The 116,402-nt window shown below is 39.7% G+C and overlaps 1 protein-coding gene, 1 long non-coding RNA gene, 2 other non-coding genes and 2 pseudogenes across 10 annotated transcripts; 2 read left to right on the top strand and 4 right to left on the bottom strand.

Moving 5' to 3' along the window:
* The first annotated feature begins 260 nt into the window (after positions 1 to 260).
* Positions 261 to 424, top strand: LOC143645461 (U1 spliceosomal RNA). Its single transcript, XR_013157166.1, has one exon. It is a non-coding gene; the product is annotated as a U1 spliceosomal RNA (small nuclear RNA).
* Positions 425 to 26,397: 25,973 nt separating this feature from the next.
* On the bottom strand, positions 26,398 to 26,561 carry LOC143645450 (U1 spliceosomal RNA). Its single transcript, XR_013157155.1, has one exon. It is a non-coding gene; the product is annotated as a U1 spliceosomal RNA (small nuclear RNA).
* Positions 26,562 to 27,392: 831 nt separating this feature from the next.
* On the top strand, positions 27,393 to 114,306 carry MED17 (mediator complex subunit 17). 6 transcript variants are annotated; one of them, XM_077113242.1, is made up of 13 exons: positions 27,393 to 27,655; positions 78,690 to 78,840; positions 79,629 to 79,795; positions 90,365 to 90,584; positions 92,303 to 92,439; positions 92,532 to 92,616; positions 92,988 to 93,140; positions 93,960 to 94,090; positions 94,919 to 95,103; positions 102,890 to 103,027; positions 107,529 to 107,646; positions 110,200 to 110,359; positions 111,815 to 114,306. In XM_077113242.1, exons 2-13 carry the CDS (start codon positions 78,789 to 78,791, stop codon positions 112,024 to 112,026), a joined length of 1,758 nt encoding a protein of 585 aa, XP_076969357.1. In that variant the 5' UTR covers positions 27,393 to 27,655; positions 78,690 to 78,788; the 3' UTR covers positions 112,027 to 114,306. The 6 variants fall into 6 exon arrangements, with proteins under 6 accessions (XP_076969357.1, XP_076969359.1, XP_076969355.1 ...); XM_077113241.1 differs by lacking the exon at positions 27,393 to 27,655 and adding an exon at positions 74,441 to 74,534; XM_077113244.1 differs by lacking the exon at positions 78,690 to 78,840.
* On the bottom strand, positions 37,549 to 74,709 carry LOC143644360 (uncharacterized). 2 transcript variants are annotated; one of them, XR_013156644.1, is made up of 3 exons: positions 74,375 to 74,709; positions 39,755 to 39,871; positions 37,549 to 38,769 (listed from the first exon to the last, which is right to left on the bottom strand). It is a non-coding gene; the product is annotated as an uncharacterized LOC143644360 (long non-coding RNA). The 2 variants fall into 2 exon arrangements; XR_013156645.1 differs by lacking the exon at positions 74,375 to 74,709 and adding an exon at positions 60,532 to 60,702.
* Positions 40,576 to 51,167, bottom strand: LOC143643864 (cationic amino acid transporter 3 pseudogene; annotated as a pseudogene).
* On the bottom strand, positions 65,953 to 66,474 carry LOC143644356 (cytochrome b-c1 complex subunit 7 pseudogene; annotated as a pseudogene).
* Positions 114,307 to 116,402: the final 2,096 nt, after the last annotated feature.

The raw sequence follows: 116,402 nt of genomic DNA, 5'->3' as shown, positions 1-116,402 counted from the left end.
CTCGGTGGGAGTTCGTCGCGGCGGGGGCGTGGCGTACGTAGATGAGCATGGCGCGCGGAGGCACCTGGTCCCGCGCAGCCTGGCTGCCACGTCTCGGCTGTTGGCAAAATCCGAATGTTTTCGAGGTGGCTTTTCTGACTTTTGGGACCGAGAAAAGGGTGGTTGGGGAATTGGGAGTGCGGAGGGCGCGCGGATGAAGTGACCGCTTGTGTGGAGTGTGGCGGCCGCGAGGGCAAGGAGTGAGGCGGGCTTCGCAACTCATACTTACCTGGCAGGGGAGATACCATGATCACGAAGGTGGTTTTCCCAGGGCGAGGCTTATCCATTGCACTCCGGATGTGCTGACCCCTGCGATTTCCCCAAATGTGGGAAACTCGACTGCATAATTTGTGGTAGTGGGGGACTGCGTTCGCGCTCTCCCCTGGTTTGTGTCGGTTGTAAGATTAGGCTGTGCTGGTTCTTTGGGAGATGGTAGCGTCTCCTGCGTATGCTTAAGCGGCAATGCGGAGCGATGGAAACACGGTGAGAAGCGTCACCTGGGAGCTTTTGGGTGAAGGTTACTGCCGTCCGTGCTCCGGTCGTGGTTGTTTTTTTTTCTGGGGAGGTGCACGACTACCCGCTCAAGCGGTGCTTTGCGAAGCGGGAAAGAGCTTCTGAAATCTCCGTACCTACCCCGCTTTCTCGGGGATGTAACAGTGTTGAGTCTGCGTCCTTTCTGGCTTGTAGAGATCCTTGGAACGCTTACCGTATTTTGTTCTTAGCGACAATCGCCTACTCCTCTGTGTCTCCTAGGTCGATGCCGCCCAATCCAGGCGAACCACTGACTTCTGTTTGCAAGACCTCGGCCGGCGCAGGGGGACTTCCCATTTTGCAGAGAGTAGACAAGTGTTGGGCGGACGGACCACTGGCAACCCAGCATTCAATCATTACTTCTAATAAATCCTGATTTTGTCGGGAAAATTGCTCAGCAAAGCACACAACAAAAAAACGCTCCATTTCCTGGTCACCTGAGGAACCGCCGGAGATTATCAGGCAACACATTAATGACCGATGAAATGGAGGTGGAGGTTCCCGGTGAGGGCATCTCTTGGCAAATAAAAAGGCCGAGCTCCTTTTGAAAGTCTTTCCCCCAACCTGCTTCTTGTGCTTGGAAGTAGGAGCTGAAGCTTGGAGATTGAGCAGCCAAACTGGTACCCGGAAGAAGTGGTGCCAGGGAGAGCTTACGCTCAGCATGGTAGAGCTGAGGAACATTGGTGAGAAGCCGAACCAGCCCCAAACTGCTACCTCTGAAATCCTGTGTGAGAAAAATAAGCCCTGTCTATGCTGTTCATGTTTTAGTTACTTGTAGCCGCGGTTATATCCAACCTAATATATATAAAAGCCTCCCACTACTTTTATATTGCATGTCATTTCAACAGAAAACGACGTGTGTGGAGGTGGACGTGTTCCACCATCTACTCGTATACAAACAGCACCCCGCTCCCCTAAGGCCTTAGATCACCCCCTGTTCCCCCCCGCCCCCAGCTGTCTCCTTGAAAGCACTCGTGTCCGGTCTCCAATCTTTCTCAGTTTTCTGTATACTGCCCTGCTTCAAAAAGATCAGTTTGCGTTTGACTTCTAGTTTTACTACACAACATTAGGAATATCACCTAAGCTTTTGCAGGCTAGGTCTGTACATTCACCTAGGCTTGAGGCTCACTGACCCACCTTACTTTGCAATTTCATCTCCAGTCATTCTTTACCCACACTACATAATCCATCATCAGCTTCCTGCCCTGCTCACTCCCCAGGCCTTTACTCCTGCCCTGGAACACACTTCCTCCTGTCTTCAGGGCAGAAAGCATCATCTGAGAGAAGCCCTAGAACTTCCACAACTTTCTGCTCTGGGTTCCTAGAGGACTGTCATGGTCAGGTTCATGTGTCAACTAGGCCAGGTGGAAATGTCCGTTTGTCTGATTGGGCAAGTGCTGGCCTGTCTGTTGCTACGAGGACATTTCATGGACCTAAATCACGATGACGTCAGCTGCATCCACAGCTGATGACATTTCTAATCAGCCAAGGGGCGTGTCTTCGGCAGTGAGTAATGTTTAATCTAATCACCTAAAGGCTTTTAAGGATTCAGGGGCGACAGTCTCTCTTTCTGCTTCGGCCAGCGAGCCCCTCCTGTGGAGTTCATCCAGACCCTCCATCCGCGTCGTCAGCTTCACAGCCTGCCCTGTGGATTTTGGACTCTAGGTTCCCACGGTTGCCTGACACACTTACATAAATTTTGTATCTATAGATATTTCCTGCTGATTCTGTTTCTCTGGAGAAATAAATACAGGGACCTAATAAATACAAGGACCATCTTGCAGTACTTAATTTTTAGAGTAATTGTCCTTGGAGGGGGTTGTCTCTTCCATTAGCTGTCTGCAGGCTTCACGCAGGCACATGACGGTCAATAAATATTTAATGAACGCCTCAGTTCAAAAACTGTAAATGCAAGGCCAGTTATTCTGATCACAGAATAGCTGTGGAGTAACAGTGTCCCCCTGTTCTGGAAGCAAAAAGTGGAGCCTTTCCTAGCTATGGCCTTGAGGGAGTAACACTTTTTTTTTTTTTTTTAAACCTGATTTGTAGGTTTCTCGTTTTCTTAATGAGAAGGCTCTTGAGAAAAGCAATCAATTAATGATGTTTATTAAGTGCTCCCCACCCCCCCACTCCCAGTGCCTTGTCACTCAAGGCCCTTAATAAGTAAATTGCAGCTTCCATCCTATCCCCCCCCCCCACACACACACACACACAGCTACTGCCAAATGTAAACCAGAGGCAAAGGGACACACAATGCCACCAACCGTTCTACCCCGGTCCCCAAAATGACCGCCTGGGTAGAAAGAGTTTAGCTGATGGATATGCAAAACACTGTATAACTCTTTACCCTGTACTTGCTATTTCTTAGCATTTATACATCTTAACATTTTCAGAGACAGTACCGACATTTATTAATCCTCACAACACCCCCGTGAGGTAGGTCAACATGTCCTTTATCTTAAGAGAAATTGCAGAGGTCAAACGAACCTGCCCAAGGCTAAGAGGGCATGTTCACCCGCTCATGGGCATCTCACGGGAATATTTTTTACGAGTGAGGGTTACATGACGGACAAGACATGCAGATCTCTCAGCCAACAACAGAAAGATCAACAGTTCCGACGGCATCGGGAAACGAAACAGTAACCAGCAGATCAGTGAAGCGAGAGAACGTGCTGCTGAGAACGGCTGGAATCGTTCTGACTGGCGACGAGACCCAGACCAGATATTCCTCAGGAATGGCTTGGAAAAATGTAAACAATCTAGGAACCACTCGAGGACGGACCAGCCTTAGCCCAGAGCCCAGAGCCCGTGGTTTCCTAATGGGAGAAAAGTGAGCAAAAGACAGTGGGAAAATCCAATGACTTAATCTAACTTTAAACTACAAATGACATCATAATGTTCATTCACATTAGGAAGGCCAGTAACATTTGCAACGTTAACTGCTGACTGACGGTATCCTCTTTATCCAGCAACTTTTAGCCCAGTATTCTAATTGTTTTCCACAAACAAGTGCTGTGTCCTATAGCAGACCTCTCTTTTTCCTCTACACACCAGTCTATACACTGGCTAGATAATTACCGAATGGCTAGAGGACACAGGTCACACAGTTAGTTGGCCAAGCTAGGGACGGAATTCAGGAAGTTACAGTAGGCTCTACTCTCTGCTCCTGAATTTCAGAAACAGCCGTGTCTAACTTGCCTCTGCCCAGTTCCACCTTCTATGAAGCACTAAAAGCACACAGAGAGCAGCTCGTTCTTTTGAACTTGGTTCGATATGCCATCTTAAAAGAAGAAATAAGAAAAAAGAAAAACTAAGAACTGCACTGTAAAGCATGATATAGGAGTAGATTTATTACAGCTATTCCAAATTTCAGAGTGATACAATGACCACAGAGTTAAAAGCTATCACTGTTATCACTTTATTATACGATTGGTTTAGTCTACACGTTTAAGGCAAACATACTAATACTTTTGCTTCTTTTCAGAAATCATACTTATAAAGTTTATGTAGAGCCTGTCCCAAAACTTTTAATTTAAAATGTCTGATTAAGGGCAGGCCACGGTGGCTCAGCAGGCAAGAATGCTCGCCTGCCATGCCAGAGGACCCGGGTTCAATTCCCGGTGCCTGCCCATGTATATATATATAATGTCTGGTTAAGATTCTTTACCAGGATACATGAATGTACTATTTTCAAAGTACAATAATGTACTTTGGGACTTCCTGGAAGATGGCGGCTTAGTAAGACGCGCGGATCTTAGTTTCTTCTCCAGGACACCTACTAGGGGAGTAGAAACGATACAGAAAGCGCCCAAAGCCACAACAGAGATAAAAAAAAGACAGCGTACCCCATCCTGGAACGGCTGGCTGGCTGAGAGAAGCAGCTCGGGTGAGATCGCCGAGGCGCGCGGGCCTTACCGGGCGGGGTGGCAAGCGGCCGGAGTTACTCCCTTCCCCCTTCCCGGGCCGGCTGGGAGAATTGGAGAGGTGGTCCCCTGAAACCAAGGCGACTGGCGCCCACACCACGCGCAGCCCCCGGACCAACTGAGAGAATTGGATCGGAAACCCCCAGGCCGCGGAGAACGGTGACCCCGTGACTCCCGGGGAACGTGCACTCTCTCGGGCGGGCCGCTGCCGCTGGCGCCCTCCCGCCACGCTTGTTGCCCAGGGCCGACTAGGAAATTCGGACGGGCTCTTTCCCTGGCTGCGGCGACCAGCAACCCTCCCTGCGTTCGGACCCCGGGCCGGCTCAAGCCGCTTCGGCTAGCGAACCCCCAGGACGGCGAGAGTTTTCCAAAGTTTAAGGTCCCACAGCACCTTTTACTGGTGGGACCCGCAGACAAACGTGTGCCACGAGCGCCACCTACTGGGCAGGATAAGAAAAACAGAACCCAGAGATTTCACAGAAAAATATTACAACCTTGCTGGGTCCAACACCAAGAGAAATCTGAATAAATGCCCAGACGCCAGCAGCAGAAGATAACTGTCCACGCTCAAAAGATTGAGAATATGGCTCAGTCAAAGGAACAAACCAATAGCTCAAATGAGACACAAGAGCTGAGACAACTAATGCTGAATATACGAACAGAAATGGAAAACCTCTTCAAAAATGAAATCGATAAATTGAGGGAGGACATGAAGAGGACATGGGCTGAACATAAAGAAGAAATAGAAAAACTGAAAAAACAAATCGCAGAACTTATGGAAGTGAAGGATAAAGTAGCAAACATAGAAAAAATAATGGATAGCTACAATGATAGATTTAAAGAGACAGAAGATAGAATTAGTGATTTGGAGGATGGAACATCTGAATTCCAAAAAAGAAACAGAAACTATAGGGAAAAGAATGGAAAAATTTGAACAGGGTATCAGGGAACTCAAGGACAATATGAACCGCACAAATATACGTGTTGTGGGTGTCCCAGAAGGAGAAGAGAAGGGAAAAGGAGGAGAAAAACTAATGGAAGAAATCATCACTGAAAATTTCCCAACTCTTATGAAAGACCTAAAATTACAGATCCAAGAAGTGCAGCGCACCCCAAAGAGATTAGACCCAAATAGGCGTTCTCCAAGACACTTACTAGTTAGAATGTCAGAGGTCAAAGAGAAAGAGAAGATCTTGAAAGCAGCAAGAGAAAAACAATCCATTACATACAAGGGAAACCCAATAAGACTTTGTGTAGATTTCTCAGCAGAAACCATGGAAGCTAGAAGACAGTGGGATGATATATTTAAAATACTAAAAGAGAAAAACTGCCAACCAAGACTCCTATATCCAGCAAAATTATCCTTCAAAAATGAGGGAGAAATTAAAACATTCTCAGACAAAAAGTCACTGAAAGAATTTGTGACCAAGAGACCAGCTCTGCAAGAAATACTAAAGGGAGCACTAGAGTCAGATACAAAAAGACAGAAGAGAGAGATATGGAAAAGAGTGTAGAAAGAAGGAAAATCAGATATGATATATATAATACAAAAGGCAAAATGTTAGAGGAAAATATTATCCAAACAGTAATAACACTAAATGTCAATGGACTGAATTCCCCAATCAAAAGACATAGATTGGCAGAATGGATTAAAAAACAGGATCCTTCTATATGCTGTCTACAGGAAACACATCTTAGACCCAAAGATAAACATAGGTTGAAAGTGAAAGGTTGGGAAAAGATATTTCATGCAAATAACAACCAGAAAAGAGCAGGAGTGGCTATACTAATATCCAACAAATTAGACTTCAAATGTAAAACAGTTAAAAGAGACAAAGAAGGACACTATATACTAATAAAAGGAACAATTAAACAAGAAGACATAACAATCATAAATATTTACGCACCGAATCAGAATGCCCCAAAATACGTGAGGAATATACTGCAAACACTGAAAAGGGAAATAGACTCATATACCATAATAGTTGGAGACTTCAACTCACCACTCTCATCAAGGGACAGAACATCTAGACAGAGGATCAACAAAGAAATAGAGAATCTGAATATTACTATAAATGAACTAGACTTAATAGACATTTATAGGACATTACATCCCACAACAGCAGGATACACCTTTTTCTCAAGTGCTCATGGATCATTCTCAAAGATAGACCATATGCTGGGTCACAAAGCAAGTCTTAACAAATTTAAAAAGATTGAAATCTTACACAACACTTTCTCGGACCATAAAGGAATGATGTTGGAAATCAATAATAGGCAGAGTGCCAGAAAATTCACAAATACGTGGAGGCTCAACAACACACTCCTAAACAACGACTGGGTCAAAGAAGAAATTGCAAGAGAAATTAGCAAATACCTCGAGGCGAATGAAAATGAAAACACAACATATCAAAACTTATGGGACGCAGCAAAGGCAGTGCTAAGAGGGAAATTTATTGCTCTAAATGCCTATATCAGAAAAGAAGAAAAGGCAAAAATTCAGGAATTAACTATCCATTTGGAAGAACTGGAGAAAGAACAGCAAGCTAACCCCAAAGCAAGCAAAAGGAAAGAAATAACAAAGATTAGAGCACAAATAAATGAAATTGAAAACATGAAAACAATAGAGAAAATCAATAAGGCCAGAAGTTGGTTCTATGAAAAAATCAATAAGATTGATGGGCCCTTAGCAAGATTGACAAAAAGAAGAAGAGAGCGGATGCAAATAAATAAGATCAGAAATGGAAGAGGAGACATAACTACTGACCTCACAGAAATAAAGGAGGTAATAACAGGATACTATGAACAACTTTACGCTAATAAATACAACAATTTAGAGGAAATGGACGGGTTCCTGGAAAGACATGAACAACCAACTTTGACTCAAGAAGACATAGATGACCTCAACAAACCAATCACAAGTAAAGAAATTGAATTAGTCATTCAAAAGCTTCCTAAAAAGAAAAGTCCAGGACCAGATGGCTTCACATGTGAATTCTACCAAACGTTCCAGAAAGAATTAGTACCAATTCTCTTCAAACTCTTCAAAAAAATCGAAGTGGAGGGAAAACTACCTAATTCATTCTATGAAGCCAACATCACCCTCATACCAAAACCAGGCAAAGATATTACAAAAAAAGAAAACTACAGACCAATCTCTCTAATGAATACAGATGCAAAAATCCTCAATAAAATTCTAGCAAATCGTATCCAACAACACATTAAAAGAATTATACATCATGACCAAGTAGGATTCATCCCAGGTATGCAAGGATGGTTCAACATAAGAAAATCAATTAATGTAATACACCATATCAACAAATCAAAGCAGAAAAATCACATGATCATCTCAATTGATGCAGAGAAGGCATTCGACAAGATTCAACATCCTTTCCTGTTGAAAACACTTCAAAAGATAGGAATACAAGGGAACTTCCTTAAAATGATAGAGGGAATATATGAAAAACCCACAGCTAATATCATCCTCAATGGGGAAAAATTGAAAACTTTCCCCCTAAGATCAGGAACAAGACAAGGATGTCCACTATCACCACTATTATTCAACATTGTGTTGGAGGTTCTAGCCAGAGCAATTAGACAAGAAAAAGAAATACAAGGCATCAAAATTGGAAAGGAAGAAGTAAAACTATCACTGTTTGCAGACGATATGATACTATACGTCGAAAACCCGGAAAAATCCACAACAAAACTACTAGAGCTAATAAATGAGTACAGCAAAGTAGCAGGTTACAAGATCAACATTCAAAAATCTGTAGCATTTCTATACACTCATAATGAACAAGCTGAGGGGGAAATCAAGAAACGAATCCCATTTACAATTGCAACTAAAAGAATAAAATACCTAGGAATAAATTTAACTAAAGAGACAAAAAAACCTATATAAAGAAAACTACAAAAAACTGCTAAAAGAAATCACAGAAGACCTAAATAGATGGAAGGGCATACCGTGTTCATGGATTGGAAGACTAAATATAGTTAAGATGTCAATCCTACCTAAATTGATTTACAGATTCAATGCAATACCAATCAAAATCCCAACAACTTATTTTTCAGAAATAGAAAAACCAATAAGCAAATTTATCTGGAAGGGCAGGGTGCCCCGAATTGCTAAAAACATCTTGAGGAAAAAAAACGAAGCTGGAGGTCTCGCGCTGCCTGACTTTAAGGCATATTATGAAGCCACAGTGGTCAAAACAGCATGGTATTGGCATAAAGATAGATATGTCGACCAATGGAATCGAATAGAGTGCTCAGATATAGACCCTCTCATCTATGGACATTTGATCTTTGATAAGGCAGTCAAGCCAACTCACCTGGGACAGAGCAGTCTCTTCAATAAATGGTGCCTAGAGAACTGGATATCCATATGCAAAAGAATGAAAGAAGACCCATCTCTCACACCCTATACAAAAGTTAACTCAAAATGGATCAAAGATCTAAACATTAGGTCTAAGACCATAAAACAGTTAGAGGAAAATGTTGGGAGATATCTTATGGATCTTACAACTGGAGGCGGTTTTATGGACCTTAAACCTAAAGCAAGAGCACTGAAGAAGGAAATAAATAAATGGGAACTCCTCAAAATTAAACACTTTTGTGCATCAAAGAACTTCATCAAGAAAGCAGAAAGACAGCCTACACAATGGGAGACCATATTTGGAAACGACATATCAGATAAAGGTCTAGTATCCAGAATTTATAAAGAGATTGTTCATCTCAACAACAAAAAGACAGCCAACCCAATTACAAAATGGGAAAAAGACTTGAACAGACACCTCTCAGAAGAGGAAATACGGATGGCCAAGAGGCACATGAAGAGATGCTCAATGTCCCTGGCCATTAGAGAAATGCAAATCAAAACCACAATGAGATATCATCTCACACCCACCAGAATGGCCATTATCAACAAAACAGAAAATGACAAGTGCTGGAGAGGATGCGGAGAAAGAGGCACACTTATCCACTGTTGGTGGGAATGTCAAAGGGTGCAACCACTGTGGAAGGCAGTTTGGCGGTTCCTCAAAAAGCTGAATATAGAATTGCCATACGACCCAGCAATACCATTGCTAGGTATCTACTCAAAGGACTTAAGGGCAAAGACACAAACGGACATTTGCACACCAATGTTTATAGCAGCATTATTTACAATTGCAAAGAGATGGAAACAGCCAAAATCTCCATCAACAGAAGAGTGGCTAAACAAACTGTGGTATATACATACGATGGAATATTATGCAGCTTTAAGACAAGATAAACTTATGAACCATGTAATAACATGGATGGACCTAGAGAATATTATGCTGAGTGAATCCAGCCAAAAACTAAAGGACAAATACTGTATGGTCCCACTGATGTGAACGGACATTCGAGAATAAACTTGAAATATGTCATTGGTAACAGAGTTCAGCAGGAGTTAGAAACAGGGTAAGACAATGGGTAATTGAAGCTGAAGGGATACAGACTGTGCAACAGGACTAGATACAAAAACTCAAAAATGGACAGCACAATAATACCTAATTGTAAAGTAATCATGTTAAAACACTGAATGAAGCTGCATCTGAGCTATAGGTTTTTGTTTTGTTTTGTGTTGTTTTGTTTTGATTTTACTATTATTACTTTTATTTTTTTCTCTATATTAACATTCTATATCTTTTTCGGTTATGTTGCTAGTTCTTCTAAACCAATGCAAATGTACTAAGAAATGATGATCATGCATCTATGTGATGATGTTAAGAATTAATGATTGCATGTGTAGAATGGTATGATCTCTAAATGTTGGGTTAATTTCTTTTTTTCCGTTAATTAAAAAAAAAAAAAAAAGAGAAGGGATAATTGGAGATGAAGGGATACAGACTGTACAACGGGACTGGATATAAAAACTCAGAAATGGACAGCACGATACTACCCAATTGTAATGCAATTATGTTAAAACACTGAATGAAGCTGCATGTGAGGTATAGGTTTTTTGTTTTTGTTTTTTTTGTTTTTTTTTCTTTCTATTATTGTTTTAATTCTTATTCTGTTGTCTTTTTATTTCTTTTTCTAAATTGATGCAAATGTACTAAGAAATGATGAATATGCAACTATGTGATGTTATTAAGAATTACTGATTGTACATGTAGATTGGAATGATTTCTAATTGTTTTGTTAATTCTTTTTTTAATTAATAAAAAAAAAACTTACTTAAAATTAAAAAAAATAATAATGTACTTTGAAAGGGTTAAACTTAGAAATTATTTACAGGTAAGTAGGATTGGCAGCCATAAAGAACACTATTTAAAAAATAAACGGTTATAGAGGCTGCTGTAAAAAAGGTCTGAACTTGGGATTTGAATAGGAAGAGTGCACGATGATCGACAGCTGTCCCAGGGAGCACATGGGTGCAGGGGTGCAGCAATACCCCACTCAGCCTGGAACCACCTGTGGATGGCACCTCTCCACTGTTTCTCAGGAAAAAGGAGAGTATATGCACGTCAGCTGTCTCTCTCTGTTTCCAGTGAGCAGTAAATGCGTAACGTCATTAAGAAAAGGAAGATAAAATGGAAGGAAGGCAGCCCTTTTTGCAGTGTGTGGTTTGCGTGTCTCCATTTAACACCGCCAGGCAGTTCTGCAGTAACTGTAGGTTACCCTAAAAAGGAAGGGAATATTACTATTAATTTGTTGGGTTCAAACAGTTTGGAAGTCTTTTCTGAAAATATAGAGCATTATAATCCCATAATCTTAAGGTTTTTTTTGTTAAAATATTAGCATTTTGGAAACAACTACTCATTATAGACCAAGATTTAAAGACGGAAACTGCATCATTCGATTCATGCACAATAAGATTTTCAACAGCATCAGATTCTTCTGTAGATAAATTTCTTTCTAGACCAATACTATCGTTCAGCCTGTTCTAGTGGGGGATGAAATATTTTGTCCAAGTTAAACTACACGACACTTTCTGATTGTTTTTAAAATAGGCTCAATCACTGCTCCAGCCATTAAAATATGTATTAGCATAAATTATACCAGTTTTTACAGGAAGACTAAAATGACATACAGGTATTCTACAAAATTCATTTGTAAATACACGAACTCCCATCTAAATGTAAAGATGTGTAAAGACAAATTTAAAATATTTATATTACATGAATGTATATGTGGGGAAAAAGGGGAAGCTTTTCCTTAGAGTAGAAAGTCAACTACAAATATAAAGAGAATGAAACTAGAAAAACACCACTTGGAAACCATAATAGTTGATAAATAGTTAACACATAATGAGTAGATCATGTTATACATAACGATAGTTGATTGGGCAGGAATCATCAATGGATGCTAAAATCAGTGCATGGCTGCACAATGCAACCCTGTAATCACTAACCATGTGTACCTGTTAAAATTGCAAATGTCTGTTAATTAAAATTCAATAAAACTTAAAAACTCAGTTTCTCAGTTGTTGTACTACCCATATTTCCAGTGCTCGGTAGCCACACATGGCTGGAGGCTACTGTACTAGACAGCGCTCATTAGAGAACGTTTCTGTCATCTCACAGAGTTCCAGTGGACAGTGCTGGTTGAGTAATGGGATAGTTACATAGTGTGGTAGTTAGATTCAGTGTCAACTTGGCCAGGTGAATGTGCCTAGTTCTGTTGCTGTGGACATGAGCCAATGGTACGTGAACCTCATCTGTTGCTGATCACATCTGCAGTCAGCTAGGAGGCAGGCCTGCTGCAATGAATGATGTTCGACTTAATTGGCTGGTGCTTAAATGAGAGCACAACGTAGCACAGCCCAAGCTGCTCAGCATGCCTCATCTCAGCACTGGCAGCTCAGCCCAGGCCTTTGGAGATGAAGAAAGAAGTAACCCTGGGGAGAGGCTGGAGAGAAGGCCAACAGAGATCACCCTGTGCCTTCCCACGTAAGAAAGAACCTCAGTTGAAAGTTAGCTGTCTTTCCTCCGAAGAACTAACGAAATAAATCCCCTTTTATTAAAAGCCAATCCGTCTTAGTGTGTTGGATTCCGGCAGCTAGCAAACTAGAACACATAGTTTCCTCACAGGATAATTCTTCTTCTTTTTAATTTTTATTAATAAAATCAATCAACATACAACACATTCTTAACATATGAACATCCCATACTCGGTTTGCAATCAATGGCTCACAATATCATCACATAGTTGTATGTTCATCACCATGATCATTTGTCAGAAAATTTACATCACTCCAGAAAAAGAAATAAAAAAGAAAAAATCCTTACATACCATACCCCTTACCCCTCCCTCTCATTGAACACTAGTACTTCCCTCCACCCAATTTATTTTAACGTTTGTTCCCATTATTTATTGACTTTTGATCTATATTTTTTTACTCATCTGTCCATACCATAGATAAAAGGAGCATCACAACAAGGTTTTCACATCTTGTTTCACACAGTCACTTTGTGAAAGCTATATCATTACACAATTATCTTAGAGAAACATGGCTACTGGAACACAGCTCTACGGTTTCAGGCATTTCCCTCTAGCCTCTCGAACACACCTTACACTAAAAAGGGGTTATCTATATAACGCATAAGAATAACCTCCAGGATAACCTCTCAACTCTGCTTGAAACCTCTCTCGGCCACTGACACTTTATTTTGTCTCATTTCTCTCTTCCCCCTTTTGGTCTAGAAGTTTTCCTCAATCCCTTGATGCTGAGTCTCCGCTCATTCTAGGATTTCTGTCCCACGTTGCCAGGGAGGTTTGCACCCCTGGGAGTCATGTCCCATGTTGAGAGGGGGAGGGGGGTGAGTTTGCTTGCTGTGTTGGCTGAGCGATAGGCCGCATCTGAGCAACAAAAAAAGTTCTCTAGGGGTGATTCTTGGGCCTAATTTTTAGTAGACTTAAGCTATCCTTTGCGGGGATAAGTTTCATATGAACAAACCCCAAGATTGAGGGCTCAGCCTATTGATTTTGTTGTCCTCACTGCTTGCGAGAATATCAGGCCTTCTCCAAATGGGGAAGTTGAATTTTCCCTCTTTCTCACCATTCCCCTAAGGGGGCTTCGCAAAAACTTTTTTATTCACTGTTCAAATCACTCTGGGATTTACCGGGGCATCACTCCAGACAAACCTCCAAAATCTCATGCCCTACTCAAGGTTCCATGCACTTATGGTGTTCAATTAAGCTGTCCATATAAGCTATATTAGAAGATGCACTAGTCAAAATGTTTTGTATCAAATAAACATTTTTTGCTTTATTCTCACACATAAGTTAACATTTTAAAATACGCGTTACCATCTGTTTTCAACACCCTGCGATATTGTCATTCCTTTGTTCTTCCTCATGCAAAAACATTTTTTAATTTGTATATTTAGTCACTATTGTTGTACACTGCAAGCATTCCTAGATTATACCATCTCAGTCTTTATCATCTGTCTTTCCTTCGGATTTCATTTGTGCCCTCAGCCCTCCTCCCCCTATCATTCTCACATTCAGCTTCCTTCAGTGTACTAAAGTTATTGTGCTACACTTAAGTAGTATTGTGCTATCCATTTCTCAATTTTTACAATCAGTCCTGTTGCACAATCCTCACAAGATACTGAAGTCCAAGGTGTAAAATGGTAACTTTGGCAATGAGACACCTGGAAGACCTCACAACCAAACTATCCAAGTCAACAATGCCTGTAAGACAACTAATCAACAGCCTGTGCCTCCTGATGGGATGCAGTGAGAAGACCGCAGCATCATCTCTGTGGCGTTGCTGCCGAAAGTGTGTAACCTAAATCCAATTGTTCGGGAATATTAGACTGTTCTAGTTTGCTAGCTGCCGGAATCCAACACACTAAGACGGATTGGCTTTTAATAAAAGGGGATTTATTTCGTTAGTTCTTCGGAGGAAAGACAGCTAACTTTCAACTGAGGTTCTTTCTTACGTGGGAAGGCACAGGGTGATCTCTGTTGGCCTTCTCTCCAGCCTCTCCCCAGGGTTACTTCTTTCTTCATCTCCAAAGGCCTGGGCTGAGCTGCCAGTGCTGAGATGAGGCATGCTGAGCAGCTTGGGCTGTGCTACGTTGTGCTCTCATTTAAGCACCAGCCAATTAAGTCGAACATCATTCATTGCAGCAGGCCTGCCTCCTAGCTGACTGCAGATGTGATCAGCAACAGATGAGGTTCACGTACCATTGGCTCATGTCCACAGCAACAGAACTAGGCACATTCACCTGGCCAAGTTGACACTGAATCTAACTACCACACTATGTAACTATCCCATTACTCAACCAGCACTGTCCACTGGAACTCTGTGAGATGACAGAAACGTTCTCTAATGAGCGCTGTCTAGTACAGTAGCCTCCAGCCATGTGTGGCTACCGAGCACTGGAAATATGGGTAGTACAACAACTGAGAAACTGAGTTTTTAAGTTTTATTGAATTTTAATTAACAGACATTTGCAATTTTAACAGGTACACATGGTTAGTGATTACAGGGTTGCATTGTGCAGCCATGCACTGATTTTAGCATCCATTGATGATTCCTGCCCAATCAACTATCGTTATGTATAACATGATCTACTCATTATGTGTTAACTATTTATCAACTATTATGGTTTCCAAGTGGTGTTTTTCTAGTTTCATTCTCTTTATATTTGTAGTTGACTTTCTACTCTAAGGAAAAGCTTCCCCTTTTTCCCCACATATACATTCATGTAATATAAATATTTTAAATTTGTCTTTACACATCTTTACATTTAGATGGGAGTTCGTGTATTTACAAATGAATTTTGTAGAATACCTGTATGTCATTTTAGTCTTCCTGTAAAAACTGGTATAATTTATGCTAATACATATTTTAATGGCTGGAGCAGTGATTGAGCCTATTTTAAAAACAATCAGAAAGTGTCGTGTAGTTTAACTTGGACAAAATATTTCATCCCCCACTAGAACAGGCTGAACGATAGTATTGGTCTAGAAAGAAATTTATCTACAGAAGAATCTGATGCTGTTGAAAATCTTATTGTGCATGAATCGAATGATGCAGTTTCCGTCTTTAAATCTTGGTCTATAATGAGTAGTTGTTTCCAAAATGCTAATATTTTAACAAAAAAAACCTTAAGATTATGGGATTATAATGCTCTATATTTTCAGAAAAGACTTCCAAACTGTTTGAACCCAACAAATTAATAGTAATATTCCCTTCCTTTTTAGGGTAACCTACAGTTACTGCAGAACTGCCTGGCGGTGTTAAATGGAGACACGCAAACCACACACTGCAAAAAGGGCTGCCTTCCTTCCATTTTATCTTCCTTTTCTTAATGACGTTACGCATTTACTGCTCACTGGAAACAGAGAGAGACAGCTGACGTGCATATACTCTCCTTTTTCCTGAGAAACAGTGGAGAGGTGCCATCCACAGGTGGTTCCAGGCTGAGTGGGGTATTGCTGCACCCCTGCACCCATGTGCTCCCTGGGACAGCTGTCGATCATCGTGCACTCTTCCTATTCAAATCCCAAGTTCAGACCTTTTTTACAGCAGCCTCTATAACCGTTTATTTTTTAAATAGTGTTCTTTATGGCTGCCAATCCTACTTACCTGTAAATAATTTCTAAGTTTAACCCTTTCAAAGTACATTATTATTTTTTTTAATTTTAAGTAAGTTTTTTTTTTATTAATTAAAAAAAGAATTAACAAAACAATTAGAAATCATTCCAATCTACATGTACAATCAGTAATTCTTAATAACATCACATAGTTGCATATTCATCATTTCTTAGTACATTTGCATCAATTTAGAAAAAGAAATAAAAAGACAACAGAATAAGAATTAAAACAATAATAGAAAGAAAAAAAAACAAAAAAAACAAAAACAAAAAACCTATACCTCACATGCAGCTTCATTCAGTGTTTTAACATAATTGCATTACAATTGGGTAGTATCGTGCTGTCCATTTCTGAGTTTTTATATCCAGTCCCGTTGTACAGTCTGTATCCCTTCATCTCCAATTATCCCTTCTCTTTTTTTTTTTTTTTAATTAACGGAAAAAAAGAAATTAACCCAACATTTAGAGATCATACCATTCTACACATGCAATCATTAATTCTTAACATCATCACATAGATGCATGATCATCGTTTCTTAGTACATTTGCATTGGTTTAGAAGAACTAGCAACATAACCGAAAAAGATATAGAATGTTAATATAGAGAAAAAAATAAAAGTAATAATAGTAAAATCAAAACAAAACAACACAAAACAAAACAAAAACCTATAGCTCAGATGCAGCTTCATTCAGTGTTTTAACATGATTACTTTACAATTAGGTATTATTGTGCTGTCCATTTTTGAGTTTTTGTATCTAGTCCTGTTGCACAGTCTGTATCCCTTCAGCTTCAATTACCCATTGTCTTACCCTGTTTCTAACTCCTGCTGAACTCTGTTACCAATGACATATTTCAAGTTTATTCTCGAATGTCCGTTCACATCAGTGGGACCATACAGTATTTGTCCTTTAGTTTTTGGCTGGATTCACTCAGCATAATATTCTCTAGGTCCATCCATGTTATTACATGGTTCATAAGTTTATCTTGTCTTAAAGCTGCATAATATTCCATCGTATGTATATACCACAGTTTGTTTAGCCACTCTTCTGTTGATGGAGATTTTGGCTGTTTCCATCTCTTTGCAATTGTAAATAATGCTGCTATAAACATTGGTGTGCAAATGTCCGTTTGTGTCTTTGCCCTTAAGTCCTTTGAGTAGATACCTAGCAATGGTATTGCTGGGTCGTATGGCAATTCTATATTCAGCTTTTTGAGGAACCGCCAAACTGCCTTCCACAGTGGTTGCACCCTTTGACATTCCCACCAACAGTGGATAAGTGTGCCTCTTTCTCCGCATCCTCTCCAGCACTTGTCATTTTCTGTTTTGTTGATAATGGCCATTCTGGTGGGTGTGAGATGATATCTCATTGTGGTTTTGATTTGCATTTCTCTAATGGCCAGGGACATTGAGCATCTCTTCATGTGCCTCTTGGCCATCCGTATTTCCTCTTCTGAGAGGTGTCTGTTCAAGTCTTTTCCCCATTTTGTAATTGGGTTGGCTGTCTTTTTGTTGTTGAGATGAACAATCTCTTTATAAATTCTGGATACTAGACCTTTATCTGATATGTCGTTTCCAAATATGGTCTCCCATTGTGTAGGCTGTCTTTCTGCTTTCTTGATGAAGTTCTTTGATGCACAAAAGTGTTTAATTTTGAGGAGTTCCCATTTATTTATTTCCTTCTTCAGTGCTCTTGCTTTAGGTTTAAGGTCCATAAAACCGCCTCCAGTTGTAAGATCCATAAGATATCTCCCAACATTTTCCTCTAACTGTTTTATGGTCTTAGACCTAATGTTTAGATCTTTGATCCATTTTGAGTTAACTTTTGTATAGGGTGTGAGAGATGGGTCTTCTTTCATTCTTTTGCATATGGATATCCAGTTCTCTAGGCACCATTTATTGAAGAGACTGCTCTGTCCCAGGTGAGTTGGCTTGACTGCCTTATCAAAGATCAAATGTCCATAGATGAGAGGGTCTATATCTGAGCACTCTATTCGATTCCATTGGTCGACATATCTATCTTTATGCCAATACCATGCTGTTTTGACCACTGTGGCTTCATAATATGCCTTAAAGTCAGGCAGCGCGAGACCTCCAGCTTCGTTTTTTTTCCTCAAGATGTTTTTAGCAATTCGGGGCACCCTGCCCTTCCAGATAAATTTGCTTATTGGTTTTTCTATTTCTGAAAAATAAGTTGTTGGGATTTTGATTGGTATTGCATTGAATCTGTAAATCAATTTAGGTAGGATTGACATCTTAACTATATTTAGTCTTCCAATCCATGAACACGGTATGCCCTTCCATCTATTTAGGTCTTCTGTGATTTCTTTTAGCAGTTTTTTGTAGTTTTCTTTATATAGGTTTTTTTGTCTCTTTAGTTAAATTTATTCCTAGGTATTTTATTCTTTTAGTTGCAATTGTAAATGGGATTCGTTTCTTGATTTCCCCCTCAGCTTGTTCATTATGAGTGTATAGAAATGCTACAGATTTTTGAATGTTGATCTTGTAACCTGCTACTTTGCTGTACTCATTTATTAGCTCTAGTAGTTTTGTTGTGGATTTTTCCGGGTTTTCGACGTATAGTATCATATCGTCTGCAAACAGTGATAGTTTTACTTCTTCCTTTCCAATTTTGATGCCTTGTATTTCTTTTTCTTGTCTAATTGCTCTGGCTAGAACCTCCAACACAATGTTGAATAATAGTGGTGATAGTGGACATCCTTGTCTTGTTCCTGATCTTAGGGGGAAAGTTTTCAATTTTTCCCCATTGAGGATGATATTAGCTGTGGGTTTTTCATATATTCCCTCTATCATTTTAAGGAAGTTCCCTTGTATTCCTATCTTTTGAAGTGTTTTCAACAGGAAAGGATGTTGAATCTTGTCGAATGCCTTCTCTGCATCAATTGAGATGATCATGTGATTTTTCTGCTTTGATTTGTTGATATGGTGTATTACATTAATTGATTTTCTTATGTTGAACCATCCTTGCATACCTGGGATGAATCCTACTTGGTCATGATGTATAATTCTTTTAATGTGTTGTTGGATACGATTTGCTAGAATTTTATTGAGGATTTTTGCATCTGTATTCATTAGAGAGATTGGTCTGTAGTTTTCTTTTTTTGTAACATCTTTGCCTGGTTTTGGTATGAGGGTGATGTTGGCTTCATAGAATGAATTAGGTAGTTTTCCCTCCACTTCGATTTTTTTGAAGAGTTTGAAGAGAATTGGTACTAATTCTTTCTGGAACGTTTGGTAGAATTCACATGTGAAGCCATCTGGTCCTGGACTTTTCTTTTTAGGAAGCTTTTGAATGACTAATTCAATTTCTTTACTTGTGATTGGTTTGTTGAGGTCATCTATGTCTTCTTGAGTCAAAGTTGGTTGTTCATGTCTTTCCAGGAACCCGTCCATTTCCTCTAAATTGTTGTATTTATTAGCGTAAAGTTGTTCATAGTATCCTGTTATTACCTCCTTTATTTCTGTGAGGTCAGTAGTTATGTCTCCTCTTCCATTTCTGATCTTATTTATTTGCATCCGCTCTCTTCTTCTTTTTGTCAATCTTGCTAAGGGCCCATCAATCTTATTGATTTTTTCATAGAACCAACTTCTGGCCTTATTGATTTTCTCTATTGTTTTCATGTTTTCAATTTCATTTATTTGTGCTCTAATCTTTGTTATTTCTTTCCTTTTGCTTGCTTTGGGGTTAGCTTGCTGTTCTTTCTCCAGTTCTTCCAAATGGATAGTTAATTCCTGAATTTTTGCCTTTTCTTCTTTTCTGATATAGGCATTTAGAGCAATAAATTTCCCTCTTAGCACTGCCTTTGCTGCGTCCCATAAGTTTTGATATGTTGTGTTTTCATTTTCATTCGCCTCGAGGTATTTGCTAATTTCTCTTGCAATTTCTTCTTTGACCCAGTCGTTGTTTAGGAGTGTGTTGTTGAGCCTCCACGTATTTGTGAATTTTCTGGCACTCTGCCTATTATTGATTTCCAACATCATTCCTTTATGGTCCGAGAAAGTGTTGTGTAAGATTTCAATCTTTTTAAATTTGTTAAGACTTGCTTTGTGACCCAGCATATGGTCTATCTTTGAGAATGATCCATGAGCACTTGAGAAAAAGGTGTATCCTGCTGTTGTGGGATGTAATGTCCTATAAATGTCTATTAAGTCTAGTTCATTTATAGTAATATTCAGATTCTCTATTTCTTTGTTGATCCTCTGTCTAGATGTTCTGTCCCTTGATGAGAGTGGTGAGTTGAAGTCTCCAACTATTATGGTATATGAGTCTATTTCCCTTTTCAGTGTTTGCAGTATATTCCTCACGTATTTTGGGGCATTCTGATTCGGTGCGTAAATATTTATGATTGTTATGTCTTCTTGTTTAATTGTTCCTTTTATTAGTATATAGTGTCCTTCTTTGTCTCTTTTAACTGTTTTACATTTGAAGTCTAATTTGTTGGATATTAGTATAGCCACTCCTGCTCTTTTCTGGTTGTTATTTGCATGAAATATCTTTTCCCAACCTTTCACTTTCAACCTATGTTTATCTTTGGGTCTAAGATGTGTTTCCTGTAGACAGCATATAGAAGGATCCTGTTTTTTAATCCATTCTGCCAATCTATGTCTTTTGATTGGGGAATTCAGTCCATTGACATTTAGTGTTATTACTGTTTGGATAATATTTTCCTCTAACATTTTGCCTTTTGTATTATATATATCATATCTGATTTTCCTTCTTTCTACACTCTTTTCCATATCTCTCTCTTCTGTCTTTTTGTATCTGACTCTAGTGCTCCCTTTAGTATTTCTTGCAGAGCTGGTCTCTTGGTCACAAATTCTTTCAGTGACTTTTTGTCTGAGAATGTTTTAATTTCTCCCTCATTTTTGAAGGATAATTTTGCTGGATATAGGAGTCTTGGTTGGCAGTTTTTCTCTTTTAGTATTTTAAATATATCATCCCACTGTCTTCTAGCTTCCATGGTTTCTGCTGAGAAATCTACACAAAGTCTTATTGGGTTTCCCTTGTATGTAATGGATTGTTTTTCTCTTGCTGCTTTCAAGATCTTCTCTTTCTCTTTGACCTCTGACATTCTAACTAGTAAGTGTCTTGGAGAACGCCTATTTGGGTCTAATCTCTTTGGGGTGCGCTGCACTTCTTGGATCTGTAATTTTAGGTCTTTCATAAGAGTTGGGAAATTTTCAGTGAAAATTTCTTCCATTAGTTTTTCTCCTCCTTTTCCCTTCTCTTCTCCTTCTGGGACACCCACAACACGTATATTTGTGCGGTTCATATTGTCCTTGAGTTCCCTGATACCCTGTTCAAATTTTTCCATTCTTTTCCCTATAGTTTCTGTTTCTTTTTTGGAATTCAGATGTTCCATCCTCCAAATCACTAATTCTATCTTCTGTCTCTTTAAATCTATCATTGTAGCTATCCATTATTTTTTCTATGTTTGCTACTTTATCCTTCACTTCCATAAGTTCTGCGATTTGTTTTTTCAGTTTTTCTATTTCTTCTTTATGTTCAGCCCATGTCCTCTTCATGTCCTCCCTCAATTTATCGATTTCATTTTTGAAGAGGTTTTCCATTTCTGTTCGTATATTCAGCATTAGTTGTCTCAGCTCTTGTGTCTCATTTGAGCTATTGGTTTGTTCCTTTGACTGAGCCATATTCTCAATCTTCTGAGCGTGGACAGTTATCTTCTGCTGCTGGCGTCTGGGCATTTATTCAGATTTCTCTTGGTGTTGGACCCAGCAAGGTTGTAATATTTTTCTGTGAAATCTCTGGGTTCTGTTTTTCTTATCCTGCCCAGTAGGTGGCGCTCGTGGCACACGTTTGTCTGCGGGTCCCACCAGTAAAAGGTGCTGTGGGACCTTAAACTTTGGAAAACTCTCGCCGTCCTGGGGGTTCGCTAGCCGAAGCGGCTTGAGCCGGCCCGGGGTCCGAACGCAGGGAGGGTTGCTGGTCGCCGCAGCCAGGGAAAGAGCCCGTCCGAATTTCCTAGTCGGCCCTGGGCAACAAGCGTGGCGGGAGGGCGCCAGCGGCAGCGGCCCGCCCGAGAGAGTGCACGTTCCCCGGGAGTCACGGGGTCACCGTTCTCCGCGGCCTGGGGGTTTCCGATCCAATTCTCTCAGTTGGTCCGGGGGCTGCGCGTGGTGTGGGCGCCAGTCGCCTTGGTTTCAGGGGACCACCTCTCCAATTCTCCCAGCCGGCCCGGGAAGGGGGAAGGGAGTAACTCCGGCCGCTTGCCACCCCGCCCGGTAAGGCCCGCGCGCCTCGGCGATCTCACCCGAGCTGCTTCTCTCAGCCAGCCAGCCGTTCCAGGATGGGGTACGCTGTCTTTTTTTTATCTCTGTTGTGGCTTTGGGCGCTTTCTGTATCGTTTCTACTCCCCTAGTAGGTGTCCTGGAGAAGAAACTAAGATCCGCGCGTCTTACTAAGCCGCCATCTTCCAGGAAGTCCCAAAGTACATTATTGTACTTTGAAAATAGTACATTCATGTATCCTGGTAAAGAATCTTAACCAGACATTATATATATATACATGGGCAGGCACCGGGAATTGAACCCGGGTCCTCTGGCATGGCAGGCGAGCATTCTTGCCTGCTGAGCCACCGTGGCCTGCCCTTAATCAGACATTTTAAATTAAAAGTTTTGGGACAGGCTCTACATAAACTTTATAAGTATGATTTCTGAAAAGAAGCAAAAGTATTAGTATGTTTGCCTTAAACGTGTAGACTAAACCAATCGTATAATAAAGTGATAACAGTGATAGCTTTTAACTCTGTGGTCATTGTATCACTCTGAAATTTGGAATAGCTGTAATAAATCTACTCCTATATCATGCTTTACAGTGCAGTTCTTAGTTTTTCTTTTTTCTTATTTCTTCTTTTAAGATGGCATATCGAACCAAGTTCAAAAGAACGAGCTGCTCTCTGTGTGCTTTTAGTGCTTCATAGAAGGTGGAACTGGGCAGAGGCAAGTTAGACACGGCTGTTTCTGAAATTCAGGAGCAGAGAGTAGAGCCTACTGTAACTTCCTGAATTCCGTCCCTAGCTTGGCCAACTAACTGTGTGACCTGTGTCCTCTAGCCATTCGGTAATTATCTAGCCAGTGTATAGACTGGTGTGTAGAGGAAAAAGAGAGGTCTGCTATAGGACACAGCACTTGTTTGTGGAAAACAATTAGAATACTGGGCTAAAAGTTGCTGGATAAAGAGGATACCGTCAGTCAGCAGTTAACGTTGCAAATGTTACTGGCCTTCCTAATGTGAATGAACATTATGATGTCATTTGTAGTTTAAAGTTAGATTAAGTCATTGGATTTTCCCACTGTCTTTTGCTCACTTTTCTCCCATTAGGAAACCACGGGCTCTGGGCTCTGGGCTAAGGCTGGTCCGTCCTCGAGTGGTTCCTAGATTGTTTACATTTTTCCAAGCCATTCCTGAGGAATATCTGGTCTGGGTCTCGTCGCCAGTCAGAACGATTCCAGCCGTTCTCAGCAGCACGTTCTCTCGCTTCACTGATCTGCTGGTTACTGTTTCGTTTCCCGATGCCGTCGGAACTGTTGATCTTTCTGTTGTTGGCTGAGAGATCTGCATGTCTTGTCCGTCATGTAACCCTCACTCGTAAAAAATATTCCCGTGAGATGCCCATGAGCGGGTGAACATGCCCTCTTAGCCTTGGGCAGGTTCGTTTGACCTCTGCAATTTCTCTTAAGATAAAGGACATGTTGACCTACCTCACGGGGGTGTTGTGAGGATTAATAAATGTCGGTACTGTCTCTGAAAATGTTAAGATGTATAAATGCTAAGAAATAGCAAGTACAGGGTAAAGAGTTATACAGTGTTTTGCATATCCATCAGCTAAACTCTTTCTACCCAGGCGGTCATTTTGGGGACCGGGGTAGAACGGTTGGTGGCATTGTGTGTCCCTTTGCCTCTGGTTTACATTTGGCAGTAGCTGTGTGTGTGTGTGTGTGTGGGGGGGGGATAGGATGGAAGCTGCAATTTACTTATTAAGGGCCTTGAGTGACAAGGCACTGGGAGTGGGGGGGTGGGGAGCACTTAATAAACATCATTAATTGATTGCTTTTCTCAAGAGCCTTCTCATTAAGAAAACGAGAAACCTACAAATCAGGTTTAAAAAAAAAAAAAAAAGTGTTACTCCCTCAAGGCCATAGCTAGGAAAGGCTCCACTTTTTGCTTCCAGAACAGGGGGACACTGTTACTCCACAGCTATTCTGTGATCAGAATAACTGGCCTTGCATTTACAGTTTTTGAACTGAGGCGTTCATTAAATATTTATTGACCGTCATGTGCCTGCGTGAAGCCTGCAGACAGCTAATGGAAGAGACAACCCCCTCCAAGGACAATTACTCTAAAAATTAAGTACTGCAAGATGGTCCTTGTATTTATTAGGTCCCTGTATTTATTTCTCCAGAGAAACAGAATCAGCAGGAAATATCTATAGATACAAAATTTATGTAAGTGTGTCAGGCAACCGTGGGAACCTAGAGTCCAAAATCCACAGGGCAGGCTGTGAAGCTGACGACGCGGATGGAGGGTCTGGATGAACTCCACAGGAGGGGCTCGCTGGCCGAAGCAGAAAGAGAGACTGTCGCCCCTGAATCCTTAAAAGCCTTTAGGTGATTAGATTAAACATTACTCACTGCCGAAGACACGCCCCTTGGCTGATTAGAAATGTCATCAGCTGTGGATGCAGCTGACGTCATCGTGATTTAGGTCCATGAAATGTCCTCGTAGCAACAGACAGGCCAGCACTTGCCCAATCAGACAAACGGACATTTCCACCTGGCCTAGTTGACACATGAACCTGACCATGACAGTCCTCTAGGAACCCAGAGCAGAAAGTTGTGGAAGTTCTAGGGCTTCTCTCAGATGATGCTTTCTGCCCTGAAGACAGGAGGAAGTGTGTTCCAGGGCAGGAGTAAAGGCCTGGGGAGTGAGCAGGGCAGGAAGCTGATGATGGATTATGTAGTGTGGGTAAAGAATGACTGGAGATGAAATTGCAAAGTAAGGTGGGTCAGTGAGCCTCAAGCCTAGGTGAATGTACAGACCTAGCCTGCAAAAGCTTAGGTGATATTCCTAATGTTGTGTAGTAAAACTAGAAGTCAAACGCAAACTGATCTTTTTGAAGCAGGGCAGTATACAGAAAACTGAGAAAGATTGGAGACCGGACACGAGTGCTTTCAAGGAGACAGCTGGGGGCGGGGGGGAACAGGGGGTGATCTAAGGCCTTAGGGGAGCGGGGTGCTGTTTGTATACGAGTAGATGGTGGAACACGTCCACCTCCACACACGTCGTTTTCTGTTGAAATGACATGCAATATAAAAGTAGTGGGAGGCTTTTATATATATTAGGTTGGATATAACCGCGGCTACAAGTAACTAAAACATGAACAGCATAGACAGGGCTTATTTTTCTCACACAGGATTTCAGAGGTAGCAGTTTGGGGCTGGTTCGGCTTCTCACCAATGTTCCTCAGCTCTACCATGCTGAGCGTAAGCTCTCCCTGGCACCACTTCTTCCGGGTACCAGTTTGGCTGCTCAATCTCCAAGCTTCAGCTCCTACTTCCAAGCACAAGAAGCAGGTTGGGGGAAAGACTTTCAAAAGGAGCTCGGCCTTTTTATTTGCCAAGAGATGCCCTCACCGGGAACCTCCACCTCCATTTCATCGGTCATTAATGTGTTGCCTGATAATCTCCGGCGGTTCCTCAGGTGACCAGGAAATGGAGCGTTTTTTTGTTGTGTGCTTTGCTGAGCAATTTTCCCGACAAAATCAGGATTTATTAGAAGTAATGATTGAATGCTGGGTTGCCAGTGGTCCGTCCGCCCAACACTTGTCTACTCTCTGCAAAATGGGAAGTCCCCCTGCGCCGGCCGAGGTCTTGCAAACAGAAGTCAGTGGTTCGCCTGGATTGGGCGGCATCGACCTAGGAGACACAGAGGAGTAGGCGATTGTCGCTAAGAACAAAATACGGTAAGCGTTCCAAGGATCTCTACAAGCCAGAAAGGACGCAGACTCAACACTGTTACATCCCCGAGAAAGCGGGGTAGGTACGGAGATTTCAGAAGCTCTTTCCCGCTTCGCAAAGCACCGCTTGAGCGGGTAGTCGTGCACCTCCCCAGAAAAAAAAACAACCACGACCGGAGCACGGACGGCAGTAACCTTCACCCAAAAGCTCCCAGGTGACGCTTCTCACCGTGTTTCCATCGCTCCGCATTGCCGCTTAAGCATACGCAGGAGACGCTACCATCTCCCAAAGAACCAGCACAGCCTAATCTTACAACCGACACAAACCAGGGGAGAGCGCGAACGCAGTCCCCCACTACCACAAATTATGCAGTCGAGTTTCCCACATTTGGGGAAATCGCAGGGGTCAGCACATCCGGAGTGCAATGGATAAGCCTCGCCCTGGGAAAACCACCTTCGTGATCATGGTATCTCCCCTGCCAGGTAAGTATGAGTTGCGAAGCCCGCCTCACTCCTTGCCCTCGCGGCCGCCACACTCCACACAAGCGGTCACTTCATCCGCGCGCCCTCCGCACTCCCAATTCCCCAACCACCCTTTTCTCGGTCCCAAAAGTCAGAAAAGCCACCTCGAAAACATTCGGATTTTGCCAACAGCCGAGACGTGGCAGCCAGGCTGCGCGGGACCAGGTGCCTCCGCGCGCCATGCTCATCTACGTACGCCACGCCCCCGCCGCGACGAACTCCCACCGAGACTCCGCCCCCCTGCGGGAGCCTGGAAGACGCCGCGGGCGCGGTTCCGAAGTTCCCCGGACCTGCGCGGTATGCGGGAGAAGATAGGATCTGGAGGGCTCGGCCGCCCGCCCATCCACGGGCCCGCGAGGGATATTAGGTCTGGCCTGCGGTTTGGTCTCACGTTCATTTCGGCAAAAACGTGGTCTCAGTCCGTTTCGTTTTCGCTGGCCGAACTCATCCTCAAGTAATCTAAACCGCCCCTAATACAAAATCGTAAAGAACGTTTGTGAGTGGCGCTTCCTGAGGCAAAGTGGCATAAGCCCCTTCAGAATATGTGGTAAACTAATCTAGTAACGCTGGCACGAAAACTCAGGATTCTCGCTTGGAAGAGAGAAAACGAGGGTACAGCGCGAACCGGCCCGCCTCCACCGCGGCCACGCGGCATCTCCCCCCACCCGGGAACCTCGACGCCGAGGGAGCGGTGCCCTGCGGCCTCGTCCGCCTGGCGCTCTCGGGCCGGCACACGGACAGGCCCCCTTCCCACCCACCCACCCCCAGCCCCCACGAGTGCCGTCTGGTCCTTTTTTTTTGCCTGGACCCACGGAATTGCCTAAAGTTTGTGTTCAAACCAGGTAACCCTGGGTGAGCCGTGGCTCCTGGCCCCTTCGTTTATTTTTCCATCTCTTTGATGACGTTGAGCATTTGTCCATCCCACGACCTTTCTTCGAGTGCTTATCCCGTGCCTGTCGGGGTTCGGGCCTGTATGAACAGAACGCCCTGGAAGAGCTCACAGTCTAGTTAGCGGAGGGGGAGTGAATGCCGGGAGAAAGCCGGCAATGGACACGTTCCGTGGGTAAGTTAATAGGTCTCTTAGAAGGTGCTAAGTGCTACGGAAAAGAGGAAGGGGAGGGGAAGGGGGAATCAGGAATGTGGATAAGGGGCAGGTTACCGTATTAAATAAGGGTGGTCAGAATAGGCCTCTTTTGGGAGGTGTCATGTGAGCAAAGACTTGAAAAGTGAGGTGGTTAGGATATCTGGAGAAGAGCATCCCAAGCACAAAAATCAGCTGGAGCAAAACCCAGGTAGGGCTATGGAGAAGGGTGAGAGGCCCTGCGTGTAGAGTGAAGTTAATTTAAAGAGACAGAGTTGTACAAAATTAGGTCGAGAGGTCTTGTAGACCATTGTAAGGCTTTTAATCTGAGTGAACCAGAAGGTTTTGAGCAGAAGTCAGGATCTGAGTGATATTAAAAAAAAATCACTGGCTGCAACGGTGAAAGCAGGAGACTAACTAGGAGGATGTTGCATAATCCACCTCCTTAGTTTCCTAGGGCTCCCATAACAAAGTACCACAAACTTGGTGGCTTAAAAAAAAAAAAAAAAAGCAGAGATGCAATGTGTCTAGTTCTGGGAGCTAGAATTCTGAAATCAAGGTGTTGATAGGGGCCATGCTCTCTCTGCAGTCTGTGTGGGAGAATCCTTCCTTGCCTCTCCCTTAGCATCCCTTGGCTTGCAGCTGCACTACTCCAATCTCTGCCTCTGTTGTCACATGGCGTTGTCCCATGTGTCTCTCTTTTCCCTTATTGGGACACCATTCATGCTGGAATAGGATGGCCCTAAAGAGCCATAGGATGGGCTCTTTCATCTGTCATGGCCCTCTTTGCAAATGAGGTCGTATTCACAGGTAGTAAAAGTTAGGGCTTCAACCTATCCGTTTTTGTTTTCGGGGAGCGGCACAATTCAACCCATAATGCCAGGCAAGATGGTGGTGCCTTGAGCCAGAGTGAAGCAGTGGAGGGGTTGAGATCTCAGACTTACCCATAATAATGCCTGTTCATTAAGCCCTTATTGCATAAATACTAGGGGCACGCATATGAGAAAAGGAGGGTGCCCACTCCCGACTTGTACTTTCTGATCTCTGTAAAAGGATCACATTCTCCCAAAGAAAGTGAGAAGGGGCTGAATGAGGCTGCGTTGGAGGGTGATGGATTCTTTTTCCTGTTGCACTCAGTAACCAATTCCTGAGGCACCAGAGTTTCAAAGAGAGAAAAGATTACTATGTGTTACTAGGCACGTAGTAGGAGAGCAGATGGCCAAAGTGGTCCAAAAATCTATCTCCCCGAACTGCGGTGATCCGGGTAGTTTTATTAGAGAAAAGATGGGCAGGATTTAGGAGCATAAGCGTAGTGGCCCCAGATGATGTAATTAGAGGTGATCTGATTATTGAGCATGTACAGATTGATTACTTGCTTAATCACAGAATGCGTGTAAGAAAATGGCAGAATGACAAACTCAGTCCTGCTACCTTGGGATAAAGTATGAAGTGACAGAAAGTTTATAGACTTTGGGGTCAGGGAAATATGGGTCAAGTCGTATCTATTTTTAGCTTTGAGTCTTGGTAATTTATGTTAATTTTGTCAGCCTCCACGTTTGAAATAACTATGAAAGTAGGGTAATAGTCTTCATAATGATGGTGTAAGATTATGTCGGCTAACACGTATGAACTTTTAAATGGCATGTGGCATAGTAGAAATTCACATAAGTCTTTATAGTCTTTCCTTTGTTATTTGTTTTTTTTTTTTTTTTTGCTCAGATGCATTAATCTGGCCACATTGGAACCCTCTGCATTCGTCAAACATACTCTCACATCCTATTTCTTCGGTAGATTTATTTCTCTTAACTCCGTGCTTAGTCTGTCCTTTCTCCTTTACTTGCAGCTCCACATCTTCCAAATGTTTCACAGTCTATTGAGGAAGAATTGTAGACGTACCAACATTCAAGATTATTTTCTTTTTATTCCCTGTTCTTATATTTCTATCTCTCTGTACTTTGACTCTATTTCAAACTATCCTGTACCCTACCCTAATATTTCTTCTTTATGAACAAGGTTTTCCCTGTTTGAGGCCAAAAATTATTTACTATCTCTTTTTTTCTCCTTTGCATCTTACTCTAGCACTGTGTCTGGCACTAAATAAATGTTCACTGAAGTGGAAAAAAAAAAAGAAAGAAGAAAATGGCAGAACGAGGTATAGGTGACTTGTAGGTTAAAGTCTAAGCTACTGCGGGTGTCAGATGGGCCCATTTTGATTAGCTCTAGTCTTGGTTATCAAGATTACTTAGGACTTGGGGTGGGTTATGAAAGGAAAGTGAAGGAGAGTAGAGGAGGAGAATGCATGAAAGAAGGAACAGGCAGACCTCAACGGACCAAGGCAAACTTTATTCAAGAGCTTGAGAGGGACTGCCCGAGAAGCAGTCAAGCTGACCGAATCAAGAGCTGCACTAAGGGGAGGGAGAGTGGCCTTTTTATAGAGCAGGGTTTATTGAAATCAAGAAAAATAAAAAACAAAAGAACAATGTATCTTGTGGTTCCACGTCTGTGGTTAAACGTTTGATAGGCTTCGGAGGTTGTTAGGAATAGGCAGGTGGGGCTCTCCAGTTGGCCAGGGTGGGTGAAGTTCAATCAGCCACGACAGGTTAGCTCAGTTAGTTCCATCATTCTAGACTCTGGAGGAGTATAAGAAGGGAGTGGGGCGACATCGTGGTATCTGGCTGCTTCCTGCTGGGGGGGAGGGGGGGGGCGTCAAGTGGGGAGGTCTTTGGCTAGCCTGGAGAAGGAACATTGCTTTCACGTGATCTTGAGTTGCGGCTCGGGAGATGGCGGGGATTCATCTGGCAAAAAACTTTTGTAGGAGATTCACAAAGCAGGGAAGGAAAGAGAAAATTAGTATGAGACATATGAGGGGAGTTATAAGGGGTATGAGCCTAGAGGGAAGATTACCTAGGGCCCATAAGGAGCTGGATGAGGCTTGATCCCTGATTTTAGCAGCTAGGTCTCTAAGGTGTTGGGCTCCACCTTGGGCTAGGTGGGATTGGTTAGTATAAAAACAGCACTGTTCTTGGAGTAATGCACAGATGCCTCCATGTGCAGCTGTTAAGAGGTCGAGCCCATGCCTGCTTTGTAAGACTACTGCAGCTAAGGAGTCTGTTTGGCTCTTTAGAGCTATAAGCTGTTTTAAGATTTCCTGGAAGCTTGAAGCCAGTTGTCGTGACAGGATGGTAAAGCTGTGTGACGGCATACCTAGTCCTGCTGTTCCCGTACTTAGCCCAGAGAGGACACCAAGTGTGGCTAGTAGGGGGGTTAACTGGATGGCTCTTTAGATTTTGGGGGGGATGTTTTGGACCAGGTTTGTGGGAATAGGGGTGTTGGGGGGAATTATGTTTATTTTGGGTGATAAAAGGGCTAGTGTGCATGTCCCTGTCCAGTTGGTGGGGAGACACAGGAGGGTATTTGAACCACATATCCAGAAGAGTCCAGACGTGTAGGTAGGCCAGGCAGGGGAGCAAATTAACGCTGGAAACTGGGAATAATTTACCTGTTCCTTGGTGTTTCGTGTTTTCTCTGGTGTGCCAGAAAAAGATGGAGTGTCCAAGGGCCATGGCTGTAAGGGGCTGAAACTTTGTTAGGGCCATAAGGTTTGGGGGTGGTGGGGGTGGAGTTCTTGTTGCAAATTGATGTTTTGGAGCTTAATAAGGACGGGGGAATGATGAGAGGCAATTTGAGGATGGTCTGTGTCCCAGATGGCAAGGTCGATATGGGGGTCAGATGGGTTGAAGGGGTTCATGGGGTCAGAGGTTTGGGGAGCGGGGAGTCAGTCCGGGATTGTTGTCCTGGTTCTGCTGTTTGAAGTACGAAGATGGCAGTTTTGTGTAGGGGTGGGATGTAGAAGGAAGCTCGAAGCTTATGGCGAATATCTCTTCCTAAAAGGAGGACTGGGCAGGTGGGGATGATAATGAATGAGTGAGTGAATGTGAGGTCCCTGAAGGACCAGAGGAGGGAAGGGGTTTTGTGAGGATAGGTAATAGTTCCTGATACTCCTACTGTGGGCTGGGTTCCTTTTATTGTGGGCCCCTTCCACATAGTCAGGAGAGAGAGAGTTGCCCCAGTGTCGACCACGAAGGAAACGATATGGGCCGGCCACCGTCCCTACTACCCTGGGCTCCCTGGGGTTGTCACGCTCAGTGGCAAGGGCAGTGGAGTCCAGGCTCCCTCATTCCAGTAACTGCGGAGAGGGGTTTTTTTGGTTCTGTAAGTGGGAGACCCGAGGGAGGGGGTGTCTGCCCCTGAGGGCAAGCCACTTTCCAATGTCCCCATTGTCCGCAACTGGGGCATGGCTTGGAGGGAGGTTTAGGGTTTGGGCAAGGTTTTGCCCAGTGCCCTTAGTTGCCGCAACGGAAGCAGGTCCTAGGTGGGTCTGTGGCTTTTCGTCCCAGGGAGATGGGAGGCCAGGGTGTGGGGCCATGTCGAGGACCCTGCAGGGCTGTGGCTAAGAGCTGGTATTTGGTCTTGAGGTTTTTCTCTCTTTCCCTCCTTGCCTCCTCGTCCTGGTTGTTAAACACCCAGAAAGCTACATTGAGGAGTTCCTGTTGTGGAGTCTGTGGGCCTTGTTCAAGCTTCTGAAGCTTTCTTCAGATGTTGGGGGCAGATTTTCTGATAAATTGTACATGTAAGAAGAGGGTGCCTTCTGATGTGTTGAGGTCCAGATTGGTGTATTTTGTTACAGCCTCGGTTAGTCTGGCCATAAAGAGGGAAGGGTTTTCTTCAGGCTTTTGGGTAATTTCCCAGATTTTTTCATGATTTACCTGGGTATGGGTGTTCTTGAGCATCCCTTTGAGTAAGCAGGCTATCATGTGGTCCCTCTTCCGAATTCCTGGGCCCCCGGGTTGGTATGTCCAATCTGGCTCACTGGTGGGGAGTGCCAGATCTGCAACTGGGTTAAGGTTTCTGTTTTCACCATGAAGGTGGTCTGCATGTTCTCAGGTGGATTGCCAAGTGCGGCTCCGTTCATCCGGGGTTCAGGTGGATGTGAGGATGTAATAAATATCTGACCATGTAAGGAGGTAAGCCTGAGTAAGGCAGACAAATTCTTTGCGATATTTGGTAGGATTCTCGGAGAAGGAGTGTAATTTTTCCTCAATATGGGACATATCTGCCATTGAGAAGGGGAAACATGAACCCGAATTGGTCCCTCCATTCCTGCCACCTCTTGGAAGGGAAACGTGGTGAGGTCGGTTTGGGCCTGAAGTAGATTTGGAGCGTGTGTAAGGAGGGGAGGGCACGGCTGCCTGGGGTGTTGATGCTGGGGGTTCGATGGGGGTATCCAGCGGGGGAATAGGAGGGGGTGGGTTAGGGTTTTGGGGGAGGGGGTTGGTATGGAGAGGGGTCATCAGCAGGGTCTGGGTTGGTGAAGGTGGAGGTGGGGTTGGGGGAGTGTTTTCCCGGTGCGGCGGCGGCGGGGGGGGGGGGGGGGGGGGGGCGGGGTATCAGCCAGGAATAGTTGGAGAGGAGAGCTTGATTTACATAGAAGATAGGAAAAGGCCTGGAGATACCATATCTCAGACCACTTGCCCTTTTGATGGAGGAAGGAGTCTAGTTTCTTTACATTGACAGGGTCAAAAGTTCTAAATTCTGGCCATCGATGTTGATTGTCTAAATTGTATTGAGGCCAGGTCTGGGTTGAGAGTTGGAGGAACTTAGTGGCCTTTAAATCAGGCGTTAAGCCCAATATCTTTAGATTTTTTGTGAGACAGGCTAGAGGTGAGTCTATGAGACAGGCTAGAGGAGAGGGGGAGGAGGAGGGGAAAAGGGAGAGGGAGAGCCCATAGGGTGCCTCTGTGGGTAGAGAGTACAGGGGGGAGGCACCCACCAGTGATGTCCGAGGGTGATTTTAATCAGTTGGTGGTGGGTGCAGTGGCTGAAATGGCAAGGGTCCCCTGATCCAGAGGTTTTAATGAGAGAGCAAAGGGCTAAAGATTGCTCAGGCTCGGGGTTTGGCGAGAGGGCCAATGAAGAACCACTGGGGTCCTTGCAGTGCTCACATGGCAGTGAGGCCTCAAAAGCCGTGCTCTCTTAAGAGATGGTGGCTTTGGGTCGCTTTCCAGCAGCCGTTTATCCTACAGTGAGCTCAGAGGGTCACTCAGGTCCTGTGGAGCCAGGTGTGAAAATGAAAGAAAAGGAAGGGAGGGCTTAAAGGGGAAGGGTTCGAACGGAGGGGGAAAGAGCCAGGGACTTGGGGCGGGGTGTCCCTGCCTTAGCCTCCTCCTGGGTTTCAGCACCATTATGAAAGGAAAGTGAAGGAGAGTAAAGGAGGAGAGTGCATGAAAAGGAATGGACAGACCTCAACGGACCAAGGAAAGCTTTATTAGAGAGCTAGAGAGGGACGGCCCGAGGAGCAGTCAAGTTGACCAAACCAAGAGCCGTGCTAAGGGGAGTAGAGTGGCATTTATAGAGCAGGGTTTATTGAAATCAAGAAAAATAAAAATCAAAAGAACCGTGTATTTTGTGGTTACGCGTCTGTGGTTAAACGTTTGTATGCTTTGGAGATTGTTAGGAATAGGTACGTGGGGGCTGTCCAGTTTGCCAGGGTGGGTAAAGTTCAACCAGCCGTGACAGGTTAGGTCAGTTTGTTAGTTCCATCAGGTTACAGTTATGGGCTGACCCATGACCCTTCATTAATAAACATTAGGGGCTGTCTTTGGTGATGATTACAAGACTCTAAAGTTGAAAAACTGGATAACTCGGTACAGATGAAGGTTAGTCACAAGATTTTTACAGTCACAGGGGCAGAAGATAAGGACTATACAACCGTTATCAGAGATCAAGGCAAGCTGGATTACAATGCAGAGATTTCAGGAATCTGTCTACTCCAATATACCAGAAAGCAAAAAGGAATTATCTATATAATTCAGTAATCAAAATCATCCCTTAAATCCTAATTTCTCGGTTACCAAGTGGACTAGTGGATCCTGACTGTTTAGGGGTATTGGGACTATGGCTATGGTAACTTTTTCATGTTGTGTGGGGCTGTCAATAGTATGGAGTAGGGAATTGGAACTAGCTGATGTCCTGGAGAGGCTGGACCCTCTAGGTTTCAGGACGTATCTTGTCTAGGAACCCATCTGGAGTCTGTAGGTTTCTGGAAAGTTACCCTAGTGCATAGAACCTTTGCAGAATCTTATATATTGCCCTAGAATTTTTAAGGATTGGCTGGAATGGTTTTGGTTGGCGTTTGGCAAGGTAGCAATGTCTAACTGAAGCTTGTGTAAGAGTGACCTCCAGAGTAGTTCACTCTACTTGAACTCTATTTGAACTCTCTCAGCCACCAGAGAGAGTTTCCCCTTTTAGTCAGGATGGAATTGTTGATCCCATGGTGCCAGGGCTGGACTCATCCCTGGGAGACTTACTTCTCCCACGCCGCCAGGGAGACTTTCACTCCTGGATGTCATGTCCCACATTAGGGAGGAGGGCAATGATTTCGCTTACAGAGTTGGGCTTAGAGAGAGTGAGCCCACATCTGAGCAACAAAAGAGGTCCTCCAGAAGTTAACTCTTAGGCATACCTATATAGGTAGGCTAAACTTCTCCACAACCTATATAAATGATTTCTTAACATTTTGTGGAAGATTTTTGTGCATCTGTGTTCATGAGAAATACTGGTCTACAGTTTTCTTGTAATTTCTTTGCTTTGGGCACCAGTAATGCTGATGTCATAAAATGAGTTGGGAAGTATTCTGCCCTCTTCTGTTTTTTGAGAAGAACTGTAGAATTGTGCTATTTTTTCCTTAAATGTTTAGTAATAATTACTAGTGAAACCATCTGGACTCTGAGTTCTCCATGTTGGAAAATCGTTTCTTTGCCTTTTGGGGGGATGTACAGTTCTATGAGTTTAACACATATAAATCTGTGTAAGCACCACCATAATCAGGATACAGGGCAGTTCCATTATTACCTCCCAAAATTCCTCCTTCCTGCCTCTTTGTAGTCAAGCTCTTCCTCTACCGCTAACCCTTGGCAACCACTCATCTGTTCTCTGTCCCTGTAGTTTTATATAAATGTAATCATATAGTATGCAGCCTTTTGACACTAGCTTCTTTCACTCTGCTTAGTCCCTTTGAGATTCATACATGTTGTTGTATATATCAGTAGTTTGTTACTTTGTGTCGCTAGGTAGTATTCCATTTGTTATGTTTGTACCAGTTTGTTTATCCATTCACATGTTGAAGGATATAAACATTTTTGTACAGGTTTTTATGGGGACACAAGTTTTAACTTCTCTAAGGAAAATAGTTAGGAATGGTATTGCTGGGTCATATGATAAGTGTATGTTTAACTTGATAAGAAATGCCAGTCAGTTTTCAAGGGTGGCTATACCATTTTGCATTCCCACCAACAATGTTTGAGATTTCTAGGTATTCTCCATCCTGAACAGCAATGGGCATTGTCAGTCTTGTGTGTTTTTTTTTGACTTCTTTACGTTTGCCATTTCAATAGGTGTTTCTTATTGTAGTTTTAATTTACATTTTCCTAATAGCTTAGTGATATAGAACATCTTTTCATGTGTTTATTTACCATGTTTTAGTTTCCTCCTTGCTAAAGCAAATACCATGCAATGGGTTGGCTTAAACAATGGAAATTTATTGGCTCATGGTTTGGGGGCTAGGATAAGTCCAAATAAAGGCATCATCAAGGTGATGCTTTCTTTCTAAAAATTGTCATTCTAGGGCTGGCTGCCGAAATCCTAAGTCCTTGGCTCTTCTGTCACATGGTAATGTGCATGGAGGCCTCTGCTGGACTCTCCCTCCTCTTCCAGGTTCATTTAACTTTCAACTTCTGACTGCTCCCTCTGGCCTTCTCTCTATCTGTCTGAATTTCATTCTGTTTATAAGGACTCCAGTAATAGAATTAAGACCCATTCTGATTGAGTTGGGCCACACCTGAATTGGAGTGACCTCATCAAAAGGTCCTACTTACCATGGGTTCACACCTACAGGGATGGATTAAGTTTAAGAACATGTTTTTTCAGGAGTTACATAACTCCAAAGCACTACACTGTCCTATATCTTCTCTGGAAAAGAGTCTCTTAAAATCTTTTGTCCATTTTTTTAAGTCGGACTGTTTTCTTAGTGTCAGATTTAGAGTTCTTATATCTAGATATAGAATTCTTTGGAAAGATCAATAAAACTGATAATCCTTTATTCTGACCAAGAAGAGAAGCAAGAGACAAATGACAAATATCAGGAATGAAAGTGGGATATCAATACAGATCTTAAAAGGATAACAAGGGAATAATATGAAGAATCCCTTTTCCTGCTTCCTCTGGCCAGAAAGACTGGTTTCTCATGGAGCTTTAGCTGAACTCCCTCCCTGGACAGACAGTCACATGCTGCTATGCAGTTCTGCATACATCTGGGGCCATGCTTAGGAAGAAGCAGCAAGAAATAAGTGAGACATAAATGGAATGACAAGAGGCGCATTCCGCATTCCCCAACTCCTCTGGCCAGAGAGATGGGGTTTCTCTTGTTTTAGGTGACCACTCCACTGACACTGATGTAGCAGTCTATCCCCGCTTACCGTGCTTTATTTTTTTATAGCAGATATTACTACCTGTCATATTATATATTTGCTTATTGTTTTGTCTTCAGTAGATAAATGACTAAATTATAGATCCCCAGCATCAAGCAAAGTGCCTAGCATAACTGACCATCACTTATTCACTCAAGATATATTTATTGAGTTTCTACTTTGGCGAGGCACTAGGGTACAGTGAAGAACAGATAAAGTCCTTGCCCTCATAAAACTTACAGTCCAGAGGGCAGGATCAGTATTTAATATCTAGTTGGTTAAATGAATGAATACTAATATTATTTTCGTCTGGAGGTAAGATACTAAAAAGAAATATATTAAATATGTAAATTTATTTTTATCTATTTATTTATTTTTTGCTTCAAACTATAATATTTAGGAACGTATACTCATAAAACATGATATAGCTAACATGCAAAGCAGACAATCAAAAATTACTTTTTGAAGACTCATTATGTGTTTAAGTACTGCAGAGGTCCTAGAGCTGCATGTTGTTGGCATTCACAAAATTAGAGTTGATTTCTGGCTAATGATTATTACAGAAGAACACTGAGGAAAATGTCCATCATTACAATCAGTAAAAGAACCAAATTTTATCTGTCACGAAGAGTAGAAGTTATATTTAGTAATAGTCTCACTTATAAATTAAATACTCTCACTTCAAAGTTGTATTTTGATGCTGTTCCTTTTCCTTTTTCCCTTGTTTCAAATAACTGACAAAGTACGACCGTCTTGTAGCTGGCAGTCCAAAGAAGGGAGGAGTCAGGACCAACCACCTAGTTGCTGTTGTTTGTAAAGTACAAACACAAACTTTTGAGTGAGGCAACATTATCAAAAGGGGAAAGTCCCTTTCACTCCCAACTTGTTCCATTAAAATAAGTATATTCTAATTTACAAAATGGATTTAAAAAAATTTAGTATGAAGATTCATCACCAGTCAACATTTCACACACTGATGTCTAATTCCCAGAAATAATTTACATAGCAGTTGTGAGTCTAATTTGGAACATTTAAATGTAAGGTATTACTATTAGATAGTAGATATAATGACATGATTCCTGATCATATTTATATAGAAGGTATAAACCTGAGACTCGGATTTTGCTGACATTAAAAATTTAAAAAACAAAGAACATCTCAATTATGCATCTCTGTACCCAGTAGCTTCTCTAAGATTTACAAAATTATAATTTTGTAATTATGTGACTATAATTTCAACAAATCCCTTGATTGTAGATGCCAAAAAGATAAGGTTTAATATTGAGCTAATTTCCATTGAATTTTATGTTAGGATCAATCAGTGAGCTAAATTTTAAAAATAATTTGAAAAGTAAACCTTAATTAATGATTTCTTTTTCTAAACCAGTATCAGCTGATTTAATCTCGCCCAGTTGAATGGGTCTCTTTTGGTTGGTCAATACGATAGAGAAGCTCTGCCGGTAAGAAGTATCCAGCATATTGCACTGCATCTGGAGTAGTGTCATAATGGTAGTGTCCACCTTCTCCATGATGACTGAAACAGTGAGTGTGCTCCAGTCGCAAATCAAACCCCTGGGACAATGGACAAACCATCAGTTAGTACTCAAATTATTTTGGATAGAATTTATTTAAGGCGGAGAGAGACCTTTTTTAATCTATGAGATAATAGTTTTAGTTTAATTTTTTAAAATTGTGATAACTTTATTTTTTAAATAGGTAATACATTCATATGATTCAAAATTCAAAGGGTGCAAAAAGGATATATTCAATAAAATGGCCCATCCAATCTCATGCCAATACTATTCATTGTCTTTCTTTGCGGGCAACTAATGTATCTTGAATATCAACATTAAAATTTTTTTTTTATTCAAATGACAGCATTCAGAGCACAATGCTCTGCATACCACTTTTTTCATCAAACAACATAGCTTTGAGATCTCTGTGCATCAGAGCATAAACTACTTCCTCATTCTTTTATACCTACAAGGTATTCCATTTTATGTACATACCATTTCCCAATTGACATTTTAGATTATTTATAATTCTTCTGCTATTATAACAATATTGTCATGAATAACCTTTTAATTAAATAATTTTGCACATGTATGCATACATTATCTAAATATGTATATATATTCCTAGACATGTAATTGCTGGGTCGATAATGAGAGTAGTCATTATTTTGGTAGATATTTACTTTGAATTGGTCTACAGTATAATTATTTTTTCTAAGAGTAAGCTTTTCTATAGTATTACAATATAATGAATACCAAGTAAGATGACAGGAGATCTGAATCATAAGTCTGATTTTGCTATTTAATAACATGACTTTAGGAGTCATTTAAAATGCCTGTGCTTTCATTTTCCTGAAGGCAAAACTTCTCTGCCTAACTCATAGGTAGGTGAGCCACCTGCTTCTTTATCTTGCAAGAGAATTCTAGAGATCATCCTAGTTTTTTAACAGCACTTACACAAAAAGTACCAATTCTAAAAGAACATCCTAAAAAAAAAAATCAACATTGTCATTGTAGTATACTGCAATATAAGCTAGACTTACTGGGTCTCTGGAGACAAAGACTGGCAGACAAACCAAAGGAGCATTCATCTCATAAAAATGCAACCATTTATTGACCTCTTCATCAGTGTTCAATGGGCAGGAAGAAAATTCTGGGGGCTACAATAAAAGATCATTAAACAGGCAAATATACTGAATATTACTGAGAACTAAAATTTTAAAATATATGCCATTTCATTAAGTTAAAACAATGTTAAGACCTCTTATGCATTTTCGTGGCTATTTTCAACATCAAAAGAAGTTACGTAGTCTAGTTTTCAAAAGGATACCCAATCAATGTATATAAGCTAAAACGGATGGATGAAATAAAGGAATGGGTCTATTACTATTTTTATATTTTATTTTTCATAGCCTCAGTTTTTCTATAAATGTATTCCCATCCTCATTTGGATCTCACTAAAGCTATTGGTAGATGAAAACAAAAAACACACATAAGGTATTAAAAATAGGTAGAAGAGGAGACTTTCAGGAAGATGGCAGAGCAGAATGGAGTGAGTTCTCTCCTGCTCCATGAAACAAGACAGGGGATGGGTAGAAAATGACTGGGACTGCCGTCCTGGGGTGTAAGGAATCAAACTCAGCACCTAGGCAGTTTGGGGAAACAGAGAGGGAATCAGTATAGGGAGAGTGGGGTGGGTTGCGTGACTGAGATCCATTGAGGGCAGGCTGCGGGCATGAAGGGAGGTGCAACTGGAAAGAACTGATCATCCTCCACTCCAGCCTGTCCCAGCTGCAGGCTGGGGAAACCTCCATGAGCAGGTCCGAGTTGTCAGAGCCCATGGGGAGCCTGGAGGTGGACCTGATCATGCAAGGCAGGAAGCGATCACCCGGCAGGATTGAGGAATAGCCAGCTCTGTACGTTGGCTGATCCCCTGGGCGCTGGTTGGACCAGCGGTCCAGCTGCCATAGATCAGGAGCAGCCCACCCACGGTGCATGCAGTCTTCAAGCCACTGCAGACCAGGAGGGGCAGGCCTGAGGGAGGAGCCTCAGGCACACCACCTGCTGGCAGGATGCAGTAAGTGCAGGTCAGCTGCTCCAGACAAGGAGGAGGGAGCTGAAGGGAGGAGGTGACTTGGGGGTCATCAGCTGCTGAGAAGAAGGGTTAAGTGCAGGCAGTGAACACCCTATCTGCCTAGGTTTTTGTTTCTTTTCTTAGTATTCTTTTTTTTTCTTTTTCCCCCCTTTAAAATATATTCTTTGTATATATTTTAAGTAGTAGTATAATTGCTTTTACATTATTTTTAATTTTTATAGATATTTTATATTTTTTGGATTATTTATTTTCTGTTTCTTAAATTTTTTATTCACTGTTTCATTTATTTATTTATTTATTTATTTTTTAAATTTTTTTATTAATCAAAAAAAAGAAAAGAAATTAACACAACATTTAGAAATCATTCCATTCTACAAATGCACTCAGTAATTCTTAGTATCATCACATAGATGTATGATCATCATTTCTTAGTACATTTGCATCGATTTAGGAAAAGAACTAGCAAAACAGCAGAAAAAGATATAGAATGTTAATATAGAGAAGAGAATTAAAATAATAATACTAATAATATATATATATATATAAAAAGGAAAAAGAAAAAAACAAAAACAAAAGATGCAAACACACAAACAAACAAACAAAAAACCATATTTCAGGTGCAGCTTCATTCAGTGTTCCAACCTAGTTACATTACACTTAGGTATTATTGTGCTGTCCATTTTTGAGTTTTTGTATCTAGTCCTGTTGCACAGTCTGTATCCTTTCTGCTCCATTTACCCATTATCTTACCCTGTTTCTAACTCCTACTGGTCTCTGTTACCAATGATATATTCCAAGCTGATTCTCGAATGTCGTTTCACATCAGTGGGACATTACAGTATTTGTCCTTTAGTTTTGGGCTAGACTCACTCAGCATAATGTTCTCTAGGTCCATCGATGTTATTACATGCTTCATAAGTTTAGTCTGTCTTAAAGCTGCATAATATTCCATCGTAGGTATACGCCACAGTTTGTTTAGCCACTCGTCTGCTGATGAACATTTTGGCTGTTTCCATCTCTTTGCAATTGTAGATAATGCTGCTATAAACACTGGTGTGCAAATGTCCGTCTGTGTCTTTGCCCTTAAGTCCCTTGAGTAGATACCTAGCAGTGGTATTGCTGGGTCGTAATCCATTCTGCCATTCTATGTCTTTTGATTGGGAAATTCAGTCCATTAACTTTTAGTATTATTACTGTTTGGATAATATTTTCCTCTACCATTTTGGCTTTTGTATTATATATATCATAACTGATTTTCCTTCTTTCTACACTTTACTCCATACCTCTCTCTTCTGTCTTTTCGTATCTGACTCTAGTGCTCCCTTTAGTATTTCTTGCAGAGCTGGTCTCTTGGTCACAAATTCTCTCAGTGACTTTTTGTCTATAAATGTTTTAATTTCTCCTTCATTTTTGAAGGACAATTTTGCTGGATATAGGAGTCTTGGTTGGCAGTTTTTCTCTTTTAGTAATTTAAATATATCATCCCACTGTCTTCTAGCTTCCATGGTTTCTGCTGAGAAATCTACACATAGTCTTATTGGGTTTCCCTTGTATGTGACAGATTGTTTTTCTCTTGCTGCTTTCAAGATCTTCTCTTTCTCTTTGACCTCTGACATTCTAACTAGTAAGTGTCTTGGAGAACGCCTATTTGGGTCTGTTCTCTTTGGGGTGCGCTGCACTTCTTGGATCTGCAAATTTAGGTCTTTCATAAGAGTTGGGAAATTTTCAGTGATAATTTCTTCCATTAGTTTTTCTCCTCCTTTTCCCTTCTCTTCTCTTTCTGGGACACCCACAACACGTATATTTGTGCGCTTCATATTGTCATTCAGTTCCCTGATCCCCTGCTCAAGTTTTTCCATTCTTTTCCCTATAGTTTCTGTTTCTTTTTGGAATTCAGATGTTCCATCCTCCAGTTCACAAATTGTAGCTTCTGTCTCTTTAGATCTACCATTGTAGGTATCCATTGTTTTTTCCATTTTTTCTTCTTTGTCCTTCACTCCCATAAGTTCTGTGATTTGTTTTTTCAGATTTTCTATTTCTTCTTTTTTTTCAGCCCATGTCTTCTTCATGTCCTCCCTCAATTTATTGATTTGGTTTTTGAAGAGTTTTTCCATTTCTGTTCGTATATTCAGCATTAGTTGTCTCAGCTCCTGTATCTCATTTGAACTATTGGTTTGTTCCTTTGACTGGGCCATATCTTCAATTTTCCGAGCATCATCCCTTATTTTCTGCTGGTGTCTGGGCATTTGATCAGATTTCCCTGGGTGTGGGACCCAGCTGGTTGAAAGCTTTTTCTGTGAAATCTCTGGGCTCTGTTTTTCTTTTCCTGCCCTGTCGGTGGCGCTCGTGGCGCTCGTCTGTCTGCACGGCAGTCGGCCCCGGAAACCGCGCGTGGAGGCGGGGGTCGCTGGCTGCTGCAGCTTGGGAGAGTACTGGTCCTAATTGCCCAGCTGGCCCGAAACGCCAAGCGTGACGGGAGGGCCCCGCTATCCAACGTTCCCAGTCAGACCAGGGAGCCACGTGCGTGGAGGGGACCCCAGTCGCCAGCAGCCCCAGCCGGGAAAACGCGCGCCCCTCAGGTATCTCACCGCAGCAGATTCTCCCTGCCCGTTCAGCTGTTCCAGAATGGGGTACGCTGTCTTTTTGGTCTCTGTCGTGACTCCGGGAGCTGTTTCGTATTGTTTCTGTTTCTTTAGTTGCTTTTCTGGAGGAGGAACTAAGACCCGCGCGTCTTACTAAGCTGCCATCTTCTCCGGAAGTCCGTTTCATTTATTTTTATTATTTAAAAAAATTTTTTTATTAATTAAAAAAAATTACAAGAAACAACATTCCCAACACATACACTCAGCAATTCACAATATCATCACATATTGCATATTCATCATTGTTCTAGTTTGCTAGCTGCTGGAATGCAACACACCAGAGATGATTAGCTTTTAATGAAAGGGGATTTATTTTGTTAGTTCTTCAGAGGAAAGGCAGCTAACTTTCCACTGAGGCTCTTTCCTACGTGGAAGGCACAGGATGGTCTCTGCTGGTCTTCTCTCCAGGCCTTTGGGTTCCAACAACTTTCCTCAGGGTGATTTCTTTCTCCGTCTCCAAAGGCTTGGGCTGAGCTGCAAGTGCTGAGATGAGGAATGCCAAGCTGCTTATCTGTGCTACATTGTGTTCTCTCATTTAAGCACCAGCCAATTAAGTCAAATGTCACTCATTGCAGCAGACACACCTCCTAGCCGACTGCAGATGTAATTAGCAGCAGATGAGGTTCAGGTACCATTGGCTTGTGTCCACAGCAACAGAACTAGGTGTGCTCACCTGGCGAAGTTGACAACTGAATCTAACTAACACAATCATCATGATCATTTCCCAGAACATTAGCATCAATTCAGAAAAAGAAATAAAAAGGCAACAGAAAAATATAACAAACAGAAAAAAAAAATGTTTACAGGCCATACCCCTTACTGATCCCTTTCTTTGATCACTAGCATTTCAAACAAAATCTATTTTAACATTTGTTCCCCCTATTATTTATTTTTATTCCATATGTTCCTCTCATCTGTTGACAAGGTAGATAAAAGGAGCATCAGACACAAGGTTTTCACAATCACAGAGTCACATTGTGAAAGCTATATCATTATATAATCATCATCAAGAAACATGGCTACTGGAACTCAGCTCTACATTTTCAGGCAGTTCCCTCCAGCCTCTCCATTACATCTTGGATAACAAGGTGATATCTACTTAATGCATAAGAATAACCTCCAGGATAACCTCACGACTCTGTTTGGAATCTCTCAGCCATTGACACTTTGTCTCATTTCACTCTTCCCCCTTTTGGTCCAGAAGGTTTTCTCAATCCCTTGATGCTGGGTCTCAGCTCATTCTAGAGTTTTTCTCAATCCCTTGATGCTGAATCTCAGCTCATTCTGGGATTTCTGTCCCACGCTGCCAGGAAGATCCACACCCCCCGGTAGTCATGTCCCACGTAGACAGGGGGAGGGTGGTGAGTCTGCTTGCTGAGGTTCTCTTGGGGGTGACTCTTAGGCTTAATTTTAAGAAGGCTTGACCTATCCCCTGTGGGGTTAAGTTTCTTATGAACAAATCCCAAGACTTGGGGCTCAGCCTATAGCTTTGGTTGTCCACACTGCTTGTGAGAATATCAAGAATTCAACTTGGGGAAGTTGAGTTTTCCCCCGTTCTCACCATTCCCTGAAGGGGTCTTTGCAAATACTTTTCCACTCACTGATCAAATCACTCTGCGATTCATCAGGGTATCACCTGGACAAACCAACAAAATCTCATGTCCTATACAAAGTTCCATGTACTTAAGGTATTCAATCAACTATCTACATGAGTTATATTAGGAGATGCACTAGTCAAAGTATAGATTTGTACCAAATAAACATTTTTTGCTTTAGTCTCACACATTAGTTGAAATTTTAAAATATTAATTACCATCTATTTTCAGCACACTGCAGTAATGACATTCTTTTGTTCTTCCTCATGCAAAAGCATTTTTAAAATTTGTACATTTAGTCACTATCATTATACACTCTAGGCATTCCTAGATTATACCATCTCAATCTTTATCGTCTATCTTTCTTTGTGATTTCATTTATGCCCCAGCCCTCCTCACTGTATCATTCTCATATGCAGCTTCATTCAGTGTTTTAACATAATTGTATTACAGTTAGGTAATATTGTGCTGTCCATTTCTGAGTTTTTATATTCAGTCCTGTTGCACAATCTATATCCCTTCAGCTCCAATTACCCAATTTCTTACCCTATTTCTATCTCCTGATGGTCTCTGTTACCAAGGAAATATTCCAAGTTTATTCACTAATGTCAGTTCATATCAGTGAGACCATACAGTATTTGTCCTTTTGTTTCTGGCTAATCACACCCAGCATAATGTCCTTAAGGTCCATTCATGTTGTTACATACTTCATAACTTGATTCTGTCTTACAGCTGCATAATATTCCATCTTATGTAAATGTCACAGTTTGTTTAGCCAACTGTCTATTGATGGACATTTTGGCTGTTTCCATCTCTTGGTAATTGTTAATAATGCTGCTATAAACATTGGTGTGTAAATGTCCGTTTGTGTCCTTGGCCTCGTGTCCTTTGAGTACAGACAGCATGTAGATGGGTCCTGTTTTTTAATCCATTCTGCCAGACTATGTCTTTTGATTGGAGAGTTTAAGCCATTAACATTCAGTGTTATAACTGCATGGGTAGTACTTTCTTCTACTATTTTGCCTTCTGGATTTTATATGTCATATTTAATTTTCCTTCTTTTTACTTTTACTCATAGTCTTCCTTTCTACACTCTTCTCCACACCTCTCTCTTCTGTCTTCGTATCTGTGTGCAGTGTTCCCTTTAGTATTTCTTGCAGAGCTGGTCTCTTGGTCACAAATTCTCTCAGTGATTTTTTGTCTGAAAATTTTAATTTCTCCCTCATTTTTGAAGGACAGTTTTGCTGGATATAGAATTCTTGGTTGGCAGTTTTTCTCTTTTAATAATTTAAATATATTATCCCACTGTCTTCTCGCCTCCATGGTTTCTGCTGAGAGATCTGTGCATAGTCTTATTGGGCTTCCCTTGTATGTGATGGCTTGCTTTTCTCTTGCTGCTTTCAAGATACTCTCTTTCTCTTTGACCTCTGACATTCTGATTAGTAAATGTCTTGGAATATGTCTATTTGGATCTATTCTCTTTGGGGTATGCTGCACTTCTTGGATCTGTAATTTTAAGTTTTTCATAAGAGTTGGGAAATTTTCAGTGATAATTTCCTCCATTAGTTTTTCTTTCCTCCTTTTCCCTTCTCTTCTCCTTTGGGACACCCACAACACGTATATTCGTGTGCTTCATATTTTCTTTCAATTCCCTGAGTCCCTGCTCATATTTTTCCATTTTTTTCCCTATAGTTTCTGTTTCTTGTCAGATTTCAGATGTTCCGTCCTCCAGTTTAGAAATCCTATGTTCTGTCTCTCAAAATCTACCATTGTAGGTTTCCATTGTTTTTTTCATCTCTTCTACTGTGTCTTTCATTCCCGTAAGTTCTGTGATTTGTTTTTTCAGACTTTCAGTTTCTTCTTTTTGTTCTTTCCTTGCCTTCTTTATATCCTCCCTCAATTCATTGATTTGGCTTTTGATGAGGTTTTCCATGTCTGTTCGTACATTCTTGAATTAATTGTTTCAGCTCCTGTATGTCATTTGAATTGTTGGTTTGTTCCTTTGACTGGGCCATATCTTCAATTTTCCTAGTGTGATTTCTTATTTTTTGCTGGTGTCTAGGCATTTACTTACCTTAATTAGTTTATTCTGGAGATTGCTTTTACTTCTTTTATCTAGGGTTTTCTTGCTGGATGAATTTGTTGTCTATCTGTTCTTTGACATTCTGTTCAGCTTTATCTGGACCTTTAGCTTAAGTTCTGTTTAACAGAGAATTTTTCAGTTCTTGTTTTCTTGTTTCTTGCCCTGTTTGTGTGGTGCCTTTCCCCCACACACACTTAGGAGGGTCTACTTAGACCCCAACCAGATTTTCCCAGACCAAACTGGCCTCCTATCAGGAGGAAAGAGTCACCTGCAACGGTTTTCCCTGAGGGTGAGACCCAGCAGGTTGAAAGACTTTCCTGTGAAGTCTCTGGACTCTGTTTTTCTTATCCTGCCCTGTGTGTGGTGCTTGTCTGACTGCAGGTCCCACCAGCATAAGATGATGCGGTACCTTTAACTTTGGCACACCTCCCTGCTGGGGGCGTGGTGGAGACAGAGGAGAGGTTGTAGGCTGGTTTTAATGACTTCAAATTACCAAGCCCTGGTGTCTGAATTCCTTGATGGAGGGATTCCACCTGGGTGGGGCTTCACCCCTCCCCTGGGGAAGGCATAAACTCCAGATAAGCCTCCAAAAGAGCTCACTTCTGCCTATGTCTATGGCTGTTGCAGCCTGAAAAGGCCTGCCGCTGTATCCAGAGGCAGTCAAGCCTTTGTAGATGCACAGCCACAAAAACCTCTGTTTCCTTCTTTTTTTTTTTCCCCCTTTTTCTGTCAGTCCTCCCCCCTTGGTGCCAGGGCAAAAATGAGCAACCTCCGCTTTGATCAGGTTCACCTAAGCTGGGGGCCTATTTTTAGTAGTTAGTATTTGTTAATTAGTTCCACAATTGGCGTTTGATTGTGCCCAGTTCCTGCTGCTGGTAAAGTCCTTTCCTTTACCCTCTGGGAAGCAGCCTGTGGGGGAGGGGCGCTGGCCACCACAGCTTTGGGAACTCACGGTTCTGGGGGGTGCTTACAGCCGGTCCAGCTGGTCCAGACTGGGGTATGCTGTGTGTTCGGTCACTATCGTGGCTCCGGGAGCTGTTCTGTACTGTTTCTGGTTATTTAGTAGTTGTTCTGGAGGACGAACTAAAATGTGCACGTTGTTAAGCCGCCTTATTGACCTGGAAGTTCCTCTCCTTTGCTCATTATCTTTAGCTTATATTAGTGAGATCATACTATATTTGTCTTTTTGTGTCTCGCTTATTTCATTCAACGTAGAAATGTTTTCCAGGTTCATCTATATTGTTGCACCTTCAGAACTTCATCCCTTCTTTAAAAAGAATAATATTCCATCTTTATGTACCACATTTTGTTTATCCATTCATCTGTTGATGGACACTTGGGTTCTTTCCATCTTTTGCCAACTGCGAATAATGGCGCTATGAACATCGGTGTGTAATTATTTGTTCACATCCCTGCTTTCAGTTCTGGGTATATACTGAGTAGCAAGATTGCTGGATCATATGGCAGTTCTGTATTTAGGGGACACACTATTCCCCGTAGCCAAAAAACAGACCTGGAACTACAATGACTTGAAACTCTCTAGTGAGGTGGAGGATTTCCCACAGCGTCTCTTTTGTAGCTATACCAATTCAGAACCATGAATGTTTTCATCAGAAGTCTGAACACTTGAGGCTAGTGGCTGTTGATCACTCTTCTCCAGGCTGTGTTGGATCCCATATCCAAAATAGATAGCAAACCCTATCACCACCCAGACTCCAAAGCGGATCCAGGCCCTGTGGCTCATTCCCATCATCAGGTAAACCTTTATGAAGATGCTCACCAGGGGGAGGCAGCACAGCGGGGACCATGAAGTGAAGAGGCGTGGGGTCCTGGGGCTGCCTCTGGATGATGAAAGTGACCATGGCAATAAGTACCAGCAGCACAGCACTCACTGTTGCATAAAGTGAGTCCCCGGAGAACAGGCGCCCAGGCCACTGGGCCAGGATCAAGGACAGGACAGTCAGCAGCACAGCAAGCAGTAAGGCACAAATATTGACAGTTTTGCTGGATTTGGGGTTAGGAAGGGTGCTGTTGGAGTTACACAGACATTTTAGAATCTTGGAGGTTTGGGCTTCAGGTGCAGATTCCAAGGGCCTTGCCTCAGTTCTAGGCTTCATCTCAAGTACGTCCACCTTCATGTCCTCATTCTTGTTTATATTCTGTGTGGCTTGTACCTGAAGATGAGAACACAGAAGGCCACCAGGGAATAAGAAAACAGGGTCCCAATCGACATGAGGTCGATGAGATCAGCAAGCTCTAAGAGGAACTCCATGAGTACTGCAAAGGCTCCAGAGATCACGGTGGCTATGACGGGGGTCTTTGTTCAGGCGTGGATCTGGGCAAGACTGCGGAAAAGGAGCCCATCTTCGGCCACTGCATAGATCACCCGAGGCATGGGGAACATGGCGCCCAGGAGGCTGGACGTAAGAGCACAGAGCGACCCGGCAGCCACTGCATATGTGGCAGGGGCCCATCCGACATGGAGAAAAGCCTCTGGCAAGGGGCTCTTGGGATGGATCTAGTAGTAGGGCATCACGAGGATGACAGCTGCTGAGACACCAAAATACGCCAAATAGATGACGAGTGAGATCACGATGACCAAGGGGATGGATCGCTGAGGATTGAGGGCTTCCTCCCCTGTAGTGGCAATGCTATCAAAACCAACAAATGCAAAGAAACACGTAGCTGCTCCATGGAGAATCCCACTGAGCCCGAAAGGCATAAATCCACCAGAACCCAGAGAGCCCAAGCCTTAGGTACCATTGGATGCAAGTGTGGTCATACTGTAGTCCTCTTCTGTGAGCTGCCAGTTGTGCAAATTCCCCTTAATGACGCCGGAGATGATGACAAAGCTGAGAACCAAAATATTCACGCTTGTGAACACTTTGGTGACAAGGGCCGACTCTCTAGCTCCCAGCGACAGCAGTCCAGTAAAGAGCAGAATCAGGCCCAGGGTGAAGAAGTCTGGATACTTGGCCAGGACATGGGGCACCGACAATGAGAAGCTGCCCTGCACACCCGACTGATGCAGTTTCCACTCAGGCTGTCAAACGTGGAGCTCCAGGCCCTGGCAACACCAGCAGAACCTATGACGTAGGAGAGGATGAGGTTCCAGCCAGTGAGGAAGGCCCACACCTGGCCCACCGTGACGCAGCTGTAGAGACAGGCCAAGTGCGAGTACTGCACAAGGGCCCTGAACTCTGCGTAGCCAAGGCCGGCCAGCACCAAGGACACGCAGGCCACCAGGAAGCAGAGAGTGGTCGAGGGTGCGGCCCCGCCAGGACGTACATGCCCACCCGAGGGTGCTGCCCACCCCCAGGGCCACCAGGTCGAAGATGCTGAGACAACGGGCCAGGCCGGACCGAGCCCCCTCCTCCAGCTCTAGGGGCCGCCGCTGGACCAGCTTCCGCTCCTGCCGCAGGCATCCTCGGTGGGTCAGTGGGTGGATGCCTAGGGGTGGGGGCCTGGGGGGGAAGCTGAGGTGCGCTGGGAGGACAGGACGTGCTGGCCGAGACTGCGTGTCCCCACCCTGTCCCCATGCCGAGTGGTGGGGAGCTGGCGGGAGGCCGTGCCAGATGGCCGAGCCCTCTCGGGGCCTCGCCGTCTTCCCCCCAGAAACAGAATAACTTTTAAAAGGGGGAATTTAATAAGTTGCAAGTTTACAGTTCTGAGGCCATGAAAATGTCCCAATTAAAGCAAGTCTATAAAAATGTCCAAATTAAGACACCAACAGGAGATTACCTTCACTCAAGAAAGGCTGATGAAGTTCAAGGTTTTTCTCTCAACTGGAAAGGCACAAGTGGAGTATGGCAACGTCTGCTACCTTCCTCTCCAGGCTTCTTGCTTCATGAAGCTCCCCTGGGGCATATTCCTTCTTCATCTCCAAAGGTCACTGGCTGGTGGACTCTCTGCTTCTTGTGGCTATGCCATTCTTGTCATTCTGGCAACTCTCTCAGACCTCAGATCTTTTCCAAAATGCTTCCTCTTTTAAGGGATACCAGTAAAATAATCCAGACCCACCTGGAATGCGTGGAGTCGCATCCATCCACAATTGGGCAAATCACATCACCATGGAGAGAACATAATCAAGTTTCCAACCTATAGTGCTGAATAGGGATTAGAAGAAATGGTTGCTCCCACAAAATTGATTAGGATTAAAAACATGGCTTTTCTAGGGTACTTAAATCCTTTCAAACCGACACACACAGTTTCAGGTTTTTCCTTCTAGCTGCTCTAAAATACTGGAGACTATCAAACCATTGAAATAGTTCATGTGAGAACTTATTTATAATTCTAAATTTAATCATTGGGATACATGGCACTATACATCCCCTTTCAATCATATTCACCTTCAATATGGCAGTGTTACTTATAAACCCACTAATTACTTATGATTACTGGTATCCATTACCTTGTGATTCAGATTCAACCTCATTGGGTAGCCTTTCCCGTCTCTAGCCTCTGTGTACCTCTGATTCTGCTACATTCTACAGTGTAACCTCTGACACTACCAGAGTCATAATAGTGAAATCATATAGTGTCTGTCCTTTTGTGTCTGTCTTATTTCAATCAGCATTATGTCCTAAAGGTTCATTCATATTGTCCTATGTTTTGGGACATCATTTCGTCTTGCTGCTGCATAATATTCCATTGATGTATATACCACATTTTATTTATCCACTCACCTGTTGATGGGCATTTGGATTGTTTCCATCTCTTGGCAATTGTGAATAGTGCCTCTATGAATATCAGTGTACAAATGTCTGTTCCTGTCCCTGCCCTCAGCTCTTCTGGGTATATACTGAGTAATGGTATTGCCGGACGACTGAATATTTAGTTTCCTGAGGAATCGCCAAACTGTCTTCCACTGCAGCTGCACCATTATATGTTCCCAGCAGCAGTGAATAAGTGCTCCAATTTCTCCACATCCTCTCCAACATTTGTACTTTCCTGTTTGTTTAACAGCATTCATTGTATAGGTGTGAGATGATATCTCATTGTCCTCTTCATTTGTATCTCGCTTATAGCCAATGAAGATGAGCAGCTCCTTGTCTGCCCTTAGCCATCTGTATTTGCTTGTCAGAAAAATGTCTATTCATATCCTCTGCTCATTTTATAATTAGGTTGTTTGTTCTTTTGTTTTTGACCTCTATAATTTCTTTATGTAACAGGAAACCAACCCTTTATCTGATATGTGGTTTCCAAATATTTTCTCCCATTGAGTTGACTGCCTCTTCACTTTTTTTTCAAAGCCCTTTGAGGCACAGAAGTTCGTGGTCTTAAGGATTTCGCATTTGTTTATTTTTTATTTTGCTGCTTGTGCTTTAGGTATCAATGGCTCACAATAATATCACATAGCTGTGTATTCATCACGATGATATTTTTTTTGAACATTCACCTCTCCAGCAAAAGAAATAAAAAAGAAAAAACTCATACATGCCATACCTCTTACCCCGCCCTCTCATTGACCACTAGTATTTCAATCTATTCAATTTATTTTAACCTTTGTTCCCCCTATTCTTTGTTCAATTTTTATCCATTTTTTTTACTCATCTGTCCATTATGTAAATAAAAGAGGCATCAGACACAAGTTTTTCACAATCACACAGCCACATTGCAAAACCTGTGTCATTATACAATCATCTTCAAGAAACATGGCTACTGGAACACAGCTCTACAGTTTCAGGTACTTCCATCTAGCCACTCTAATACACCATAAACTAAAAAGGGGATATTTATATAATGCATGAGAATAACTTCCAGGATAACCTCTCAACTGTGTTTGAAATCTCTTAGCCACTGACACTTTAGTTTGTCTCATTTCTCTCTTTCCCCTTGTGCCAGTTTGAAGCAATTATGTCCCCCAGAAAAGCCATGTCCTTTCATCATTCGATATTGCTGGGTGGGAGCTTTTTGATTGTTTCCATGGGGATGTGACCCACCTAATTGTGGGTGGTAACTTTTGAAAAGATGGTTTCTATGGAGATGTGTCTCCACCCATTCAAGGTGGGATTGCTTACTGCAGTCCTTGAAGAGGGAACCGTTTTGGCAAAAGCTTTAGAGCCAACAGAGCCAAGAAAGCCACACAGCCAGAGATCTTTGCATATGCCGAAGGAGAACACCCCTAGGGAAGCCTTAGGAAATGAGGAAAGAAAGCTAGCAGATGTCACCGCATGCCTGTCCAGCTGACTGAGGTATTCTGGACCCATCGGCTTTTCTTGAATCAAGGTATCTTTCCCTGAATGCCTTACTTTGGACATTTTTATGGTGTTGGAACTATAAACGGGCAATTTAATTAATTCCCCTCTTTAAAAGCCATTCCGTTTCTAGTATATTACGTTCCGACAGCTGCAGCAAATAAAATATGCTTTTTCATCAAGAAGGCTTTCTCATTCCCATAATGCCAGGTCCCAGCTCATCCCTGGGAGTCATGTCCCACATTGCCAGGGAGATTTACACCCCTGAGAGTCATGTCCCACATAGTGAGGAGGGCAGTGAGTTCACCTGCCACGTTGGCTTAGAGGGAGGTGTGTTTTTAATGACTAATTGACTCCTGTTAATAGAATTGGTTTGTTGAGATCTGTTTCTTCTCGGGTCAGTATAGGTAATTTGCGTGTTTCTAGGAATTTCTCCATTTCATCTGAGTTGTCTAGTTTGTTGGCATATAATTGTTCATAATATTATCTTATGGTTTTTAAATTTCTTCACGTTCTGTGGTAACAACCCCCCTCTCATTTCTGATTTTGTTTATTTGCATCATTTCTTTTCTTCTTTGTTAGTCTAGCTAAGGGTCCATCAATCTTATTGAGTTTCTCAAATAACAAACTTCTGGTTTTGTTATTTCTATTGTTTTATTGTTCCCCAGTTTGTTTATTTCTGTTTTAGTCTTTATTATTTCTCTTTTATTTGCTTTGGAGTTAGTTTGATGTTCTTTCTCTGAATTCTCCAGGTGAGCAGTTAAATCCTTAAATTTTGCTCATTCTTGTTTTCAATATAGACATTTAGGACAATCAATTTCACTCTCAGCACTGCCTCTGCTGTGTCCCATAAGTTTCTATGTGTTGCATTCTCATTATCATTCATCTCCAGATTTTTACCAATTTCTCTAGCAATTTCTTCCTTGACCCACTGGTTGTTTAAGAGTACATTATTTAATCTCTCTATATTTGTGAAAGCTCTGGTTCTTTGATGATTTTTAATTTCCAGCTTTATTCCATTGTGATCAGAGAAAGGGCTTTGAATAACTGCAATCTTTTTAAATTTGTAGAGACTCAGTTTGTGTGCCAGAATATGATCTATCCTGGAGAATGGCCCATGTGCACTAGAAAAGAATGTCTATCCTGGTTTGTTTTGGGGTGTAGTAATCTATATATGTCTATCAGGTCTAATTCATTTATCCTATTGTTTAGGTTCTCTATTTCTCTTTGATCCTCTCTCTGGTAGTTCTATCTGTGGTGGAGAGTGGTGTATTGAAGTCTCCCACTATTACTGTTGATATGTCTATACCTCCTTTGACTTTTGTCAATGTTTGCCTCATGTACTTTGGAGCCCCTTGATTGGGAGCATACACATTTATAATTGTTATTTCTTCTTGGTGAATTGTACCTTTTTTTAATATGTGTCCTTCTTTGCCTCTTATGATACCTTTACATTTAAAGTCCATTTTGTTTGATATTAGTATAGCTACTCCTGCTTTCTTTTGGTTACAGCTTGAATAGAAAATCTTTGTCCATCCTTTCATTCTCAATCTAACAGTGTCTTTGAGTCTAAGATGCATTTCTTATACAGCACATAGATGGATTATGTTTTTAAATCCATTCTGCCGGTCTGTGTTTTAATTGGTAAGTTTAGTCCATTAACATTCAAAGTAAATACAGTACAAGTGCTTCTTGACTCAACCATCTTGTCCATTAGTTCTTATTTGTCACATCCATATATCAATTTCCTTCTGCTCTTTTTATCCTTTAAATAAAAACATTACTTGTATTCTTCAATTCTGTGCCTTCCTCCATACTCCCTCTGACTGGACAGCTGATAGGACTTGCTTTAGTATTTATTACAAGGCAGGTCTCTTGTTGACTAGTCCTTTCAATTTTTGTTTGTCTTTAAAGATTTTAATCTCTCCCTCAGTTTTGAAGGATAACTCCGTTGGATAAAGAATTCTTGCTGAAAGACTTTCTTGTCAGGATCCTAAATATATCATACCACTGCCTTCTTGCTTCTGCGGTGTCTGTTGAGTAGTTAGAAGTCAGTCTTAGCGGTTTTCCCTTGTATGTAGTAAATTGCTTTTCTCATGTTGCTTTCAGGACTTTGTTTCTCTTCAAAACCTAACAGTTTGATTAGTATGTATCTTGGACTAAGCCTGTATGGATTTATTTAGTTTGGAGCTTGTTGGGCCTCTTTGATTTGCATATTCATGTCTTTTTTTAAGGGTTGGGAAGTTTTCCCCAGTTATTTCTTCAAACAACCTTTGAAGCCCTTTACTTTTCTCGTCTCCTTCTGGGACTCCAGTGATTCTTATATTTGTGCACCTCTTGTTGTCCATTATTTCCCTAAGATACAGTTGCATTTTTCCCAGCTTTCTTGCCATTTGTTCTTTTGTGCACTCTAGTTCAATTGTTCTGTCTTCTAGCTCTCTTATTCTTCCTTCTGCTTCCTCAAATCTGCTCTCGTGTATCTGTAGTATATTTCTAATTTTGTCTATTGTAGCTTTCATTTCTGTGAGATCTGCCATTTTTCTATTTAATCTTCCAAATTCTTCTTTTTGCTCTTCTAGTGTCTTCCTGATGTCCTTTATTTCTTTATAAATATCCTTGAGTATTTATTCTACATTCTGTGTGCCTTCAGGAATTTTGATTTGGTTTTGGTTGGGCCATTTTTCCTTGGATCTTCATGTGCTTTGTGATTACCTGTTGTGTTAGGGGTGTTTGATGATTATCTTGATATGGTTATTTTGCAAGTTGGCTTACTTCACTCATCTAAAGTTTTGTATTTACTTGGTTTTCTCTGAAGGTTTCCTTTTGCACTTTTTTTGTCATTTATTCTCCACCAAATCAAGGTCTGGATCTCATGTAGGGGATGCAATTCAACTTGAGGGTCTATTACTGGCTAGGCTGGGATGTACAGGTACTTCAGTGGCAGAATGGATGCCACACGCAGGAGACCAGGGTTGACTCCTGGCCCATACCCCCCCACCCAACAACAATTATTTTGAAAGATAATAATAATAATAAAATAAGATGAGAATATAATAAAAATATGAAAAGACAACAACAAGAACAACAGCGAAACACACCTCAACAGTAGTAGTCCCCAGAATCAAAAGGAGATGCCTTAACATATACTGGGAGTGAAGTCAGACTGGTGCCAACCAAAGAGAGAGAAAACTTAAGCAAATAAAAATAATAAAAATAAATGAAACAGAATAATAAAAAAATTTATGAAATATGAAATAGATAATAAATAATCCAAAAAATATAAAATATCTATAAAAATAAAAATAATGTAAAAGCAATTATACTACTACTTAAAATACATACAAAGAATATATTTTAAAAGGGGGAAAAAGAAAAAAAGAATATTAAGGAAAAAAATAAAAACCTAGGCAGATAGGGTGTTCACTGCCTGCACTTAACCCTTCTTCCCAGCAGCTGATGACCCCAAGTCACCTCCTCCCTTCAGCTCCCTCCTCCTTGTCTGGAGCAGCTGACCTGCACTTACTGCATCCTGCCAGCAGGTGGTGTGCCTGAGGCTCCTCCCTCAGGCCTGCCCCTCCTGGTCTGCAGTGGCTTGAAGACTGCATGCACCATGGGTGGGCTGCTCCTGATCTATGGCAGCTGGACTGCTGGTCCAACCAGCGCCCAGGGGATCAGCCAACGTACAGAGCTGGCTATTCCTCAATCCTGCCGGGTGATCGCTTCCTGCCTTGCATGATCAGGTCCACCTCCAGGCTCCCCATGGGCTCTGACAACTCGGACCTGCTCATGGAGGTTTCCCCAGCCTGCAGCTGGGACAGGCTGGAGTGGAGGATGATCAGTTCTTTCCAGTTGCACCTCCCTTCATGCCTGCAGCCTGCCCTCAATGGGTTTCAGTCACGTGACCCACCCCACTCACAATCCAACTTAAAAAAATGGACAAAAGATTTTAAGAGACTCTTTTCCAGAGAAGATATAGGACAGTGTAGTGCTTTGGAGTTATGTAACTCCAGAAAAACATGTTCTTAAACTTAATCCATCCCTGTAGGTGTGAACCCATGGTAAGTAGGACCTTTTGATGAGGTTACTCCATTCAGGTGTGGCCCAACTCAATCAGAATGGGTCTTAATTCTATTACTGGAGTCCTTCATAAGCAGAATGACATTCACACAGATAGAGAGAAGGCCAGAGGAGCAGCCAGAAGTTGAAAGTTAAATGAACCTGGAAGAGAAGGGAGAGTCCAGCAGAGCCCTCCATGCATGTAACCATGTGACAGAAGAGCCAAGGACTAAGGATTTCGGCAGCCAGCCCCAGAATGACAATTTTTAGAAAGAAAGCATCACCTTGATGATGCCTTTATTTGGACTCATCCTAGCCCCCAAACCATGAGCCAATAAATTTCCATTGTTTAAGCCATCAAACATTGCATAGTATTTGCTTTAGCAAGGAGGAAACTAAAACATGGTAAATAAACACATGAAAAGATGTTCTATATCACTAAGCTATTAGGAAAATATAAATTAAAACTACAATAAGAAACACCTATTGAAATGGCTAAGCTTAAAGAAGCCAAAAAAAAAAACAAGACTGACAATGCCCATTGCCAGTCAGGATGGAGAATACCTAGAAATCTCAAACATTGTTGGTGGGAATGCAAAATGGTATAGCCACCCTTGAAAACTGACTGGCATTTCTTATCAAGTTAAACATACACTTATCATATGACCCAGCAATACCATTCCTAACTATTTTCCTTAGAGAAATTAAAACTTGTGTTCCCATAAAAACCTGTACAAAAATGTTTATATCCTTCAACAAGTGAGTGGATAAATAAACTGGTACAAACATAACAAATGGAATACTATCTAGCAATACAAAGTAACAAACTACTGATATATGCAACAACATGTATGAATCTCAAAGGGACTAAGTAGAGTGAAAGAAGCTAGTGTCAAAAGGCTGCATACTATATGATTACATTTATATAAAACTAAAGGGACAGAGAACAGATGAGTGGTTGCCAAGGGTTAGCGGTGGAGGAAGAGCTTGACTACAAAGAGGCAAGAAGGAGGGATTTGGGGGGGTGGGAGGATAATGGAACTGCTCTGTATCCTGATTATGGTGGTGCTTACACAGATTTATATGTGTTAAACTCATAGAACTGTACATCCCCCCAAAAGGCAAAGAAACAATTTTCCAACATGGAGAACTCAAAGTCCAGATGGTTTCACTAGTAATTATTACTAAACATTTAAGGAAAAAATAGCACAATTCTACAGTCCTTCTCAAAAAACAGAAGAGGGCAGAATACTTCCCAATTCATTTTATGACATCAGCATTACTGATACCCAAAGCAAAGAAATTACAAGAAAACTATAGACCAATATTTCTCATGAACACAAATGCAAAAAAAATCTTCAACAAAATGTTAAGAAATCATGTATATAGGTCGTGGAGAAGTTTAGCCTACCTATAGGTATGCCTAAGAGTTACTTTTGGAGGACCTCTTTTGTTGCTCAGATGTGGGCTCACTCTCTCTAAGCCCAACTCTGTAAGTGAAATCATTGCCCTCCTCCCTAATGTGGTATATGACATCCAGGAGTGAAAGTCTCCCTGGCGGAGTGGGAGAAGTCTCCCAGGGATGAGTCCAGCCCTGGCACCATAGGATCAACAATTCCATTCTGACTAAAAGGGGAAAAGAAGTGTAACAAAGTATTAGTGGCTGAGAGAGTTCAAATAGAGTTGAGAGGCTATTCTGGAGGTCACTCTTACACAAGCTTCGGTTAGACATTGCTACCTTGCCAACCCCCAAAAACCGTTCCACCCAATCCTAAAGAACATCTAGAGCAATATATAAGATTCTGTAAAGGTTCTATGCACTAGGGTAACTTTCCAGAAACCTACAGACTCCAGATGGGTTCCTGGACAAGATACGTCCTGAAACCTAGAGGGCCCAGCCTCCACTTATCAGCTAGTTCCATTTCCCTACACCATATTATTGACAGCCCCATCCAACATGAAAAAGTTAGCATGGCCATAGTCCCAATACCCTTGAAGAGTGGATAGAAAGACCAAAGGTGATGGCGGAGTTATACAGAGAAGGTAGGGATTAATAAACGAGTATGATTGCTGAATCATTAAATCGATATCTCTTTTAGTCTCCAGTGTCTTAGAGCAGCAAGAAGTAAAAACCTAAAATTGTAGAATTGTAACCCATACCAAACCCTGAAATCTGTTCTACAGCTAATAGTGCTGTGCTTTGAAATTTATTGCTTTTTTGTATATATGTTATTTCTCACAAAAATGAAAAAGAATGTCGATTGTGATGATAAAAAAATATTTATACCTTCTAGCCTCCAATATTCTAGAGCGCTAGAAGGAAAAATCTGAGATGATAGTATAGTAGCTCATAACAAATTCTGGGATCTGTCCTGTAATTACATGCTGAAGAATGCTTTGAAAACTATTGCTTAATTCTTTCTTTGATTTGTATATATGTTATATTATACAATTTAAAAAGTTAAAAAAAAAGAAAATAACAAAAAAAAAAGTTAGGAAATCAAACCTAGAAATATATAAAAAGGATATCAAAACAAAGTGCTGTTCACATGGGAATGCAAGACATAGTCACAATTCAAAAAACAATTAATTTACCATATTAAAAAGCTAAAGAAGAAAAACACATGATTATCTGAAAAAATACAGTAAAATCATTTGACAAAATTAAACATCCGTTCATGATTAAAAACTCTCAGCAAATTAAAAATAAAAGGAATTTCCTTAACCTATTAAAAAATCTTACATCTATAAAAAGCCATGGCTAACATCATACTTAATGGTGAAAGATTAAATATTCTCCCTGAGCTCAGAAACAAGGGAAAGATGGTCACTCACCCTTCTATTCATTATTGTGCAGAGGTTCTAGCCAGTATGGTGCAGCAAGGAAGGAAAAAAAGAAACTCACCATTTACAGAAAGTGTGTGATTGTCCACATAGAAAATACTACTTGCAAAGTCACTGGGTATAGTCATAGAAAAATCAATTGCATTTCTAAATACTAGCAATTAACAATTGTTAACAAAAAAGAAAGTAAAGCACTATTTATAAAAGCACCAAAAAATGGAATACTTAGGACTGCCCTTGGGAGGGCCAGCAGAGAAAAAAGGGGAAGTGGTGTGGGGAACAACAATATGAGATTCCTTTGTCGTTACCTGGTTGGCAGGAGACCCTTTTCCTGCCCTCTGCCCAGTCTCTCAGAATTTCTGCTGTCCATGCTTGCTTACTGCACTGTTCACAATGAGGCTTCTTGGTGGTCAAAGCCAGGAGGAAAAAGGAAAACAACAGGGTGAAAATGGAAAGAAAATGGGAGGTGAGGGGAGATTCACCTTGAGCTGTTCTTCAACTTTTGAGTCCTCATCCAATCTTCCTGCTATTGTTAATTTGTCAGAGTCCTTGGGTTGCTGCTTGTTATATTTTTTATTCAGTGCTTTTAGTTAAAATAATTCAAAGAGAAAGGTTAGAGTGGGATGATCCCATCTTTACCTGCATTAAAAGTCCTGTGGGTTAGAATTTTTTAGTGTGTATCCCAAATTATCTTACACTCCATTCTGTTCTTTCTGTGCTTTGGTTTGAATTTTTCCATCAACCAATTGACCAGAGAACTAATGCTGTTTTTTTCTTCCTGAGCTCTTATTAAGCCTATCCAATGGGTTCCTAATTTTAGCTATTAAAGATTTCTAGTTTAGAATGTTGATTTGATTCTTTTTATAGATTGAAATTTTCTATTGAATTTCCCATCTTTTCATCCTTCTTGTCCATTTTTCCTCTATTTTCTTTAACACAGTAATCATCTTTTTAAATAATTTTTTAAAAATTTATTTATTTTTTATTTATGATACATAACCACATACAAACACATTCTTATCATATGATCATTCTGTTCTTGTTATATAATCAGTAACTCACACTATCATCACATAGTTGTATATTCATCATCATGATAATTTCTTAGAACATCTGCATCAATTCAGAAAAAGCAATAAAAAGAAAACAGAAAAAAATTCATACATATCATACCCCTTACCCCTCCCCTTTACCGATCACCAGCATTTCCATCTACTAAATTTATTTTAACATTTGTTCCCCCTATTATTTATTTTTAATCTATATGTTTTACTTGTCTGTCAGTAAGGTAGACAGAAGGAGCATCAGACACAAGGCTCTCACAACCACACAGTCACACTGTGACAGGCATATCATACAATTATCTTCAAGAAACATGGCCACCAGAGCACAGCTCCACATTTTCAGGCAGTTCCCTCCAGGCTCTCCATTACACCTTACCTAAAAGGTGGTATCTATTTAATGCATAAGAATAACTTCCAGGATAACCTCTTGACTGTCTTTGGAATCTCTCAGCCATAGACACTTTAGTTTTTCTCATTTCGCTCTTCCCCCTTTTGGTGGAGAAGATTTTCTCAATCCCTTGATGCTGAGTCCCAGCTCATTGTAGGATTTCTGTCCCACATTGGCAGGAAGGTTTACACCTCTGGGAGTCATGTCCCATGTAGAGAGGGGGAGGGCACTGAGTTTGCTTGCTGTGTTGGGAGGGAGGGAGAGAGAGAGAGAGAGAAAAGAGGTTCTCTTCGGGGTGACTCTTAGGCTTATTTTTAAGTAGGCTTGACCTATCCTTTGTGGGATTAAGTTTCATATGTACAAACCCCAAGATTGAAAGCTCGGCCTATTGCTTTGGCTGTCCCCACTGCCTGTGAGAATATCAAGAATTCTCCACTTGGGGAAGTTGAATTTTCCCCCTTTCTCATCATTGCCCCTAGGGGACTCTGCAAATACTTCCCTATTCACTATTCAATTCGCTCTGGGATTCATCTGGGCATCAGTAATCATCTTTAAAGTCCTTGCCTCCTTTCTCCAATATTTTGATCATTATTGGTATGTTTCTGTTTGCTTTGATTATCAGTTACTCTTTCTTGCCTCTTTACATATCTGTTCTAGTTTGCTAGCTGCCGGAATGCAACACACCAGAGACAGATTGGCTTTTAATAAAAGGGGATTTATTTTGTTGGTTCTTCAGAGGAAAGGCAGCTAACTTTCCACTGAGGTTCTTTCTTACGTGGAAGGCACAGGATGGTCTCTGCTGGTCTTCTCTCCAGGCCCCTGGGTTCCACCAACTTTCCCCGGGGTGATTTCTTTCTCCATCTCCAAGGGCCCGGGCTGAGCTGCAAGTGCTGAGATGAGGAATGCCAAGCTGCTAGCAGTGCTACGTTGCAATCTCTCATTTAAGCACAAGCCAATTAAGTTAAACGTCACTCATTGCAGCAGACACGCCTCCTAGCCGACTGCGGATGTAATTAGCAACAAATGAGATTCACCTACAATTAGCTCATGTCCACAGCAACAGAACTAGGTGCTTTCACCTGGCCAAGTTGACAACTGAATCTAACTACCACAATATCTAATACTTTATTACTATATGCTGGATTGTGTGTGTTCGAAATGATATCTTCTGCCTCTGAGCATTTCTACCTTTATTTTGTTAGGTAGCTAAATTGAGAGAATGACTACCTCATTGTAATAAGAGATTGAATTGAGTTGGGTTTGGATTGCAGTTTTAAGACTCAGTCCACCTCTGGTTTGTACTTGTTACTTAACGTGTGCCTTCTGGGGATTTCATTGAGAGCCCAGCAGGATCCTGTCTCCTAAGTGTGAGAGAAGTGGGTGATTCATTTCTGCCCTTTAGAAGATTTGAGCTTAGCCTCACAAACTTTCAAAATCTGACAAGTATCTTTAGTGGTACACTTCCCTCTAATTAGGACTTGGTCTTTTTGTACCTGCATCTGCAGAAGATTTCACTCTGTCTTTTCAGCCCAGACTCAGTCATCCCCACCAGCACCAGAACTCAGCAACTATCCCCTAGGAGAAAATTCATCTTGCCTTTGAGACTCCTCTAATTTCAAATATGTCATGCCAATCCTGTACACATTTCAAAAGCTTTTCTAGATTTTCTTTTGCCCAGTAGAGTCCTTTTTCCTGCTCCAAGTTGCATCTTTAGCCTGTCCCCAGAATTGACAGATGCCCTTGGAAAGAAAAGAGCCAGCAATCATCAGCTTATCTAGGAAGGGCTCTTCTTTCCCCTAAATTCTATTTGATCTAGTCTTGCTGTTTTAAAGCTGTTAAAAGTCTTTAAAAATAGCATTTTTGCAATTTACCAGATTTTTCTACTTGTTTTACTGTGATAATTGGTCTGTCACAATTTATTGCAGACTACCTAGAAGCAGAAGTCCTTCTCCTTTAATCACGGAATGAAAGTCTTCCTCCTGAATCTCATGGGCCAGTTTCCAATATGTCCCCATTGTTGGACCAATAGCTGTAATTATGAACAGTTTTTTGATGATTAACTGAGATTTATCAAGATTCATCCTTGTAAGAGAAGGGATCAGCCTCTCCTAAAAGATATGGCTGATGGAAGAAGGGATAGAGCCCTTAAAAAAAAAAAAGAGGTTCTATTAAGAAAGCAAAAATAGCAGGATGGTGATAGATGATAGCTAGGTAACCAGCAGTGTTTATTACACTAACAGTACACCATAGATATCTTCCCTTATCAATTAATATAGATATGAGGTTACCCTGGAATTGGAGCTAATGTCCAAATTAAGGAGTAGAACCTCTATAAATACTCCACATTCAAAAGAAAGTCTCCAGAGAATAGCCAATAGTAAGACCAGACATTGTTCCCCAAGATTTACTATGATCTTCAGAAATAGTCGTACTATCAAATCCTACAATCCTATACCCCCTCTTCAAGTCTATAAGGTCAAGGACTAGAGTAGAAAGAAGGGAGCCATAGTGGCAACCTATTCCCTCCCCTGGGGTAGAGGCAGCTGAAAGAGAGGACAGAATTGAAGCACTGTACACTCCCACCTATCAATTTGCCTAGGTAAGGACACATTAATTGCCCATGAATCAAATGAATAGCACTGAACTTAACTTGGCTTGAGCTCCCCAAGCTGTTAATGGCTGAGAGATTCCAAACAGAGTCAAGAGGTTATCCTGGAGGTTATTCTTATGCATCAAGTAGATATCAGACCCAGCAAGAGGAGGACCCCAGCAGAAGAGTCTCAAATGGATCACAAGTTGTGAGAGACTTAAAGAAGTTGAATGAAGCCAAATTAGAGCAAGATCTCCCAGGTCAAGATACCATACAGTGGGAGACCCTCTGAGAATCCACTCAAGCATTTATGAGTCATCATGTGGATGCCTACCACACAGTGGGTGTTTTAGTTTGCTAGCTGCCGGGATGCAATATACCAGAAACAGAATGGCTTTTTTTTTTTTTTTTTTTTAAAGTAGAACTGCTTTTACCATGAGCAAAACCATTGTCAAATGAGTATCGTAACAGATTTGGAACTGACAAGTAACAGAGAATCTTCAAGAATAATTTCAGGATAGGTGTTTCAGAAATAATCTGAGTATTTACTAGAAGAGAGGCCCTCAAGGAATTTAAAGAGGTTTCTAATATTTAACTTACAAAAATTTTAAAAAGACCCCCTTTATAATCATGTTGAAACTTAAACATAATGATTGTGGAGCATCATATTTCATCTTTGGGAGGGGGAGGTGATTTATACATGCATTCACATACACATATATACACAGCCACTGAATATAAACACACACTTTTGATTCTTTCAGAATTTAAAATATAATCTAAAACTTATTTTTCTTAGTCTGTTTTGTCTTTCAGGATAAGATCCCAATCAGTTATTTCTGCCCCACACAGAAATGGCTTGCTGTGGAGAACTTTGGTGTCCACATAATTTCATCCCTGCTCGCTGTGCTTCCAATCCTTTCACTGCCACCAAAGAAAGCAATTCAGAATTTAGGGGCAGAAAGGACATTATTTTAGTTTATATTCAAGGTAATCAAGCTAAAACCTTAAAACTTCACTCACATTCAATCCTTGTAATATACCTTATACAATAGCTAAAAAAAATTTTTTTTTAATAATAGTGGACAAGCCACTGGAATATGGGGGAAAAACTAATTTGTCTACATGTTTATCTATTTTTCTCATGTCTACTTTTGTTTTCTGATATACACATTAGCACAGGAGTACATACATATGATTTATACATCTCCATATTGGGGCTGTATACATTTTTTTTATCAGTTAGGACACAAATCAAATACTTTGAAAGCCAGTGAGTGGTTTAGGAGGGCTGAACTGGGGCTGGTTCCCAATCTTGGCAAACTGGGGAGTGAATCCTTTCTCTCTTTTCATTCTACTGAAGACTTATGAAGCATGAAAGCCAGTCTGTTGGGCTGCTCTGTTTACTTCAGGAGGAATCAGATAGTGGCTTTTGTTTATTGCTCCGTTTCATACCTGCAAATTAGGCCCTTATGGGTCTGACTTCCAAGCATCTTGCTAACATAACATACAACACAATGTAAAGATGACTACTTGGTATAATATTATATCCTTATACCCTTTAGTAAATTGAGGTTATTCAGCAGTGAGAACTGATTTAAGTATTCTTTCTGAGTCCCCAGGAAACAATTAAACACTAGCTAAATATAGCTTAGAAGTCTGGAAAGAGTTATAACAGATAAGTGAAATCAGTAGTTAAGATTTTTATAAGGTTTAGAATTCAAAAACTCCAACAATCATTACAAATTATATTTGTTTAAAGGAATACATTTTAGCCTAAATTGTCCTTAAATTGTACATTTTAGGTTTTACCACCTTCATAAAAGTACTTTGGGGACAGCTGCATCATTTCAATTACATGATTATTTCTTTGCCCATTCTTCTCTCTCTTTTCTTTCCGGAATAACTTCTTTCAGATATGGTTCAAGATAGAATTTATCCTCCTCATATTTTGTCCACTGCTCTTTAGGCAAGATTTGCCGTCTCATGCTCAGGTCCAGTGCTCTCTTAATGCGAAACACCCTGTCATTATAAAGGTTCTCAGGAAGCCTTCTTATGGCTTCTTTCACATCTTCAGTCTCAGTTAATGTATCATCTCGCATTAACCCCAGTTTATTGAACCCTGCAGCATTGTAATACCATTTTCGAATGCCATCCAGCCATCGGCCTGATGCTACAACAGCAGGGCGGCCCGCCATTTTGACCCCCCAGAATGGCTTTTAAAAAGGGAAATTTAATAAACTGGTAGTTTACAGTTCTAAGGCTGAGAAAATATCCCAATTAAAACAAGTCTTCAGAAATGTCCAATCTAAGGCATCCAGGGAAAGATACCTTGGTTCAAGAAGGCCGATGAAGTTCACAGTTTCTCTCTCAAGTGGGAGGGCACATGGCGAACACAGTTTCTCTCTCATCTGGAAAGGCACATGGTGAACACAGTCAGGGTTCCTCTCTCGGCCGGAAGGGCACATGGCGAACACCGTGTCATCTGCTGGCTTCTCCTGGCTTCCTGTTTCACGAAGCTCCCCAGGAGGCATTTTTCTTCTTCATCTCCAAAGGTCGCTGGCTGGTGGACTCGGCTTCTTGTGGCTATGTCATTCTGCTCTGCTGTCTCTGAATCTCCTTCTTTTTCCAAAATGTTTCCTCTTTTATAGGACTCCAGAAACTAATCAAGACCCACCCAAATGGGTGGAGACACACCTCCAGCTAATCCAGTTTAACAACCACTCTTGATTAAATCACACCTCCAGGGAAATGATCTAATTACAGTTTCAAACATTCAATACTGAATAGGAATTAGAAGAAACGGCTGCCTTTACAAAATGGGATTAGGATTAAAATATGGCTTTTCTAGAGTACATACATCATTTCAAACCAGCACAGTGAGTATTGATGGCTATTCAGTGTTAGCCAGAAAAGTTGCAACAACTATCAGGGAGGGAGCTGTGGCAAAATAAAAGATACTTGTTTGCTTTTCTCTACTTCCTAGCTCAACACAGAGTAGGAGCCTAGAAGAGGAAAGAGGTACAGAGCTTTGAATCAGACATGAGATTCTAATTTAAAGTAGTCTGAAGTGTATTTTATGTGATTTATTTCCCTTTCAATTTGCTGTATTACACTGATTGATTTTCTTGTGTTGTACCACCCTTGCATGCCTGGTATAAGCTCCACTTGGTCGAGGGGTATAATTTTTTCAATGTGTCACTGGATTTGATTTGCTAGTAGTTTGTGGGGAATTTTTGCATCTATATTCATTAGGGAGATTGGCCTATAGTTTTCCTTTCTTATAGCACCTTAACTGGCTTTTGGTATTAGAGTGATGTTAACTTCATAAAATTAATTACAGAGCATTCCTTTTTCATCAACTTTTTGGAAGAGTTTGAGCAGGATTGGTGTTAGTTCTTTTGGGGATGTTTGATAAAATTCCCCTGTGGAGCCATCTGGCCCTGGGCTTTTCTTTGTATGAAGATTTTTTATGACTGATTGAATCTCTTTACTTGTGATTTGTTTGTTGAGATCTTCTTAAGTCAGTGTAATTTATTTGTGTGCTTCTAGGAATTTGTCCATTTCATCTAAGTTATCTAGTTTATTGACATATAGTTGTTTATAGTATCTTCCTATGTTTTTTTTTTTAATTTCTTCAGGGGATCCATGGTAACAACTCCCCTCTCATTTCTGATTTTGTTTATTTGTATCCTCTCTTTTTTTTCTTTGTCAGCTAGGGGTTCATTGATTTTCTTCATTTTCTCAAAGAACCAACTTCTGATTTTATTGATTCTTTCTATTGTTCTTTTGTTCTCCAGTTCATTTAATTCACTTTAATCTTTATTTCTCTTCTCCTACTTGCTTTGGGGCTAGTTTGCTGTTTGTTTTTTCTAGTTCCTCCAGGTGAGCAGTTAAGTCCTTGATTTTAGCTGTTTCTTCTTTTTTAATATAGGTATTTAGGGCAATGAATTTCCCTCTCAGCCCTGCTTTTGCCTCATCTGTAAGTTCTGAAATTTTGTATCATCTCCAGATAGTTACCAATTTCTCTTTTTACCCACTGGTTGTTTAAGAGTGCATTATTTAATCTTCATATATTTGTGAAAGTTCTTGTTCTTTGGTAGTTATTGATTTCCAGCTTCATTCCATTGTGATCAGAGAAAGTGTTTTGAATAATTTCAGTCTTTTTGAATTTATAAAGACCTGTTTTTGTGCCCCAGCATATGATCTATCCTGGAGGACATTCCATGAGCATTAGAGAAGAATATATATCCTGGTGTTTTGGAGTATAATAATCTATATATGTCTATTAGGTCTGATTCATTTATCAAATTGTTTAAGTTCTCTATTTCCTTGTTGATCCTCTGTCTTGTCCTATCTATAGAGGAGAGTGGTGTATTGAAGTCACCCACTATTATTGTTTTTTTTTTCTTTTTTTCTTTTTTTAACATGGGCAGGCACCGGGAAGTGAACCCGGGTCCTCTGGCATGGCAGGCGAGAACTCTGCCTGCTGAGCCACCATGGCCTGCCCTGAAGTCTCCCACTATTATTGTTGAAATGTTTATTGCTTCCTTCAGTTTTGCCAATGTTTGCTTCATATTCTTTGGAGTTCCTTGATAGCGAGCATAAACATTTATGATTGTTATTTCTTCTTGGTGAATTGTTCCTTTTATTAATATGTAGTGTTCTTCTTTGTCTCTTATGATTTCTTTACATTTAAAATCTATTTTTTTCTAATATTAGTATAGATACCTGCACTTTTTTTTTTGGTTATAGCTTGCATAGAACATCATTTTCCATCCTTTCACTTTCAATCTATTTGTATCCCTGAGTCTAAGATGAGTCTCTTCTAAGCAGCATATAGATGAATCATATTTCTTAATCCATTCTGCCAGTCTTTGTCTTTTGTCTCTTTAGTTAAATTTATTCCTAGGTATTTTATTCTTTTAGTTGCAATTGTAAATGGGATTTGTTTCTTGATTTCCCCCTCAGCTTGTTCATTACTAGTGTATAGAAATGCTACAGATTTTTGAATGTTGATCTTGTAACCTGCTACTTTGCTGTACTCATTTATTAGCTCTAGTAGTTTTGTTGTGGATTTTTCCGGGTTTTCGACGTATAGTATCATATCGTCTGCAAACAGTGATAGTTTTACTTCTTCCTTTCCAATTTTGATGCCTTGTATTTCTTTTTCTTGTCTAATTGCTCTGGCTAGAACCTCCAACACAATGTTGAATAATAGTGGTGACAGTCTTTGTCTTTTAATTGGTGAGTTTCAACATTTGACAGACTGATTAGTATGTATCTTTGAGTAGGCCTATTTGGATTTATTCTATTTGGAGTCCATGCGGCTTCTTTGATTTGCATATTTATGTCTTTTGGTTGGGAAGTTCCCCCCATTATCTCCTCAACTAATCTTCCTGGCCCTCTATGCTTCTCTTCTCTTTCTGGGACATCGATCTTATATTTGTGCACTTCATATTGTCCATAATTTCCCTAAGATCCAATTTAAATTTTTCCTTTTTTTTTTTTTTTTGCCATTTGTTCTTTAGTGCATTCAAAATCAATTGTCCTGTCCTCTAGTTCACTTGTTCTTTCTTCTGCCTCTTCAGTCTCCTGTTGTGTGCCTGTAGTATACTTTTGATTTAGTCTACAGTATCTTTCATCTCTGTGATTTCAGGGGAATGTAAATGAATTATTTATGATAGATTGAATTGTTGACCCTATTCCTTTCTATATTCACACCCCCTTTGCCACATAAATGCAGTTTCTGCAACTAAAAAGGTTGAGTGAGGTATATGGGTGGTTCCGTGGTAAAATGCTCACCTGCCATGTGGAAGACAGGGATTCAGTCCCCAGCCCATGGCACCGGAAAAAAAAAAAAAAAAAAAAAAGGGACTGAGTGTGTTCCTAACACCCTTAACTTTTGGGATTGTCCACATGATGTGTAAATATTAGAGATGTGATGCAGAAAAAGCTTGCCTCTTTCATCTCTGCCATCAACATGAGAAGAATATGTTTGTATTCTTGCTTGCTGGTCCTAGGAGAATAAGACACATGGTGCAGAATCACCTGGATGACCTACAAATTTATAATTTGAAGTAGAACCAACCAGCTGAACTCAGCCTAGATCAGATGACCCTCACCTTACCCACAGTGTATAAGCAAGCTCAGTTGAGATAGTAGCCCCCAACTTTACTGCAGAAGTATAAAAAAAAAATGCTTATTTTGTTTCACTGAGGTTTTGTAGCTGTATCACAGCTTTATTATGGCAGTAGTTAATGATAAATAACCAAATGCCCCAACAACATTATTGAATAATGAATACATTCTTTAATCATTGATTTGAGAGCTTTCTTATATTTTATTAAATTATTGTGTATACATGCATTTGTATTGTTTCATTGATTCATTGGTCCATTTCTATGATTTTAACTAATGAAGCTGTGTCAGAGGACCCCAAGACCATCCTCAGGTTCAGTGATTTACTAGGAAGATTTACAGAGTTCAGCATAAAGTCATATTCATGGCTATGATTTATTATATCAGAAGAATACAAGGCAAAACCAGCAAAAGAAAATGGGTGAAGCCCTGAGGAAACTAGGCCTAAACTTCCAAGAATCCTCTCCCAATAGAATCACACATGAGACAGATACTTAAAACATGTGAAATGCTGTCCACATGAAATGCTGCCCACCAGAAAAGCGCATTTGAGACTCAATGCCCAAGATATTTATTGGGGGCTTGTCATGTCTTCACCCTCTGCCTAACAAAATACTAAAATTTCACACTCCCAGAAGGAAAGCAGGTGTTCAGCACAAAACATTTTGTGCAGTTTAGGCACAGTGAGCCACACTTATCACCTAGAGTATGGTGGGAACCCTCCTGAAATCTAAGCTCCCAGACACCACCAAAGAGCCAACCCTTGGCCAACGTCCTTTTTTAAGGACAGCAATCTCATGCCTGTTATATTAACTATTTTCTGCACAATAGCTTTACAGTGCATTTTGATATGTCAGCCAAGTTCTTCTTCATTAGTCTTCATTTTCAAAATTTTCTTGGCTCTTTCAAATGAAATTGAGAATCAACTTGTCAATTATGTTTTTAAAATCCCAATGAGATTTTGATTGAAAAATGCATTAAATATATAGATTATTTTGGGATAAATTGACATTTGGATTTTCCTGAGGGTTCCTGTTAAGAAGACTATAGTATGTTTTCTCTGTTAAGGTTTTTTTTTTTTTTTTTAATAGTAAAACAAGAAGGGGAACAAATGTTAAAATAAATTTAGTAGACTGAAATGCTGGTGATCAATGAGAGGGAGGGGTAAAGGGTATGGTATGTATGATTTTTTTTCCATTTTCTTTTTATTTCTTTTTCTGAACTGATGCAAATATTCTAAGAAATGATCATGATGATGAATATACAACTATGTGATGATATTGTGAGTTATTGATTTTATAACAAGAATGGAATAATTATATGGTAAGAATGTTTGTGTTTGTATGTGGATATGTTTCACAAATAAATTTTTTTAAAAAAATAGTAAAACAAGTAAATTTTATAGTCTTCTCCATTCCTTAAGTTTATTTCTAGATATTTTATGACTTTTGATCCAATAAAAATAATAACTTATCTCAGTGTGGCAGCCCAGGGTCCAGGCCTCCGCCTAAACAGGAATGAAGCCCCAAGCACGTAACAGTCTGCATGACCAGGACAAAGGGCAAGAAAGGAAACAACCTCCCCAGAGGTTTTTCCCCAGAGGGAAAAGAATATAATCATGAATGTAAAGGGACAATAATGATTGTATCTTAGTTTTAAACATTAATCATAGTAAAACATCAGGTCTCAAGCCCCTTTAATGATTATACTAGCGGCCCAATGTTCTCATACCATATGGAATGTCTTTATTCTAAAATCATATACACATTGCCCTTTGTACTTCTGCCCTTCTGTAAAGTACAGTCCCTCTGGACCACCACCACTAGAGACCCTTTCCTGTTCATAAAGTTCTAATAAATCTATGTCTGCTTCCATGCCTGGTGTGTTTTTCGGTTTCACAGTAGCACTGACCAGTACTTCACCTGAGCTCTGTGTGGGCCCAAAGACACAGTATTGTTTCCAACCACTTATTGCTAGTTTTGTGTTGATTTGTTTATTTGTATATATTTCCACCTTCCTGAACTTTATTGATTTTGGTAGGTTTCTACCTAATTTTCTAAATCCATGATCTAGAAATAGACTTGTCTCTTAATGGTGTCATTTTTCATATTTCTTTTTCATCTTGTCACTTTAACTCTACCCTTCATAGTAATGCATTTTTAAATAAAAATAAAATGTCAAATTTCAATAAAATATTCTGTTGTGATTCCAGTTGGGTTTGCATTCAATTTATATCTTAATTTCCAGAGAACTGACATCTTTACATTATTGAGTCTTCTGGTGGGGGGAGATAGATGAAAACCAAGATTGGCGGTGTTGATTGTTGAATGTTAATTCTTTAAATTAAGTATAGGATTTTGTAATATAAAATAATTCATCTCCCTCTGTGTAATTATTACTAAGGAAATATTTTCTTGGGGACCCAGGACCCACTGCTTAATCTCTTATTATTTATTCTCAGTCACTTAGGCATGAAATCTCAATTTCTCTTGATTCCCCCAAATCAAAGCCTTTGACTGTCTCTCTGTACTGTTCTTGAATACACACCTTCCTCAACTCCACACTCAAAGTCACTGTTCTCACTTCTAGTAATAAATCCCAGGTGGTTTTTATACCTCTTCTTTTTTTTTTTTCCCCCACCTCAAATCCATATTACAGGTTAATCTTCCTGAAACTCAACTCTGGTCAAAATCACTGCCAATTAAAAAAGCTTCCATAGTTCCTCAGAACCTACAGACATTTTAGTTTAGGAGTTAAGTTCCTCCATAATCTAGTCCCAAATTGTTTTTCCAACATTGCATTACACCATGCACCTGCTTAGTGTTTCAACCATTTCCTATCTTATCCCCCAATAAAACAGCGTTAAGTTACCTCTATGCAACCAGATTATGCATACCATAATCTTCTTTGAAGCACTTACGCATGCTTATCCCAACTACCATTAATTAGTAGTTTTCCTCTCTAGACTGTAAAATCCTTGATGGCAAAGGCTTTCTGTTTTATTTTCTATCACCAGTGCGTTGCATAGTGCCTGACTTTTCCTAGACTTCCAATAAATAATTTTTGCAGGAATCCATGAATGATATCTTCTTTGAGCACCCAGGATAAGCGCCATCAATTCTGCTGCTCGTTTGTTTTCTAGAATCAGAAAATACCCTCTTCCGTTGTCACATCTTTTTCGTTGATTTTTTTGTTTTTTGAGATCCAGAGCTTTCTTTTACTATATATTCATCCAATAAATATTTATTAAGCGCACATCACGTGCCAGTACGGGTTATGTTCCCTGGAAATGTCTGCCATCATGGCGCTTACAATTAACGGGGAAACCAGATAATAAACTACGTAATTAGTATAAGTGGTGGCAAGCACAATGAACTGCTTTCTTCAAATTACATCCTTTATTAATTTATAAGTCTTCAGACATGTTAAGTTTTACATTAGGTGTAAACCCCCAAATCTCAGCATTTCCAGAGGGGTTTTCATCGCTAGGATAGAGGAACCCATTCATTTCTTTAAAATTTAGGAATCGGTCTCTAAATCCTTTGTAGCCAAATCCATTCCTCCTTCCCTGCCTCCCTCCCTGCGGCCAGACACGCCTCCTACTGACCGGAAAGTGTTCCCGGCTCTTCCAATAGGCTTCTTCGGGAGCGCGCGCACGGAGCAGCCCGCGCCTGCTCAGTTTTGTTCTGTGAGCTGGGGTACTGCACTGCATTCTGGGAAAGTCGCTAGGCCTTGAGCTTTGTTTCCGGCCAGAGAGGAGCGTTTGGCTTCCCTAGGGGCCTCCGAGGCACAGTGGTTCCCTGGTTCCTGGCTTCCGCTGAGGCGCCTCTGCTACTGCTTCTCGAGGGGCCCTTCGGCCGCACGCCAACCTAGCCAGCATGTCTGGGGTGCGCGCTGTGCGGATCAGCATCGAGTCGGCCTGCGAGAAGCAAGTCCAGGAGGTGGGCCTGGATGGCACTGAGACTTACCTGCAGCCTCTGTCCATGTCGCAGAATCTGGCGCGTCTGGCCCAGCGGATAGACTTCAGCCAGGGTTCGGGCTCCGAAGAGGAGGAGGCCGCGGGGGCCGAGGGCGACGCGCAAGAGTGGGCGGGCGCCGGGTCCAACGCAGACCAGGACGACGAGGAAGGTAAGACCCTAGTCACGTCCGGCTGCTCTTCCGACCCTGGTCAGCTGCTGCTTAAGTCCGCCGAGGTGGGTGTGAGGACACGGTACACGCCCTGCTAATGTCACTCTGCCTCTGCCGCACCAGATGATATTCTGCAAGTGGGAGTATTTTGAAAGCAGCACCCGCGCGAAGTAAAAATTGTGCTCATCGACTTTTTTTTTTTTTAACTGCGGGACAATTTAGGACGCTGTTGACTCTTAATATTCCTCATCCCTCTACGGGTCTCCTTGAGTGGGAGCGTTTGAGACTTTGTCACTGGTGAAGTGTTGAAATAAATGCATTATTTAAAGAGTGCCTTTAAAGTGACCCTACCCCTCAGTGGTTAAGGCTGCAGTCTCTTGGCTCATTTCCTGGCTCTGCCACTTAATTAGCTGTATGACGTTGGCCAAGTTACATTCCTTCCCTGTGCAGTGTGGACAATGATAGTAATTTTCTAAAACTGAAAAGAAGTCTGTGTTGACTTGAGTACAAAATGAGGTAGGTCCTAGAGATGCACAGGGACTAGATCATGTAAACCTTATGGGCCAGGATAAAAAGACTTGGCATTTATTATAAGGGCAAAGGAAAGCTTTTGGAGGATTTTAGTAGAGACAGATGAGTTTGTTTTAAAAAGGTTACTTTGGGTGCTGTGTAATAAAGTATAGAGAAAACAAAACCGGAAGGAGAGAGGTTAGGATGCAATTGTAGAAGCAATACGAGTAATTCTTAGATTCTCTTTAACGTCAGGGACAAAGAATATTTATAATATGAGACATTTATGCAACAGACGTGCGTAAATAGAAATTTAAAGACAACATTTCAAGCCAAATGTGTTAAGGCAGTTGGGATCCATTTGGGAAAAAAGAGTAAACACTACCCATATCGCACAAAAAATTAATTTCACAAAGATTGTAGTGCCAAATAAAAGAAAGCAAAAATATTGGAAGAAATATTAAAAGAAGAGTCCTATAACTTTGGAAATCTCTTTTTATATTTATTAAACATACCAACATACAAACACAGACATTCGTACAATGTGATCATTCCATTCTACATATATCATCAGTAACTCACAATATCGTCACAGAGTTGTACATTCTCATCATGATCATTTCTTAGAACATTTGCTTCAATTCAGAAAAAGAAATAAAAAGAAAACAGAAAAAGAATCGTACATACCATACCCCTTACCTCTCCCTTTCATCGATCACTAGCATTTCAATCTATTAAATTTATTTTAACATTTGTTCCCCCGATTATTTATTTATTTTGACTCCATGTGTTTTACTCATCTGTCGATAAGGTAGATAAAAGGAGCATCAGACACAAGGTTTTCACAATCACACAATCACATTGCAAAAGCTGTATCATTATACAGTCATCTTCAAGAAACATGGCTACTGGAACACAGGTCTGCATTTTCAGGCAGTTCCCTCCAGCCTAGGAGAGATCTTCTTTAGCAAGATAGGGGACAGAGAAGTTTTAAAGGAATAGATGTAAGGTTATATAAAATTGAAAAATAATGACAAGAAAAGATAGATATCATAAACAGTAAAATATATTACAGGACTGAGAAAAGTAGTTGCAACACATGATACCCAACTAATATTCAGAGTTCCTTCAAACTTAAAACAGAGACCTCATTAGGAAAATAAGCCCCAGATATGAACAATGAGTACACAGAGTAGGGACTTCAGAGGCCAGTAAGCAAGATATGCTCGGTCTCACTGGTAGGGAGATGCAAGTTAAAACATGAAGATACTATTTTCACACATAAAAATCACAGAAATTTAAAAGATTGTTTCTGTCCAGTGTGGGGAATATGAAGTGATAGAGCCTTTTTGGAAGGCAGTTTGGTATGTACAAAATTTATAGTTCACGTATCTTTTCATCCACTGATAGTGTGGCTTAAAAATTTCATTTACTGAAAAAGTTGTATAGGTACACAGGCATGTGCTCAAGATGTAACATTGTTGGGAATACTCTGTATATCTATTAAAAGAGAATGGTTAAACTATTGCGAATCTATGCTCCAGAATATCATACAGTGTTTAAAAGAATTCAGTAGATATGTACATGCTGATGTGGATGTGTCTCTAGGATGTGATGTGTTAAGTGGGGAAAAAACAAGTGATAAAAAAAAGAGAGTGTATATATGTAAAGGCATAGGAAAACATTTGGAAATATACACCCCAACAGTAAATTGTGACCATCTTTCACGAGGGGAGGAGATTGAAGGTGTGGAGTGAAGTAGAACTTATACTTTTTATTCTCTTTGAGTCTGTATTGTTTGAATTCTTACTGTAAGCATGTATTTATATCTAAATGATGGGATGATAGGTCATTTTTATTTCTGTAACTTCTGTATTTTATAACTTCTCTACTTATTCAGGTTTTAAATGCTAAGGGAAAAAAGGTCATTAAAAAGACTTGAATAAATTTAAAAGCATTTTTTGAGTGCTTACCTATAATTTTCTATTAATAGCTTTAACCCATAGAAATTAGATGTTGTGTTTGTTTTGCTGTTGTAAGACTGCTAGCTTATTATTTGGTCTGAAACTGAAATTTTCTGTAGTGCATAATCTAATTCAATCTATCTGTATAGCTCATTTGAACAATTGAAACACAGGGAACATTGGATAAGAAAGAGGTCCTTTAATCCTGTGTAGATTATTGTAATGCCTGGATACATCCTAGAGTACATTAAGCAGATAATCCCCCTGACCAAAACAGGGAAAAGAAGTGTAAAGTATCTCTCAAATAGTCAAGAGGCTACTCTGGAGGTTGCTCTTACACAATCTTCAGTTAGACATTGCTACCTATCATAACCTGCCAGCCCCCAACCAGGACCATTCCAGCCAAACCTAAAGAACACCTACAGAAATATCTAAGATTCCACAAAGGTTCCATGCACTAGGGTAACTTTCCAGAAACTTACAACCTCCAAATGGGTCCCTGATCCAGATAATTCCTGAAACCTAGCCCAGTGTCTCCAGAACATCAGATAGTCCCATTTCCCTACCCATATTAGTGACAGACCCTTCCAATATGAAAAATTTAGAATTGCCATAGTCCAACACCTCTAAAGAGAGGGATGGAAAGATCAAAGGTGATAGTGGAGTTATACAGAGAAATTAGGATTTAACAAATGAGTATGAATACTGAATCATTAAATTGATATCTCTTTTAGTCTCCAGTATTTAAGAAGTAAAAACCTAAAATTGTGGAATTGTAACTCTTGTCAAACTCTGAAATATGTTCTGCAACTAATTATGGTGCTGTGCTTTGAAATATATAGCTTTTTTGTATATATGTTATTTTTCACAAAAAATAAGAAGGAAGAAAAGTCAATTGTGATGATAAAAAAATATTTAAACCCTCTAGCCTCCTATATTCTGGAGCAGCTAGAAGGAAAAATATGAGAGGATGGTATGGTAGCCCCTGACAGACTCTGGGATCTGTCCTGTAACTACTTGTTGAAGAGTGCTTTGAGAACTATTGCTTTTTTATTTCTTTGCTTTGTATACATGTTATACTGTACAATAAAATAAGTTAAAAATCAAAAATAAAAAAGCCAACGTAAAATTGGTTTGCCCATACCAAACTCTGAAATCTTTTCTACAACTAATTGTTGTGATGTACTTTGAAATTTCTTGCTTTTATGTCTATATGTTGTTTAAAGAGAAGCAAGAGTATAACAGAGAAGATAGGATTTAACAAATGAGTATGACTGCTGAATCATTATATTGATATTTCTGTTGGTTTCCAGTGTCTTGGAGCAGCTGGAAGGAAAACAAAAAATCATGAAACTGTAACCCATACGAAACTTTAAAATCTGTTCTATAACTACTGGTTAAAATGTACTTGGAAATTTATTGCTTTTTTGTATATATGTTATATTTCACAATTAAAAAGTTTAAAAAATTAAAAAAAAAAAAGCTAAAGAATGCTACTTAAATGTTAAAGATAGAAGACAGAATGGAGGCAAGTCAATAGGCCCAGCCCTTGATCTTGAGGCTTGCTCTTGTGAAGCTTATTTATGTAGTGGAGAAGCTAAGCCTACCTGTAATTATGGCTAAGAGTTACTTCCAGAGAACCTCTTTTGTTGCTCAGATGTGGCCTCTCTCTCTTTCTAAGCCCAACTCTGCAAGTAAAATCATTACCCTCCCCCACTACATGGGACATGACATCGGGGGATGAAAGTCTCCCTGGCAACGTGGGATATGACCCCCAGGGATGAGCCTGGCCCTGGCACCGTGGGATCAACAATGCCATCCTGACCAAAAGGGTAAAAGAAGTATAACAAATAAGGTATCAGTGGCTGAGAGAGTTCAGATAGAGTCGAAAGGCTACTCTAGAGGCTATTCTTATGCAAGCTTTAGCTGAACATTGCCACCAATTATACTTTGCCAACCCCCAACCGAAACCATTCCTGCCAACCCGAAAGACACCTAGGGCTTTATCTGATGTTCTATAAATGTTCCCTGCACTGTGATCACTTTCCAGGAACCTGCAACCTCCAAATGGTTTCCTAGACCAAACAGTCCTGAAATGCAGAGGGCCAGCCTCTCCAGAACGTCAACTAGTTCCATCTCCCTATCCCATATTATTGGCAGCCCCTTCCAGCATGAAAAGTTAGAATGGGCATAACCTAAATAACCCTAAAAATTGGGAGAAAGATCAGAGGAGATGGTGGAGCTATACAGAGAAGATAGGGTTTAATTGCTGAATCATTATATTGGTATTTCTTTTAGTCTCAAGTGTCTTGGAACAGCTAGAAGTAAAAACCAAAAATTGTGAAATTATAACCCATATCAAACTCTGAAATCTGTTCTACAACTAACTGTTGTGGTGTGCTTTGAAAATTATTGCTTTTTTGTATATATGTAATTTTTCACAATTAAAAACGAAGAAGAAAGAATGGAGGGATTTCAATAAAGAAATAAAAGAAGAGGGAGCAATTTGAGATACAAATAATTTCTCCATTTAGTACTTTTAGGTCTCTAAATTAGCTTTCTGTCTTTTATTCAATGTAACTTATACTTGCCCTTTTCTTTTATTCCTTTCTTTTTTTAGGGTTGGTGAAATTTCAGCCTTCCTTGTGGCCTTGGGACTCGGTGAGGAACAATTTAAGAAGTGCCCTGACAGAGATGTGTGTTCTTTATGATGTTCTCAGTATTGTCAGGGATAAAAAATTTATGACTCTTGATCCGGTCTCTCAGGATACACTTCCTCCAAAACAGGTATAGTAAAATTTGTGCGCTTTAATTGGATAATGATATCATTTAATTAAGACCCAGGACCATTTTTTAAACTTTGTGTCTGTTCTTTTTTCCTTTCTTGTGAAATTAAGTCCAAATGAAAATGTAAAGACTAAACAGTCCAAAACAAAGGCATAAAACGGTATCTTTTTATGTACTGTTTATCATTTTGTTATAAAAAATTACCAAATCTTAAGTTCCTTCAGCCTGGGTCCTTGGGCTGTAATATGATGGTAAAATGCCTTTGGAGTTGGTTGGACCTGAATTCAAATTGTACCTCTGCCCTAACTGAGTAAGTTATTTTCTGTCAGTCTCAGTTTTACCCTCTATACTGCTTCAGGTTGGTTGTTGGGACTAGTGTGTAAACTCCGAAGAGCAGAAGCCTGTTGATCTTGTCTGTTCCTGTAACCTCAGTCCCTAGCACTGTATTTTATATATGGTAGATGTTCAGCAAGTAATTCTTGAACAGATAAAATGAGATAATGTAACTTTTTTTATGAGATAATGTAATTTTTGCATGTACAGCTGTCTGTACTATGCCTGGCACATAGCTACTCTGTAAATATTAGCTACCATCATTATTGTACTTACAAATGGCATTGTCAAAATTCATTTAAGAGTGAAATAATAAGCAAAAGAAAGAACTCCATGAATGCTGCCTTTGAGCCAGGCCCTGAAATATGTGTAGTATTTAGATTGTTGAGTAAAACCAACTATATTAGTTAGGGCTCTCCAGAGAAACAAAATCAACAGGAAATATTTGTAAATATAAAATGTATAAAAGTGTCTCACGTGACCGTGGGAACATAGAGTCCAAAATCCATATGGCAGGCTGTGAAGCTGATGATTCCGATGCAGGGTGTTCTAGTTTGCTACCTGCCGGAATGCAATATACCAGAAATGGAATGGCTTTTAAAAGGGGAATTTAATAAATTGCTAATTTACAGTTCTAAGGCCAAGAAAATGTCCCAATTAAAACAAGTCTATAGAAATGTCCAATCTAAGGCATCCATGTAAAGATACCTTGGTTCAGGAAGGCAAATAAAGATCAGGGTTTCTCTCTCAAGTGAAATGGCACATGACGAACACAATTAGGGTTTCTCTCTCATCTGGAAAGGCATGTGGTGAACATGGTATCATCTGCTAACTTTCTCTCCTGGCTTTCTGTTTCATGAAGCTCCCCAGGAGGCATTTTCCTTCTCATCTCCAAAGGTCACTGGCTGATGGACTCTGCTTCTTGTGGCTGTGTTGTTCTGCTCTCTCAGAATCTCCTGCTTTCTCCAAAATGTTTCCTCTTTTATAGGGCTCCAGAAACTAATCAAGACCCACCCAAATGGGTGGAGACACACCTCCACCTAATCCATCTTAGCAACCACGCTTGATTAAATCACACCTCCAGGGAGGTGATCTAATTGCAGTTTCAAACATGCAATGCTGAATAGGGATTAGAAGAAAGGGCTGCCTTTACAAAATGGGATTAGGATTAAAACATGGCTTTTCTAGGGTACATAGATCATTTCAAACCATCACAGAGGGTCTGGATGAACTCCACAGGTGAGGCTCGCCGGCTGAAGCAGGAGGAGAGCCTGTCTCTTCTGACACCCCCTTAAAAGGGTTCCGGTGATTAGATTAAGCATCACTCATTCAAGAAGACACTCCCCTTGGCTGATTACAAATGGAATCACCTGTGATGTTGCTGATGTGATCATGATTTAATTCCATGAAATGTCCTCATAGCAACAGACAGGCCAGCACTTGCTTACCTTGACGAACAGTGCCACCACCTGACCAAGTTGACACATGAACCTGACCATGACAGTCCACCTCTTGTCAACTTGGCAGCTATATTCATCACCCTAAACCATACCTAATTTCTAAGTAGAAAACAATAAAAGATGCATTTTTTTTCCTCACCTAACAATACTCAACTGTCCTGCATATAACTGGAAACACATTAAATCTGTCCGAATAGGGTGCAAGTTCTTGGGTAATATTCATAAACTTGATATCTTACAACCTAAATAGTATAATATGAACAAAACAGCATTACACTCCTCATTTCTATAACTGATCACATGGTTGTAGTTCATATTTATCGCTACCTTCTTCTGTTACCCATTCCATCTTCCCTTTACCCTCAGCAAGCACTTCAGCTGACCGTAGTTCTTTGCCTGGTGGGGTGATCCAAATCTTCATTCCTGAAGTTTCAGAGCCATTGGTAGTCCTGCTTGGATTGGGTTGTTGGAGTTTTCCATTAATTTTAATCTCAGGGCATGGTTGTACTAAAAGATGCCCTAGAGGATCTCCTATATTCCAGGAAAACTCTACTTTACCTCCATTGTGTAGTTGCAGTCCTATTTCTCCCTGATAGTCAGGGTCAGACACCCCAGCCAGTAATGTAATCCCCTTCTTGGCTTCTTGATCCAGGGGCATGAGTAGCCCAAAGTGACCAGATGGCAGTCTTAGATTCCAGGTAATGGAATCATTGTTGTTTCTCCTGGTGGAAGCACTCCCCTTTTGGAATTAAAACCTGTAGACCAGCAGAGCTCAGGGTCACAGGGACAGGAAGGAAAAATTTTCCTAATGAGTCACTAGGGGTAATAGTGAGTGGTGCCACTCCCATTTCCACCCGTTGGTTCCTGGACTCATGGATCCTGGTTATGGGAGAAACAGCACAATACAGCGGATGCTGATTCAGAGTATACACAGCTCCCTGGAGAACATTATCCCAGCCCTTCAAGGTATTGCCACCTAGTTGGCACCATAATTGAGTTTTCAAAAGGCCTTTCCACTGTTCTATCAATCCACCTGCTTCTGGATGAGGGGGAACATGGAAAAACTAGAGAATTCTGTGAGCATGTGCCCATTCCCGCAGTTCATTTGCTCTGAAGTGTGTTCCTTGATCAGAAGCAATGCTGTGTGGAATACCATGACGATGGATAAGGCATTCTGTAAGCCCATGGATGGTAGTTTTGGCAGAAGCACTGCCTGCAGGGAAAGCAAACCCATATGCACAGTATGTGTCTATTCCAATTAGAACAAATTGCTGCCCCTTCCTTGAAGGGAGTGGTCCAATATAATCAACCTGCCACCATGTAGCTGGCTGGTCATCTTGGGGAATGGTTCCGTATCAGTGGCTGAGTGTGGGTCTCTGCTGTTGGCAGATTGGGCACTCAGCAGTGGCTGTAGCCAGGTCAGCCTTGGTGAGTGGAAATCTACATTGCTGAGCCCATGCATAACCTCCATCTCTACCACCATGACCACTTTGTTCATGAGCCCATTGGGCAATGACAGGAGTTGCTGGCGAAAGAGGCTGACTGATATCCATAGAAAGGGTCATCTTAGCCACTTGATTATTCAAACCTTCCTCTGCTGAAATCACCCTGTGGTGTACATTCACATGGAACACAGATATCTTCATGTTTTTAGCCCACTCGGAAAGGTCTGTCCACATATTTGTTCCCCAGACCTCTTTGTCACCAATTTTCCAATTATGGTCTTTCCAAGTCCCTGACCATCCAGCCAAACGTTAGCAACAGCCCATTAGTCGATAAACAAACGCACCTCTAACCAGTTCTCCTTCTAAGCAAAATGAACAACCAGGTGTACTGCTCAAAGTTCTGCCCACTGGGAGGTTTTCCCCTCACTGCTGTTCTTCAGGGACACCCCAGAAAGCCCAAGTTTTCTCTTCCTCAGTCAATTCACTGTAAGGAACTCCCCAAGAGGCCATAGCTCTGGCCTGGGAAGGAGAAGGTAATGTGGCAGGAGTGGAGACCATGGGCATTTGGGCCACCTCCGCATGTAGCTTACTTGTGCCTTCAGGACCTGCTCTGGCCATATCTCATATATACCATTTCCATTTTATGATGGAGTGCTGCTGCGCACGCCAACTTTATGGCTTGGTGGGTCAGACACCACCCAGCTCATGATAGGCAGCTCAGGTCTCGTGACTTTGTGGCCCAAGGTTAAGCGTTCAGTCTCTTCTAAGGCCCGTTAGCTGTTTCTCAAAAGGAGAGTAGTTATCTGCAGCAGATGGTAAAGCTTTGCTCCAAAATCCTAAGGGTCTGTGTTCTGATTATCCTATAGAGTCCTGTCAGAGGCTCCAGACAGCACCTCTATTTGCCACTGACACTCTAGCAGCATTGGATCTGCTGGATCATATGGCCCAAGTGGCAGAGCAGCTTGTACAGCAGCCTGGACCTGTTGCAGAGCTCCTTTTGTTCAGGGTCTCTACTCAAAATTAGCAGCTTTTCTGGTCACTCGATAAATGGGCCGGAGTAGCACACCCAAATGAGGAGTTGTCACCAAAATCCAGAGACCGGCTAGGCATTGTGCCTCTGTTTTGGTTGTAGGAGGGGCCAGATGCAGCACTTATCCTTCACCTTAGAAGGAATCTCGACATACCGCACACTAACAGCTATTGAGAAAAAGCATTTGCCAGATCAGTAGCTGCATACCGGGTTCCAGGAGATGTATTGATTTGCTCAAGCAGTAATACCACATCTGGAACAGCAGCTGCAATTGCAGTTACCACCTGGTTGAGGTTACGGTAATCCACTGTCATCCTCCAAGACCCATCTGTTTTTTGCACAGGCCAAATAGGAGAGTTGAATGGGGATGTGGGAATCACCACCCCTGCATCCTTCAAGTCCTTAAGAGTGACACTAATCTTTGCGATCCCTCCAAGGATACAGTGTTGCTTCTAATTCACTATTTTGCTAGTTAGGGCAGTTCTAGTGGCTTCCACTTGGCCTTTCCCACATAATTGTCCACACTCCCCGAGTTAGAGAGCCAGTGTGGGGATTCTGCCAGTTGCTCAGTACATCTATTCCAATTATGCATTCTGGAACTTGGGAAATAACTACTGAATGGGTCCGGGGGCCCGCTGGACCCACTGTGAGATGAACTGAGCTAAAACTCCATCCATCACCTGGCCTCCATAAGCCCCACTGTGACTGGTGGGCCAGAGTGAAAATTTGGGCCCCCGGGAATTAATGTCACTTCTGAACTATTGTCTAATAATCCCTGAAATATTTGATCATTTTCTTTTTCCCAGTGCACAGTTACCCTGGTAAATGGCTGTTGATCTCCTTGGGAAAGGCTTTGAGGAAGATTAACGGTATAGATTTGTGGCAGTGTAACAGAGTTCTCCCCCGAAGGAACCTGACTTCCCCTTCATTCAAGGGGCTCTGGGTCTGTAAACTGTCTCAAGCCTGAAAATTGATTAAGGGGCTGTGATTCTGTGTTTTTATAATTCAGGTTAGACTTCTGTTCACTTGACCTAAAGCTGTTTTGTTTATACAGCTCGAACAAGAATTTAGTAGACTGCCCATCTATTGTATTTCTAGGTACCCCATGATTTACTAGCCAACACCACAGATCTCTGTGAGTCAGATTATTTTGACTACTTGGATTTTGCTGTCTATTGTAATAGCCACATCCACCCTGTCTTTGGTGATTAAGTGCTGCCACCTGGCTTCTACCAACTTGGGATCTGGTCATTCCCATTGTGTTTAAGGATTCCAGCTCAGTGACTGCAGTTCCCATAATAATAGCTGACCTACAGAGAAGTGCAACTACAGAGCTCTTCAGGAATGATGGCACTAGTCTCACATTTATTTCTCACTGTTCTGGTAAAAGGTGTATCCTGCAAGCATTCCTGGGGTGTAAGCAGGCTTTGCATGATAAATCCACTCTAACATTCCAATTTCTCTAAGCCTCTGGATCCCCTCATCTACATTATACCAAGGTAGTTCTGGCATTTCAACCTCAGGTAATGTCAGCCACCTTTTGATCCATGTTTCAGCCAACCATCCAAACAAACTGTTAATGCCTTTTCTAACTCTTTGAACTATGACATTGAATGCAGAATCTCTGCTTAGTGGGCCCATATCAATAAATTCAGCCTGATTCAGCCTTATATTCCTCACACCATTATCGATAACCACACCCTTAAAATCTATTACCACACATATTCCCCTGATTTCTGTCTGTATAAATTGGGAAACTCACACAGTTCTTTTGGAATATAACACACCTCCTCATGTGTGATACTTTGTACCTCACCTTTAGGGGCCTGTTGGAACTTTAGCCTAGTTATAGGTCTGGAAGAAATGAGGGATGGTGGGGATGGGTCATGAAAAGAATTAGAAGTATCTTCCAAGCCATTTGCTTCAGGGCATTCATTTTCAGTTTCACCTGGTGAAACAGGATTAATCACTCTAGGGCTAATTCCCTCAAGGCAGGCTAGAGATGGGGCTGCTGTGTCCTCAGGGCAGATTCTTACAGGGTTATCTAGAGAAGACAGCATGACCTAGGGTTTCAAACTCATCACCAACATCATTATCGATCCGTATGTCACCATCCCATTTTTCAGGGTCCCACTCCTTTCCAATTAATGCCCTCACTTTACCGGCAGACACCATGCAAGATTGAGATTTCAGTGTATGTTGTAAAGTTGCTATTCTAACAATAAGATTCTGAGTCTGATTTTCTGAGATCGCAAGTCTACAGCTATACTAAATGAGATTTTCCTTCAGGACACTCATAGAAATGTTTACATCTGTCAGACAGTGCTTAAGCGTCTCATTTGAAGCCTTAACCCATCCCTTTCAGTCATTAATGTATACAGTGTATCTGACAACGAGCAGCCACATCTCTATACCTCCTATTTCCACAAAACTCCGTAGAAGTGTCAAAAACATTATCCCCCAGAGCCCGGCTGCTTACAAGTGAAGCATTAGAAGAGTTGAAGGTGATATTTTGACTATCTTTTTTGCCAGCTCACCCCATGGATTGGCAATATCATTCTGATTATGAAAATGAGAGTCCTTAGTGTCTTTGAGTCCAGTCAGAGTAGAAAACCATCCATAAAAACCCATTTTTAAGATTTCATTTCTAAAGAACCCTACTCCTGGTACCAAGTTGTAATAGGGTTCTCTGGAGAAACAATCAACAGGAAATATTCATAAATATAAAATTTATATAAGCGTCTCATGTAACCATGGGAACGTAGAGTCCAAAATCTGTAGGGCAGGCTGTGAAGCTGACGATTCTGATGAAGGGTCTGAATCCTCTTTAAAAGGGTTCCAGTGATTAGATTAAGCATCACTCATTAAAGAAGACACTCCCCTTGGCTGATTGCAAATGGAATAGCTGTGGATATTGCTGGTGTGATCATGATTTAATTCTTTGAAATATCCTCATAGCAACAGACAGCCCAGCACTTGCCCAACCAGAGAAATAGGTACCACCAGCTGGCCAAGTTGACACATGAACCTGACCATGACACCAACCTACCTCTCCTACTTGTTTGCAAGTTGATATTTCTTTATCTTAGATTTCTCCTCTTGAAATGATATAAGTAGGTTTTAAACATCTTACCTTTTAGGGTTTTTCTGAGCATTAAATGAGATGCTATATTAAAGCATTTAGAAAAACATCTAGTACATATAAGTATTTAAGCCAATACTACATTATTATTATTATTGATATTATTATTATTATTATCCTAGTCAGGGAAATAGCATTAGAGAAGCCACAGAGTAATGATTGTCATACCCATTTTTTAGGATCTGATTCAAGGGCAACCTACGTGGAGTTCTTCCTACCATTCTAGTCCACATTATCTCCCTCACAGATATACTTCGATCACATAGATTGTGAGCGTAATGTTAATAATAGCAGCTGATACTTATAGAATAGCTATTTGCTGAGCAGTGTTTTAAGACTTTTGCATATATGAACTCACTTAATCCCTTATAATAACCTCCAATTTTACAGTTATTAAAAGTTGGTAAATTGCTTAGAGTGGTTAATTAACCTGACCTTAATTATATTACATAGCTAAAATGTAGGTAGGATAGGCCTTCATCCTTGAGTTTTCTGAATTCTGCCTTTTAAATTTATTTAAAAGCATGATTGGAAAATTAGAAAGGACAAATCATGGAGGACATTGAAAGATTGGTAGAATTGTTGAAATTTGATGAAGAGTATATTCGATTTTTTGGACATTGGAAGGTGGAAAGGAAGCAGTAGAGGGATGAATTGGTGAAAGATAGTTTGAAATTAGGGAGGCCATTTGGGAGCTCCTTAAGGAAAACAGGCATTAGAGCCATGACCAAGTTAGTGGCATGGAGAATAAATGATAAATTTAAGAAACCACTTGCAGGTAACATTAACTGAATGTAATGGCATGAACATTTCTTTTTATGTGTGTATATATATATATATATTTTTAATTGTAAACAACGAACAAACATAAATTTAAAAAATTTTTTATACTGCTTTTATTGTATAATATAACATATATCCAAAGCAATATTTTTCAAAGCACTCTTCAAAAAGTAGTTACAGGACAGATCCCAGAGTTTGTCATGGGCTGCCATACCATCCTGTCAGATTCTTCCTTCTAGCTGCTCCAGAATATAGGAGGCTAGAATGTATGTAGAAGGCTTACATACTTTTTTTTTTTTATAAAGAAGAATTTAATAAGTTACAAGTTTACAGTTCTAAGGAAATGAAAGTGTCCAAATTAAGGCACCAATAAGAGGTTACCTTCACTCAAGAAAGGCCGATGGGTCAGGAACACCTCTGTCAGCTGGGTAGTCACATGGCTGGGCTCTGCTGGTCCCTTGCTCCTGGGCTCCGTTGCTTTCAGCCTCTGTTCCTGTGGGGGTTCCTCATTGTGCTTCTCCGGGGCTGGTTTTCATCTCTTGGCTTCCCTTGGCTCTCTCCAGGTTCTGGCTTGCTTAACCTCTAACGGCATGCCTGCCAGCTTCTAAGCATCTCCATATATCCGTGTCTCTGTTCTCCACGTGCCCGCATCTGTGTCAGCTCTGCTGTGAACTTTCTGTCAGCTCTGAGGCTTCTGTCGTTTCTGGTTCTCTTACCTAAATGTTTCCTTCTTTAAAGGATTCTAGTAAGCTAAGCAAGACCCACCTGGAGTGGGTGGAGTCACATCGCCATGTGATCAATGTAAATATCCACAACTGGCCATGTCACATCTCTGTGGAGATAATCTAATCAAAAGATTCCAACCTATGCTATTGAATTGGGATTAAAAAACTTGGCTTCTCTAGGGTACACAATTGATTCAAATTGGCACAACACTGTTTTTACATTTACAGTGGCATTATAAGGTTTTCTTTTAGAATGGACTTCTTCAAATAAAAATAGTGTATTGATTTAAAGAACATTTAAGCAAAAATGCATATCAGGACCTGATCTATGCCAATACGATAAAATAAATTTCAGGAGGTTGTGCAGGGATGACTGAAGTTTGAGGAACCCTGACATTACAGGAGAACTAATGACGTTGGAGTTGAGGCAACCTCATGTCCAGAAATAATAGGGAGTGTGTTGAACTCACCTTACATACTTTTTTATCACCATAATCGACTTTTTTCTTTATTTTCGTACAAACATTCTTGACAAGGTTAAAATCACTGGCTCACAATATCGTCATATAGTTGTGTATTCATCACCGTGATCTTTTTTTTTTTTTGAACATTTGCATCTCTCCAGCAAAAGAAAAAAGAAAAAACTGATACAATGGCATGATAATTTCTAATTCCAGAATCTTAGAAGTATTGTTCTGGCAGACATCTGAGAAATAATTAAGTCTGCTTCCTTCCTTTTACTAAGGCCCAGAAAGATTTGTGATGTATTCAGGTTGCAGTAAAGGTGGTTGTTAGAGAACCAGGACTAAATAGAATTCTAACCCCTCACTCATAGTCCATTACCTGTTTCCCAGTGAGGAGCTTCCAGGAACTTCTAAAACCGGGTATCTTAGATATGATCAGAAGAGTATTATGACATTTTTATGAAACTGTGATTTTTGTCTCTCAGACAGCCAGAAAACTTTTTTATTATTGTTAAAAATGGCTTTTGGAGGTGTTTTCTGGTTAATAAAATAAATTAGTAGTGATTATGAATATTTACATATGTATATATAATACATAGATTTTGAGTTCTGATCAGTTTTTTAAAAACTGGCATTTGTTGAAGTACATTTCATATTTGATGCTACGTGTTTTCAATCTTAATTCCAGAGGTACTTCAATAGCATTCAATATTCAGGGTAATTTTATAGCTAAATTCATTGGAGTCATTCATTTATGCATTGACCCAAATGTTAGGTATCAGGCGTTGTTCTGGGTTCTGTGGATATCATGGAAAGACAGTTTTTGCCATCCTGTAGGTTATGTTCAAGCAAGGAGTATAATGAGTGCCACAGAAGGGTACAGAGTGGGTGGTAGGGCCATGGCAGCATATAATAGGTCACCCTAACTTGGACTGGGCAGAGTTCTGATTTCCAGTCTGTGGTGGTGTTGGGTTTAACATGGTCTTTTTGTGAGTTGACCAAAGAAATAGTTCAAGGTTGTTATTTTTTTTTTAATCATGTTTTTATGTATACTTTTATCACCTTCTCTTTGCTTTGCTTTAATTTTTAAATTTTGTGAGTAGATATTTTATTGTTGAGAACAATGAATAATTTCTAAAGTATTTCTTTTTAACTCCAGAACTGCACTTCTGTCTTGTCTTTGATAGAATCCTCAGACATTGCAGTTGATATCTAAAAAGAAGTCACTCGCTGGAGCAGCGCAGATCCTATTGAAAGGGGCAGAAAGATTGACTAAATCAGTTACTGAAAATCAAGAAAATAAGCTACAAAGAGACTTCAACTCTGAACTTTTGAGATTAAGGCAACACTGGAAACTTAGAAAAGTTGGAGATAAAATTCTTGGTGATCTGAGCTACAGAAGTGCAGGTATAGATAATAGTAATTCAACAAAACTGTGCACTTTGTGGTAGTATATACAGGAAATATTTTTATACTTCCTTATTATTTTCTTTTTCTTCCCTTTAGCCTACTAAACTGTTTTCAGTTCCTGGCAAAAGGAAGAGGTGTGGTGAAAATACTTTGCCTCCCTTCTTCCCATTTAACCAAAGCTGCAATGTATTTTGTTGGATTATACCAAAGTTTGATGATCGTAAATTCATATCTTTTAGCTGAGCTTTTCATTCTTTATTGTTGAGCTGTAATAGCAGGTTTCACAAGATAATGAAGGCAATGTCTTATAAGATGCTGAATACTTCTCAGAGGAGCAGTAAATTAAAAGTTTATAGGGGTTACAGTCAATGGGTTAAAAGCTCTGAATACCAAAGGATGAGGAAAGAAGCCATGGCTTTGATCACTGAAATAACAATTGTAGAGTGAAAAAAACTCCAGCTTGGAGTCAGAATTCAGATGTCACTCTGCCCCTTTATTGCTGTGTACTCTTGGCATTTAACTTTTGTCTTCTTGAGTGTAAAATGAGGTTAATATTCCTGGCAAATAGTAAGGATTAAATGAGATAATGTGTGTGAGGATGGATTATCTTCAAAGCATTTGAAACTAATCCTCTGTTGGAGTTATATAAAAAGGAGTCACTTGTCAGAGCAAGCTGTCATTCTAAATTTAAAAGAAGGTAAATTGAGGTGGTTAGGTCAATTACTGGAGAATGTGACTGCTCCAGCATTGATATGAAGTGAGGAGTTTTCAATTCTAAAGGTAAATTTTGCATTACTAACAGTAATTTAAAATAATAAAATCACATATATTTTAATAGCTGATCTGTCAAAACAGTGTTTTCTTGCTCTGGACATTATACATTCTTTCCAGCAAACAGTTATGTACAAGTGCTTTACCTAAGCTCTGTCCATAAAACAGTCACTCATGATTATAAAAGGATTCGGTGATGTTCTCTTTTTAATTACAAGAATGTCTTGAACATCTTCCCTTGTTATAAAATGGCAATTACATTTAATCACTCACACATAATTCAAGAGCCCAGAGCAATTTCCCAAGCTTCTGAACTATAAAAAAACATATCACATAAAAATCCAAGAACTGGTTGGAAAGAAAATGTTGTGTGCAGTATCCTCTGGTTTTTCTGTAAGTGGATTCAGAACACGTCATTTACAACTTATTATGTAGGCTGAGCTCTAGAGGTAATTCATATCCAAAATTTAAGTCTCAGAAGGTATTTTTCTAAAAGTAGATCCATTTTATCAAAATTCTAGTGAAATTAAACAGTTTGGATGGCCTGTCAAGTCCATATTATGATGATACCAGGAGACTAAGAAATGTTAGTTATTTTTTTAGGTAAATAACTGTTTTCCTCTGCCTCTTTTCTTCCTTTTGCTTACCATCCCTCTACTTTTTCCTCTACATACGCAAAAGTTTTTGGTGGGAACTTTATGTTCCACAGTGTGAAGTGTTATTGTATACATAATCAGTGAATGCCAAATTATTTTTTGTTGTTAATTTTTTAATTTTTAAAAAAATATAACAAATGCAAACATTCTTGACTTTTGATCATTCCATTCTACATATATAATCAGTAATTCACAATATCATCACATAGTTGCATATTCATCATCATGATCAAGTGTATGCCAAATTAATATAACTTTTTTATTTTTCTATTTTTAATACTCCATTAGGATCTCTTTTTCCCCATCATGGGACATTCGAAGTAATTAAGAATACAGATATTGATCTGGATAAGAAAATTCCTGAAGATTACTGTCCCCTTGATGTCCAAATTCCTAGTGATTTAGAGGGATCTGCATATATCAAGGTATCTGTCAAAATATTTTCAGTAATTTCTTATTAATAGCCTAAAAGCTAATTTGCTAACTATTTTTTTTTCTTGTTTTTGTTGTCATATAGGTTTCAATTCAAAAACAGGCTCCTGACATAGGTGATCTTGGCACAGTTAACCTCTTCAAACGACCTTTGCCCAAGTCTAAACCAGGTATAGTTATGCCCTGTCTTCTTATGTTTGGTCTTATTTGAGTTTACATTTGGAAATAGCTGCAGATAAATATAGATAAGAAAAATAGGTGCTTTGGAGTAACAGCTATTGGAAATGTACTTTTACAGTCTTTTGGAGGAGGGTTATGAGAGTCTATCATTTGTTAATTAATGACTCATTAGTGAATACCTGTGCAGATTTTTTTAAGACTGAACTTATTTACCAGTTTTTTCTTTGTAAAAGAATGAGAATTTTTCATATTGAAATGGAAAATTTAGTGTTTTCTGAACTTTTGTTGTATTTATTCAGATCACATTCAAGCTAGTTAATGCTTATTTTGATAATTGATACATTAATTTTCTGTTTTTCAGGTTCCCCACATTGGCAGACGAAATTAGAAGCAGCACAAAATGTTCTTTTGTGTAAAGAAATTTTTGCACAACTGTCCCGGGAAGCTGTTCAAATTAAATCACAGATCCCTCACATTGTGGTGAAAAACCAGATTATTTCTCAGCCCTTTCCAAGTAAGAGAAGCAATCTCTTTTGAGATTTTTAAATAGAACTTTGTATCTTGGGGAACAGAACAAAAGGGGAGTGTTTAGGGGAAAAGTAAGAGCTATATCTCCTGGCTTTTACATCAGTATATGTTAAAATTTTTCATTGATGTAGCTATTCTTCACCAACAATTCTTTGAAGTGTTGATGCTCATATCATTTGCGGAAGATTTTTCAAGGCTTATGTCATCTTGCCTAATTGAGATATCAGTAAGAAAATATTTATAATCCTAAATTTGTGGAAATTAGATTTTAATGATTTTGTTTAAAGGCAGTTGGACTTTCCCTGGAGGTCAGTTTGGAAGTAGGTGTGGTATTTTTTTTGTTTTTTTTTTTACATAAATTCTGAGGATTCTCTTTTTTAGGTCTTGTCAAGGGAATGGGTTTTAGAAGTGAAAACTTCCATCCTGGCTGTCATTGAAGCTAGGAAAAGTATCTGTCTTTCCTCCTACAGATACCAACTTTGAGTTTTAAAAATAAATTGTTTTTTGTTTTATTCTAAAGACAGGAAGAAACAATTAATATATAGTTTCTCTTCACCTGTCTTTAACTAGCCATAGCTCAAGGGCAATAGCTACATTGTAGATCAACAGAATTGAATTGTTAAAATATGTGGTAGTTTATTATATTTATGAACAGTCATTTTATTGTACAGATGTTAATCATGAGGCCTAATCTTCTCATTTAGAATGTGTCTATTAATAGGCTGTGATTATACTTTATGAAGACAGATAGTGCCACTTTGTATTTCAAATTATTTGCATCTGTTGTACCTCTTTTTATAAATAGGCTTGCAGTTATCTATTTCTTTGTGCCATTCCTCAAATGATAAGAAATCCCAAAAGTCTGCTACTGAGAAGCAAAGTCCAGAGGACCATCTTTATGTCCTAGAACATAATTTACATCTACTGATTAGAGAGGTAATGAAATAATAATGGGTTTTTTTTTGCATTAGTGTTAAGCATATCCAGGGCAATGAGTATGCACTAGCCTCCAGTACTGAGTCTTGATTTCTTGCATAACAACAATTTCACTGTCTATTTTTGATTTTAAAGATCCCAGTTACATGCTGGGGGAATACAGAGATAATCAGAATACAATCCCTAGTCCCAAGCATACCTTCTAGTGATAGAAATATAGAAGGTAAAAGAAATACTTAATGAATAGTATAGAGGAAGAGTGCTTCTGATTGGGAGATCAGGGAAAATTTCTTGCCAGAGCCTGTGAGCTGGATACTTGACTGCAGGACATATTCTACTTCTAGATCCTCCAGAAATTGCTGGCTGACAGTTTAGGCTAATTTCAAAAGAGTCCCTGGAGAAACTTAATACATATTCCAGCCTCACCCCCCACCCCAACCTCAAATTCTGTTCCGTTTGATTGTAATCATGCCTGAGTATCTGTATTTTTAAAAAGTTTCTCAGGTATTTCTGATTGGCAGCCAGGTTTGGAAACCTGGGTATAATAGAATAGCTACTGATGTCATATGTTCTGTTGATATTTTTTGAAATATGCTTTTGTATTTTAAAGCTTTTAAAGAATTACAACTTGAAGAACTTGTCTCTATAAATTCTCATTATGCATGTTCTAAAAGATGTTAGCATTTATCTGTGTGCCAAGATTGCCTTTATTTGTGGTTGAAATACATTGCTTTCATTTTTCCTAAGTGTGAGCTGGGCGTAGTTTGAATATTGTATAGTATTTATTTCATATGTGGTATTGGTCATCTAAAGTGGCTGTTGTTACAGTTTCATAAACAGACTTTGAGTTCCATCATGATGCCTCATCCAGCAAGTGCGCCTTTTGGCCACAAGAGAATGAGACTTTCAGGTCCTCAAGCTTTCGATAAAAATGAAATTAACTCATTACAGACCAGTGAAGGGCTTCTGGAAAAAATAATTAAACAAGCAAAGCATATTTTTCTGAGGAGTAGGTAAGGATGAACAAAGTTACTATTTTTCTTTGAAACTGAAGTCCTTTTGCTTTTATTATTTACTGATGTAACTTTTGGATGCTTTAACCTTTTTTTTCCCCAGGAAGAGGAAGGTGACTGCAGTGGAAGAGCTTATGGTTGGGCCTATTAAGTTTAGGGGAGACTTGGATCCTTGGCTGACATAACTCAATATTGTCTCTAATAATGATACTAAAATTTTGAGATGATGACTGGCTAAGATGGTGCCTTAGGGCATCATAGTTTCTTCAGTAACTCATCTATGATATACTTATTCCTGAACTGATTTAAACTTTTTTTTTTTTTTTTATGGTTATCACATTTTAAGACTTTGGAAAGTACTTTCCCATGTGTTGACTTACTTAGTCCATGCTCTTTGAGCTAGATAGGGTAAACCTCATTTTTACTGATGAGAAGATTTAAGTTTAGAGAAGTTATGCAACCTGCTGAAGAGTACATAGCTAAAAGTTAACAAAACCAGGATTTTTACCGAGGTTAGTGTTCCTCCTAAGCTCATTTTCCTTCTTCCATATACGTTGCTTAAACATGCTTGGCATGTTTGGCATAAATGTATCTTTTAAAAATGTTAAATGGGATTCTGCTTCATTGTTGGAACTTGGTGAATAGGTCTGGTTTTACTTGATTCATAATTGTGCCTAGAATTCCTGAAACCCCAAAATTTCAGGCATGGGCACACTGTTGTTCTATGGATGATATTGTCAGTTTTTTTCTTGTTAATATAGTCATGTTTTTATTATCACGTTGTCCTCTAGTCTTAGAATGGAAATCTGGGTCCTTCAGCTTTTTGTAAAATGAATTAGGAAGACATTAGCAGCAATAGCATGATGCAGTGGGAGGAGTGAGGAATTTAAAGTAAAAGATGTGCTTAAGCCAGGGCTCAACTTCCCGCTTAGTAACTTTGGGCAGATCACTTAATATCTGTGGTCTTCCATTCGTTCTTTTGTCAATTGAGGCTAGAGGAACCTGATCAAATTAAAGTATATAGTTCTTTGTAAACAATAAAATGTTATATCGTAGATTACTGTTACTTTCCATTTATACAATTACAGAAGTTGTTAATTTGAGTATATTGTTAATCTTGCAAATTTCTGATTGACGGTAATGGAATTAAATATTCCCTGAAGTAAATGAGGTGCAAGAAAGTAACTAGCTTCAGAACAATGTTAAATTTCACATTAGTGGTTTATAAATTTATATTTTTTGAAGCAATAGAAATTGAAAACTGTTTATTTTTTTCCCTCTGGTTATAGAATAATATTTCAATGGATTAAAATTATAATGAAGACATTAAACCCTATTGGTATAATACCACCCACATGTTTACTTGTGATTGGTTTATTGAGGTCTATTTCTTCTCGAGTCAGTGTTAGTTGTTCATGCCTTTCTAGGAAGTTGTCCATCTCATCTGTGTTGTCTAGTTTATTAGCATAAAGTTGTTCGTAGTATCCTCTCATTACCTCCTTTATTTCTGTGGGGTCAGTGGTTATGTCTCCTCTTGCATTTCTGATTTTGTTTATCTTCATCCTCTCTCTTCTTTTTATCAACCTTGCTAACGGTCCATCTATCTTACTAACTTTCGCATAGAACCAACTTCTGGTGGTGGTGATTTTCTCGATTGTTTTCATATTCTTAGTTGCATTTATTTCTGCTCTAATCTTTGCTTTTTCTTTCCTTTTGCTTGCTTTTGGGTTAGTTTGCTGTTCTTTTTCTAAGTTCTTCCAGGTGAATAGTTAGTTCCTCAATTTTTGCTCTTTTTTGATATAGGCATTTAGGACAATAAATTTCCCACTTAGCACTCCCTTTGCTGCATCCTACAAATTTTGATATTTTGTGTTTTCATTTTCATTTGCCTTGAGATATTTACTGATTTCTCTTGAAACTTCTTCCTTGACCCACTGGTTGTTTAAGAGTGTGTTGTTGAACCTCCATATAGTTGTGGATTTTCTGGCCCTCTGCCTATTACTGATTTCCAACTTCTTTCCTTTATAATCCGAGAAAGTGTTTTGTATGATTTCAGTCTTTTTAAATTTATTGAGACTTGCTTTGTGACCCAGCATATGGTCTATCCTTGAGAATGATCCATGAGCACTTGAGAAAAAGGTGTATCCTGTTGTGGGGTGTAATGTTCTATGAATATCTGCTAAGTCTAGTTCATTTATTGTATTATTCAAATTCTCTCTTTCTTTATTGATCCTCTGTCTAGATGTTCTGTCATTATTGAGATTATCTCAATAATCCCTCCCATTATTCAGAGTGGAGAATTGAAGTCTCCAGCTGTTAGGGTAGAGGTATCTATTTCTATTTTCAGTGTTTTCACTGTTTACCTCATGTATTTTGGAGCACTTTGGCTCAGTGCATAAATATTTATGATTGTTATATCTTCTGGTTGAATTGTTCCTTTTATTAAATATACAGGTCCTTCTTTGTCTCTTTTAGTTGTTTTAAATTTGAAGTCTAATTTGTTGGGTATTAGTATAACTGCTCCTGCTCTTTTCTGATTGTTGTTTGCATGGAATATCTTTTCCCAGCTTTTCACTTTCAACCTATGTTTATCCTTGGGTCTAAAATGCGTCTCCTGTAGACAGCGTGTAGATTTGTCCTTTTTAATCCATTCTGCCAGTCTGTATCTTTTGATTGGGGAGTTTAATCCATTAACATTTAGTGTTATTACCATAAGGGCAATACTTTCTTCTACTATTTTGCCTTTTGGATTTTATATGTTGTATCTAATTTTTCTTCTTTTTACCTTTACTGATAGTCTTCATTTCTACATTCTTCACCTCTCTTTCCACTGTCTTTTCCTATCTGTCTTTAGTGCTCCCTTTAGTATTTCTTGCAGAGCTGATCGCTTAGTCACTGTATTTTATTTCTTGTCAGATTTCACATGTCCTGTTCTCCAGTTTACTAATCCTATCTTCTGCCTCTTGAAATCTATTAGTGTAGGTTTCTGTTGTTGTTTTTTTTTCAATCTCTTCTGCTGTGCCTTTCTTTCCCATATGTTCTGTGATTTGTTTTTGCAGACTTTTGATTTCTTCATTTTGTTTGTCTCTTGCCTTCTTTATATCCTCCCTCAGTTCGTTGATTTGATTTTTTATGAGATTTTTCCATGTCTGTTCGAATATCTTGAATTAATTGTTTCATCTCCTGTGTCATTTGAATTGTTGGTTTATTCCTTTGATTGGCCATATCATCAGTTTTCCTAGTATGATTCATTATTTTTTGCTGGTGTCTAGGCATTTAATTTCCTTAATTAGTTTGTTCTGGAGATTTTCATTTTCTTACCTAGGATTTTCTTGCTGTATGACTTTGTTGTCTGTTTTCTGACATTCAGTTCAGCTTATTTTAGACCTCTAGCTTAGGTGTTTTTTTTTTTTTTTTTTTGTGGCCTGTTTTATTTTTTTTATTTTAATTTTTAAAATTTTTTATTAATTAAAAAAAATTACAAGAAGCACAAACATTCCCAACACATACACTTAGCAATTCACAATATCATCACGTAGTTGCATATTCATCATCATGATCATTTACCACACATTTGCATCAATTCAGAAAAAGACATAAAAAGACAACAAAAAAATAGGTTTTGTTTAACAGATCAGAATTTTCCAGTTCTTGTTTCTTGTTTCTTTGTTTTTTTAAGATTTATTTGACTCATTTTTATTTATTTATTTAAATACCAAAAAACACAAAGAAAATGCAAACATTTTTAGTTTGATCATTCATTCTACATATATAATCAGTAATTCACAATATCATCACATAGTTGCGTATTCATCATCATAATCATTTCTTGGAACATTTACATCTATTCAGAAAAAGAAATAAAAGGAAAACAGAAAAAAAAAATTTATACATACCATACCCCTTACCTCTCCCTTTCATTGATCACTAGCATTTCAAACTAAATTTATTTTAACATTTGTTCCCCCTATTATTTATTTTTATTCCATATGTTCTACTCGTCTGTTGACAAAGTAGATAAAAGAAGCATCAGACACAAGGTTTTCACAATCACACAGTCACGTTATGAAAGTTATATCATTGTTCAGTCATCATCAAGAAGCATGGCTACTGAGAAACAGAATACAATAAAACAAGAAAATGTTTAAAGATGTTTCCCTTTCTTCCTTCCTTCCTTCCTTCTATCCTTCCTTCCTTCTCTCTGTCTTTCCTTAAAAAAAAAAAAAAAAAAAAAAAGAAGCATGGCTACTGGAACACAGCTCTACATTTTCAGGCAGTTCCCTCCAGCCTCTCCATTACATCTTGGATAACAAGGTGATATCTACTTAATGCATAAGAATAACCTCCAGGATAACCTCTTGACTCTGTTTGGAATCTCTCAGCCATTGACACTTGGTCTCATTTCACTCTTCCCCCTTTTGGTCGAGAAGTTTTCTCAATCCCTTGATGCTGGGTCTCAGCTCCTTCTAGGATTTCTGTCCCACATTGCCAGGAAGGTCCACACCCCTGGGAGTCATATCCCATGTAGACAGGGGAAGGGTGGTGAGTTTGCTTGTTGTGTTGGCTGGAGAGAGAGGCCACATCTGAGCAACGAAAGAGGCTCTCTTGGGGGTGACTCTTAGGCCTAATTTTAAGTAGGCTTGACCGATCCTTTGTGGGATTAAGTTTCATATGAACAAACGCCAAGACTGGGGGCTCAGCCTATAGCTTTGGTTGTCCACGCTGTTTGTGAGAATATCAAGAATTCAACTTGGGGAAGTTGAATTTTCCCCTGTTCTCACCATTCCCCGAAGGGGACTTTGCAAATACTTTTCCACTTGCTGATCAAATCACTCTGGGATTCATTGGAGCATCACTCTGGAAAACCAACAAAATCTCATATTCTACCCAAGGTTCCAAGTACTTATAGTGTTCAATCAAGCTATCTACATAAGTTATATTAGGAAATGCACTAGTCAAAATATAAATTTTGTACCAAATAAATATTTTTTGCTTTAGTCTCACACAAAATTTTAAAATATTAATTACCATCTATTTTCAGCACTCTGCAGTAATGACATTCCTTTGTTCTTCCTCATGCAAAAACTAATTTTAAAATTTGTACATTTAGTCACTATCATTATACACTCTAGGCATTCCTAGATTATACCATCTCAATCTTTATTGTCTATCTTTCTTTCTGATTTCATTTATGCCCTTTTTCTTGTTTCTTGCCCTGCCTGTATGGTGTCTTTTTTTGGTTTTGTTTTCCTTAGGAAGGTCTACTTAGGTGTTATATACCCCAGTCAGATTTTCCCATACCAACCTAGCCTCCCCTCAGGAGGAAAGATTACCTGCATCAGTTTGCCCTGAGGGTGAGACCCAGTAGGTTGAAAGACTTTCCTATGAATCCTATAGACTGTGTATTTCCTATCCTGCCTGGTATATGGTGCTTATCTGCCTGCGGGTCCCACCAGCATGAAGTGATACAGTACCTTTAACTTCGGCAGACTGTCCCTGCTGGGGGCGTGGTTGAGACAGAGGAGAGATTGTAGGCTGGCTTTAATTGCTTTATTTTTCCAGTCCCTGGGGTCTGAATAATTCCTTGAGGGAGGGAATTCACCTGTACTGGGCCCCACCCCTCTCCTGGGGAAGTCACAGCCTCCAGGGAATTACTTCCTTTCACCTGACCAGTCTCTATGTCTCTCAGACAAGCTTAATTCAGCCCTTGCCTGGGGCAGTTGGAGCCTGAGAAGCCCTGCAGTTGTATCCAAAGAGCAGTCAAGCTGTAGAAACACAGCCAAAAGAAAAGAAAAATCCTTTTCAGAGTAGGACTCCCATTCCTCGGGTCTGTTAATCAAGATCTTAAGTTAGTACGGTGCTCTGTGTATCTCCAGGTCCTATGTGCCCCCTCCTTTCCTTCTGGGTCTAGACCGTTTCAAGTATTTTGTGCTGTCCAATCAAAAATCCCTGTTTTGTTTTGTTTTTTTTCTTTTTCTGTCAGCCCTGCCTGCTCTGTGCTGGGGCAAAAACCACCAACCTCAGCTTTTATTTGAGTTTCAGCTGAGCTGGGGGCCTATTTTTAGTAGTCAGAATTTGTTAATTAATTCCACTATTGGAGCTTCCTTGAGCTCAGCCCCTTGCTATTAGAGTCTTTGCTTTCCCCTCCGGGAACCAGCCTGTGGGAGAGGGGGTGCTGACCTCCCCGGTTTGGGGAACTCGCGGTTCTGGGTGGGATTGCAGCTGGTCCAGCTTTTCCAGACTGGTGTATGCTGTGTGTCTGGTCACTGATGTGGCCCCAGCATTTGTTCTGTACTGTTCCTGGCTATTTACTAGCTGCTCTGGGGGATGAACTAAATCCCACACCTCACTAAGCCACCATCTTGGCCTCTCCCTCACCCATGTTAATGTATTTTCATGCATATGTATCAGAGTATGTGTATATGTATTTTTTAACAAATCTGGGATCATGGAGATTTATATCATGCCCTCTTCATTATATTATGCAGCGTTTTCATCTTTTATCAAATGCTTTTTAAAAATGTTTAAATAGTTATGTAACACTCCATTATGTGAATATTCCATATTTGTTTTACCAATTCTTAATTGGTAGATTTTTTTTTTAATTTCCAGCTTTTTGATATATGTAATGCTGAAATGAACATTCTCATATACATACCTGTCTTCACTGTCAGGAAAAGAAATTGTGGATAGAGAAGATAAAATTAAGAATGGATTGAAAGTAACCAGTCCTGGGGCAGAAGCAGTGTAAAAAGAGCAAATCCTAAACCAGTTTATATAAAATCCTTGGCCCCTAGTGGCTTTTCTCATTTCTTCCCATTTTCCTTTAGACTTTTCCATTTCTTTTTAATGGGGTGCTAGAATCTGATAATTAGAAACTGAAGGCCTTAAATAGTTTGGTTAATTTAGATGATTAATGATTAATTTCAAAACGGTGACTGTTGATTAGTATAGATAAGATAAAAGTGGCAAGATTACTGGCTCTGGAGTTAGATGTCCAGGTTTTATACCTCAGCTTACAGTATGTTACTTAACATTGCTAAACTTCTTTTTTCTCTTAATGAAAATAATAATAGTATCTACTTCACAGAGTTAGTAAGAGTAAATGATGTAATTCAGGAAAGCATTTATTGAAATATTTGGCACATAATGGACACCTGATAAATCTTCTCATTTATATTTATCGTGTTTGTCTTTTTTGGAATATATGGGGTTTTTGAGGGATAGGGGTGGAGTTGGGAGGGTATATGAGCAGGGAATCGAACCCTGGTCTCTTGCATGGCAGGTGAGCATTCTACTTGAGTGTAAGATTTCAGTTGTACCAAAGGTCTCTCTAGCTTCTCTTGAATATGATTATGGTTCTTTACAGTAGTGGGTCTCAGGTGTGTACGTGTCTCAAGTCATCTGTTACCAGGGATCAAGTACTGATATTTTTCAGTGATTTATATTCTATACCCTAGAAGTATCATTCTCAGTTGTGTTCTGATAAGCTTTCCTGAGTAAGAGATAATGGGTGGTGTTAAAAGGTAATAAATCATCATGAGCTGTGATAATCATGAGTGTGTGCATGAGTGTGTATTGTAATGTAAAGTTAAAAGAATCAGTACGTCTGAGCAATGTGAAAGTTCTTTCGACTTTTCTTTAAAAATTTTAATTTTTTAAATGGTGGTATTTTCCAAAAATGACCATTTGGTTTTCACATCTTCATAAAATTGAGAAAAGATTTGTAGTTCTATCATTTTAGATGGCGACTAAAAAAATTTTTTTTAATTCTTCTCTTTAAAAGAACTGCTGCCACCATTGACAGCCTAGCAAGTCGCATTGAGGATCCTCAGATACAGGCTCACTGGTCAAATATTAATGATGTTTATGAATCTAGTGTGAAAGTTCTGATCACATCACAAGGTTATGAACAAATATGCAAGTAAGTGTCGAAAATAAAAGTTATGCATTTAATTTAAGTTGCTTTTTATGTATTGATGATTGCTCAGTGATCTCAGTCATGCTTTTGATTTTTGTTTGGGTATCATAATATTCCATTCAGTTATATCAACTGTGTAATATTTGTAAGAATCAGAGATAAGACTATCTAAAATCATCTGTATTAAGTAAATGTCACTTACTTGAGCTACAGTAAAAATGAACCCCAGCAGAAAACTGCCTAGTCTTCTTAGACTCGGGGTGTTCTTAAGTTCTTGCCTAAAAGCTAGGACAAATCTAAGGTATTTGAAGTGAGTAGGGCCATTTATCTTAGAATCTGTACCCTCCATATTGTGCCTGTAACAGCCTAGGTTTTGTAGCTGTCCTGTGGTCTGGTGTTGATCCTGGGTCTAATGCAGATTATGTTTATACCTTTTTAAAATATATTTTTATTGAGATATCTTCACGTACCATATATAGTCCATCCATAGTATACAGTCAGTGGCTCACAATATTATCACATAGTTGTGGATTCATCATCGTGATCATTTTTAGAACATTTGCATCACTCCAGAAAAAGAAATAAAAAGACAAAAGAAAAAATTCATGCATCCCATACCCTTTATCCCTCTCCCTCATTACCATTAGTATTGTAATCTACCCAATTTTTTAACCCCTTATCCCCCCTAATATTTATATTCTGTCCTTACTGTTTTACTCATCTGTCCATATCCTGGATAAAGGAAGCATCAGACACAAGGTTTTCGCAATCATATGGTCACATTGTAAAAGCTATATAGTTGTACAGTCATCTTCAAGAATCCAGGCTACTGGAACACTGCTCAGCAGTTTCAGGTACTTCCCTCTAGCCACTCCAATATACCACAAACTAGAAAGGGATGTCTTCATAATGCATAAGAATAATCTCCAGGATAATCTCTCAACCCTGTTTGAAATCAGCCACTGGCACTTTATTTTGTCTCATTTCTCTCTACCCTCTTTTGTTCAAGAAGGCTTTCTCAACCCCATGATGCTGGGTTCCGGCTCATCCCCAGGAGTCATATCCCACATTGCCAGGGAGATTTATATCCCTGGAAGTTATGTCTCACGTAGTGGGGGCAGTGAGTTTTCCTGCCCAGTTGGCTTAGAGAGAGAGGCCACATATGATTAGGCTTTGAAAACTGCACTGACACCTGTCTATGAAGGGGTAAAATGGCTTTTGTCCCCACAGTCACAGAGTTGCAGTTTACTTGATTTGCGTTTATAAATCACAAGGTAATATAATTGACTAGTAGCTATGAAAGAATGACTTTGGTCTCTGTTTGAGCCTCTTTGAAACTTAACACCTGGTAGGATGTAACCAAATTCCCTTCCCCAACTCAGTCTAAGAAAACCACTAACATTCATAAGGTCTGTGATACTTCTTAGTTTTCAAGCTTTATTTGCTTTATTTATTTCAGACCAGTCACAGTGGTCTCTGGTAATTAAAACCCAAATATTACCACCCTTTGGCATAGAGGAGTAAAGTAGATTTATAATGCTATTTTCTAATGTGGAGGTGTTGATTCACTGTTTTATAAAAGAAAAGTAGATGAATATGGTAAGAGAAAAAGAGAAATATAGAAAACAAAAGCTTACACAATGGAAAGAAAATAAATCTTTAAATTTCTAGGAAAAGATAGTGGATCAGAAAATTTACTTGCCCTATACCTAAAGAAATGATAAAATAATTGGGGTGAGTTGGTGAGGGGATTGGGGAGTAGCTGTTGAAATAGATGAAATAAGTTTACGTGGTTTTATAGAGACTCTTAAGATCAGGGGATTATAGAAATTGTAGGTTTATGTTTAAAATTTTCCATAATAAAAGTTGAGAGAGAGAGTTAATGCAAAGGAAAAGAAAAAAATTTTTCAGCATGTAATTGTGTGTTTACATCTAGAAATAAGACCAAACAATTGTGAGATTATAGTTACAAGACCCAATCTAAATGTTATAAACTTCTGTGATGAAAGGTTAGCGATAACATAGCCTTGACAGAGTCAAGAAAAAAGGGGAAGTAGAAGTAGTAGTAGACTATCCTTTTCCTTATCTTTTACAGCTGGGTTAACTGAAGCTATTTAAAGTTGAAAGCAATTTTCTTTTCAGAACCCCCAAAAGCATTCATTTAAAACAGCTTCTTATACACTTGTCTAAGAAATATGGTGTGATGACAAGCATGTATCTCCTATCTCCACCCTACCTCCTTTATACACTGTTTGTGTGGTTTTTTAAAAGACTTGAGATATAATTCAAATAACATAAAATTTGCCATAGAAATGTAAAATTCAGTGGTTTTTAGTATATTTACTATACAGTACATTACTATATTGTACAACTATCATCACTATCTGCTGAGACCAGCTCAGCATGAAGGGCCAAGGAAGGCACCACAATCTGAAAAATAAATACACTCACACAGAAGAGTCTTTTAAGATGAGAGCAGGGAACTCATGTCTCAAAGGACAAGAGCCTCGACTCTGAGTTCTTCATTGTATTTATTGAGAAGCTTCAAAACAGAAAGTATTTTTCAAGGTTGTTAGTAAGTTGTTTTTCGCCCAAACTGCGACAGCAGCATTAATCTCAGGCATACTGTACAAAGTTCAAATGTTTCCTTCTGCAGATAATCATGTGCTTGTCAGGACAGTGTTCCACCCTGCCAGGACCTGGTGTTCCGACATGCACACCTTTATCTATGTTATGGAAACAGTCGGACCTTCAGCCGTTTTCCTGCAAATATCTAGTTTCATAACATTTCCATCACCCCCAAAAGAAATACATACCTATTAGTAGTCAGTCCCAATTTTTGTGTATTTTCTACTCAGTATATTATATTAATAAGCATTCCTTATCGGCACATATAGATCTGCCTCATTCTTTTTATACAGCTTTATAGTGTTCTATTGTAGGTACCAAGGCTTTTAATCAGTCTTCTGTTGATAAGCATTGAGTTGGGTACCAGTAAAATGATTTTGTACATATGCAGATATCTCTAGAGGATAAAATCTTGCAGGTGGGATTGCTGGGTCAAGGGTTAAGGACATTTATAATGTTAATGGATATTACTAAATGGCTCTTTGATGCAGTTGCCACTAATATGCTTCCACTAATAATGCTAAGAATTCCTGTTCCCTCACCCTAACTTTAGAAGAAAAAGAATTTTAAAAATTGGTTAGATTTATAGGTTTTTTCCTTTAAGTTTTTTTTTCTTTGAAAGGAATATATAAGCTTTAATTCATCAAAATTACAATTCTGTGTAGACAGTTGCAAAAATGCTTTAATCCCAAATGTTTACTATCAAACAAAGTTAGAAATAAAGAGGTGCCATCAAATGTGGGAAGACATAATGCTATTTTTTTTTTTTTTTTTTTTTTTTTTTTTAAGAGGGAGGAAGGGAAGGAAAGACAGAGAGAAGGAAGGAAGGATGGAAGGAAGGAAGGGAGGAAGAAAGGGAAACATCTTTAAACATTTTCTTGTTTTATTGTATTTTGTTTGTTTGTTTGTTTTTTACATGGGCTGGGGCCGGGAATCGAACCGAGGTCCTCCGGCATGGCAGGCAAGCACCTTGCCCGCTGAGCCACCGCGGCCCGCCCATAATGCTATTTTTTTCTGCATTTGCTCATATAGATTATTTGATGGGGGAAATTTTAAGTTTCTTGTACATGTCATATGCTAAAAATTAACTAGTTGATTTGGAAGAGTGTGGAGATTTGCATGTTATTCTCTAGCTATTTTATGAGTTATCCTTTGTTGGACTTAAGCCAGATTAATAGATTGTACATATTCTGATATGTTTGCTGATTATTTTCAGGAGGTGAGGGTAACAAAACCTTTTCTCTTTCTACATGAAAATTTGACCTTTGTTTAACTCTTTAGTCCCCTGGTAGCTGATAAGGAAATATGTCACCTACATTGCTTTTCATAAACATGATCCTGAATTGGGAATGTGCATTTGAATTTACAGGAATATGAGTGTTTTATGGTGACACTTTTGGACTACCCTGGATGGGGTGACTTTTAAAACTGGGCATATCTCTTGTGGAAGCCATGCCTGTGGAGTTGTTACAAGAGTGCTCCGCTCCTGTGTGGAACGTTATTTCTGTGTCAGGGTAACTTGCACACCTACCCAGTACGGATCTCATCTTCCAACTAAGGTGTTGTGCTGCTGAGTAGATAGCTATATATCCTGCTGCAAGGACTTCTATACAAGAGGAGCATATGACATTTTCCTCCTTGCAAACTGTGGTTGCTGTCCTGTATCCTTTGGAGTAGACTGGTGCTCAATGACAGTCTTGTTTAAATCTAACAGTTTAGTTGAACTTAAGAAATTCCCCCACCTTCCATCATGAGCATTGAAACAGATTATTAAACTGTTAATCATTTCTTTTTCTTTGCTGTTAAGATTTAGTGTTTGTGGCATTGTATAAGATAATTTTGAAAATTTCTGATTTTATTATTTGTATCTATAAAGGTCCATTCAGCTGCAATTGAATATTGGAGTTGAGCAGATCCGAGTTGTACACAGAGATGGAAGAGTAATTACACTGTCTCATCAGGAGGAAGAGCTACAGGATTTTCTTCTGTCTCAGGTAATAGTTACAGACCCAGCTACAAGTCTTGAGCCCCTTCCTCTTATGTAAGCATCTTGTACATTAGTTCGTTGAAGGACAAATTGAGCAGAAGTAGTTAAAATGTAAATATTCTGAACTAAAACTAAGTGAAGTTAATAAAGGATTTCTATAACTATATTAATATGAGGAAAAATACATTTTTTGTTAGTGACAAAAAATTGGGAGATGGGTAATAAGACGAGGTGCTTGACTGGTAAAATACTGAACATATGCAAATATTCTTTGTTTGGTTCAGTGTTCTCCAGAGGTAATTTGATGCTTGGCTTTGTCAAAATCAGTTCTCTCACTTCCAGTAACATGTAACAGATTTATTGAGGAACCAGATTTTTTTTGTGTGAGGGTTGGGCCTCATATTTCTTTGTGAATTTAAAACTAGTTTTCATCAAATAGTTCTGTGGGTATCCATCTTGAGAATGGCAGCACATTAACTCATTATTTCCTATTAGCTTTCTAGCCCCTACCTTAACATACACAGGAAAGGTGCAAGAACAGTAGAGTGAGCATTGACGCTCCTCACCTATGTCCGCCAGTTGTTAACATTTTCACGTTTGTACTCAAGTCCTCTTGCTTGCTTTCTCCCTAAATGCATACACATACATGTATGTGTGTATAATACTTATTCTTACAGACAATATAACACTTCACAAAATAGAATATTTCATCCCTAAATACTTCAGCATGCATCTTCTAATATTAAAGATGTTCATTCTCTCATGAATCTTTATATCATTGTCACATCAAAGAAAATTAATAACGGTTCCTTCTCTGGAAGCTTTAACTTCAATTCTTACAGTATTAGATTGTATATAAGAAAAAACAGTTTTTTCTACCATTTCATTTTCATTTCTAGTGCACATTTTATAACCTGTTGTGTTAATTTAGTGTCAATAACTGTCCTAGATTTATTTCCACTTAGTTTGTATTTAAGATAAAGGGGCAGTTCTGATCTTAGCAAATTTTTTTTCTTTTTCATGTTTGCCAAGATTTTCAGCCTCTCCAGGATCACATAGGAGTGTAAAAGTATTAACCAAAGGAAACCAGAGAATGGGGGATCAGATGCAAAACTATATTGACCATTCTCCAAAATAGCAAATGGAATATTTTAATCTTCACCCCTAAGAAAGAATTCTTTAAATTAAGGGACAGTGTGGAAAAGTGACCTGGACTAGGTGTTAGGAGACATGGGTTCCAGTCCTAGTTCTGCCACAAACTTGCTGTGTAAAACTGGGCAAATTCTGGACCTCTCTTTCCTCATCTGTAAAATAAGAGCAGTATTTTTCCTGCCTTCATGGAGTTGTGATGATGCAGTGAAATATTGAACCATGGGAAAAGAGTAGGTTTTTGAAATGCTAATGTAAGATACTATTTTTTCATTAAAAAAATAATGAAATTACTGTGCTCTCCATCTCAGAAGATGATTGCTTCTGGGATTTGCTTCTTTGGTGCCAAGTAAATAAAATATGTTTGTGAGGTGTGGCAATCCAGGCTGTTAGTTGATTATATCGGAAAGGGCTTTGGCCAACATAAGCATATACAGATAATGGTATCAGGAAGATATTGGGTAGCTTCCAGAATTGATGGGAAGTCCAGAGAGCAAGCCTTGGAAAATGGATTAGGACCAGAGGAAGCTGGATGGTAGGAACCACAGTCCGATGAATACCACTCTTCTGCATTGCAGAATGCATTCTGAATTGTCCCTGTATATCATTAAGGGTCTTCACAGGAAACAGCTGGTATACTCAGAAGGCTAATTCCAAAAGTGTCTATTAAGGATCTGTTGGCAAAGGTGTGTGTGTAGGAGAACCACAAGGGATTGTATGGTAACCTCATGCTAGAAACACCTGGGTTGCTCTGTAGTTGTCATTCGTGGCCCAAAGGGATAGAGGTGGGAGAGGTTACTGTTACTCTAAAGAGTAGGGTCATGTAGGACAGGCTGCCTTGAGAAGGCTAGTGGCCTTTTGTCAGGAGATATAAACAGCTGAGAAAACCTCACTAGGGGAACCAGGGGAATAAATATCCTGGCTTTACTCTCTTCCTTGCAGTCCTACCACATCTCCCATTACCTGAACCCAAACTGAAGCTAAAGGTAGAAGAGTCTATTGATGAAACCATACAGGTCAGCCTCTTGGGGCAGAGAGTAGGATGAAGAATAAATTTGGAGGAATAAATAGAAGATATTCAGCGTACCTCGATACTTAAATCTTGCTCCACATTCAGTGATGTAGATGGGATTCTCCAGTTGGCCAAGTTCAGTTTGCTTGCCTGTGTGTAAGCTGACAGTGAGCAGGGAAAGTGAGTATCAGGCTATTTTAGCTGTTCAGCTTCTGCAGTGGGAAGTGGGTCCTGCCTCTCCCCCAATAGTCATACCAGGGAGGGTTTCTCACAGAAAAGATAGGGTTCCTGTGCTAGGCAGGGAAAATGCCAATAAACGTTTACTTAACACACATGATGACAAGGCACTGTAAAATAAATATCCATATGGAATGTCAGTGTTTCCTTTTTCATTCACAGATGTCACAGCATCAGGTGCATGCCGTTCAGCAGCTGGCCAAGGTTATGGGATGGCAAGTATTAAGCTTTAGTAATCATGTGGGACTCGGGCCTGTAGAGAGCATTGGCAATGCTTCCGCCATAACGGTGGCCTCTCCAAGTGGTGACTACGCTATTTCAGGTACTGTCTGCTGCTTTGAATGAGAAGGGACCATTGGGAGTCTGTATATTTACATATAGTTGCTATTTGTTTACTTCTGCAATGTGTTAATGTAGTATTTGTCCTGTGCATTTATCTGGTCATAGCTAGCATTCAGAGCTAGAGATTATTACTTCTCTGTCCAGTATTTATAAAAAATGTTCTGCTTGACCACGTGTTTTCTTAGGAGATAGCCTGAAAACTGCCATCAACTGTTCCAAATCTTGTACTGATTAAAGGCAATTAACTTTAAGGGCTGGCCTTGGTGGCTCAGCAGGCAGAGGTCTCTTCTGCTATGCTGGAGACCCAGGTTCATTTCCCAGTGCCTGCCCATGTAAAAAAAAAAAAAATGTATTACTACAAATATGGAAAGAATGATATCTGATTCTAAAGTTGCTAAAGGGATGAAACAGTGAAAAAAGGTATTTTATTAAGCACCTACTATGAGTCGGACTGTTTTTTTTTATATGTATATTTTTTTTATTAAAAAATTTTTACATACATATAGTTCATCCACAGTATACAATCAGTGGCCCATAATATCATCATATAGTTGTGTATGCATCACCATGATCATTTTTTTGTTTTGTTTTTATGTAAAAATTTTTAATTTTATATGTAGCAAGATACACCATTAAAAGGTTAAAAATCATGTGATGATATCTGCTTATGTATACAGCATAGATCTTTGGAAAATATACAGAGGAAACTTAATGTTGGATACTATGAGTCGGACATTTTACTAGGCTCTTGCCATGTGCATTGTCTAGTTTAAACTTAAATTTGGAGTTCTTATAGTATCAGTGTGATATTCTTTTCTAAATAATTTAAACATATTGTACGAGTGAATAGTTAGGAATTTTTCCCCACAAGATCACGACTTGTGAATTTGCAGGGTTGGTAACCAACTCTTTGGATTATTGAATTATCAAATTCATTTTTAAAATGAAAGAATCTCCTGAAAGTATAAAAAATATTTCAATACTTATCTTGGCTCCTTTTTAAAGTATAAAAAGTAATTCATAAATATTTATACCTGCTTGGTATATAAAAATTAGTATATGTTTCCTTGCATAGTAAAATTGAAAAGCACTTTTTTAAATGTGTTTCCCTATGTATATGTATTTCTATATCTATACATACACACATACTGAAACAGATATGTGATATGTATATCTTAGGGAGTTTTGTTCACAACATTGGTTTGTTTGTTTTGGGTTCTTGGGCTGGGAATTGAACCCAGGTCTCCTATATGACAGATGAGAATTCTACCATTGAACTACTCAGGTATCCCTTTAGAGCACTTTTAAACAAGATTTTTTAAGTTGGAAGACAGGCAAGATTTTCATATTCATGGTAGAATGAAATTGTGGAATGTACCTTTATTTTTTCTAGTTTGGAAAATGAGTGAATTGATATTTTGGTTTTGCTCCACAGTTCGTAACGGCCCTGAAAGTGGCAGCAAGATCTTGGTCCAGTTTCCCCGTAACCAGTGTAAAGACCTTCCAAAAAGTGATGTTTTACAAGATAGTAAATGGAATCACCTTCGTGGACCATTCAAAGAAGTTCAGTGGAATAAAATGGAAGGTCGAAACTTTGTTTATAAAATGGAGCTGCTTATGTCTGCACTTAGCCCTTGTCTATTATAATTTTTTTCCAGAGCAGTAAGAAACTTTGAGTTGAGATATTTGCAGCATCAACTATAAGCACAAGGAAGAGAAATCTTCCAAAGTTGTATTGTTTAAAAAAAAAAAAGCAAATGTTTATCTAACATTTTGAAACTTTTCACTTTATAAGTGACAAGTGCTTTCAAATACAGAAGTTTATGTATAGTTATAGGGTGAATGGTATGGGGAGATGTAAAATAATACTTTTTTTTGTTCAAGTAACTTGAAAATGTTATGACTTTGCTTTTTAAAATATTTGTTCTTATCTTTGTTGATATCAAAGTATATGGTTAAAAATCTTCAGATACTTTCTGAACTCTCAAAACCGATGGTTGTCTTTAATTAACTGACCTTATGCCACTATTAGTGAAAAGGACTACTTAAAATTTAAACACTTATGACCAAGCTTTCATAGAAATCAATTATACAGAAAAGATTAAACCTTTTCCCTGAAATGAAACAAAGTACGTGCCAACATGGGGGTCTTCCCTCCCTTCTGTACTAGGGCAACAAAAAACATGTTCCCTTATTGGTAAATGAAGTACTTCTTCCTCCAGTTGTCTTCTTTATACGTGCCCCAGGATGACCTAAATGGATATTTTGAGAACTTTCACAGAAAGGACCAATGGAAAGTATAGTTGAGAAGTAGGCAGATAGTATCTTTTTGGCTTCCTTGTATCCCTTTTTGGTTTGTTCACCCACTTGAATGCCCTCACTTTCCCTGATACACTTGAGTCTGTGTTCATACCCAGCCCTCCCTATGGTCTTCTCTTCCCCAGATTCTGCTTAGTTGCCTGGATTGCTTCCTTCAGTTAAAGTCTTTTGTCCTTTCTTATTCCATTAGAACTTTGCTTTTTCAAAGAGAAAATACTAATGGATTACCTTTTCCTGAGAAACATATTTGTTCTTCTCAGAAGTAGTGTCACAGTCCTAAAGTGTGCCTGAGGGATTCCCATCAGTGAGTTAAAAGAATTAGTCTCAGGGGCCTTTTTGTACCACAGAAAATCATACCTGTAGGTGGTGGTCTCTTTAAAGAGTTCAATTTTCAAAATATTCTATTTTTTTTTCATGCCTATCTTTATTTTATTACTCATCTACTCATACACTGGATAAAGGAGGTATCAGTCCCAAGGTTTTTACAATCGGACAATCACAAGATGAAAGCTATGTAGTTATATAGTAATTATCAAAGATCAAGGCTGCTGGATTACAGTTCAACAATTTCAGGTATTTTCTTCTGGCTTTTCTAATACACTAGAAACTAAAAGAAAATACCTATATAATGAGTCAGTAGTCATAATCATTTGTTAAATTCTAACTTCTCAGTTATACCACCTCTCTCTCATTTGATCATTCTCTCAGTCTTCAGGGATATCTGTACAATGACCATTCTAACTCCTTCACGTTGAAACAGGCTGTTGACGTTATGGGGTAGAGGAATGAAACTAGCTGATACTCTTGGAGAGCCTGATACCTCTAGATTTCAGGGCTTATCTGGCATAAGAGACATCTGGAAGCTTTAAGTTTCTGAAAAAATAAATTTAATAAATGAAACTTTCATAGAGTCTTAGACAGAGCCCAGGATATTCTTTTGGAATTTCAGGAATACTGTTTATTGGGGCTGTGGCAGTTTGCAATATCTGGCTGAAGCTTGCATAAGAGTAACCTCCAGATGACCCTTCAACTCTATTGAAATCTCTTAGCTACTGAAGCTTTATTTTTGTTTCACTTATCTTCCCCCTTTTGGTCAAGAAGGCATCAGACATTCTCTTTTATAATTTATAAGATGACTGTTAGTGTAAAAAACTGGGAGCTGGGGAAAGAGGAGACCTTTGTTTTTCTCCACCTTTTTTCTTTAAAAGAAGAGTGGAATTTATAGGCCACGAAATACCATGACACCTTTGCTGAACTATGCCCCCTCCCACATCTGATAAAGATATTGCGTATTTCTATTCCATGTGATAAAGATAGTGCATATTTCCATTCATGGAAATTAAAAGAATTGGTATGAATCTACAATTATTTAAAAATCTTTAGGTTTTCAAAAACTATGATGGATTACAAAATTTGCCTTGGCTAAGTTTACTAGGTTAATCTGTACAATTTCATTCAAATGAGAAGTGACAGGTTATTTCAAAGGCTCACGCTATAATACAGTGCAACTCAAACTTACAGTGAACAGTTTTTGTTTTTTACAACTTCCATCCATTGCAGATTGATAATTTGATAAAATACAATTTTAAAAAGTACCAGAAATAGAATTCAAAAAAAGATACAAAATAAAATCACTCTTATTTAATAAACATAAAGTTACTATCAAATTGATATAAAAATATATAAAATTTCTGAATGCTTTATTTTCTGTTTCTTTACTTAGCTTACCTAGTCATGGACCAGTAAGTAGCTCTGCTAAGAATAAATGCACAGGGTGGGCCACGATGGTCAGCAGGCAGAATTCTCACCTGCCATGCCAGAGACCTGGATTCAATTCCTTGTGCCTGCCCATGCAAAATAATAATAATAATAATAAATGCACAGACATTACCTCCTGTTCTTTTTACACTTCGTGTGGGTAGAATGATATAGCTGAAGGTGGTAATGATCTTCATGTCTTCCCTTTTCCATTGTTTTAAGTCACTGTTAGTGATTAGCCATTACCCACTTAAAGAATATCAGAAACCAAAGAAAATATGGGGACAGCGGAGAGTGGCAGCTTAGTTGCTGTTCCAGCTACTCTTGTACTTTGTGATTTATTTACCTTTCCCAATTTACCATTTCAACCTGAATTACCTGGAGTTGGAAGGATGTGCTGTGGAACTTGAGAGGCAGGTTGGGGGGGTAATCAGGTAGTCCCTCAGTTGGTAAAAGAGCCAAATTTGAATCTTGGCTCTGATGCACATGGCAAGGTCACCTCTCTGAATCTCTATCTTTAAGTATAAAATTGGGGACAAAGATGCCCTCTGGGTTAACCTCAAGGATGGTTCAAAGGTTTCAGCATAGTTGAAAATGGATATTAATTTTAAGGTGTAAGGCAAATGTAAGCATAAAGCAATTGTTTTCTAAGGGTGAAGCCAAGTAGAAGTTTACAAAATCATTGACACCAGGTATTTATTTATCATTAGGAACAAACATTTCAGAATGTCCCAAACTCACATTTTCAGCTGTTTTGTATGTGGATATGAGGATTTTAATTTTTGCCACTTCGTATTTAAAGCCATGCTCTCTTCTATCTCTCCCTGTACTCTTTGCTTTAGTTTTTAATCAGGCTTCTTCTATCTCTCCCTGTACTCTTTGCTTTAGTTTTTAATCTGCCTGATTGTTTTTTAAACTTCCCTACTTCCATTGATCTTTGATGCCTTACATACTTGGAGCTAAAATCCCTTTGAATCTCACTTTAGGATGGGCCTTGTTGAGGCAGTTCACAACTGAAAAATCCTGTTTCATTAACCTAGCACCATGATGCAAGTACTAAATGAGAAGACAGTGACTGTAACGTTGACATTCTGCAGTTTGCTTATTTCTATCAGCAAGCACCTCTAGAAATTTATCCTATTGAAATACTTGCACAGATTCACAATCATTGTGCAAGGAACATTGAGGCAGTCCAGTCTGTAAAAGTGGAAATAATTGAGGCCAATCTAAATGTCCCACAATAGGAAAATGGCTCAGTAAATTATAGTAGAGGAGTGCTAGATGCAGGCACTCAATTTTTTTGGGGGGTGGGGTGGGGGGAGGGTAGGAGGGGTTGCATAGTCAGGGAACTGAAAAGCACTCATTTTTATTTCTCTAAAAACAGAGTTCAAATGGCTGAGGAATTTTTCTACTCCTGCTATTCTGGCTCCCATGGCCTAGCAACCAGAACAACTTCCATGTTGTACTATGTTCATTTCCTGTCTTACAAATTGTGATTGTGCTTCTTGCTATTATAGAAATATCTGTTGTCACAGAACAAGTTTTCAACTTGAAACCTGATAGATGAGGGAGAAGTTTGAGATACAAAAATAACATACCATCATGAATTTAGGGAGGATGCCAAGGAGATGATGCCAGTAGCAGAATTTCCTTTTCCCCCCAAAATCTCTATTCTTGATTCCTTTTTTAACTTTTTTGCAAAGAAAGATCCTTGGGACCCTAAGAGACAGATATAGATACCTGTAATCTTTGTTCATTGTTTGAAAACAACCTAATGGAAATCATACATTTACCCTCTTTGAAGCTTAACCCTCAGGTTTCTTTGCCAGGACACCATCAAATCAGTGGGATACCTCTGGTTATCTCATGTTGATCAAGAATTTTAATTGATGCTTGTGTCTTGGAATAAAAACAGGAAACTGATTTTTTATGTAATAAACTCGCTT

The sequence above is a fragment of the Tamandua tetradactyla genome, chromosome 8 (assembly GCF_023851605.1).
Source record: "Tamandua tetradactyla isolate mTamTet1 chromosome 8, mTamTet1.pri, whole genome shotgun sequence".
Taxonomy (NCBI): Eukaryota; Metazoa; Chordata; class Mammalia; order Pilosa; family Myrmecophagidae; genus Tamandua; species Tamandua tetradactyla.
This window is presented reverse-complemented; position numbering and strand designations above follow the sequence as displayed.

Excerpts from the sequence above, each read along its gene's own strand:
- MED17 (XM_077113240.1), top strand. The coding sequence starts at position 74,285 with ATGTCTGGGGTGCGCGCTGTGCGGATCAGCATCGAGTCGGCCTGCGAG. Across the intron at positions 90,585-92,302 it reads TCTGAGCTACAGAAGTGCAG|GATCTCTTTTTCCCCATCAT; the intron begins GTATAGATAATA and ends ATACTCCATTAG. Across the intron at positions 92,617-92,987 it reads TTTGCCCAAGTCTAAACCAG|GTTCCCCACATTGGCAGACG; the intron begins GTATAGTTATGC and ends TCTGTTTTTCAG.